Source organism: Colossoma macropomum, unplaced genomic scaffold, assembly GCF_904425465.1.
Source record: "Colossoma macropomum unplaced genomic scaffold, Colossoma_macropomum, whole genome shotgun sequence".
Lineage (NCBI taxonomy): Eukaryota > Metazoa > Chordata > Actinopteri > Characiformes > Serrasalmidae > Colossoma > Colossoma macropomum.
In genome coordinates, this window is record NW_023494807.1 from 26199829 (window position 1) to 26303509 (window position 103681).

General features: G+C 38.3%; 3 protein-coding genes across 4 annotated transcripts; all 3 read left to right on the forward strand.

Annotated features, from left to right (window-relative positions):
- Positions 1–9946: 9946 nt before the first annotated feature.
- LOC118796832 (zonadhesin) lies at positions 9947–68230 on the forward strand. The gene is made up of 27 exons (XM_036555960.1): positions 9947–9999; positions 31901–32122; positions 34605–34645; positions 35065–35154; positions 36250–36503; positions 36611–36692; positions 37066–37454; positions 39466–40024; positions 44309–44505; positions 46340–46714; positions 51379–51665; positions 52756–53021; positions 54218–54322; positions 54408–54545; positions 54804–55060; positions 55270–55423; positions 56282–56332; positions 56524–56661; positions 56871–57127; positions 57361–57445; positions 57724–59739; positions 62033–62241; positions 62542–62695; positions 64698–65047; positions 66790–66919; positions 67020–67188; positions 67926–68230. Exons 2-27 carry the CDS (start codon positions 32046–32048, stop codon positions 67966–67968), a joined length of 6873 nt encoding a protein of 2290 aa, XP_036411853.1. The 5' UTR covers positions 9947–9999; positions 31901–32045; the 3' UTR covers positions 67969–68230.
- wu:fb63a08 (MAM and LDL-receptor class A domain-containing protein 1) lies at positions 10075–21185 on the forward strand. Of its 2 annotated transcripts, none has more exons than XM_036555963.1 (20): positions 10075–10304; positions 11829–11863; positions 12242–12325; positions 12483–12620; positions 12835–13091; positions 13232–13316; positions 14217–14255; positions 14413–14550; positions 14765–15021; positions 15147–15231; positions 15459–15632; positions 17211–17273; positions 17432–17569; positions 17774–18030; positions 18146–18230; positions 19111–19149; positions 19335–19472; positions 19631–19887; positions 20176–20260; positions 20543–21185. In XM_036555963.1, the coding sequence occupies exons 1-20, from the start codon at positions 10228–10230 to the stop codon at positions 20569–20571; spliced, it is 2460 nt and encodes an 819-aa protein (XP_036411856.1). In that variant the 5' UTR covers positions 10075–10227; the 3' UTR covers positions 20572–21185. The 2 variants fall into 2 exon arrangements, with proteins under 2 accessions (XP_036411856.1, XP_036411855.1); XM_036555962.1 differs by having other exon boundaries at positions 10076–10304; positions 17208–17273.
- Positions 68231–86736: 18506 nt separating the features above from the next.
- LOC118796900 (salivary glue protein Sgs-3-like) lies at positions 86737–91087 on the forward strand. Its single transcript, XM_036556050.1, has 7 exons — positions 86737–86802; positions 88196–88300; positions 88902–88973; positions 89233–89334; positions 89584–89682; positions 90510–90638; positions 90978–91087. The coding sequence occupies exons 2-7, from the start codon at positions 88267–88269 to the stop codon at positions 91085–91087; spliced, it is 546 nt and encodes a 181-aa protein (XP_036411943.1). The 5' UTR covers positions 86737–86802; positions 88196–88266.
- Positions 91088–103681: the final 12594 nt, after the last annotated feature.

The window sequence follows — 103681 nt, forward strand, 5'->3', positions numbered from 1 at the left end:
AGGCAATAATCCAGGTGGCCTGAGGGTGGACCAGCAATGGCATATAGTCAGCGGGGTGCCGACCTTACCAAGAGTTTGAAAATATGAGCAAAAACATTTGTTCTGTAGCTGCTAGCCCAAATGCTAATAGCGTTAGCTTCTAATGTCACCTTATGGCCCATATGGAAAAAAAATATGGATATGTATTGTTATATATTGAAATACATTTCAAATACATTGCAATCCCAGCTGAAATACATTCCACACATTAAAATACATTGCAGAATATACTGCCAAATATATTTTATTAATTTTTTAAAATCATATGGACCATCTTAGTCCATCTCATACCAGCACAACACACACTAACACACCACCACCACGTCAGTGTTACTGCAGTGCTGAGAATGATCCACCACCCAAATAATTCCTGCCCTGTGAGGGTCCATGGGGATCCTGACCCCTGAAGAACAGGGTAAAAGGGGGCTAACAAAGTATGCAGAGAAACAGATGGACTACAGTCTGTAATTGTAGAACTACAAAGTGCACCTATATAGTAAGTGGAGCTGATAAAATGGACAGTGAGTGTAGAAACAAGGAGGTGGTCATAATGTTATGCCTGATCGGTGTACATATAATTATCAAATACATTTGAAAATGTACGAAAATAGCCAAAATACTTGTGTAATGTACTTTACTGTTTGGATACCTTTTGAAATGAAATTTTATTTTAGTACCTTAATTTAAAGTATTAGCAAATAACCCTTTAACAAGGAAAAGGAAGTGTTGTAGGTACTGAAAATGCAGTTATGATTTATTGTTTACTTAAAACATATTTCGTATGAGTGTCTTACTGCATACATACATGGTTAATGCAAAGTACAATGCAAAACACAGAAGTTAGTACTCTTTAGTTATATCTGTAACCTTTGTTAAAACTACACACAATTGAAAAAATAAATACAAATAAAGGCATTTAAGTCATATATTTAACAAATACATTATTGGCCATTTTCATTAATTGCAAAAATATATTTGATATATATATCCAGGGGAATACATATATATGAGGGGGGGTGAACAAAGTAATAGTTCTAAAAATAACAATCAACATATTGTTTACATTCTGGTGCTCTTACTGGTCATGTAATAGTGTTTGGTAACCTCTTCTTAATCTGGAAGAGTAAAGAATTTGTTAAATTGTCATTATCTTCAGCTGCGAGTGGCAGCAAATACATAGGATCCCTCAGTGAGATTAATGCGGCCCTATAGCAGCTCTACTTGCTTTTGAAAGCTGGAAAATGGGAAAAATATAAGTAAAATTACGTGATTGGCTACATTTGACATTACAGCCTTTTACAGATTTTACTATTATTGCCAATGTTTTGTCCATGACAAATTATATCATAAATCAAGCTGCTTTCACTGACTGACTGGATATGAAATGTCCACCCTGAAGGAGACAACCTTTATGTTTACAAACATTCTGATTTGGTCTACACAGATGATCTGCGACTGTCCTTGCATATAATTTCCATATATGGGAAGCGCTGTGAACTCGACGAGCAATCTATTGAAAAATCTAATCCCCCTAATATGAAACTGATGCATAAAGACCTCCATGCTGAAGAAAAGTACCACACTGAAACAGACCAGACTCTATTTTCATCCAGAAACAGCTCTTTTATTCAGAAAGCATTAGAAAACTTTCTAGTGGCCAGTTTCTAGGTTGTCAAACAGCATCAGCAGTTCATAATTTTAACCCCTTTAATGGTCAGCACCCACTGGCCGGTCCAAAGTTTTACAAGATATGTCTGCAACCTAATAACTTAGCCAGTTTGCATTGTAGCCCATGTAGTTACTCAATATTAAGCGTTAGTATGTTATAACCCTGGGATTTTAAGGGGTTAATCATAACTGGCTTAAGGATAGTGACAGGCCTTTTAGATTACATTTAATCTGATTGGCCATTTCAATCTAAATAAAGCACATAAAGAATTATTGGGGGTTCTCTTTTTTTTTGGTCAAGATTTGTGTAGGTTTTAGAGAGTAACACAGAGGTAAAGTACAGAGTAGTGAGATTACTTTTCCAGGAGGCAACGATTAATAGAACCCCATTACAGTTTGAAAGAAGTTATCAGTAATTTGTAGTGGATTACTGTTTGTCGAGTAATGACCCCAACAGTGGTAACTGCAAAGATATGGCTGGCTTTTGGCTTTTGAACAGATAAAGTTCTTATATGATCATCTTGGCAAGGTTGAAGTAAATCCTATGAATAGGTTAGTATGTCACTAATGTATGTTTAAGCCAGTCTTATAAGTAATTAAGGACAAGTTATATCTGTCCAGTTTGTGTCAAGGCTACAGCACAAATGTTAAAACCAAATTCAATGCTTTTTAACACGTTTTTAAGACACAGCTTCACCACTACCTGTGATATATGACACTATCAGCACTACTACAGTGAAGATGGTTTTGGGCACCACTGTGCCCAAATGGCCTGTGCAAAAGCTATGGCACATTTTATACTATTTCAATAGAATGTGTACCATAAGTTGCAGAAAAAAATGCCATATTAAAGTTTGTTATCTGTAAAGGAATCAACAAAGCATGCAATTTGACCAGGTGCATAAGGGGGTGTGTGATGGAACTGTAAATTGAATGACAATAATAATAAAATAAAGAAGGGGAGGAGATAAATGAATAAAATAAATGGCAGCAGGGCTAATAGATATTGGCCTAGTCTTAAAATAAAAATTGAAAAAATAAAATTAAAAGTAACTACAAAACTTCCAAAACTCTTTATGCATGTAAGAATTGTTGTCTTGTGATTTCTTTTATTCACTAAAAAAAGAATAAGGACTCTACCGGCAGAAATTTATTTTAGGCTGGCTTTAGCTGCAGATACAAAGGAATCTGAATTGATTCAAACAGGTGTAAGAAGAGGAGCCTAGCGTACTGGAAACGCCATAACTCAGCCGATCTGATTTTGGAACAGAATCAAAATGACACAGAGAATCTGGCAAAGCAAGCCTTTTAATTATAATCAGTGTACAAAGGTTAGAGTCCAATAAACATTTCAGACTTGCAGTGGAGCATGTTTGAAATGTCATGAACGTCTCCACATTTCCGGAAGAACACTGTGATCATCAGCGCGTCTGTCTGTCTCAACCGGCTTTAAACTGCAGTTTATCATTAACTAAATTAACTCAGTGTTCTAAAAATGATGTACTTTTACGTGCTGATTATGATCCCAAGTGTCTTTGTCTGCCTCTTCCGGTGCCTTAAATGTTACAAAACCACACTTAGCACCACGCTAGACATACAATCTATGGTCAAAAGTATGTGGACACCTGACCATCACGCCTATATGAGCTTGCCAATCCCATGAGCATTTATAAAAGCTAAATATTTGCATCAAACCTAGCATGACTATGTACTGCTGCTGATGGTATCAAAATAATTGTCTTATGTTACAGTCTTATGTTGTCACTAATTACAGTGCAGAAAGGAGCAGATGTAAATCCCCATGCTAGTCATTTTGCCTTCGGTCTCTGCTTCTGTTCGGACACAGTTTCATACCTGATGTCCTGCCGTCTGAGATTTAGAGGGAAATGTCACATGCAGTCCTTGATGTTCTTACAGCCAGCATTCAAGAAACAGCTGAAGACGTGAACAGAGTGGTAGCAACTCCACTGATGCACTGACATACAGCACTGATACATGTATGAGCATGATAAAAACATATGAGGGTTAGGATTAGGTTTTGAGTTGAGGTTAAGGTTAGGGTTAGGATTAGGGCCAGGGTGAGGGTTAGGATTAGGCTGTAGGTTGAGGTTAAGGTCAGGGTTGGGATTAGGGCCAGGGTGAGGGTTAGGATTAGGTTTTGGGTTGAGGTTAAGGTCAGGATTAGGGCCAGGGCCAGGGTTAGGTTTTGGATAAGGTTGGTAAGGTTAGGTTTTGCTTAATGGAAATAACATATTAACAACACATCTACTTAATGTAAGTAATGTATCAACAGAACATCTACAAGATATTTACTTCAATGAATTCAGATGCTTCACTACTGCTACTTTACTGATATGTTGTTGATGTGTTACTGATAATCTGTTAAGAGTTTATTAATCATCAACAAAAGACCACTCCAAATAATGTGTTACCAATTTTACATGTGTCTAACACATTTAAAAGCAGTATCAGAAGCTCACAGCAGACTGAAACCTTGGTAAAGGTGAAAGTCCTACTAAGTGGAACTTCTAGCAGGCTAGAAATGTCCTTATAAACATTAAACAGCTCACTTTTCTCTAGTCCATGGATTAGTTTTTTGGCTAGTTTAACCTTGTTTTGACGAAAGGTGGTCTGCCACTCATGTCTGAACAGATTGCTATGGGAGTGTTTCGGTTTTGTTTTTGCGTGCAGTTGCTACAGTCCCTTTCAGCAGGCTTATCACTCATAATAAAGTTGTGGCTGTTACTTTTTTAACAGCTGGTTGTCACTGCTATTTTACAGGCAAACAAAGTGGAGTTATACCTAAAGAGATTGGTTCAGAGTGCAGTTGTAGGGAGATATTGGCATGCCTCCCAAACGCAATGCGATGTCAGAACTAACAGTGATACATTTGTATCGCAGCCTAACAGCTATTTTCATTCCTGAACTTCTGTATTACAGTACAGTAATAGAGGCCATTGCTAACTGATTGATCTATGGAGCCCAGAGACCCAGACATTATGTAAAATATTCTGTGGCCTTTTCTTTCCCCTGCCTGTTCCCTGTTCCCTGTGTTCTCCCCTCCCCCTAACATTTCACCACAACGTGGTACATTCACATCCAGGTACTTGCCATTTGGTACAACCGTTCACATGCTTATCATACATAGTACTGTGCTTGCAAGGACGTACACAATGGACAATGTAGATGCAAGTTTGAAATGTACATAAGTGACAAAAATATGGCTTACTGGCTGGCATTTCATGGCCAAATGAGAACTGTGTCAACACAGTGACAACAGTGTTTAATGTTTTGCAGAATGTGCAATGAAACACAGGAAGAAGCATAATTAAACCTGAACCCTGGACTTTACATCTATCAATCTAGCAATTATACCATTGACCAGAATGAGTACACCTTCCCATATTAGATCAATATCATACTCCAACTTGGACCTTCTGATACCTTATCAAGCTAGGCGATCAGGCAGAGCTGCGATAACACACCTTATATTATACTAATATAATTGACTTGTCCAGGCTCCATCCACAAATACATTCTTTTGTAGCAACTGTTGACAGCTTGCACAAGTTTTACAGAAAATTGTAAAAAATCCAATTCAACCTAAAAAGAAAGTGGACCACAGAACTCAGTTTCTGCCACAATTTATAAATTATTCACTACAACTTTTGTTTGGGAGTCGCTACAAAACGTTGAGTATCATCGTAATTCCAGGTTGGGTTGTATATTATGTCGAACTCCCTGGGTACTTGGAGAAAAGTGGAGAAGTTTAAGGGTGTTCCACCCCAAATCTGTTTACAGATTCCTTTATGGAATAATATCAAGTTTTCGATTGTGGTAAACCACAACTCGATTATCTCCCCAATTTAGTCGTCTCCAATTCCACCCACTAGTTAGGACTCCCCCAATCACACGATACTATCAACGCTAGGAGGGTGAAGGCTAACACAGGCTTCCTCCGAGACCTGTGAAGCCAGCCACCACATCTTTTCGAACGCAACGTCATTGGACAGCTTATCGCGCTCGGAGGAAAGCGCCAACCGTCAGATCTGTTATGTCAGCTAACAGACGCCTGCGCTGACTAGCACTGCATTAAGTGATGGGGGGGAAGGAGGGGCCATCCTACCCACCCAGAGAGAGCGAGGCCAATTGTGCTCTCTTGGACTCCCGGCTACTGATGATATGGCCAACGCTTAGACAGTTGCGCCACTCGGGAGCCCCCTGTAATTCTTTTTGACCCTCTCAAGGTATAAATACAGTAGAGGATGTGTGGCGATAGTGGTTTGCTGTCATTTCAGGAGCTTCAGATGCTTTTTAATCTTCCAGCTTCTTCATACTTTGTTTATTTACAACTTCATTCTGCACTTGAAGCCTATGGAGTTCCCTGGGGCAGCACTCTCAACTCTCACCCCTTGCTAGACTGGATAAGGCCTTTGGACAACTTACAGGGCAGAGTATCATTTATGTATAATAGTTTGGTGGACTATCATATAAAGCAGTCGAACAACTGAGGGAATGAGAGCTTTCCTGTACTGGTCCTTCCTTAGATTGGAACACTATATGGGCTAATTTAAGTCACTCCTCTAAAAATTTGGTACATCAGTTAATCCATTATAAAATAATTCACAGAGCATATGCAATGCTTTACAGGAGATATCAAATAAAATGTATCTCTGGTTATACCTGTAATATTTGTAACTCTGCACCTGGTACATTTATGCATATGTTCTGGGAATGTTCTAAAGTAGCAGATATAAGGACCTCTACAGTAGGTACATTATCTAAAGTACTTGATCTAAGTGATCCACTGTCGCCACATTTAGGTCTTTTAAATGACAACTCAGCTATTCAATTTTCTTCGATTCAGCGAAGGATGCTGGTGGCAGTTTTACAGCTACCAAGAAAACTGCCTTGCAATTTGGGATCATCCCACAGCTTTCAGGGATGAGATTCTGGATATTTAGTTTTCAAAATATAGTTTGGATGGAATATCTTACAGCAAAGCTTAACAAGGCAAAACAGTCAACAATAAGAAACTGGGAGAATTTATATGAGTCTATTCAAGAACTTTAGTTTCCAATTAAATTATGTAATGTTGTTCGATTGTGTAGCTGTTTATGTATTGTCTTTGTTTTATTTTTGATTTGTGTGTATTCCTAAAATGTATGTCATCACCCTGCCTTCCCCTTCCCCACCCTTGTTGTAAAACATAATATAAAATGCAATAAAAAGTTGATCACATACACAAAAAAAAACGTTGAGTATCCAGTTTAAAGCTGCCGAGCTGGAATAGCTATTCAGAACTCCCTAATGGAAACAGTCTATCCTTACACTGTCCTTTCATATACATGCAACATAAATATCATCTGAAATTAATAACACACTCCAAAGTTATATACATTAACAAAAGTACAAAAAATGCATTTGTAGATGGGCCATGGATTTACATTTACAAAACATTTCTGGCCTTACTGTCTATGCATAATGAACATGTCTGGGCAATGTTACATCTCACTCAGCCAAAATACATTGTGTGAAAAGAGACATTCATGTTTGACGAGTCTTTCATCCAACGTAACATGCAAGTTCCACCCAAGAATGATCGCTATACTTTGCTTCCTGAACTTGAGACTCTTGAGGACTTGTGAATTGGGCATGATCCTAGCTATTTTGTTGACTAAAGAACATTACGGGTGCTTGAGTGCTCGGTTAACCGAGTTACTAGAAATCACTATTTGAACTCTTGATGGAAGGTTCCGCTGACTTCTGCAGTGCACCACCGTTGCTGCTGGCTTCAGCAGAATTTCCCATCACTTCATCATGGCTGTTTGCCGTTAATCTCCAACCATTAACATATAAACACAGCATTAACATAAGCACACTGGCAAGGATGCATTATTAAAGGCATGACTGACAAGGCCAAAGTAGCACAGCAGCTTTAGCTGTAGTTTTAGCTCATTAGCTCATGTGAGGCAGCCCCTGTTGCTTATCCGACATGTAGCCCTCCGATTTCTCTCGGTTACTTTCCAATAATGAAGCATTTTTTCAAATGAGTTCCTCTGCATGCTGCTAAAGTGCTTTCATATAAAAAGGTAAGTCTACAGCCCTACATTAATGTCGGCTCAAGTCCATTTTTTTGTGATTAGAATCTAATCACTACAGAAATAAAAGCTCCTAGGTGGTTCTCGGCGTGGACATTTAGCCCCAAGAAAAACTGGTATACAGCCTCACAATTATGTGGAGTTCATTAAACTTCAGAAAGGGTTTTACACTTGCACACCTAATTTCGGATTATAACTCGTCACACTAAATATCCTGCTGTCAATGCAATCATATATTTTGGCGATGTTGTTTAAATCTGCTATCAGAGACGTGACAGTGTGAGCATGTTGACGTTGGCTGTAGTAAAACAGATCATGTGAACCTGGTGTTTTCTATGTGCTGGTGTGTTTTCTATTACTCTATAAGAGATGCACAAGGCTGCCTTTATTATTGCATACATTGGGACTTCTGTTCAGAGAAATGTGACCTGTTCCTAGCAATGTGTTTTCTTGTTCGAAAAGGTAGTTTATGAAAATCTACACATTTTCTAATATAGAAGAGAAGATTAAACAGGAGAAATACACACTTTTTTGGGGTGGCCTTAACCCTGTCGAACCAAACATCTCACCATTTCTTCATTCTCCACCAGAAGTGTTGCAGTGTGTGTATGCCCACAATAGCGATGGATAAACCCTTAAATGGTCAGAGCCCACCGGCAGGCCCAAAGTTTTATTACACACTTCTGTAATCTAAGAACAGCTCAACCGTTTGCATTGACTGATATCAGTTACTGAATAATAAGCCTTAGTATGTAATAACCCTGGGATTTTAAGGGGTTAAACAAATCAGCGTGTGGAATTGAAGCTTTTGTGTGCTGCCATTTTCTCTATCACTATGTAAAAGATGCACAAGGCTTCCTATATTGCTGGACGCTCTGTGTTTTTGGTACAAAGTGATGTGAAAGTCTATTAATTTCTGGCTTTGTTCTTTGCAAGTCAAATAACTGCAACAATAACACTATTAATGGAGCAGAATGAAAAAGGCAAACATAGACAGTTTTTGTGTTGGTCTTAAGCCAACTGAGCATTTCATTGGCGATCGATTTTGAGAATTTGGTGGGATTAGTTTTACATGGGAAATTGGGGTCCCAGGAGTTACCCCACCTTTCACCAGGGTTTCTCAGTGACTTTAGTCCTGTCCAGTTACCAGCTGTGAGCTCCCGCTTCAGTACGGATTGTGACACCTTTTATTTTTAAAATGACCCATAGAGATAACCTCATATTATATTAATCCTGTGTGAACTGACATGTCGGTAAAAACGTTATTGGTTCTGTGGGAACAGAGTTTCTTAGCATTGAGGCACTTGAAGAGCTTACTTTTGTTCTCTGTGGCTAAAATCATGCTGATATGTAACATTACTCTCCTACCTCACATGTACAACTCAGAACGTGTAACAATTACAGAGAAGTGTTTGATTTTATGTGGTGAAGTTGACTGTTGGCTGTGAACTCCCAATGGTGACGCTTTCTACTCATGTTTTCTACTCATTTCTGGAGAAAAACCAGTGTGTAAATCGAGTAGCCCTTCCCATCTCTGTCATTTATACCAAATTGCCAAACACCATAAACAACGACATCCTGTGGTAAACTGGGATTACCCGCCTCCCATGGAAAACTACTCCCATCCAAATAGAGCTTTGAACTCTAAATCACTCCCTTTTTGGCACCCACATTGTACAACCACTACAGTGTATTTTAGCTTAGGATACACAAGTCACACACATTACGCTTTAAACATTACCTTCTACTGACTTGATTCAAATGTCTCTACAGCAAAAACAAAGTTTAGTAAATGACTATTGGGCGTGACTCCAAATGTGTCAAGTATGTCCTCTGCTTGGAAGTTTTGAGGATTTCGGAACGATATTTTAGTTTTTAGCATTAGTATTTAGCAAGTGCCATGCTTGTGCTACATTAAGACAAATTCTACGTGTGAGAACTCACACGTCCACGAAGCCACAAGACAATCTACAAATCTTTATGAGCAGCATAATTAGAGTGAATGTGAATCACTGTAAATCTGTCTTGGTGCTTAAATATGGGCAATAGCCTGATAAGGACTTCACTGTAACTATGTAGGACATACCCCACCCTCTCACCAATGAAGACATGACCCTACTTTCAACACATTTGCAAAACAAACAGATAAGGCTTCAGCGGACGATTACCGCAATAATCAATCTCTTTTACCGTAAGTGTCACCCCATCAGTGTCATCAGGACAGTCTCCTGACGTCACGTCTAAGACCCTCCTGACTTCTCTCCCCTCCCACAGCTGTCAGGATAACAGTGACCTGCACCAGCCTTCAAAACACCCGACTCAACACGCAACCTCACAATTCACTGCAGGAGAGAAGGAGGAAACGTCCAGAGCTGAATCTGAAGGTAGAAGCAACATCTAAAAAGGGACATCATCTACAATGTCAGGACACACACAGCTGTGGCTGCTCGTAGTAGTGGCTTGGCTATGTGTTTTCAACAAAGAAGCTTATGCAAGGTATGTTTGTTATGGATGTACAATGTACAATGCACATATGTACAGTGGTGCTTAAAAGTTTGTGAACCTTTTAGAATTTTCTATATTTCTGCATAATTTGACCTAAAACTTAATGATATTTTAACATAAATCCTAAAAGTAGATAGCGAGAACCAAATTAAACAAATGAAACAAAAATATTAGACTTGGTCATTTATTTATTGAGAAAAATGATCCAATATTACAGATCTGTGAGTGGCAAATGTATGTGAACCTTTGCTTTCAGTATCTGGTGTGACTCCCTTGTGCATCAATAACTGCAACTAAACGTTTCCGGTAACTGTTGATTAGTCCTGCAAATCGGCTTGGTGGAATTTTAGCCCATTCCTCCGTACAAAACTCCGATATTTTGGGGGGGTTTCCTCCCATGAACTGCTTGCTTCCACAGCATTTCTATAAGATTAAGGTCAGGACTTTGACTTGGCCATTCCAAAACATTAACTTTATTCTTTTCTAACCATTTTTTGGTAGAAAGACTTTGTTTAGGATCGTTGTCTTTCTGCATGACCCACATTCTCTTGAGTTTTAGCTCATGGACAGATGTCCTGACATTTTCAAATTGCTGATGTAATTCAGAGTTCATTGTTCCATCAATGATGGCAAGCCATCCTGGCCCAGATGCAGCAAAATAGGCCCAAACCATGATACTACCACCACCGTGTTTCACAAAGGTTTTTATGCTGCAATGCAGTGTTTTCCTTTCTCCAAACATAACGCTTCTCATTGAAACCCAAAAGATCTATTTTGATCTCATCCGTCCACAAAACATTGATCCAATAGCCTTCTGGCTTGTCCATGTGATCTTTAGCAAACTGCAGACGAGCAGCAATGTTTTTTTGGAGAGCAGCAGCTTTCTACATGCAACCCTGCCATGCACAACATTATTGTTCAGTGTTCTCCTGATGGTGGACAAATGAACATTTAACATTAGCCACTGTGAGACAGGCCTTTAGTTGCCTAGAAATTTCCCTGGGTTCCCTTGTGATCTCAGACTATTACACACCTTGCTCTTGGTGCGATCTTTGTTGGTCGCCCACTCCTGTGGAGCGTTTCAATGTTCTTGAATTTCCTCTATTTGTACACAATCTGTTTGTGGATTGGTGGAGTCCAAACTCTTTAGAGATGGTTTTGTAACCTTTTCCAGCCTGATGAACTCAATTCTTCTGAGGTCCTCAGAAATCTCCTTTGTTTGTGCCATGATACACTTCCACACACATGTGTTGTGAAGATCAGAATGTAATAGATCCCTGTTCTTTAAATAAAACAGGGTGGTCACTCACACCTGATTGCCATCCCATTAATTGAAAACACCTGACTCTAATTTCACCTTCAAATTAGCTTCTAATCCTAAACGTTCACATACTGTTGCCACTCAATAAACGGCAGTTTATTTTTGCATACAACTGTATATACTGTATTCAGTGTTGTTGCAATGGTAAAACCTTTTCCTACATTTATACAGTATTTTTCTTTCTGTATCCACAGTTCAATCGCTCTGCATGAGTCGAGGTCAAACGCAGGTCAGAATTTATCCTACACACTTCCTCTGAAGATGCACACAAATACCCACCACTGTAATACATTCTGACAGCGGAGAGGGAAATTAGCAAATTAAATAAATAAATAAAAAGATTTAAAGTTGTTTTGTATTGTTACTTTTAGAAAATAGTGTTTATGAGAAACCAGGGAGTGTGACACTCTCAGCACTTATTTAACAGTGAATTTAAATAAAACCAGTGTCTTACATTAAATAGAACTTTTTAAATTTGGCAATCTTGTTTTCACTCATTCTGTTTGTAAATAACTTTCTAAACCTGTTTTAATAAAAGTGTTACAGAACTAATATATCAGATCTATTCCTATAATGTTGTAATTAACCAAACCATCCCCCATTGTAGCTCTGATTGGTAATGAAACAGCAGCTCCTCTCAGCGTAGATTCCAGGGCTTTGTCTCAGCCAGGAGGCGCCAACAACCATCCAGGTACAAAGCATACCAGTTTACATATTAAACTTAACACAGTATTAACATTTAACTCTCATAGTGGAATAGTCAAGTTTTCAGTAATAAATTCCTAACATTTTAGTTTTTTGTTTATAGTCACAAAAATAATGTATACCTGTATTAAAATATTCAACAGTGTGCAGAATCGACTGTGACTTTGAGAAAGACCTCTGCACCTGGAATCAGTTACTGACTGATGTTTTTGATTGGACGAGACACAGTGGCTCCACCCCCACATCAATGACTGGACCTTCCTTTGACCACACAACAGGAAGTCAGTATCCCAATTTATAAGCTAATTATAGATGAATTATATATTGCATTAAATAAATAGAAATTGCACTGTTTTTATAGAGGAAACAGGCCAGTTTCACCAAATCATTATACTGTAGATTTTGATCCCTGCTCAGTTCACAACAAAGTAGTGTTATACTCACCATTTCCATCTCTCTCCATTCATCTCTCCTCATCCTCCTCTTCTTCTTCAGGTGGTCACTACATCTACATTGAGGGGGACAGCGCCACTCACGGCGACACAGCACGTCTCGTCAGTAAGGAATGCTCTGACCGGCAGCCACAGTGCCTACAGTTCTGGTACCACATATACGGTTCCAGCTGGACCATGGGCCTGGACCTCTACCTGCTGCATGGTAATGATGCCCGGGAGGTCTGGAGACTGAGAGAAAGCAAAGGGAACACCTGGTACCGTGCTCTAGTGCCCCTCATACCCCGGGGCAACTTTCAGGTTAGTTAAAGGTTTTAACGAAGTAATTAAACACAGCTCTTCAGTTTGTCTGCATTACAGTTTTATGTGTGTGTTTTTATTTATTTATTTTTTTTTGAGATGTTCCTTTACTCAATCAACAAACGCTGTTGTGCTTTCAGGTTATCTTTGAAGGACGCAGAGGTGATAATGCTAGATCTGATGTGGCTATAGATGACATTTCTCTACACAGAGGAACTTGTGAAGGTATTTTTTCACTAAACAGATCTACATCAGAATTTAAGGTTAAGGGTTAGGGAAACAGTTAAAATATGTACACTAACTACATATATATACACCTTCACCAACCTGTGTAGACCTGCCCCTTATAAACTCATACACAACCAGACACAAATAGAGCTTATTGTTGCTGTCAGAAGAAAAATCTTATATGTCCGTATTTGTAATATTTAAATTTTTTGACATTTTTTGAAAATGCCAGCTTCTCTTACAATGTATTAAAATTTCATGATGAATGGACCAACGGAAATGGTCCTTAAACTGTTGGAATAAACCTCCTTACATTATTTTACATTAAAAGTTGTGGATTTTTTTTACTTCTCCTGCAAAGTTACCATTTTTGGAGATACAAAGTTTTGCTCTGACAACAATCATGTTCACTAAAGTTGTGCTGACAGTGTGAAGTAGTGTGAAATAAAAAATGCAAAAGTTTGAACACCCTGGTCAAATGATAATTTTTTTCAGCAAAAACAAGTGAACACATCCTGTACTGAGAACTTAAATGTGGTATATTTCTTAAATTTTTTGTGCACAATTTCTATTTATTTACTGAGTTCAACCTTTTGGAAAAAAAAATTAAACATAAAATATAAAATGTGCCATAACTTTGAACAGGCAATATTATATGTTTTATTTATTTGCAAACTGTTAAATTCAGCAATTAAACTGTAATTGTCAATTAAAGTGCGCAAAAGTGTGTTCTCTGTAGAGGATGTGTTCACTTATTTTCACTTAGAAGATCAACAAAATGTAATTTAAATAATGGTTCACAAATTTCTGCATACAACTGTATCTAGAAAAAAAGCAGCTTCTTCTTCTTGTTCCTTTTATAAAACGTTGCATGTAACCATTCAATCCCTGTTACAGATCTGCTTCTCCCACCTCTGCCAGACAGCAACCATCCAGGTACGAAGCACAGTTAACCACAGTATTAACATTATTCTGATAATAGAATATTCCAGTTTTTTGTAATATATCCATATTAACGTTTGGTCTAAACATTTTGTTTTTCATTGTAAAGTCCCAAAAAGTTTTTATAGTTTATTATTGAAATATTTGACAGTGTGTAGAATCAACTGCAATTTTGAGAAAGACCTCTGCACCTGGAATCAGTACCTAGCTGATGTTTTTGATTGGACGAGACACAGTGGCTCCACCCCAACGCCCTTGACTGGTCCTTCCTCTGACCACACAACCGGAAGTCAGTATCCCAATTTACAAGCTAATTATAAATATATTATATATTGTATTAAATAAATGAATATTGCTCTGTTTTTAGAGGGGATATAAGCCAGTTTCACCAAATCATTGTACTGTAGATTTTGATCTCTGCTCGGTTCATATCAAATCAGTTTTATACTTACCATTTCCATCTCTCTCCATTCATCTCTCCTCATCCTCCTCTTCTTCTCCAGGTGGTCACTATGTCTACATTGAGGGGGACAGCGCCACTCAAGGCGATACAGCACGTCTCGTCAGTGAGGAATGCTCTGACCGGCAGCCGCAGTGCCTGCAGTTCTGGTACCACATGTACGGTTCCAGCTGGACCATGGGCCTGACCGTCTACCTGATGTACGGCAACCACCCCCGGGAGGTCTGGAGATTGAGAGAAGACAAAGGGAACACCTGGCATCGCGCTCTAGTCAACCTCACACCTCAAGGCAACTTCAAGGTCAGTTAAACAAATTAATAAAGTTACAGCTCTTCAATTTGTTGGTCTTACTGTTCTGTGTGTCTTTTTTCAAGAAACATTGAAATGTTCCTTTACTGAATCTACAAATGTTGTTGTGCTGTCAGATTATCTTTGAAGGGCGCAGAGGTGCTGATGCTAGATCTGACATAGCTGTAGACGACGTCTCTCTACACAGAGGAACTTGTGAAGGTACTGTTCCATTAATAAGAACTGTCAGAATTTGAGGTTAAGGAAATGGTTTATAGATGTATGTTATGTGATATATATATACATATATATATATATATATATATATACACTTTCATTAATAATTGCAATAACGAGGTAGCAATAGTGTCACTAAAACAATTTCAATGATTTATTATCATTATTATTATTAGTAGTAGTAGTATTATTATTTATCTTTTTCTACCTAGATTTACTAAAAAGCATTCCTACCCCATCCAAACCTGAGCATCCGATAATAAGCACCCCAGTCAGCATCAGAACAACAACTCCACACCCATCTAAAGAGACCACGACAGTCAAATCGCAAAACACAGATTCATGTGTCCCAGAAATCCCCAACACTCCAACTCCTGCTGCTGCAAGTAAGTCATGCATCCCCCTCAGAGTTAACTCCCATTATTTTCACTATGATATTATAACTAAATGGCCTTGAATTGCTTTACACACTTAGACTATACCATGTGTTAAAGTTTTGTGATGAATAGACCAATGAAAATGCTCTAAAATCTTGAAAAAATCTGGATCCTTAACTGCCATTTACAATTAAGAAGGTTTATCTTTCTCCTGTAAAGTCACCCTTTTGGAGATACAAGGTTTTGTTCCAACAGCCACGATATGTTAAACTCAGCAAAGGAATTTGTGTAAAAATACTTTGCGTTCTCTGTAGAGGATATGTTAACTTATATTCACTCAGAATATCAACAAAACATGTAATTTGACTTTTGCATTTCACAGCACAGGGAGTGTCTGCTGTCTATAGTAAGCTAAGATGGCCAAAACCATCAGGATTTTGTCAGTTCTGTTTTCATTGGCTACTCGCCTGTTACTATAAAGGCACTTATGTGCAGCAGGTTTTATCAGTCCCATAGAAGAATGATCTTTTGCAAGCAGTTACCTGCTTTGCGCTTCATGACTGAGTCTTCTGAAGCTATATATAGATGATGGATTGTAAAACTTTCACAGCATCATTTTTCAAGCATTAAGTATTTAGTAGCTTTCATGTGAAATAAGCTTGAAAGTTGCCTGCCTCACACATCATGCAAAAACAATGTTCTGTGGTTGGTTATTTTAAATGTCAATCAAAAGCCACATTCCTGTCCAAGTAGCTCTTTGCCACGTTAAGGGACAGAATGAACGGGACACTTTGACAAAAAGTCTGTCTTGTGAGGATGCAGTTCCTTATATTTTTAGGTTTCTTAAAAAAATTAATTAAAAAAAAAAAGAATAAAGATAACATTTAACCCTTGTGTGGTGTTCAGGTCTGTGGAACCCATTTTCAATGTTTACCAAAAGAAAAAATTATGCGATATTTTATTTCAACCCCAGATTACTTGGCCTTTGCTCATTTTCTGTGAAGAAAAAATAAAATTACACATTATCAGTGTCTTCACTCTGTTCACCCCCTACACATTTATATACACATGTGGTGTTGGGTGAACCTGTGGGGAATAAAAGTGTGGAGGCGCTGTGTCCTTCACTCGGTTCTCTTCCTACATCGCCTGCTGTTAGTGTGTGTGTGTCTGTGTGTGTATGTGTTTGAATATGTGTGTGTGTGTGTGTGTGTGTGTGTGAGGGTGGACAACATGGACAGGCTGCTGACTGGCTACAGCTGCTAAAGGAGAGCCCTACGCTGGCCACTTGTGATATTTTAAACATCTGGTATTTTTACATAAATTGTTATGGCTGTACTTATTTAAAAACAATAATGTGGTGGGTCTACCAGACCACTGAGCAACAAACACATCAACACCACACAAGGGTTATAGTTTTGTACTGCTACTTTTAGTAAACAGCGTTTCTGAGATACCAGAGTGTGACACTCTCAGCACATATTTAATATTTAATTTAAATAAAACCAATGTATTATACTTTTTTCTTTTTAGTTTAAGTCTTTCAATCATGTTTTCATTCATTCTTTTTCATTGGAACTCAAACAGCAGCTCCTCCCAGCATAGTTTCCACAATTTCCCCTAAGAGAAGAGGTGCCAACAACTACCATCCAGGTACAAAGCATACCAGTTAACATATTAAACTTAACACAGTATTAACATTCAATTCTTATACTGGAATAGTTGTGTTTTCAGTAATACATTCTTCACATTTTTGTTTTTGATTATAGTGTACCAAAAATAATGTATAACTATATTGAAATATTTGACAGTGTGCAGAATCGACTGTGACTTTGAGAAAGACCTCTGCACCTGGAATCAGTTACTGGCTGATGTTTTTGATTGGACGAGACACAGTGGCTCCACCCCCACGCTCTTGACTGGACCTTCCTCTGACCACACAACAGGAAGTCAGTATCCCAGCTAATTATATATTAATTATATATTGTCTTAAATAAATAGAAAGTGCACTGTTTTTAGAGGAAACAGGCCAGTTTCACCAAATCATTATACTGTAGATTTTGATCTCTGCTCAGTTCACATCAAATCAGTGTTATACTCACCATTTCCACCTCTCTCCATTCATCTCTCCTCATCCTCCTCTTCTTCTCCAGGTGGTCACTACATCTACATTGAGGGGGACAGTGCCACTCATGGCGATACAGCACGTCTCCTCAGTAAGGAATGCTCTGACCGGCAGCCGCAGTGCCTGCAGTTCTGGTACCACATGTACGGTTCCAGCTGGACCATGGGCCTGACCGTCTACCTGTTGCATGGCAACGAGGCCCGAGAGGTCTGGAGACAGAGAGAAGGCAAAGGGAACACCTGGCATCGTGCTCTGGTGAACCTCATACCAGAGGGCAACTTTAAGGTCAGTTAGAGGTTTTAGCAAAGTAATTAACACTCATTAATTTGCATTACAGTTTTATGTATTTAAAAAAAAAATAACTCCTTTACTGAATCGACAAATGTTGTTGTGCTTTCAGATTATCTTTGAAGGACGCAGAGGTGATGATGCCAGATCTGATGTAGCTGTAGATGACATCTCTCTACACAGAGGAACTTGTGAAGGTACCACTGACTTTCCACTAAATAGATCTATGTCAGAATTTGAGGTTAAGGAAATGGTTAATAGTAATAGTAAAACAAAACAACTACACACACACACACACAAGCCCGTTTATAAGTTGGGACGTTATGCTGAATATTAATAAACCAGAATGCAATGATCATTTAAACTTTATTATTAATTGAAAATAGTACAAAAACATATCAAATGTTAAAACTGAGGAATTGTATTGGTTTTGAAAAATGTTGATGTTAACAACACGTTCCAAAAAAGCTGGGACAAGGCCATGTTTACCACTATGCTGCATCTCCTCCTCTTTTAACAACACTCTGTAAGCATTTGGATACTAAGGAGATCAATTGCTGTAGTTTTAAAAGTTACCATTCTTGTTTGATATAGGATTTCAGCTGCTTAACAGCTTATATTGTTGCACTGTTTGCCTGCACATGTAAACCTCTCCCCATCTTTACTTCTGAAAGTCTCAGCCTCTCGGGGATGCTCTTTTATACCCAATCATGTTACTGAGCTGTGGTCAATTAACCTAATTAACTGTGAGATGTTCCACCAGGTGTTTCTTTTTTAACTTTACATAACTTTAACAGTTTTTTGGTTGCCCCTGTCCCAGCTTTTTTGGAAACGAGGTTGTATATGGTGAATGTGTGTGTGTGTGTGTGTGTATATATATATATATATATATATATATATATATATACACAAGATATACAAGAGTTTGATGAATGCACCAACAGAAATGGTCCTTAAACTGTGTGGAATAAACATCATTATATTATTTCACAATAAAAGTTCGGGATGTTGTTTTTTTTAGAAAAAAGAACCTCCTTTCATAAAACATTGCATATAATGATTCAATCTCTGCTACAGATCTTTTTCCCACAATTCCACCACAGAACGACCATCCAGGTACGAAGCGCATTTAACCACAATATTAACGTTATCCCAGTAGAGCATTCCAATTTTTATGCTAATATCATAAAATTATATTAGCATTTGGTCTAAACATTTTGTTGTCTATTACAGAGTCCCAAAAAGTTTGAATAATTGCTGTGTTGATTGTTTTTATTGTTTGTTATCAAAACATTTCACAGTGTGCAGAATCAACTGCAATTTTGAGAATGAACTCTGCACTTGGCATCAGATAAGGGCTGATGTTTTTGATTGGACAAGACACAGTGGCTCCACCCCCACGGCATTTACTGGTCCTTCCTCTGACCACACAAACGGAAGTCAGTATCCTAATTTGCAAACTAATTATAGATTAACTATTTATTGTCTTAAAAAATAGAGGCCAGTTTCCATGTTACAGTTCACATCAAAGCAGTGTTATACTAACCTTTTCCATCTCTCTCCATTCATCTCTCCTCATCCTCCTCTTCTTCTCCAGGTGGTCACTACATCTACATTGAGGGGGACAGCGCCACTCATGGCGATACAGCACGTCTCCTCAGTGAAGAATGCACTGACCAGCAGCCACAGTGTCTGCAGTTCTGGTACCACATGTACGGTTCCAGCTGGACCATGGGCCTGACCGTCTACCTGCTGCATGGAAACCAGGCCCAGGAGGTCTGGAGACAGAGAGAAAACAAAGGGAACATCTGGCATCGCGCTCTAGTCGACCTCACACCCCAAGGCAACTTCAAGGTCAGTGAGATTGTTATAGCAGTATCATTAATTACAGCTCTCAGACTGGTTTCCATTACTGTTTTGTGTGTTTTTCAAACCTGTAAAAACCCAAAAAACATATTAACAGTGAAACTGTATTTAATATCAGGTCATTCTGAAGTAATTTTACGGTTGGCCATAAGAAAATACTGAACAGCCCTGCATACTAGTTCCAGCCACCATGTTCCTGTGTCTGAGAGAGAGGAAGATTTTGTTTTTAATTATTTATTTCATCTATTAAATCTACAAATGTTGCTGTACTGTTAGATTATCTTTGAAGGACGCAGAGGTGCTAATGCTTGGTCTGACGTTGCCGTGGACGACATCTCTCTACACAGAGGATCTTGTAAAGGTATTTTTCTACTATCAAGAACTATGCCAGAATTTAAATTTAGGAAAAGTGATTTGATGACACATTGGAAAACAGCTTACAGGTCCATAAAATACATTGCTTTATTTGTGTGGACACGTTTTCCAAAAATGGACATACACATTTGTTGTTGTTGTTGTTTTATATTATTTTATTTTTTGTTAATTATAAAAGTGTCTTGTTATTCTAGCAGTAATAATTCAATAATAATAAGCAATATTTTTGCTTCTCATTATTTATTAATTCATTTATTTTGCTTTCCAGATTTGATAAATCTGCCTCACCTAAACTGAATGGGTTAAAAGTAGATATCACACCGGAGTCCAATCACCTTGATGACTTACCCCACATTCTCTATGCTGAGTATGAAAAAGAAAGTGAAGTGGCATAGAAACATGATATAATTTTTATAATGCACTAGTTATGATGCCTAGGCTGAAAGCAGAACATACTTTTGGATGCTTTTATCTTTTGCATTTTCTGATTTATGATTGTGGAAAAAATCATAAAAAGGGGGGGTGATGGAAAACGCAAATCTGTGTCTAACATTGCTGTGTCTAACCTTAAGATCATCGTGCATAACTTTAAAATCTGATTGAAGCCTGTCTAGTCTGTGTCTAAACCTGTCAGCAGGAGAGGGTTCCTCAGAAGTGCTTATGTATGCAAGAACAAACTGTTCTTGACTTTTCTATCCCCTTAACTCCTCTAAGCATAGAGAAACTACAAGATGAACTGCGTCCTCGCCTCAGGCAGGAAAACAAAGTTAGGATGGAGAGGCTTGAGGCAGAGGCATGGGCTAAAGAACAGCAAAGGAGAGGGGAGGGTGTGGGTGCAAGAGTTGCGTGTCAACTGCTGTATATACATAGCTCTGTGTGTTTTTTAATAAACTCGGAGATTGGAGACAATACATTGACTCTGCATGTTCATTCTCTTGACTTCCCCTTGGGCTCAAGTAATGGTCGGTATTCTAACTGGGTCTATAGTAAATTTAACAAATTTGAACTTTTCACTACAGACAGCAGAACAACTACAGCTCCAAATACCACCACTCCAAAGACTACTATTAAAACCACAATATTTAAATGTGCGCCTGGGCCTGTCCAAACTACAACCGGGCATGTCCAAACCATTTCAGCAACAGCCAGACCAGTTGAAACAACAACAGCACCAAACATCCCAACGCCAACAAGTGCCGCACCAGAAAACACAGCATCAACCACAACCACAATAACACAAACAATACCTCAACCAAGTACGTTTAATCATAATGTGAAATCACACAGACATCATTATTTAAAATTCATCAATTTAATGCTTAAAGGAAATGTCCCTCTAAAGTTAGACAGGCTGACCCAAACTCAATAAAACATAAAGCTCTTCTAACTGCCTGTTGTCAGATCTTCACACACACACAGCTCACATAACACCTCCCTGAGTATGAACATCTGAAATTTTTCTCTTCCTCCAGAAACAAAATCAGAGTAATTGGCTCTCAAATACAATGAGCTATCAGAGTTAGTCGTGTAAAAGGGAGCTGGAATGATGTGGATTGCCCAATTTCTGCAGAAATATCTACGTTTGAGTTCAAATATTTTAACATGAATAAATATTAGTTCCCAGTCGTGGATTCAGACATTCAGACACTAATGTATCAACATTTAAGATTTAATCACTGATATAATGGATAGATTTAAGGAAGTAAAGCTGGAAGTGTTAACATGTTAATCACATGATCAACAATGTCAAGCAGCAACACCCAGACAATCAGATAGCCAACACTTGCTGTCTAATGTAGAAGGAAGGCTGCAGTGTCAGATTCTTCTGACGATGCAGAAAAAAATCTAGAGAAACCTGGGATAGTCTGGGCTGTGGATCAATTCCCATCAACAGCAGCCCATGTACTGTGCTGTGACACATGATCTGACTGACAGATATCAGCACAGACATAGTATCTCTATGAAAATCTATGATGTATGAAACCAAAAGTGTCCAGTGGGCAGGGTCGTCACTAGAAGTTCATGGATCGGGGGGGGCACGAAGCCTGCACTAGGGGGTTCTGGGGGCATGGTCCCAAACCAGAATTTTTGATGGCCCCAAAATGTTTATAATGCGCTTTAAAATAGCAACAGCCAGAAAATGTCAAGTACATCAGCCGTGTTATGTATATCAAGAAATGGATATTTGGTCAAGCTGGCACACAGTAAATCTGTCTCTTCGTAGTTTGTATTAAGCACAGAGCCAATATAACAAATACTATATCCATCCACTTAAAACAGGCACAGATCAAGCAAAGGTACTTAAGTCCAGCTGCAAGGGCCTAAATATATTATTCAAAAACACAGATTATAGATCAGTCTCAGTTTGTACAATCAGAAAGAGTGTGATTTTGCTCTGTAGGCATGTTTAATAAGCTAAGTGATGGAATTTCATGGTCATGGTGACAAATATTATATTTTCTCAGCTAAGTTCAATTAAGTTCAGCATTAATTTTAACCAAAAGCTTTTATGACTCTCTCTTTCTTCTTGATCACTAACCTCCTTGAGCTTCTTCCTCTGCTTCTCTTCCTGTGTTTAGTGTTACAATACTTTTATTAAACTCAGATATACAATAAGCCAAGAAAATAATGATTTCGATGCCTTTTTTTTATTTTTTGAGTACAAAATCTTCTCATCTGACTGGCCTTCGACGGAGCTGCCGCCTCTTAATTTCCATTAACAGGTTGAGGAATTGAGGAATATAAAATTGTGTTATGATGACCTTTTAACACAGAGCTTAACCTCTTATGCTCCAGGGTATATTTTGGTTTGTCCATCTGAAATTAACATGACCAAATCTTAAGGCAAATTATTCAGTAACTGCATTTTTATTTTATTTATTTATTTATCGTAAAAGTTTCCCTCAAATTAACAGAACGTGTTTTATGATCATAAACATATTGCTATATGCTTACAATTTACTGCTGAAAGCCAAAAATCTTAGACGCTCTTTGTATTATTTTATAAAAATAATTTTTACAGAGCAGATCACTGAAGAGACGCCATCTGTTTATAGTTTATAGCCCAGATTTGTGGAAAAATGGGTCGAATTTCAGTAGACCAAAAAAAAATCGTGAGTTCAGCTTCTTTTATTATGAGGGTTTAAAATTGCATTACCCATCTATTTGACTGGAAAGAAGACAGTTACAGCTCTCATATCGACCCCCACCTTTTGAATGTAGCTTATGAAATATGAAAGTTATGAAGAATGTGACGAAGTGCATTTTGGAGCATTCTGGAGCCACCGGTGGTTCTGAGGAGCATAAGAGGCTACGGATGGTTTCTTGTTTGAATCTTCCACCTTAAATGCAGCAGCAGTTTCATTCTGGCGCCTCGCAGCTGGAAAATTCGAGAAGAGTCTGGAGGCAGACGAAGCAGCTACCGCCTCGTCCCTTTCACTGACATTAACTTACTGTAGCTAAACAGCAATACATGGCCAATACTGGTCTCATTCTTTCCAAATACTTAAGAGAAATCTGAAAACGAAGAATATAAAGAGCTCTCATTAACGTTATTTCTATCTTGTTCGTTCACACTCACTAAACTAGTTGGCTTGTCAGCTAAGCTAGCTAGTTAGCTAATGTCATTGTTAGCCTGGCTTCTTTTCTTTACCTCACTTAAACCCAAAGTTAACTAATGTTAACTAGCTAGACTTAACAAACAACCAAGTAAAATAACACATATCCAGCTATACTGACCATAAATAGTCACAAATCCATATTATAGGTGATACTGTGGTTTCACTCTGTACACTATAGATCCTAAGATCTAACGTTCATTTTAGTGAGCTTTAAGCCACAATCCTGACTTCAGCTCGGCTACCCATTACTTTGCAGTGCACAAACAGAGACCCTCCCCCAGGTCTGATATGATTGGCTGACAGCGTTTAAGGTCTGATATGATTGGTTTAGATGCGCATGAAGTCCTTTATGATTGGCCAAATGTAACGTTAGTCAATCACAGGTAGGACCACAGAGGCAGGGCTGCATTAGAGCAGCAGCGCCTCCCCCAGGCCGCGCCTGGTCATTACAGTATATTGTGAATGAGAATAAAGTATAGATGATTTGGATTACTCAGATGACTGGAATTACCCAGGAAGGGGGCTAAATGTGATTTTGCAGGGGCTCAAGTCCTGCTAAAATTGGCCTAGCAACGCCCATGAGAGCTGCCTGAACAAACCTTATTTTTGAATTATTTTAATACAATCCATCATAAGCTTCATTAAATGTCAATACCAATACCCTGACTTGTAGACCACTGGCTACAAAACGCATAGGACATACATACCATAGTGGGAAAGGTTCCTGTTCTACTTGTTTCATTTTCTGGCCCTAAAACAAAGGTGAGACTTTTTCAGTTTGCTCTGCAGATTCAGTTACAATAAGCAAACTGTTGGTTTTGAGTACTATTTTCTCAACAAGAACAAAACTAAAGCATTTGACCAAAACAGTGGCTTTGTAGACCTGCTGATTGTATTTTGATATGAGTGGAATACAGTTTTTATTTGTTTGTGAGGTGATATGAGGTTTGTGTTGGGGTTGTAACAATTTTACATCTGACTGCTCTCTTCACAGGGTGACATTACTGACCTCCTGTTACTGTGTGGAGGCTGAAAAAAGCAAATGAATAGATTATTTTATTTTTATCTAAAGATGTGTAATACAAGTGCATGCTGTGTACACATTATGTGACATAACTTTTTATAAAATAAAAAAAAACAAAGATGAATTTATGAGAAATTGAGATATTAAACCTTGTAAATTACTCAGCAGAGCCTAAACCTGTATGTAAACCCTAACCTAACATCCCCTTAACAAATGTGAGTTAGGAATATATCCCATCTAACCTGTACACAACCACTGTATTTAGCCAAATATGCCACACTGTCTTTCTGAAGATCAACCTTTTCTTTTAAGTATCTGTTGCTGCTTTTTCACAGCAACATGGTCACCGTTCTCAGCATCATCTGGGGGAGTTATAAAATCAAGCTTCTCTTATAATTAAAAAAGTACAAAGAATGTGACCCACATCACTGTGGAACATATTGTAAGAAAGTAACTATAGAGAAATATGTGGAACACAGCTTCCCTCCAGGCCCTGTGATTAAAGCACATGCAGGGCTAAGAATGGAAAGACTGCAAACTTACAGAACATATAGGACATTCAGGATTTGGTAGAGCAAATCCTGAATGTTGCTTATGTTAATCAGCTTTTGTTGCCTGTATAAGTTGCTAAGGTGCTTTCAGCAATTATTCACACCCCTTTTTTCTTCACTGCATGTTACAGCCCTTAGCCTCTAAAATAGATTAAGCTCATTTTTTCTCATCAATCTGCAAAAATACTAAAAAATATTTTTTAAAAAAGCATATGTAGGTTTTCAAAAAGGCTTTCTAACTTCATACAAAACATTAAACTGAAAATATCACATTTAATCAGATTCAAAAAGACCCCTTACACAGCTGTAATTAGCTGTGTCTTGACAATCTTGTCTACAACGTTCCTTCGCACATGCACTGTTAGATCAATTCCAATCAACTGAATTTACCACAGGAGAACTAATCAAGCTGTAAAAGCATGATGACCACTGATAATCAGATTTGGGCTGATAGATAAGAAGAAAAAATGACTTCAATCCATTTTAGTGTAAGACTGTAATGTAAGAAAATGAGGAAAATGTGAAGGGGTCTGGATACAACACATTAAAAAACAACCACTGCAAATGAGAACTGCTGTGAGCCTCAAGAGCAACACTGGTACTATAAGTATTCCACTACAAAGTGAGTGTTTTATTGTCTGTTCCACCTCATCAAATCTCAGAAAAGTACTGTGATATAATTTTTGCCATATCACCCACCCATATTTTTACATGGAGTTCTTTTCAAACAAACTCAACTCTCCTGTTAAAGTGAACCTGAAAGGTAACCAGTCTACTTAGCCTGCTTTAATACCACAACTCTTTTAGAACTCAGACCTCACCTGGGTAACAATGAATCATGTTAGTGTGGTTTAAGTTCATCATATTAGCATATAACAGATTTGCTGCACCACATTCAAAACCATGGTAAATATTCCAACAGCCAAGTTATTAAAACTATTAAATAGTTAATGCTGTTCATGTAATTAAGTTTTATCTTTTTTCATTAGAAACTGTAGCAAGAAGCTACTGAAGTCTTCATTACAGTGATTTCAATATGCGTAGGGGGCTTAACTCTGCCCTGTGCGTGCCTAACATAACCCTTTAACCATGGTAAAAAATCACAGGGCTCTCATGGCTTATTGTTTTAATATGCCAATGCTGCCATCTCATGGTAAGATCACAAAAACCCACAGCATCTGTTGTCCTAAGAGTTTTTACCCACTCCAGGGTATTTTTTAAAATTGGTGCTCAGGGCCCCCGGCTCCACTCTTGTGTGTCGAAAGTGTGTTGGAGTAAAAACATGGATAGGTTTGAGAATCTCTTTGCTAAAGTACAAGAAGGCTGTGGCTGTGTATGTAAGCCTCAAAGTTCATTAACCATAAACAGCAAGCAGAGTGGGCTTGTTTTGTTTTCACAATGTACAAATCAATTGGCCTACAAATCAAACCACAAATGAATCGTACAGGGACCACCTCAAGAGGTGGGCTGAGTACAGTTGGTTTCTGAGACCATTTAGAGGAGAAACATTACTCAGCAGTCTGAATCCTCTTGAAATACTGTAACGGCCCAAGGGTGAAACTATGTGAATGTCAAATGAACTCACACCCCTCTAATGGGTCCCAAACACCAACCCAACTCTAGAGGTGCTCTCAGACGCAGGTTGGTTTGTTGTTCGTTTTGTGGTCTGATTGATTCTTGCATTGTAAAAAACAAACAACCCCAGATTACTTTGTGTTTTACTTTATGGTAAAGACCTCAAGGCTTACTGTACATAAACAGGCACAGTTGCCCAGTACAGGGGGTGAAAACAGACCAGCAAAGATCATATTTAAGGTACTACTCAATATAAAGCCCCCATGTGATCCTGTGACAAGACAGCAGAGCTGATGCATTATAGCAATAAGATGCGAGAGCCAGCGTGATTTTACTGTGTTAAAGGCTGAGGCTAGGCACACACGCAATACAGTTAAACCTGCCCAAACTGAAATCACTGTAATGCAGACTTGAGAGGCTTATTGCTATAATTAATCAGAATCACTTTATTTCACCAAGTATGCCACACATACAAGGAATTCGTCTTGGTGAGTGCACACATGCACGATATGTAACATACTGAACAGACCAGACAAGCACACAAGCACCGGACAAGACTGTAAAGTATCTAACAAAGAAAATAAACAATGACAAAAAATATAATATACAGTATAGGAAAATACAGCATTCCATTAAAAAATAATTAACAGATATACAAACAATTAAATGAACGATGGCCCTTTTAAAGGTTTTTAATAGCTTGGTGCTTTTGCAGTTGGAGTATTTTACCATGGGGTCTAACGTATATGATAAATAACACTTTCCAAAATAATTCCTAGGTGAGATAAATCAACTGGTCTGAGATCTCACCCACGCTGAAAGGACCAAAAAGAGAACTAAGTCCATATTAAAGCACTGAGGTCATTTAAGCTGGTTCCCTTTGAGGTTCCCTTTACAGAACTGAGTCTGGTTCTTTTAAAAAACTATATGTGAAAAAACTCTTACAGTAGTCTCAGCTCTCTTTCTGGTCCTCTTCAGCAGTTATGATATCTCAGACCACTAGTTATTCACAATGCAAATCCTTCAGTACTAAAACTCACCTGGATCATAGGAGCATTATGGTTTGACATAACTAGTCCGAAACTAATCCAAAAAAACTTTTTTCATGTTACCATAGTATTAAGTAACCATTTAATAATACACAAAAAGTTGGTTATAATTCAATAAAATAAAGAACATCACCACTCCCATATGCTTTTAATTTACAGTACTGCACTTACATTACCCTTAAACATTAGCTTTGAATAATAATGATTTAATCCCCTAACACCTTTACACTGTTACTATAAACAGTAGCTTCAATTATCTAACAATTTTTGATATTAATGGGCCTCTATGTTGTTTAAGGCAGTGGTTCTGATGGAGTTTCTCAAACTAAGTAGCTTATCGGCATGGGTGGCATGCTGAACCCAAGCAACCACCAGGTGCATAAAAACTATGAACGTAGCTTAGTTCAGCTGTAGAGTGTTTTAGGGCAGTGTTTCTCAACCATGTTCCTGGAACTGTTCTGCATATTTTAGTCTTTTTCCTTCCTTTAACTGTTAATGAGCTGATTAGTTGGATCAGATGTGCGGTGAACAGGGAAAACAGTAAAAAAGTGCTGGGAAATGCTGACTTAGGGCAAGTCAAGATGAAGAGTGTTGTGGCTTTAAGAAACTTATTTACTTTTATTACTATTTATAGAAACTTATGTATATTACCTTTATAGAACCTATTACTTAGACAGGAACAGACAGAATTTTTTTTTTTTTTTCCAAAAAGTCAACAGTGGTAACAGTGGTACAGGGTAACTGTCCACTCATGCACTGCGACTAACCATGAAACCAAGACAATGTAACAATGCCAAATCATATTGGCTGAGCCAGATTCTTTCTGACAGACTTCCACAGACTTTCTGACACCCATGTGCCAGGCTTCCTACCAGGCCTTGACATAAATATGACTGCTCTTATTCCAGGCCTAACCTTATTAGTAGGTTAGGCCTAGTCCTGAACTACACAGCGTTCTTAATAGTTATTCTCCATAAAGAAAAATGTCCAGGCTTAGTCCTTGTCTGGGAAACTGAACCCTAATAGCCTACTAATTGGCATGCTGCTATTACTGCCATTGGTATGCTAATTAAAAAAAATATGTACAGATACTGCCTTTATATCACACTTAAAAATCGCTAAATATCTATTTGTGGTCACATTAACATGCAAGCTAAACTTTCCATATGTGAACAAACGTTCAAAATAAAGGCATAGCAGTGTGGCCAATAACACAATTCTGTCAATATTAGCCTAAGGTCTCCAATCAAGGGATAACCCAATCAGTCATTGAAAGGCTCCTGTGACATGCAACGCTGATAATTATAAAAATTTACAGAGCACAATGGACTCTTACTGTCTGAAATGCGTTAGGAGTAAACCTACTACCGAGTCCCATTAACATTTAATTGGCATAGGCTAACGCTAGCATTTAGTGAATAAGTCAGCTAAACTACGTTAGCCACATTACATTACTAGCAAGAAAGCATGAAGCACCTGCCCGCAACAGCTAACCTTAAGCTTGTGACTGGCAAAAATACTTGATTGGTTTATACATTATGTGTACATTTACTACCAAACAATGATCTTCATTAGACAGAAAACTGTGCAAACACTTCCAAAGCTAGATACTGGGTTGGAAAGGGTTTTCACACTTGCACTCCTAATTTAGGATTTTATCTTGTCACACTAAATATCTTCCTGTCAATACAATCATATATTTGGGTGATGTTGTTTATGGCGTGAGCATGTCCACATTGGCTGTAGTAAAATAGATCATGTGGAATAGTAGCTTTTAATCTGCTGCTGTGTTTTCTATTGCTGTATAAAAGATGTACAAGCCTGCTTTCTTTATTGTATACGTTGGGAGTTTTGTTCAGAGTAATGCTGTTGTCTGACTTATATTCCTATTCATGTTTTCTTGATCAAAAAGGTAGTTTATGACAAAAACAAAATAAAAATCTAAATAAAAATGTTCAAATAACTGCAACTCTAGAAGAGAAGAGAGTATTGAACAGCAGAAATACACACTTGTTTGAGGTGGCCTTAACGCTGTAAAACTGAACGTCTCACTGATGATCCATTCTGAGAGTTTGGCGACGGCCTTTAAACTTGTTTAAATCTGCCACCAGAAGTGTTACTGTGCGTGTCCACGATAGCGATCACTTAAACCCTTCAAGGGCCAGAGCCCACCAGCAGGCCCAAAGTTTTATTACACACTTCTATCACCTAAGAATAGCTTAACCCCGTGTGCATTAAAGTCCCTGTAGTTACTGAACAACAAGCCTTAGTAAGTAATTACCCTGGGATTTTAAGGGGTTCAGTTCAGTATGTGAAATTGAAGCTTCCCGGGTGCTGCCATGTTTTCTATCACTATGTAAAAGATGCACACGACTTCCTATCTTGCTGGACGCTCTGTGTTTTTGGTATAGAGTGACGCTAAAGTCTAGTCATTTTTGGCTTTGTTCTTTACATATTAAATAATTGCAACAATAGCACTGGGAAATCACATTATTAATGGAGCAGATTAAAAACACTTCTTTTGTGTTGGCCTTAAGCCGACTGAGCATCTCATTGGTGACTGATTCTGAGAATTTGGCAGGATTAGTTTTACATGGGGCAGTGGGTCCAGGAGTTAACCCACCTTTCACCAGGCTTTCTCTGTGATTTTAGTCCCATCTGAATGCGTCATGTCCGTCATTTTTAGCAGCACCATGATTCTGCTTCAGTAAAGATTTTGGCACCTTTTACCTTTTATAAAACCAACCAGAGATCATTGACATGTTGGTAAAATCGTTATCGGGTTCTGTGGGAACAGAGTTTCATAAGTATTGAGGCACTTTAAAGAAGAGCTTACTTTTGTTCTCTGTGGCTAAAATCAAGCTGATATGTAACGTTACTCTCCTGCCTCACATATTCAACTCAGAACGTGTAAAATTACAGAAAAATGTTTGATTTTATGCGGTGAAGTTGACCGCTGGCTGTGAACTCCCAAACTAATAGTGATGCTAATGACACAGTGCATTCACCTAAAACAGCAAGACAAATGGTCAGGGTAAGTGGAATAATGGCTAAATGAAATGTTTTAACATGTTTCCTGGAGGGAAGCCAGGGCATGAAATCAAATAGCCATTACCATCTCTGTCATTTATACTAAATTGGTCATAAACATTAACCAGGATTACCCACCTCTCATGGAAAACTACTCCCCTCCAACAGGGCTTTAGACACTGAATCACTCCCTTTTTTTGCACCCACACTGTAAAATCACTGCAGTTTAGTTTAGCTCAGGATGGAATCCAGACAAGTTACTCTTTAAACATTACTTCCTGCTGACTTGATTTAAATGTCTCAACAGCAAAAAAAAAAAGTTTAGTGAATGACTATTAGGCATGACTCCAAGTATGTTACGTATGTACTTTGCTTGGATGTTTTGAGGACTTTGGAAAGATATTTTTAGTAGTAGTGCTACATTAAAATAAATTCAGCCCATAAGAACTCACACATTCATAAAGTTGCAAGACAATCTCCAAATCTTTATGAGCAGCATAATTAGAGTGAATGTTAATCACTGTAAATCACTGTGCTCGAATATGGGCAACAGTCTGATAAGGACTTCACAACACCACCGTAACTATGTAGGTAACACCCCACCCTCTCACCAATGCAGACGTGACCCTAATTCTAAAACATATGCAAAACAAACAGATAAGGCTTCAGCGGACACTAATCAGTCTCTTTTACCGCAAGTGTGACCCAATCAGTGTCATCAGGACAGTCCCCTGACGTCACGTCTAAGACCCTCCTGACTTCTCTCCCCTCCCACAGCTGTCAGCATAACAGTGACCTGCACCAGGCTTCAAAACACCCGACCCAACACGCAACCTCACAATTTACCGCAGGAGAGAAGGAGGAAACGTCCAGGGCTGAATCTGAAGGTAGAAGCAACATCTAAAAAGGGACATCATCTACAATGTCAGGACACACACAGCTGTGGCTGCTCGTAGTAGTGGCTTGGCTATGTGTTTTCAACACAGAAGCATATGCAAGGTACGTTTGTTATGGATGTACAATGAACAATGTGGAAATATATAGTGTTTTTCATTTTTTGTCATAATTTACATACACCAGCTGTCCTTCACAGTGTGAACATTTCATGAAGATTGCACCAACAGAAACGGTGTAAAATTATTTGTAATAAAATAACTTTACATTCACTAACTACATTACACTGAAATGCCAAACATGTTCTAGATATCAACTGGGTAAGTATGTGTAGTACAAACACCGCAGTACTGTGCAGTTATTTGGTTTAAAAAGTTGAGTTGAGTAGTTAGATGATGTGAAAAAAGTGTATACAAATAAAGTACAAACAGTCTAATACATTATATTTCTGTAACTGAATCTGAGCTGGTAATGAAAGATTTTTATTATGGTTTTACTCTTTTTTTATATTTATTGCTTTGAATTTTGTCTTTTTAATTCTAAGTTTATATAACTTACCTGGTACTTGGAGCTGTTTCTGATTCAATTTTCTGCTTAAATGTATAACATTACAGTGACATCGGTGTGAGTTTATACTTACTGCCTTGTAACTCCACATATTTATAAGATATTTTACTTTATCTCCTTTATCAGCTTAATGGTTAAAACCTGTTAATTAGTAACTAATAGCCATTCAGTGTAATTTTGTAAGACTGTCTCTGTACTTTTACCCAAAATAATTACTTAATATTACTTAATAATTAAGGTAATATCTAGAACCCGTTTGGCAATTCTGTGTAATTTAGTGAAACCACATTAGAACTTACCATCATGTTACCCAAAATAATTATGCAGTACTTTTAAAATTGTACCTGATATTTACCCAGTTATTATCTAGAACCTATTTGGAAATTCAGTATAATTTAAGAAGACTGTCTTAGTCTTTAACACCATTTTACTCAAAATATTAAACAGTACATTGGAGATTGTACCCCCTGCTTACACAGATAATATCTAGAACCTGTTTGTAAATTCAGTGTAATTTAGTAAGACTACCTTAGAATTTACTATCATGTTACTCAACATAATGATCTAATACTTTGAAACTTGTAACTTATATTTCCTCAATTATTTACTCAATTAGTAACCTAGAACCTATTTGGAAATTCAGTGTAATTCAGTAAGACTGTCCGAGTACTTATAGCGATTTTATCCACAACAAATTACACAGGACTCTGGAGATTGCACCTCAAACTCAGTTAATATCTAGAACTTGTTTGGTAATCCAGTGTAATGTAGTAAGACTGCCTTGGAACTTGGAACTCATGTTATTGAAAATAGTTATCTAGTACTTTGGAGTTTGTACCTCACACTTACCTGGTTAATATCTAGAACTTAGATCACTGTAAAAGAAAGGATTACTGAAATATGGTTGTTTGCAAAAGTTTGGGCACCCCTGGTCAAATGACATGTTTTGTTGGTTTTCGAAGTGAAAATAAGTTACACATCCTCTACAGAGAACGTCATATATTAGTGTGTTCCCTGCAGAGGACGTGTTAACTTATTTTCACTTTAAAAATCAACATGTCATTTAACCAGGGGTATGCAAACTTTTACACAAGACTGTATTCACCAGGGGTCAGCAACGTACGTCTCTTTTACTGCCCTGTTGCGGTTCCACAGCAGAATTAGATGTTTAGGTAAAAATAAAATAATCCTCCTCTGCAGTTAAATAAAGCTCTGCTGGTCGTTCAACACAGTTTTAATGGTCTAAAACACTGGAGTTAATGTAGAACTGCCAATTCACCAACCTTTTACCCTGAAGATTGGCGTGCAGACTGCTGGTAACCATAGCAATGCAGACAATAATCTCGCCTATGTAGCAGCTGATGGACAGACAAAGAGGAAAATTTAAGACGAACATTGATAATTTAGAGACAAATGGACTTATTTGCTTTCATCATCTCTCCAGCTGGTTTCCTGATACGTTTAATCTGCAATGAGGAACTGTCAAACACTAAAAGTCAGCTTCTCGTTCTCCAGCTTCTTGTTTGAAATGTCCTGTTTCACCTTAAATGGTGCAGCAGTTACATTCTAGCGCCTCAGGCACCATTTAAGGTGGAGCGTGAAAATTCGAACAAGAAGCTGGAGAATGTGAAGCTGACTTCAGTCTCGGAAATAGTCAAATGTTGAGAGACATTTTACAAGAAACTATTCCACTTTTGGAAAAGTTTCCTGCTGGAGATGTGAGAAAAGCAGCTATAGCCGAGCTAAAGCTTAAAGCAGAGCAAAGTGAGTCTGTGTTTCCATTTATATGTTTAGCCTATACTAGTACATCAGCACATACCGAGACATATTTGCAGCCAAGATAGTAAAATGAACACAAAATGTTGTGGCTCCCAACGTGGTTTGATTTTTGCTAAAAGGACAAAATGGCTCTTCTTAACATTTGGGTTGCCGACCCCTGGTATATACTGTTTTCATTCGATGTTGCAATGGTTGAAACTTTTCCTCCATTTATATGGTATTTTTCTTTCCGTATCCACAGCCACCCTTCAATCACTCTTCCTGACTGGAGGTCAAACGCAGGTCAGAATTCATCCTACACGCTTTGCTGTCTGTAATATTCCTCTGAAGATGCACACAAGTATCAGCCACTGTAATATGTTCTGACAGCGGAGAGGGAAATAAGCAAATGTGCCAGAAGTGTGTAATCTGCATACATATTAAGTGAACACATGAAGAAATGTGGCCTAGTGAAGATAAGAGAGAAACTGACGGCAGGCCTGGTATCAGACTCTCGGGGCCACTCTATTTGAAGTGCCCAGAGTGAAGCTCACAGTTTCTCGCAACAGTGACCTGAGACAAAAAAGGGGTTTTATTACAGTGTTAATAGAATTGTGTTTTAGATCAAGAGCACACTTTCAGATGATGCTAGCCTGTTGTTTTCTTGCACTTCTTGCTCTCACCATCTCTTCACTTGCTTTTATTTCCCTTTCTCGTTCCAGATTATTTTACAAGGTGTGATTTTGATGATGATACCTCTCCTTTCTGTGACTGGACTGCAGAGGGGCTAAACAGAAGCCAAACAAGACCAGGTATAACCGTCTTTCAGAAAATGTTTTTTTACTCACTGTATATCAGTGACATACATTTAGGTGTAAAAGTGGAGATGTATTGGTTTGATTTTGCTATACTGTGTAATAACTATATAGTAATTATTTAATTAATACATTAATTAATTAATACAAAAATGTTTTGCCTGCTTACACAGTCAATATCTAGAACCTGTTTCTAAATTCAGTGTAATTTAGTGAGACTGCCTTAGAATTTACTATCATGTTACCCAAAATAATTATGTAGTATTTTTAAACTGTGTCATGTTTTACTTAGTCATTACCTAGAACCTATTTGGAAATTCAGTGTAATTCTGTAAGACTATCTTAGTACCTATTTTACCAGTTTTACCCAAAACAAATCGCACAACTTTGGAGATTGCACCTCATACCAACTCAGTTAATATCTAGAACCTTGACTGAGGCGCGATCTACCAACGTGCACTGGTCAATCGCGATCAGTGCACCCCTGGTGTCCAGAGTGCATGACTGGAGCAGTCAGTGTGAGAACATCTTTTATTGTTAGTTACCTCGGACCACAAATCTGATTATAGTCCACAATCAAAGTGATTAACCATGTAAATCACTCCACCCAAGGTAATAAAATGATCTTTTATTGTGCTATAATCTTCTGAAGGCCAACTCTTTAAACAAACTGCACTCCTAGGTTTGCAGCTTACAAGCACTTACCACTAATCCTGCAAATACTATTACCTTGTGGTCAGAAGCAGTAAAACATCAGAGCATTACGAACACTTTACTAGTCCAAAAGTGTTCTTGTCAAAATTCAGAGTGGAAAGATAAGAAAAATGAATTTAGCCCAATATCATATTGCCTACTGTCAGTTTCATTCCTGACAGGGGGGGGCATCAAAAGAAAAAAGTTCAAATCAACTTCAGGAATGTTCACATAATAAGAAACCCAAATTGCATAACATGCATAACACAAGTAATTCTGGAGAATTTCTATTGGTCTATTCATCATGACATTTTCACACAGTGTGAAAGGCATGACAGCAACACAATATTGTTAATTCTACCTTTTCTGCTGTTTTCTGCTTTGTCCTACCCACTCTAGGGAAATTCTACCTTGCAAAGGATCCTGTGAGCCCGTCAGGCGTGGCTCGACTACAGAGCAGGTTTCTGAACTCTTCTGAAGACTCGTGTCTGCAGTTCTGGTACTATAAACCTCACCAGGACGGCTCAGAACTGCGCGTCTTGCTCAGTGATGATGTTTTGCAGACAGAAATCTGGAGTTCTCTGGCTGCTGAGAGCCATGTCTGGAAAGAAGTGTTCATTCCACTGAACTACTCACAGCTGACTGGAGTGCAGGTGCAGCAGCTGATCCCTTCTCTAATTAAATATTTGCCTACAGTCATTTAAAAATTAGGAGTTATCAGAATGAACTTTATTGTTGTGACCTCTGTTCTTGCCAACAGATTGTTTTTGAGCTAATGCAAGGGCATGGAAATAAAGAAGAAATCATTTTTGATAAGATTGGTGTATGGAGGGGACAGTGTGGTGAGTCTGGTCTACAAAATGTATGAGTTTGTTGTGGTCTTTATTCATGAAGCTTCTTAGAGCAGGAGTGTTGATCTATGATCTGGTCCTATTCCTACTCTGAGAAGCTTCATGAATACAGGCCCTGGTCTGCATCTGATGAAGGGATTTCATGCTGGCTGAAACATCATAGTTTAAACCAAATAAAGTGCTTAATTTTGTTATTCGATAGAACAAAATGAACCTAATAGACTTATTTTGAAAAATTTGGTGGAACTTCCCTTTTAGCATGGAAAGATTTAAAAACCCTTTACTTAAACATAATAAAGCAAATGTGAGTTTCTTTTTCTGCACCAAGATGACAAAAACACTAATGTCATCACCTTTTGCACAGGCTTGCAATGCCAGTCCGGCACCCAGCTTTGGACAGATGAGTCCACTCAGTGTACCTGTACTGAAGGTCAACTCACCTGCACCCAAATCACCTGCGGGGACGGTCAAACCTGCAGGCAGGCCGTAACGTCCACTGTCTCGTCCGGCACCTGCAGAGTTGCCAGTGACCTCCGATACAGAACCTTTGATGGGGTCAACTTCCGTTTCATGGGTCCATGCGCTTACATCCTCACAAAAGTCTGTGATGGGGTCAGCGTGGTACCAGGCTTTGCAGTGGAGGTGCAGAAAGAGCAGAGAAGCAATTCATCTGTTTCCTTGATCCAGCAGGTGAAGGTGAATCTGCAGGGATTGAGAGTGACTCTGCTGAGGAGAGACAGAAGGAGGATCATGGTGAGTGAAATTACCGCTTCGAAACAGACTTTAATAGATTAATACTGCTTCAGCGGTCATGCAGTAATTGGCGAGTGCTGCGGTGATGGCTGTTTGCTCCAGCCCTGATTTAACTAATGCAACCCAGTTTTACTACTGAGGTCTCCAACTTCTGGCATGCCACGTTTCAGCATATACCTGGAGCAAATGTCTGTTGAGACTACAGCCTTCAGTGAAGCCTGAATACCAATGCTTTTTAGTCTTAAAGGGGAATTCCACTGAGTTTTCTGCATAATTCAATGGCTGGGATACAAACAAAGTCATACAGAGTGATTTCATGTGAAATGGTTCATTATGGAGAAACATACAGACTTCTTTACAGTGGTGGTGATAGGAACCAGGGGTCGGGCCCAGATCATCCAATGGGTTTTATGGGCATATGCCCAGTGACTAGGGGGTCCCCACAAGCAATTATGAGAAAATCTAAACAGCTGTTTTGACTTGCAGTGGGAACTTTACTAGAAGCACAGCGGTATAAATAAACTAAAACCATGTCCTAACAGCAGGCAATGCGAGTGACAACAACAAAACCAAAACGCTTTCTTTATAAATAATGAGGATGTCTACACCAGCTGAGAACGGCAGAGAGGATGGGATGTGGCGCCGTTTTTGACGGACGCTCAGTTTCTGTTTTTGACACATCGCCGGAGAACTTGTAGAGAGGAGAATTACTACTCTGTCATGGCTTATGGGTTTCTCAAACGCTAGAGGGCGCTCCTGAGCAAGTCCAAAATGAATGGGTTAAGATGTTAAACATTTTTAATATAAAATAATACATTCATTTTTTTAAACACAGAACAGCATAAAACATTTTAACACCGTTGTTATATTTTTGAGCGTTACAGGAGTTTAAAACGGCGCCTCATGTACGTTCATAACGCCAGTGAGCACGAACAGCCAATGAGCTGCTCTGCTTGCCAACTAATCAGCACTCAGTAGCAGTAATGTTGCCCAAAACCTGTTTGCTGTAGAAAAAAGGAACCTGCAGGTTATTTTTCTTTGCTTTTTAGCAAATTACACCCTTCTTCTTTTGAAAATTCTGGGCAAGTGATTACACACTATTTTAACTTTTCCTTTTTTCATTCATTGAGGACTCGCTCGTAGGCGCCCTCTGGCATTTTACAGTCCTGTTTTTGATATAATGGGGGAAATAGGAATGCGGCCAGGCTCCTTACGTCGCTTTGTGTTGCAATTCCACCTTAAAATGGATGAGAAGAAACAAAGTGGAGAAGAGAGGGATCTCTACAACCCTTCCAGTAAACAATTTGGAGAGAAACAGCCAGAGTGCTGGAAGTTAGAGGTGAAAACCCTTTATTTTGTGTTAAATAACTAGCTATGTAAGTTAGATTAACTAGCTAGCCAAGTAGATACAAGTTAGCATAACCGAGATGCCCATATAATGTTATTTAGACTAATGATGTTAAATATGGGGAAAAATGTAACCATTACAAACGCATGCCCCAAACCACAGCTGGACAGCTCCATCAGTAAAGCAGCTGTCTTTTGATAGGTCTGTGGTTTGTTTATGTTTTGTCACACACTTGATGTTTCCGATGCTGCATCCAATTCAGTTCTCCCACAAATTAAGTCGCGCGTTCACTGAACCCATCACCACCACTGTGAACAATTCTGACTCGGTAAGTTTCTCTAGACTGGAGCATTTTACACTAAAGCATTGACTTTGTTTACATATTAACTATTTAATTGCACAAATTTTTTTAGGAAACAATGAAATTGTCCTTCAGTTGAGAGCATGTAAGATCCAAAAGGGGATCAAAACAGCTTAGTAGAGCAGATGTGCTGCAACAAAGGTAAAAATGGAGACCTAATCAGTCAGTATTAGAGTTTTACTTGTGTCTAAGCCAGTGAAATGAAACAATTTCAGAATAATGCTGTTTCTCTCCTCCCACCAAATCCTTGTGCCCTCATTATTCATAACAACACATAATGAACACTTATCACCCTTTTTCAGGTTAATGGGATTTGGAAGAATCTCCCGCTGAGTCTGTATGGAGACACAGTAAAGGTCACTGCCCAGGGACCAGTCGTGGAACTTCAGACGCACTTCAACCTGTCTGTCTCCTATGCCAGATCCGGCGCCCTTCATGTAACTGTACCCAACCAGTTCAGTGACAAACTCTGCGGCATGTGTGGCAACTTCAACCACATGATGGACGATGACCACAAAATGGTAAACGGCTCTCTGGCTGAGAATGCCCAGGCTTTGGGGCAAAGCTGGAAGAGTGAAGAGCCCCCGTGTGAGGAGCCCACCATGCCTAGCATGTGTTCTGAGGCTGAGAAGCTGGAATATGCCAGCAAAGCTTACTGCGGCATCCTGCTGTCACCCCATGGCCCCTTCTCTGAGTGCTCCTCTGCTCTTGGTGCAGTGAGCTTCTTCAGGAGCTGTGTGTTTGAGATGTGCTCCACACAAGGAGATCCTGAGACCTTCTGTGATGTCCTGCAGGCTTTTGCTAAGACCTGCAGTGATGCTGGGATTCCTGTGACGGGCTGGAGGAATGCAACTTACTGTCGTACGTCTCTCAAAACATTTTACATCATCATATTTCACAATCAGTTTCCCTGTAGTCCCTTTAGGTGAGTGTAGCTAACAGGTAGAGCTGTCGCAATAAAATTCGACATTGGAATATTCATTGAATTCCGAGACAACATGCACATTCCAATATAATGTCCATTTGAATTTTTAAAGCCTCCTATATGCTCCAGGCCAGTTAATTACTGACACTTTCACAAATAATGATTACCAAACGCAGGAAAAGATTTTTAATTGCTAAGCATAAACAAACATAAACAGTATATTGTATATTTTTGCTTTAGTTAGAATAGTATGGTGTTTTACAGAAGTGTCATTCCCACAAAACCACCTCAAACCATATATATATATATATATATCGCTGCTGTCAGGACAAAACCTTGTAACTCCATTTTTGTTGTATTTTGACACAATTTGAAAATATCTGTTGGCCTTTACACTTTGTGTAAATTTCATGATTAATGAGCCAAAAGAAATGGCCAAAAATGACTTGTAAAGAAGGTTTTTCCTTCTGCTGTAAAGTTACCATTTTGGAGATAAAAGGTTTTGTTCCGACAACAGACATGTATATGGGAAAAACACTGAGCTTTAGTCCCAGTTGTGTCATATTTATGAGGATAACTCATCTTATGGGGATATTTTCAAAGATCTGGGTTTTTAGCAGCTCAGTCATTCTTAACAAGGTGATAGGTTTACTTTGTAAACTGAAAAACGCTAATGGGCAAAACATAAGTCCTCATGTGTATGATCTGCTTTAGATGGCAGACTTTTCTGACAAGCCAACACTCCAAATGGAACGATTTGGAGCACAGTGAACTTATAATCACCTAATGTTTAGTTTAGGTTGTTTAGCTGTGTGGCTAAGCTAATACATAGCTACTGCTAAATAAATGACTTTCACTTTCGCTACAGTCGCACTTTCTGTGCAGCCATTCTCTTTAGCTTATAATGACGGCAGAATATTACTTTTTCGTTCTCAAATATACATCAGAATAGATCTGTCTTCCTATCAACCCCCAGCTGAGAATCCCTGGATTAAACACTGTGTGCTTTTGCAGTTGGTTGTGTTGGTTGTGTTCTGCTGCGTGCTCCCTGCTGGATTTACTAGGCTTAACACTTGACTTAGAAATCTGCTGTTTGCTGCAACTAATCAGCTTCTTAGTTATTTTCTATGCAAAATAATGTATGATAATAATTTGATTTCTGATTCTATCTGACAATCCTACTAAGTAATGAAAGTTCATAGCCACCCACTTAGAGCAAACTAAATGCCAAGATCATCACTCGAATCATGTCAATCAATCATGACTGCTGACATGGTTTCTGACACTGTATGACATACTACCATTCAAAAAAGAGCACAAATGTATGTCGCATGGCTGAAAACAGTAGCAGCCATATCAAAGCCTGAAGTTGACAACAGTACATCTTACAGAGTCAGAAACCACATCAGCAAGTCTGTTTTAATATTACTGAACACACCGACACTGTGATAATTCAGACATGCAGGTTTGTCGGGACCAAGAGCTATTTGCTTCCTTGCCCAAAGCCCCGACATATGATGGTTTTTAAAATCTGTACTATTCTGTGCTGTGGTTTTGTTCTAATTATTGTCTTAATCACTTACAAAAAATAAACAAAAATAAAATAAACAAAAATAGAAAGGGTAGAATAAAAGACATCAGCCGCTGAGTTCTTGTGGAAGGGAGAAAAAGCCTTCTTCTTTATTTCAGCATCAGGTGGCACAGGGTTTAGAGAGACCCAACTGCGCAAATACAGTATTCCAAACAACAGTTTATATACCATTTATCTGGGGTAATATGATATCCCCCCGCCTTACTTCTCAAATTTTGATATTAGCTCATTCTCTAATAGGTGCATCTCTTCGTCCATCAATTTGGCCATCGCATGATGAGCTCACTCCTCAAAACTGGCTTCAACAGGTTTTTACCAGCCTGCTCTACCTTTCAGGTCAACTTGCCCCTCTCTTCCCTGGGTCAGTAGGTACACACAGGCCTCTCTGTGAACCCAGAGGCTTTCTAGTGTCTAGAATCTCCTATGCAGACAGACTAAGGCCGACCCTTTGTGAGAGAATTAATATTCTCTGTTAGGCAATACTACCTATTTGGTTATTCATTACAAAATCTAATCTATTTGATTACTGAGTAAGGGAATATTTATTCAAAATTTCTGTCAGTTTCCATAGTATTAACCTGGGGGCTGTAAGCTGGTACTTGTTAGTTACATTAGCCTCATAGCTCCAGTGGAAAATTAAGAAGCAAACTGTGGACAGCAAACATGACTCAGGTGATGAGCCACATTTGAGGTGAGGGGACGTGTACATTTGCTTTTTGGCCTAACAGTAGCTTCAAAGCACAACCCTGGCCAATAAAGTTTCTAGAACGCTTACACATTTCCTTTGAAAGGAAAAATGTATACTTTCAGGCAGATGTGTTCCTCTGTGTTCCTGGAGATCTATTGCCCTGCAGAGTTTCGTTCCACACCTAATCAAACACACCTTATTCAAATAATCAGTGTCTTTAAGAGCACACGAAACTTGGAGCAAGGTACATTGGATTGCTTGATTCCCAGGGTCATTCTTCTGCTTTCTTTTGTTATCTTATGCCTTCAACAGTTATCTTTACTACAGTCACACTATGTGACCTATAAATGATAACATGCCATATGGTAAGTTGATGTTTATTATTGATTTTATTATTGTTAGTAGCAGTAGTAGCAGCAGAAGTATTATAAGCTTATTGAATGTACTAATATGTTAAGTTTTTTATATTTTAATCTGGATGGACCATGTCCTGATAGTTGGCAGGAGTGAGTCACTTTGGATCATGCCACGCAGACATCACTAATTATCCCAGTGTGCCAAATAATCTATCCTGTATTACACAACAGTCACTTATTAAACATATCTGGTTGCTACAACAAGCAAACGGAAACTGTTGAGGAACACCAGGTCCAATTATGAGCTGATGACTCAAATAATGTGTTCTAGATGTGCAGGGCAGTAGGTCTGCAGGAACTATGCTAGGAACCACTGATACACTATATGGCCAAAAGTATGTGGACACCACTTCTAGTTATTGGGTTTGGGTGTTTCAGCCTCGTCCGTTGTTAACAGGTGTATAAAGTCAAGCACATAGCCATGCACTCTTCACAGTCTAGCACTGGCAGGGGTCATACTGATGAGCTCAGAGAACTTCAAACATGGCACTGTCATAGGATGCCACCTCTGCCACAAGTCAGTTTGTGAAATCTCTGCCCTGCTAGATCTGCCCCAGACAACTGTAAGTGCTATTTTTGTGAAATGGAAGCACCTAGGAGTAACAACAGCTCAGCCAAGAAGTGGTCGACTATGCAAACTCACAAAGCAGGGTCAGCAAGTGAGCTTTTTGCATCACTCACTACAGAGATCCAGACTGCCTCTGCAACATCAGCACAGGAACTGTGTGTCGAGACCTTCACAAATTGAGTCTCCATGGTCAAAGCAGCTGTACACAAGCTTAACATCACTAGGTGCCATGCCCAGTATGGGCTAAAGTGGTGTAAAGCACACTGCCAGTGGAAACTGTATTCTCTGGAGTGATGAATCATGCCTTACTATCTGGCAGTCTGATGAAAGAATCTGGGTTTGGTGGATGCCAGGAGAATGTTACCTACCTGAATGCATAGTGCCAGAAGTAAAGTTTGGTGGAGGAGGAATAATGGGCTGGGGCTTTTTCAGGGATTAGGCCACTCGGTTCCAGTGAAGGTTAATGTTAATGCCACAGCACAGAAAGACATTTTAGAAAATTATATGCTTCCAAACTTGTGACAAGAGTTTAAGGAAGGCCCTTTCCTGTCCCAGCATGACTGTACCCCTTTGCATGAAGTTGGCTTTGTGTTTCGCGTGGAGGACCTCCTGTGGGCTGCAGAGAGCCTGGACCTCAACCCCACTGAACACCTTTGGGGTTAACTGGAACATCAATTGCGAACAAGGCCTTCTCCTCCTACATCAGTGCCTGACCTCACAAATGCTCTTTTGACTGAATGAGCATGAATTTCCACAGACACTCTCCAAAATCATGTAGAAAGTCATCCCAGAGGAATGTTATAGTTGCAAAGGGGGAGCAACACCATAATAATGCCTATAAATTTGGAATGAGATGTCCAACAAGCTCATATAGATCCATGTACTGTTGGCCATAGAGTGTATGAAAACTTGCCCTCAACCCTGAAACTCACTTTTTCTTCAATTGTCCTTTTCTAGCTCTGGCTTGCGGGGCTCACAGTCACTTTAACGCCTGCTCCAGCGAGTGCCCTGCCACTTGCTCCATGCTGGATGCCCCAGAGAACTGTGGGACCTGTGAAGAGAGGTGTGAGTGTGATGACGGCTTCTTGCTGAGTGGAGAAAAGTGTGTACCTGCAGACGACTGTGGGTGCTGGGTGGATGGACAGCACTATGAGGTAAGTATGGAATGTAGGGGACAGATTAGCCCATTTTTTTACACATTTTGCTTTAGTTTTTAACTAGAACCACAAAGCTAATGTAGCTTACAAGTAATGGAAGCTTAGCTGCACCTGTAATCACTGCGCTAACTGCATGCCTAAATCACACACTTACCCCATTGCACTGATGATAATCTCACATAGCCTTTTATTGTGTTTTTTGGTACTGTATGACATACTGCTATCTATATAAATGGACAAAAATACAGACAAAATCCAAGCTAGACTGATGCTACTGTTGTTTTAATCTATGCAACATACTTTTGTCCATTTTTATATATAACAGTCATACAGTGTCAACAACCAGGAAGTCTATTTGAGATTACTTAACAACTGAATGTGATTTGAGGCAGTAGTGTATGATGATTTAGACTCGCAGTTTACATTAGGAGACCAAGATCCAAATCCAGAGTAGCCAATTTGTGCTCCAAACAAGCAATTAGCCAACTGATTATTTTATTTTGGAAGATCTGTGTAGATATTTAAGAAAAGAAAATAAAGTTGTCCATCAGCCAATTTGGCTATAAGGAAATAAAAATCAGAATCAGCCAGAAAAATTCATGGAGCAGTGGAACCGTGTTATCTGGAGTGATGAATCATGTCTTACTATCTGGCAGTCCAACGGAAGAATCTGGGTTTGGCAGATGCCAGGATAACACTACCTACCCGAATACATAGTGTCAACAGTAAAGTTCGGTGGAGGTGGGATAATGGTCTGGGGCTGTTTTTTCTGTCGTTCTTGCCCCTTGGTTCCAATGAAGGGTGATGTTAATGCTACAGCACACAGAGACATTTCAGACAATTATACGCTTCCGACTTTGTGGCAGCAGTTTAGAGAAGGATCTCACCTGTTCCAGAATGACCATGCCCCTGTGCACAAAGTGAGCTCCATAAAGACATGGTCTCACGAGTTTGGTGTGGAGGAACTCCAGTGGCCTGCACAGAGCCCTGACCTCAACCCCTCTGTACACCTTTGGTATGAACTGGAACGTCAATGGACACAAATTCCCACAGACACACTCCGAAATCTTTTGGAAAGCCTTCCCAGAAGAGTAGAACAACAAAATCAGAATCGACATAAAAATTCATGGTCTGTAAACCTCTAAATTACACAATATTAAACTGGCAGATATACTTGATTACTTGTTAGTTACAACCTCATACTAAAGTTGGAACTTCAGACATCAAATATGAATTACAGATACATTTGGGGTAAAGAGGAACAACAAGTAATTATCAATTTTTGGCCAAACTATTGCTTTAAAGGGCTCATATCATGGAAAAACAAAAATCCTTTCTTTTTTGGAATAATAAAGTTTAATTTTGTTTGTAAACATTGTTGCATTTTCAAAAATCCTGTTCACTCCCCAGCCCATATAGACCATACTGGAAACTAAGCTGCAAAAACAGCTCATTTTGAACAATTTTTTTTTTTGTGATGTCATTAAAAAACAAATCATTTACATATATCCACCTAGTCAGCCTACATCAGCTTAGCCCCACCCATTATCCCTGATGTTCTAAGGAGTGTTTCAGGAGTGTTTCTCAATACAGCACAATACAAGGCAACCAAACAGAAGAGGAGTTATTTACATGTATCAGTCTTAACAGCGCAGTAACAAAAGAAGCCTATTAAATTCTTACGGATGAAGAGAGGTTAGAAAATGCTAGTGGAAAAAAAAAATCAAGACTATTTAACATAAAACCACATAAACGTCAGAAGTGGACCTCAAGAGGAGGATATGGGCCCTTTAAAATACAGTTACAACCTTTCCATCTGCTTCGCTTTCAGAAAGGAGAGACATTCATGCAGGGTGACTGCGAGAAGCAGTGCCTATGTGCAGGCCAGGGCACTGTCCAGTGCTCGGCTGCTTCCTGTGTGGCCCACGAAGTGTGCAAAGTGAAGGATGAGGTCTTGGGCTGCTTCCCCTCCAGCCCAGTCACCTGCAGCATCTACGGTGACCCCCACTATATCACCTTTGATGGCAAGGCCTACTCGTTCCGGGGTACCTGCAACTACACCATCGCTAAAACCTGCACGGCCAGCGCAGCCTCGTTCACACTAACGGCTCGGAATGAGGGGCGGAGCAACTCTTCGTCTCTGAACTCTGTGGCTCTGGATGCAGATGGTCTTCACCTTGTCATCAGGAAGAACAGGCTGGTTTATGTAAGTACTGCTGTTTTGGTTATGCTGTCAGTGTCACTGTACAACCAGTCATGAGCAATGTGCATTGTCCAAGGGGAATTCCACCATTTTTTCTAAATTTCTGCATATTTCAACCGCTCTGGTGTAAGTCATTCAGAGTGGTTTGATGTGAAAGGCTGAAAATAGAAATAAACAGTGACTCTGATTTGCTCACAATGTGGTGATAAGAAACAGGAGTCATGATGTCTGCAGCACCGTAATATAAGCAATTTATCCAAAATGACCAGTGAGCTGCTTAAGTGTGCAAATTGGAAACTGTAAACTGCTTAGTTGTGAAATAGTAGTGAAAATGAAAATGTAAATTTAAAAAAATGCATTTTTAAAAATGCATTTAAGGCTAAAAACCTTCAGGCATCAGCAAATACATACATAATTATCTCTTGTAATAACTTTCTGTGAAGGAGCACTTAAAGGCATTGAACACTTAAGACGTCTGGTTCCTATCACCACCACTGTGAGAAATTCAGACTTGGCAAGTTTTTCTAGAATGGAGCATCTCACATCAAACCACTCTGAATGACTTTGTTTACATCTTAAAAATTGAACGATGCAGGCATTTTAAAAAATTGGTGGGATTCCCCTTTAACGTTCAATATTAGCTATAGTATGTCTGGTTCATCTAATACTGGCCTTTTTAAAAATACTGTTATACCTTAGAATAGCGAGAGTTATTATTTTTGTTTTGCATTCTGCTATGCAAATGTGCACCAACTGGTCACTTCATTAAGTACCCCTCTTTGTTTCTACACTCATTGTTCATTTTATTAGCTCCACTTTCCATACAGGAGCACTGTGTAGTTCTACAGTTACAGACTGTAGTCCATCTGTTTCTCTGTATACTTTATTAGCCCATTTCATGCTGTTCTTCAATAGTCAGGACCCTCACAGGGCAGGCACTGTTTGGGTGGTGGATCATTCTCAGCACTGCAGTAACACTGACGTGTTGGTGGTGTGTTAGTGTGTGTTGCACTGGTATAAGTGGATCAGACAGCAGTGCTGCTGGAGTTTTAAACTTTGTGTCCACTCACTGTCCACTCTATTAGACACTGCAGGTAAAGTCAGAGACGATAGCTCATCTGTTGCTGCATAGTTTGTGTTGGTCATCCTCTAGTCCTTCAACAGGATGCTGCCCACAGGAAGCTGTTGGCTAGATATTTGTAGTTGGTGGACTATACTTGGCCCAGCAATGACACTAACACACTAAGACTAATACCTGCTCTGTGGTGGTCCTGTGGAGGTCCTGACCTTTGAAGAAAAAGATAAAAAGTGGCTAACAAAGTATGCAGAGAAACAGATGGACTACAGTCTGTAATTGTAGAACTACAAAGTGCTCCTATATAGTAAGTGGAGCTGATAAAATGGACAATAAGTGTAGATACAAGGAGGTGTACTTAATAAAGTGACCTATTGGTGTAAATATAGTTTCTCAATCAATTAAATTACACTCATTTGCAAAAGTTTGGGCACCTCTGGTCAAATTCCATGTTTTGTTGTTTCTCTAAGTTGAAATAAGTGAACACATCCTCTACAGAGAACACACTTCTGCACATTTAATACACAAGTACTGTTCATTTTCTGAGTTTAACATATTGAGAAAAAATAAAACATGACCCATGCAAAACTTATGGCACATTTTATGTTTATATATATATATATATATATATATATATGGCAAAAATGGCAAAGTATGATATGCATTTCTGAAAACAAGTTGCATGCACAACAATGACTTAATTCAAATGATAATAAAGCATCTCCTCTTCTACTCCACAAACACAAATGTGCTGTTGATTGAAAAGTCAGAATCCGTACTACTGAATTTCTTTGCTGGGTTCAATGAACTACGAGCGAGAAACAGCTGATACTGATTTACAACATGCTCATGTTATCACCAGTGATAACTGTGACATCTAAGTTAAACGATCAGGAATCTGCAGTGAATGTCAACAGAACCTCAGCAAAGCATTCCTGTGCCAACTTTGAGTGGTTCTGCTGATAGCTGGAAGCAAACAGAAACTCACAGAATGTTGTCCCCATGAGGGAGGGGCTTCCCGGTTCAAAAGTTCAGAGTATCCATAATGTTCATGTTCCACAGTGTTCCAGATAAGATCTGCTAACAGTGTAATATATAAGATCTGAAACTTCTTAGGGTTTGTCTTTGTGTTGATAGGAGTTGCATATCAGTGAGTGCTGACTGATAAAATACAGCCCTGTATGTTTAAGAGAAATGTCACTGCATGCTGTTGTTAAGGTCTTCCAGTATTCTAAACCACTGATTAACCAGCTTGGGTAAGGTACATTCTGAGCTATCTGTATTTACAATAAAAATCTGTATTTCTATAGTGTCACAAACAACAGCTTCAGGATTATTAACCACAATGTTGATGTATAAATAGCAAATATTGAAAAAGACACACAAATAGTAAAAAGTGCTTTCCTCTTTAAAAAGCTTACACAAGACTGGAGCTGCACAGCGTTTGTCACACAAGTGTTTGTAATACAGAATACAGGATAAGATCTATTAGACCATTTTATTTCTTTAATTACCGATTTGTAAAGTTACATTTTTTCACCATTGTAATGTTCGCTAGCTTGACTTCAGCATCACATCATTACAGTTCTATTATTGTATTATATTATGATTAATAGTTGTTAGAGTAAATTAAGTTAACTGAAAAGTGACAGCAGTGTTACCAACACAGTAGGCTTTGACTTGCAGGCCATGAGACCTCTGTAATTCGATATCTCACAGATTCAAAGTCCGATTTCTAACCGAAAATGAAAGCTTAAAATGCGAAAGAAAGCCAACTGCTTGCTTGTGGTTGTTTACATTGCCATGGCTACACAAGTGTCCCTGAAACATCCACAAGTCCTGGTCAGCCAGAGAAGTTTCGTTTTTCTAGCTTTTCCCTCCATTTGAATTACGGAGTTTGAATTTGGTTAATGATCGCCAAATCACATCTATTTAGAATCAGTGAGGTTCTGATGGCTCTGCGTTCCGGTTTAAATGAATAACCAAAGCTAAAATCAATTATAAACATGTTATCATCCCCAGATAAGCAGGCACCCACTGGTCAATATTTCAGATGCTTAACAAATGCGAAAAAGCAGCAGGCATGCGCAAGTCAATGGCATTGTAATGGGTCAGCCTGTGCTGCCGGTCACCACCAGGCGGCTGAGGCAGCGCAGTAGAAGAGCTGGTGGATCTGGGTAAAAAAAAAACTCCAAGTCCCAGAATCCCCAGCGCTAATTAGCATTGAACAGGCACAACTGCTGGGCTCAGCTTAAAAGCCCATGCCAGCAACAGCGCTCTGTTGTACCTTTGTAGAGGGGTGAATGGTATGGTACTCTAGACAAAGGTTTGTATTTGAGAAAAGACAAGAAATGAAAAGAATCCTGCTCAAAACAAAGAAAAGATAAACTCAAGAAGAAAGTTTCCCCCCAGTGAGTGAGGGTAGATTTGTATTGGCTTTGTGTTTGTTTTCATAAACACTTTGTTTGAGCACGCCACTTTTCTGCGTCTCCTTTCTCTGCCCTTCCTGCCATTATGGTAAAATGCCAGCCACCAAAACACAGATCAGCAGTTCAAATCCGGCACCGGTTAAGACCTTAGTGATTCTCCCAGCACTATCATCTTCTGCCCTCTTCAACAAAACCCCTGTCAGCAAAAAAAAAGACACTTGGATCCACCCGTCCCTTCACAGGCACGATGTCAGATTTTTCAAAAAGCTGTGTTTTGCCCGTCCGCATGAAAACACTTTCAAAAATCTCCACCCTGAGAGCATTTCTTTAAAACTGAAAATGCTGTTTTCATATGGACGGGAGGCCAAAATGCAGCAGAAATTGTTTTCAAAAATGTCCAGATACGTGTGGAAAGACCTAAGATAACTCAAAGGTTTCTACCTAACTCAGTCGGTGAGATGTGAACAATTTCAGAGTGGGTTGATGTGAAATGCTCCGTTCTACAGAAACTTGATGACTATCCAAAACCACTAGCGAGCCTACATGTGCTTGCATATGCAATGTTGATAGTGGTAAATCTAAAATAAGACGCTTTCAATGGGAAGTACAGTCTGCATGCCCCTCTCCACCATGAATTTGTTTTAAATACACATATTTTAGGCCAAAATCTTAATTCAAAACTGTGGTAAAAGAATGTATTTTTTAATACTGTAAAAGCATCTCGTAAAGTTTTTGTAACCATTTCATGTCATTACTTTCTTTGGGGGAGCTTTCAGAGCCATTCAATGCAAGACGTCTGGTTCCTATCACCACCAATGTGAACAATTCTGACTTTCTCTAGAACGGATCATTTCACATCAAACCACCCCAAATTACTTTTTTACATGTAAACGAGTTGATTATGCAGGAAGTTTTGGAAAATTGTTGGAATTCCCCTTTTAACATTTACAATACTATGTATGGTTCCTCTTGATGTCATTTTAAGAAAAAAAAAGACTGTAAGACATGCTTTTAGCTTAGCGTTCCTTTTTTCACTTTATTGATGCAAAGTTAATTATCATCTTGTTAGCATGGCAGCTTCATTTATTTGGAAAATATGACAGTATTGAATATTAGCAATATCACTCCGCACTAACTTGATCCTATGGTCTTTTTCCTTGCAGATAAATGGAAGTCAAGTCTCTCTTCCTTATTCACACAGCACCTCAGTCAAAGTATTGCAGACGGGTCAGTATGTGCAGGTGGACACAAACTTCGGTCTGCGGTTCCTGTTCAATGGAAACGACCGACTGTTTGTGCAAGTAGACGAGAGACACAAGGGCACAGTGTGTGGACTCTGCGGAACCTACTCCGGAAGTCAGTTTGATGACTTCTTGACCCCTGATGGCAATGTAGTCCCGTACCCACATGATTTCGCTAGCAGCTGGAATACTCATGACAATGACTGGACGTAAGCAACTGTTTCATTGACCATTTAATCAAGAACACCAACCAGGTGCACTGTTGCTGATGCAGCAGCATTACTGAGATTTTAAAACATGTCATTGTCACTGCTGGGTTGAGAACAGTCCGCTCACCCTAAATATCCAGAAACCCGTGTTTCTGTGGTCAGAAACTGACCACAGATGAAGAGCTAGTACCTAAAACTTGTGAAGGCCCAGTTGATCAACCAGAGAAGTTGAGATTTCTAGCTTTTCAATCCATTTGAATTGCAGAGTTTGACTTTGGTTAATGATCGTCAAATCACATCTATTTAGAATCGTTGAATGTTCTGATGCCTTTGCACTACGGTTTAATGACTAAACCAAAGCTAAATTTAATAATAAACATGTTAGCCAGACACCTAGTGGTCAGCTGTTTTTCAGATGCGTAACAAAAAACTGTTTTGCCCATCCACATGAAAACACTGAAAGTTTTCAAATATCTCCACACTGGACAACGTTAAAATCTCCATTTTCAGTGACTAAAAATGCTGTTGTCATATGGAAGGGAGGCCAAAACACAGAGAAAACAGTTTTCAAAAATTTCCAGATACGTGTGGAAAGGGCCTATAATAACTCAAATATTTCAAAATTTCTACAAAATTTAGTCACTGAGATGTAAACAAATTCAGAGTGGGTTGATGTGAAATGCTCCGTTCTACAGAAACTTGATGACTGTTCAAAACCAAAACCACTAGTGAATCTACACGTGCCTGCATATGCAGTACTGATAGTGGTAAACCTGAAATAAGAAGCTTACTGTGGAAACTACAGGTGTCTGCAGGCACCTCTCCACCAGGATAAAGAGCTAGAGGGGGTATACAACTAAAACTTGTGAAGTCCAGTTACATCAAAGTTTTTGCTTACAAAGGCCCAAATTAAAAAACTAACATAAGAGAATGGTGACAACAGTAACCTTCAAATGCTTCACCATTAATGATTAGTCCAGATAACTAATAAAAAAATAAAAACACATCAAATGTATTTTGATAAATTGTTTTATTTGAACATACTTTTATAACCTAACAAGTTTCTCTTTTAACTTCCTCTCTGGTTCAGTTGTAGCGATGGCTCTCCAGAAGATCCAGAATGTCCACCTGAGCTGGACAACGAGGGTTTCAGGGAGTGCAGCAAACTGTTAGGTGAAGCCTTCAAGGCCTGCCACTGGTTCGTGCCCCCTCAGATCTTCGTGAACAGTTGTGTGAGTGACCACTGCACCTCAGGAGGAGACCTGCCGCAGCTGTGCACTTCTCTGCAGAATTATGTGGCAGCATGCGAGGTGGCTGAGGTGTTTCTGGCAGACTGGTGGAAGGACACTGTCTGTGGTGAGTGGATACTATTAATTACATTCCACCATTTTAGTGTAGTAGTGGGCAGTATGGACAAAAAAAAATGTTAAAGTATAGTTCAAATTTCGAATGGTCAGTATATATCATGGTGTACATACTGTATATTTCCAATAAAACCATTTTAGATGCTTAAGTAAGCCCTTTTTGGAGGTAAACATTGGTTTATTATTGTGGGATGTCCCTTCATGTTTTAATAGAGCCAGTTTAACAACCAAAGTAAATCTGAAATATTGTTATTGTGCAATACAGTAAGAATAAAACTGAACAATGTATAGATTAACCTATGTCAATATTGCTTTCTAACACTAGCCACACTTGCCTGGAAAAAATGATGGCAAATTTTTTACGTCTTAAAGACTGAAGTTGGCTTCTTATTCTCCAGCTTTTTGTTCAGAGTGGGGCTAATGATGGGAGAAAACAGTTGGAAATGGTTAATAAACAAGAATTTTGTGGCTCTTTTAAAGATGGTATATTTTTTAAAAATGTAGTGGGTAGCTGTTCTTCAAAAATGTAACTGTATTCTGAATACTGCCTTCACAAAATGTAACTTGGACTGAATACAGATACTTATGCTCTGTATTCTGGATACATATTCCCAAGACTCGTATTCTGTTACAGCTCAACACTGGTGGTGATGACAGGAACCAGACATCCAGAGTTCAATGCCTCTAAATGCTACACCCTTCAATACAATTACATGAATATGCAGTATGATGCCAGCAACTTTATTTATTTATTTTTTAACAATAGCTTGACAGAAGCATTTGGCCCAAAATGTATTTTTTTAAATCCACTCATGGTGGAGAGGTAGAGAAAGGCTTTTTTCAGGTTCATCACTATTTTACCATCACCAGTATTATATATAAAACTCATGTGGGTTCACTGATCGTTAAATAAAATGGCTGTATTTGCATTGTAGACATAATGACCCCTGGTTGCCATCACCACTGTAAAAAAATCTGAGTCATGGTTTCTCTAAAATGCAGCATTTCACAGCAAACCAATCTGGCTTTGTTCATATTTTAATGTCTAAATTATGCACACTTTTTCTCAGTTCTCATTTAGGGATTTAGGGATATGTATTCATTTTTAGAATTAGAAACTAACTTCTAATAAATGCCACATTACCTTACTAACACTTACCTGTTACTGATACTCTGCATCCACTGCAGCCGTCATCCCAACCACACCACCAACAGCCCCAACCAGTCCCGCACCAACAGACCCCGCCACCCCAAAACCCACACACCCCACCACCTCAACTCCATCTGCTGCGAGTAAGCCATGCGTCTCCCTCAGAGTTAACTCCCAATATTTTCACTGTGATGTTATAACTAAATGGCCTTGAACTGGTTTACACAGGTTGTCCATGGAGCTGTAACTTTGACCAAAATGAATGTGGATGGGAGCAGCTAATCCAGGACAGCTTTGATTGGACAAGGTGGTCTGGGCCGACACCCACTGACTTTACTGGCCCAACCAGTGACCACACTACAGGAAGTAAGAGGAAGGAATAAAATGTTTCTGTCTAACCTTAACTTATCTGTAAAACTATACACTTTAATATAACCTAGTATAGGGGAGTAAAACTGGGTGATCTTTTGAAACTGATTTATGACCTCACAAAAGCCACTAATATCATTACTGACATCATTATTTACAATATAAATACAGTCTATTATAATAATAAACACTATTAATAATAATAAATCTAAAAATGAATAACACATTGTCTACTTGTTGTGCACTACTCTTCAGGTGGCTTCTACATGTATATAGAGGCTGATGGAGTCCACTATGGTGACTCGGCCCGTATGATGAGTCCAGTGTGCAATACTGTGGGCACCCAGTGCCTGACCTTCTGGTATCACATGTACGGTTGGGCGACCGCCATGGCACTAAACGTTTATAAGCTAGACGGCAGTCAAGCTGCCAAAATCTGGTCCAGGCTCAATAACCAGGGCAACAGCTGGCAACTAGCCCAGATAGAGGTTGACTCATTGGGACCATTCCAGGTCAGTAATGACTATACAACAACAATAAAGAGTGCTTTATAATCAAAACATTACAGCTTCATATATGTAGGACAAAAGTATTTCTCTTTCTTTTTGTTGCATTTGAAAACCTTTTTTCCTTGAAATTAGAGTGCTTATAAAATCCGCTTAAAGGCATGCATCCTAGCCAAGCAATATTTCTGTTTATACATTCATATAAATTATTTCAGATTATTGTGGAAGGCATTAGGGGTTCGGATGTTCAGTCAGACATGGCATGGGATGATGTTACAATAACATATGGAAAGTGTGGAGACCTAAGTGTGAACCTAAACCCTGAAACGTCTTCACCAACCCATGGAGACCAGGCCTTTATAACCCCAGGTAAGCCAGATACAAGCAGAGCGTATCGTCGCTGTCGGAACAAAATCTCACATCTACTTTTTCGTCATTTTTCACTTTTGACATATCAGCTCCCATTTCAATGTGTGAGAGTTTCATGATGAATGGACCAACAGAAATGGTCCTTAAACTGCTTGGAATGAACCTCTTTACTTTATTTTACATTAAAAGTTGTGGATGTTTTTTTCACTGAAGTTATGCTGACATTGTGAAGTAGTGCAAAATAAAACATTCAACAGTTTGAACACCCTGGTCAAATGACAGGTTTTGTTGATTTTCTAAGCAAAAAGGAGCGAACACATCCTCTACTGAGAATTTAAATGTGGTATTTTTCTTCAAGTGCATAATTTCTATTTATTTATAGTTCAACATATTGGAAAATAATGAACATAAAATATACAATGTGCCTTAAATTTTGCACAGGCCACATTTTCTGTTTTAATTTTTCCAAAATTTTAGACAACTTGGTTAAATGTTTATTTTTCTAAGCAAAAATAAGTAAACACATCATCTATGGAGAACTTATTTCCTCATATTTCCTCAAATGTTAGAGCACAATTTCTCATTTTTGAAAAAAAATAAAAAAAGCATAATATAAAATGTGCACTTTGCACAGGCAACAGTATGTTTTAGTTTTTTCCAATATGTTACATTCAGCAAATAAACAGTGAGTGTGCATAAAAATGTTTAGAAGTGTGTCTCTAGAGGATGTGTTCACTTATTTTCACTTAACAACAAAACATGTAATTTGACCAGGGGTTTATAAACTTCTGCATACGACTGTATCTAGAAAACAGGAGCTCCTTTTATAAAACTATGACTATTCAATCCCTGCTACAGCTCTGTTTCCTCCAGTTCCATCTCAGCCAGGAAATTCCAGCAGCCATCCAGGTAGGAAGCAAAGCCAGTATTAAGCCAGTATTAAGCCAGTATTAACATTATTCTGATAACAGAATATTCCAGCATCTAGTACTAAATTCATATTAGCATTGAGTCTAAACATTGTGTTTCATCATAGAGTCACAGTTTGAATAATTGCTGTGTTGATTGTTTTTATAGTTTATTATTAAAATATTTGACAGTGTGCAGAATCGACTGTGACTTTGAGAAAGACCTCTGCACCTGGAATCAGTTACTGACTGATGTTTTTGATTGGACGAGACACAGTGGCTCCACCCCCACGCCCATGACCGGTCCTTCCTTTGACCACACAACAGGAAGTCAGTATCCCAATTTACAAGATAATTATAAATATAACATATATTGTGTTAAATAAATAGAAATTGCACTGTTTTTATAGAGGAAATAAGCCAGTTTCACCAAATCATTATACTGTAGATTTTGATCTCTGCTCAGCTCACATCAGTGTTATACTCACCATTTCCATTTCTCTCCATTCATCTCTCCTCATCCTCCTCTTCTTCTCCAGGTGGTCACTACATCTACATTGAGGGAGACAGTGCCACTCATGGCGATACAGCACGTCTCCTCAGCAAGGAATGCACTGACCAGCAGCCGCAGTGTCTGCAGTTCTGGTACCACATGTACGGTTCCAGCTGGACCATGGGCCTGACCGTCTTCCTGCTGCACGGCAACCAAGCCCAGGAGGTCTGGAGACAGAGAGAAGACCAAGGGAACACCTGGCATCGCGCTCTAGTTGACCTCATACCAGAGGGCAACTTCAAGGTCAGTGAGATTGTTATAGCAGTAGCATTAATTACAGCTCTCAGACATAACAGTCTAACTGTGTTAAATATCAGGTCATTCTAAAGTAAATTTACGGTTGGCCATAAGAAAATACTGAACAGCCCAGCATACTAGCTTTAGGTACCGGTTCCTGTGACTGAGAGAGATGAAGATTTTTTAAAATGTATTTTTTATCTCTTCTACATAATCTACAAATGTTACTGTACTGTTAGATTATCTTTGAAGGACGCAGAGGTGATAATGCTTGGTCTGACGTTGCTGTGGACGACATCTCTCTACACAGAGGAACTTGTGAAGGTACTTTTCTACTATTAAGAACTATGCCCAAATTTAATAATTAATTTTTGATTTGATGACACATTGGAAAACAGCTTATAGGTCCATAAAATACTATTTGTGTGGACACACTTTCCAAAAATGGAAGCACACATGTTGTTGTTGTTTATTATTACTTTATTTCTTGATCATTTTAACAATATTTTGTTCATTTTAAAAGCAATAATGGCAATTATATTTTTTGTGAAATATTTTTGCTTCTCATTATTATTTATTTATTCATTTATATGGCATTCTAGATTTAATAAACAATGCAACTGCACTGCCTACACCTGAGGGGACGACAAGAGATATCACAGACAGCAGCACAGCTACAACTCCAGATACCCCCACTCCAGAGACCACCACAATAACCACAATATCGGAATCTGTGTCTGGAATGTGGACTGAGCCTGTCCACACCACAGCCGAGCCTGTCCACACCACAGCTGAGCCGGTCCACACCACAGCCGAGTCAGTCCACACCACAGCTGAGCCGGTCCACACCACAATTGAGCCTGTCCAAACCACATCTGAGCCTGTCCACTCCACATCTGAGCCTGTCTACTCCACAGCTGAGCCTGTCCACACCACAGCCGAGCCTGTCCACTCCACAGCCGAGCTTTTCCACTCCACAGCCGAGCCTGTCCACACCACAGCTGAGCCTGTCCACACCACAGCTAAGCTTTTCCACACCACAGCTGAGCCTGTCCACTCTACAGCCAAGCTTTTCCACTCCACAGCCGAGCCTGTCCAAACCCCAGCTGAGCCTGTCCACTCCACAGCTGAGCCTGTCCACACCACAGCCGAGCTTTTCCACTCCACAGCCGAGCCTGTCCACACCACAGCTAAGCTTTTCCACACCACAGCCGAGCCTGTCCACACCACAGCTAAGCTTTTCCACACCACAGCTGAGCCTGTCCAAACCCCAGCTGAGCCTGTCCACTCCACAGCTGAGCCTGTCCACACCACAGCCGAGCTTTTCCACTCCACAGCCGAGCCTGTCCACTCCACAGCCGAGCCTGTCCACTCCACAGCTGAGCCTGTCCACACCACACCCGAGCTCTTCCACTCCACAGCCGAGCCTGTCCACACCACAGCTAAGCTTTTCCACACCACAGCCGAGCCTGTCCACACCACAGCTAAGCTTTTCCACACCACAGCCGAGCCTGTCCACACCACAGCTAAGCTTTTCCACACCACAGCTGAGCCTGTCCAAACCCCAGCTGAGCCTGTCCACTCCACAGCTGAGCCTGTCCACACCACAGCCGAGCTTTTCCACTCCACAGCCGAGCCTGTCCACTCCACAGCCGAGCCTGTCCACTCCACAGCTGAGCCTGTCCACACCACACCCGAGCTTTTCCACTCCACAGCCGAGCCTGTCCACTCCACAGCCGAGCCTGTCCACACCACAGCCGAGCTTTTCCACACCACAGCTGAGCCTGTCCAAACCCCAGCTGAGCCTGTCCACTCCACAGCCGAGCCTGTCCACACCACAGCCGAGCTTTTCCACTCCACAGCCGAGCCTGTCCACTCCACAGCTGAGCCTGTCCACACCACACCCGAGTTCTTCCACTCCACAGCCGAGCTTTTCCACTCCACAGCCGAGCCTATCCACACCACAGCCGAGCTTTTCCACACCACAGCCGAGCCTGTCCACACCACAGCCGAGCCTGTCCACTCCACAGCCGAGCCTGTCCACACCACAGCCGAGCTTTTCCACTCCACAGCCGAGCCTGTCCACACCACAGCCGAGCCTGTCCACACCACAGCCGAGCTTTTCCACTCCACAGCCGAGCCTGTCCACTCCACAGCTGAGCCTGTCCACTCCACAGCTGAGCCTGTACAAACCACATCTAAGCCTGTCCAAACAACACCTGAGCCTGTCCACATCACAACTGAGCCGGTCCACATCACAACTGAGCCTGTCCACACCACAACTGAGCCGGTCCACATCACAACTGAGCCTGTCCAAACCACAACTGAGCCTGTCCAAACCACAACTAAGCCTGTCCAAACAACACCTGAGCCTGTCCACACCACAACTGAGCTTGTCCAAACCACAACTGAGCCTGTCCAAACCACTACTCAAGCAGTCCAGCCCACAACTGAGCCTGTCCATACAACAACGGAGCCTGTCCAAACTACAGTTGAGCACATCCAGACTACAGGCTCACTAGATACCGTACTGTCATCTACTTCGACAACAGCCAGACCAGTTGAAACAACAACACCAAACACTACAACAACAACCACAACAACAACTCCTCAACCAAGTAAGGAATACAGTCTCTAACAACTGCTATACTATTATAGAAAACCCCTGATTTAAAGAAGTATAACAATACATTGCGACATAATACATTGCGATGTAATGTATTGGTGGTGATATTACACCATTTAATACAGTTGCATTGTTTAATCACTAATGTGTTTGCATTCAGCCCACAACAGTATGTTCAATAAACCTAGAATACGCTCACACCAGTGCATTCAGTAAACCTAGAATTAGGGCTGTGTCTGGTGATGGTTAATCGAGTTACCGTGGTAACAGCCCTCAGTGACAGTAAAAGCTAATTTACTGCCAGTTCAAAGAAAACATAGTTAATTTATTGATTTATTTTGTGCAAGACACTACTACTTCCATATGCAACCCTAACTGAAGTTTTAAATGTTGGGTGATATCTTAAATTAATACGACATTTATTGTACCTAATATAGATGACATCGTTCAAGAAACACAGCTTTGGTGGTTAAACATGCTTCTAGCTGCAGGCAAAAAAGCTGCCTCTATGGTACGGTGTGTTTTAGAATATCCTCAGACCACAGCGTCAGGTTTCAGACTGAGAAGCATCTTTGGTCTCAGGAAAAACATCATGTCTCAGTTCTCATTTATCAGGTGAAATCAGTAGTTTCAAACATCATCAGCTGAAATAGCTCCAGAAAAGTCAAATGGCTAAGCTTAGCTGCCACAATCTCATAGACAGTAAAGTTGGTGTCACATTCACAATTCCATGTTTTCTTACTGGTCTCTGGTCTCAAAAGTCTTTGGACACCCCCCACACTCCAATAATTACATAAATGAAAATAATTGTTTAATTATTAAAAATCAAAGACCTGTGAGATTAGATTTAGCTTTAGTAATGTGAAATATTCTATTGTGTCATCAACATCGTTGCAGTTTTTGTGTAAAATCTGTATCAAATTGAATTCAATTTAAATTGAGATTTCTTGTTTGTCTTTATAGGAGAATATTTCATGTGGCAGTAATGAATAAAAATAGCAATGGGCCTAAAAAACAAAATACTTTTCTTTTTTTGTGTATCTAACGGTTGCATCTGCAGTAGACTATTCCAAGTATTTGATCCCTCTTGAAACCTTGTGATCTGAGTTGTGACGTTTTCACCCTAGACCCAGGACGCTTGCTCTGAGAGTTTGGTACCTTTGTTTGATTTTCGAGCCCAGGAGTGGTCAAGAGAAGCGATCTCTGGTCATCCTGAAATTAGTGGTCTGAAGTTAGGTTCCAGAAAACTCTGGTGTGCTCCACTGCGCATGTCGAAGCAATCTGCTCCCAGCACTGCATGTAGGGTTGCATGATTAGTTCATTTTGTAGCATGACTGCCTCGACTTCGCGTCACTTCCCTTTTCAAGTTTTGGAAAGGATTGTTTAGACAGGAGATTGAATGCAATTGAGTGTTTGTATCCATGGAAAATAATAAAAAAGCAGCAAATGGATGAAGCTAGTGCCTGCCATTTTGCAAACATTGCGCAGTTCCATACGCCACTTTTCTGCTGTTGTTTATTAAATAGCGATGATGTGAAGATGATGAAGAAGTCTCCGCTGACACCGTCTTGCTTGTATAAGATGTTTATTACAAAGTAAAACAGTTTCATATCAAGCACGATAAAGTACCTGAGAGGGGATCCGTGCCAATTCTGAAGTGTCCCCTTCCGAACAGTATGACCTACTGCTTATATAGGGTGGTTGTTATGGAAAAAGGAGACTTTTGCTTGGATACTACACTGCGCACATCGATCCATGATGTGGACGGATTTCTTGTGCGTGTAAACAAACCTGTGATAATGAGCCCCTCCACTAACAAGCCCAGACTCGGTATTTGGGACAAGTGGGTAAACGCCCTGAGGCCCCTGGCACCCCACAGCTGAGCCTGTGGCACTGGCCTCACTGGCCCGGTCAATATTCCACCCCTGCCCCCAATCCGGTATAATCGTTTACTGTGGTTACTGTCTATAGTGTTACCCAAAAATTAGGGTTCTGTATCCGGCACAGGCCTGCCTAGGATGAATTGAATCATAAGCTGCGTGTGGTTGCACCCCTAACAACGTTCAATGCCTCAATCAGGAATAGACAAAACTGGGTCAGGGCTGAATTTACTAAACAGAAGCCTGGTAAAAAGCCTGGTATAAGCCTGGTTTTAGAGGGAGCACCGTTATTTAAAAGCTTTTATAGCTACAACACAATGCATATACATGTTGCTGTTAGCACATAGATTCAGAGCGATGTATGTGAGATTGAATGTTTCCATTCTCCCTTCTCTTTCTCTCTAGCGCCCTCTTGCCCCATTAACAGCCACTACTCAAACTGCGTACCCACCTGCCAACCAACTTGCGAACAACTGCATGGACCTCCAAACTGCAACGCAGACAACTCGTGTGTGCAGGGATGTGTTTGTAACGATGGTTTTGCTCTCAGACAGAGCGTATGTGTGCCCGTCTGGGAGTGTGGTTGCCAAGATGACAATGGCAACAACCATCATGTAAGTACAACAAGTAGTTCCTTATTAATGGGATCAGACTACACCATACATATGCATTTACATAGATGAAGAAAAAAATGTATTTAACTAAACTGAGGATAAGCTGGCACAGAGCATATATATGAAAGCTGTAGACCGCATGTGCCAGAATTTGTCTTGTAAACTTTTCATTGTGCTTTTTGCTGTTTTGATTACATTTAAAAATGGATTTTATATTTTGCTTTTTTTAAAACAAAAGCTGCTTCTTCTCAAACATCCCAAGCCAGACTAACATCGGGTCTCTCCTTTATCCACCTCCAGTTTGGTGAGACGTGGTACAGTCCTCACTGCACTCAGAAGTGTGAATGTAAAAGAAAGGGCAGTCAAGGGGAGCTGAAATGTAAGGATAAGGAGTGCAATGGTAACAAGGTGTGCCTGATGAGCGAGCAGGGAGAATACAGCTGCAAGTCTGCAGGTAAAAAACTGACCAGAAGCCATTTCACTGTTTTGTTTGAGGTGATATGCAGTATATTTTACTCCATTTTACTGTATTACATTATTACTTTGATTGAAATCTTCTTTCCAAAAGACACCAGAAATATACTGTTGCTGTTGTAACAAAGCCTTGCATCTCTGCAATGGTGCCTGCATAGAGAAAGAAAAAGCTGTTCATAGCCACTTTCTACAGACCCCTAAGTGGCCATTCCACTCACGGAGTGGAAATCAACTTAATATAATAAAATAAAAGATTTTTTTGCTCTAACTACCCTGCTGAAAAAAAAAAACATAAAAGCCATTAAGTGTTTCTGTTGGTTCTTGATGGTTTTGTAATGTGTTTTGGCTTTTCTGATTAGTTGATATCACAGTGTAAATCATCCTGATGATTTAAAAAAAGTGACCAATGACTGATTCTAAATACATAAAGGTTGTTCTACAGGAAACTAGTGATATAAACTATTAAGTCAATTCCGATTAGAAAGCAAAACCATTAGGTTTTAATCCTAATAGTTTCTAATAGTCTTTTTTATCAGCAGAGTCAATTATCAGATTAACTAAAACACTGTTGGCTCTCTCTGTGTGTGAAATGTTGTGACTCTGTATTGAGCTGCTAGCGAGTAATGAGGGGTGACAGGCAAGGGGTCTCCACAAAGACAGCCATGCCGAGCTAAAACAGACAGCCCAATTTCATAGCAAACAAAATAGCATTTAAACACAGTAAAAATACTTGCTTGCTCACCTACAGAGACGTAAATCTAGTTTGCTTCCAGTTTTGTAAAATCTTATACATTTCCAATGAAATATATACCATCAACATTATTAAGCCAAAATTCCATACCTCCAATACAGGAAAAAATTGCATGGCTACAATGGAAAGGAGTTAACTTTAACATATTTTAATGTAGTATTTCACATTATATTTCACATTATATTATATTAGACATTTATCATATTATATTATATTAGACATTTATCATGCAATGTTAACACAGTCTAAGGCAGGTGACATTCAAACAGTGCAAAAAAACTTGCAATATAGAGTTGATGTATGACGACAATATGTACATTTTTCAAAATAAAAGAGCTGGATGTATGGATGTTAGTTTTAAGTAGTAATAAAAATAGGCCTCAGAGATAAAAATGGCCAAAACAATGTAAAGGACTATTTATATATGATTTATCATCAAAATCAGTTCAAAGTAAGACACTTCTATCTTAAAAATAAAGCACATTTGGTGTAATTTTCAACAAAAATATCTACATGCATGTAGCGTCAGTCTAGGCTTAATTTAAGATGTTTCCCATCTACTAATGCAGTAAGAAGTAAGGGTTAAAAGTACGGGGTGAGCACGAGTGTTCGAGCACTCAGTTAACAGTTCATGGTTTGGATACTGAAATTATTATTTGGGTATTTGTTACATTTCATCATGTAAAGACATGAGAAAATATACAGGCCAACAATTCAGTGAAATTCCAATCTTAAGTTTTATATTACTCTTTGACACTATGTGACTGAATGTGAAGCCAAGGGGGCGTTTTAAAGAACATGATAGGGAAGGCAGAAATAGGGCGGCCGGCTCTGGCACTGCTTTTTCACCAACTATGCTAATTATTCTAGATCCAGAAACAGTGAAAATATTTATCTGACAAATGAACATATCAGCACATCATCCGCTGAGGAGAAAACACCTTGAGTAGATGAAGACAGTGATCAAAGACCTCATGAGCAGCCAACATTGTACCCAGATAGTGTGGTTAGTCAGCTACCAATTTCCCTTAGCTATTTCTGAATAATAAAACTTTTTCAAAGTTGAAACATGAAGTTTGTTTTTCTTTCTCTTTGTTGCTGCTTTTTCCTTCTTTGCAGTCAGTCAGATATCCATTCATCAACCATTACAGATGCTCAAACATCAAAATAAGCCTAGATGCTCATCCCTAGTTGAAAGTACTGCAACTCCATTTTCTCTTCTGTGTCTCAGATTTCAGTGTTTGCTCCATTGATGATGATCCTGAGTACAGAACCTTTGACAACTTGAATCACAAATTCAAAGGCAAGCACTCATATGTCTTGGTCCAGACCTCCAACCTGCCAAAGAACATTCCAGAGGTCTACATAGAGGGCATCAACCAGAAAAGCAGAGAGCAAGAAAACGGGGATGAAGACCATGACGATGAAGACGTAGATGGCAGGGAAAGGGGTGACGATGATGACAGCAGTGAAGAGAATGATGACAGCAGTGAAGAGGATGATGATGATGGCCGTCTTCGTGCTCTCAGAATCCGAGTGTACAACCATACGGTGGAGTTTAGAGAGGGCAGGAAAGTGATGGTGAGAACTTTAATACTAATACTTTAATACATTTAGTACAACCATATAGCTGTTGCTAAGCTAAAAGGCTTACAAAAAAGCCTAAATCTGATCTGTGACTGCTGGTCATGGAAGCTTATGATCATCGCTGTCAATAAAATGGTCCGATAAAATGTTTCAAAATAACTAAAAGTAATGTTTTTTCCTGCTTATATGCAGTTTCCATTTTGATGCTACTAGGTTTTGTGATGATGACCATGATGATGCGTAATAGGACCAGAACTATACTGACTGTACCTTTGCAGGCAGTATTGTTATCCAAACTGCAAATGGAAGATTTGGAGACAACTATGCACAGTCCCTAAAGAAAAGTCTCCTCAGAACTCGCAACGTTTCATTTCTGAGAATCCTTGAAAAAAACTGCATTAGATAGATGCACTCAATTCATGGTTGATGTTTTCAGTTCCTGTAGGAGCCTAAACAACATTAACAATGAAACTGAGGCCTTGTCCACACATATGTGAATGTTTTTAAAAACTCTGTTTTCCCTCTGTTTTCAAAAAAAACCCGTTGTCAACAGCATCATCTCTACGTCAAAACGAGAGCTGCAAAAACGACTCAGAAACGCTCACATGAACATGACAACCCAGTAGAAGGCGATAACACTCCATAAATTTTGATGCCATTCGCCTCAGGAAAAACATTGTGCACTTGAATACGGCACAAAAAATAGAGTTAGCCCCGAAGCTAAAGCAGATATTTTGTTTCAAAGTGACAGGGAGGTATAACAATTAGCATATACACCAATCAGGCATAACATTATGACCACCTCCATGTTACTACACTCTTTGTCCATTTTATCAGCTCCACTTACTATATAGGTGCACTTTGTAGTTCTACAATTACAGACTGTAGTCCATCTGTTTCTCTGCATACTTTGTTAGCCCCCTTTTACCCTGTTCTTCAGTGGTCAGGACCCCCACGGACCCTCACAGAGCAGGTCCTATTTGGGTGGTGGATCATTCTCAGCACTGCAGTAACACTGATGTGGTGGTGGTGTGTTAGTGTGTGTTGTGCTGGTCTGAGTGGATCAGACACAGCAGTGCTGCTAAAGTATGCAGAGAAACAGATGGACTACAGTCTGTAATTGTAGAACTACAAAGTGCACCTATATAGTAAGTGGAGGTGATAAAATGGACAATGAGCGTGGAAACAAGGAGGTGGTCATAATGTTATGCCTGATCAGTGTACTTTGACCTGCCATCCTTTAAACATCATTAATTCAGTGTTTCACACAGATTCAAAGTCCAGTTTTTCTAAAAAATAACAGCTTAAAAATGCAAAAAAAAATCCTACAGCTTGCTGGGAGTTTGTTTACATAGCTACAGCCATGCCTCCATCTGTAAAACGTCCACATAGTCCTGATCAGTCTTTAGTTTTTCTAGCATTTCCCTACATTTGAATTTTGAGGAACTTATTTCAAATCTGACTTCAGTTCTGCATGCTTAGTAAACTACAGGCATGTACAAGCACTGAAAATGAAACACTGAAATTGTTCTCAGAAATCTCCACCATGGACAGTGCTTTCAAAAATCTCCATTTTTAGGGAACAAAAACTGTGTTTTCTTGTGGACAGAAGGCAAAAACACAAAGAAAAAATATCCGGTTACGAGTGGGCGGGGCCTGAAAGACACAGGTGAATTAGCTGGTGGGATTTTTTCAGGATCAAGATGACAAAATACATATATTTATTCTTATTATAGGTTAATGGGGTGCTGGCCAGTGCCCCTGTCTTCCCCACCCCAGGATTAAAGATTTTGGAGCATTCTTCTCGTCTTTACCTCCAGACTGACTTTGGCCTCTCAGTAGAGTTCAAAGGCAAAGGCAAAGCAGGTAAATCAAAATATTAGTTATGTTAGTTGAATCCATTTATGTTCTATATTACCGGCTTTGTATAAAGTTAAGCCTCCTCCTCCTTTGATTATTTATATAGAAATCTCGCTGCCTGACACATATGAGACAAAGGTTGGCGGACTCTGTGGGAACTTCGATGGCAGGAAAAACAATGACATCATGAAGCCGAATGGTGAACAGGCGAAGGACGTGAATGAGTTTGGAGAAAGCTGGAGAGTCGTGGAGGAAAAACCTGCAGTCAGACGGAGGTAGAGATCAACTACTAGACATGAATTAATTAATAGATTACTTAATGTATTAGGGCTGTCATGATTACTCGATTAAGGTCAATTTGTTGATTTAAAACAATCAATTAAAATGTATGTTATCGATTAATCAGCTTAGTGATTAGTTCATAATTTGAGTGATGAACATGGTATTACGAAGTCGTGTTCAGCAGTCTCAACATTCTTCAAAAGGGGGAGCTATTAGCTCTCAAGTTGCTTTTTAGTTGTGCTCAAAACTGTGTTCAGATATACAGCTGAATGGCAGATATATTTAAAAATATTTGATATTTAGAAAAAATGTCTTAGAAAACATCTGTGCAGGAAATAGATCTGTGAATCTAAAAAACTGCAGTCAGATGTTACAGACCACAAGATGTCATATCGCATGATCTTTAAATATGTCAACAGAATCATTTCATGGTTCAAGCGTCATATCATATCGTTGGGTGGGTCTGCAGTGATTCCCACCCCTGTTTCATGGTTTACAAAGTGTCTTCATCCTTGCTATACAGCATGTGATCTCACAGTTCTATGCATATGTAGCTATTTTATATGTCTGGCACTGTTTAAGCTTTCATTTACATGTAATTTAGCTAAAAATGTACTTTGTGTGTATTTAAATATTGTCTGTGTGCACACAGATACTCCATAAAATCATTCTTTGATATCACTCCACTTAATTCTGTTCTGTCCTCTTTTTTTCTCCATTTTTTATGCAGGCGGTCTTCACTGCTCTACGCTCTCTTAGGCCTACGCCAGTGAAAAGGAAATGAACAATTACATTCTGTATTAAACCGTTTATTAAAATATTAAATTGTTCATTCAAACTGAAATTGTAATTTTTTCTTCATTCATATCAGTCTTGTCCTACGAAGGCTTTCTGTATAGTGTATAACTGTTCAAGGTTTGGAGAGGAAAGTTTGTGACTGTTCTATTTATATATGTATCTATTTTTTAAACTAGATAGGTTTCATTTACACATAATTTAGCTCTGTGCATTAAAATGAACAATTTTCAGACTGTATGTTTTGTTTTTCATTTCTTGCATAAAGCCTGGGAAAAAGGCTTAATACACATACAACATCCTTCATCTCTTGAATGTGGGTGGGTGGTCATATGTAAATGTATTCATGGTTGTGACATCAGAGCACTGAAGACTTTACTATTTTTCAGAGGAACATTTTTGTGTCATTGCTTTCCAAAAATTAAAGAACCACCTGTTTTTCTTCCCGATTTTCATGTTTCTGCATCGTTTGAGCTCAGTAGCTGCCATTTACATTAAGTGAAAATTTCAGGTATTACTTTATCTTGAGTGGTCCTTTTGTAGATGATTAAGAAACTCTTTACAGGATATCAGTAACACATCAACAACATATTAGTGAAGTAGCAGTAGTGAAGCATCTGAATACACTGAATAAATATCTTAAAGATGTACTGTTGATACATTTTATACATTAAGTATCTATATTATGTTACATGAAGTAGACTTAATACGTTACTTCCAATAAGCAAAAACTAACCTTTCCCAACTTTACCCAAAACCTAATCCTAACCCTCACCATGGCTCTAATCCTAACCCTGACCTGAACCTCAATCCAAAACCTAATCCAGCTGAGCTCCAGGTACAGAATGGTGTCAGCAGTGTCTATAACAGCTTGTTGAGGATGTTGAGATGGTCTGTATTAAATCTGTTAGATGTTCAGTTTCTCTCAGGTCAACATAAACAGACTCCAAACAAACGTGAAAAACAACTGAATTCAGCAGATTATAAACAAATTTTGTTTACACAGTTAATTAAAAGAGTCTTGATAATCTACTGAATGTATTCACTGCTGCTACGTCATTGATATGTTGACGTTACTGAGAGTCTGTTGAATGTTTACTTCATCTAAAAGCGATCACTTAAAATAAGATGTCACCAAATTTCATTATGAATAGACCAACAAAAAAGTTACAGAAAAAAAAACACTTGGAAAAAATTTCTTTTCATCCATCCATCTTCTAAACCGCTTATCCTTCTGGGTCACAGTGGGGTGCTGGAGCCTATCCCAGCTGTCATTGGGCAGAAGGCAGGATACACCCTGGACAGGCCACCAGTCCATCGCAGGGCAGACAGACAGACATACATACATACACAATCACACACACTCACACCTAGGGGCAATTTAGCACGTCCAATTGGCCTGACTGCATGTCTTTGGACCATGGGAGGAAACCCACGCAGACACAGGGGAGAACATGCAAACTCCACACAGAAACGACCCGGTCACCCGGCCAGGAATCGAACCCAGGCCCTTCTTGCTGTGAGGCGACAGCGCTACCCACTGCGCCACCTTCTGTTTCTGCCCTCTCCTGTAAAGTGACCACTTTGGAGATACATATAGAGTGAATGATACATTTTGAAACTTTAACAATGTTAGCAAAGTACATCAAACTCTAAAAAAGCACGAAAAAAATTCATGAAATGAATCCATTTACATATTAAAGGCCTCCATTGATGTGACACTAATCTGCTTAAAAACACAAATTCTGGGCTCCCGAGTGGCGCAACCGTCTAAGCGTTGGCCCTTTCATCAGGAGATCGCGAGTTCGATCCCTGGTGATGCTACAGCCATCCGTAGCCGGGAGTCCGAGAGAGCACAATCGGCCTCGCTCTCTCTGGGTGGGTAGGATGGCCCCTCCTTCTCCCCCCATCACTCAGCGCGATGCTAGTCAGCGCAGGCGTCTGTTAGCTGACGTAACAGATCTGGCGGTTGGCGCTTTCCTCCGAGCGCGTTCGGCTGTCCAGTGACGTTGCGTGAGCGGCAGCTCGAAAAGAAGCGGTGGCGCTTCATAGGTCTCGGAGGAAGCCTGTGTTAGCCTTCACCCTCCTAGCGTTGGTAGTATCGTGTGATTGGGGGAGTCCTAACTAGCGGGTGGAATTGGAGACGACTAAATTGGGGAGAAAAATCGGGTAAAAAAAAACACAAATTTTTACTGGGAACATAAAGGTTTGACCCACAACTGCTATTTATTTTGAAGTTGTTGGATAATTTTGTCAAATTAGTAACATTGTTCTATAAAGCTATTTCAATGTAAAATCACTAAAAGAAATGTTTCCGTGATTTGAACATACAGTTGTGTGCAAAAGTCTGGGCACCCCTTGTCAAATTACGGTTTGTTAATTTTCTAAATGAAAATAAATTAGCACATCTTCTACAGACGACACCCTTCTGCACATTTTAATGCACAATTACTGTTTATTTGCTGAATTTAACATATTGGGGGACATAAAACATAAAATGTAACCGTGCAAAAGTTAAGGCATATTTTTGTGTTATATGTAAAACTCTTCAAAGTAATAGAAAAGTAATAGAGTTTACTTTGCAGTACAATGTGATATTTGTGTTATAGTGTTTCCTGTTGAGGATGTTTACTTACTTTCACATAGAAAATCAACTGAGGGGTGCTTAAACTTTGGCATATGACTGTACATTTTTACACACGAGTACATAAACATATACATGTTTAAAGAGTTTATTTCAGAAAATTGTTTCTCATAAAATGTTTGTCTATTATCTGTCTTTTGTCTGTTATCTACATATTGTGCCTATAACATTATGATATTTGCAAAACGATTCTTTTATACTCCATTCAAAACGAAAGACATTGAATACAACTATTTTTAATGGATTTCATTTACAGTTCATTTCATCTGAATGCGCTCTGTGCAATCTGGGGTAATTTGCATCACACGTTTGGCTCTGCATGTCAAAATTTAGTAAGTGAAAAAGATCAGCGCTGGAAATCACTTAATCAGCCTGACCCTGTACAATAAAACATAAAGCTCTTCTAACTGCCTGTTGTCAGATCTTCACATATACTCAGCTCACATAACACCTCCCTGAGTATGAACATCTGAAATTTTTCTCTTCCTCCAGAAACAAAATCAGAGTAATTGGCTCTCAAATACAATGAGCTATCAGAGTTAGTATTGTAAAAGGGAGCTGGAATGATGTGGATTGCCCAATTCTGCAGAAATATCTAAGTTTGAGTTCAAATATTTTAACATGAATTAATATTAGTTCTCAGAATGGGGATTCAGACATTCAGACACTAATGTATCAACACTTAAGATTTAATCACTGATATAATGGATAGGTTAAAGGAGGTAAAGCTGGAAGTGTTAACATGTTAAATTACATGAGCAACAATGTCGAGCAGCAACATGTGGACAATCAGATCAATCAACACTTGCAATCTAGCGTAGAAGGAAGCCTGCAGTGTCAGATTCTTCTGAGGATGCAGAAAAAAAACTGGGTAATCTGGGCTGTAGATCAATTCCCATCAACAGCAGCCTATGTACTGTGCTGTGACACATGATCTGACCAACAGATATCAACACACACATAGCAATGAATGAAACCAAAAGTGTTCAGTATCCAGTGAGCATGGTATCCTGCTTGCTCCAAGTGAGTTTACTGAGTTTACTGAGCATTGTGGAAACCCACGAAGTGCTTTCCAGGTCTTTTGGGGTGCTATATGCTGGTGCTTTGCATCGTTGACACTTTGTGTCCTTTTTTATAAAAAAATGGAAAAAATCAGAAACAATATGCAAGCACAATGTACAATACCCATGTAGAAGCTTTCTAGCCTTTTGGCTTGTGTATGGGCCTTCTAGCTTTCTAATTTGTATATTGGCTTACAAATGGTCTATATTTGCACCCATATATAAGCTTTCTAGCTTTTTTATACAGGCTTACATGTGGCTTTCTAGCTTATATATGGGCTTTCTAGCTTTCAAGCTTGTAAATGGTCTATATACGCAACCCAACACCCAAACACACTGACCAAGTACAAGGTCGACTGCTAAATTATTGGTTTGCTTCAATCTGAAAGTGCATATATTCAGATATTTAAGAGTGTACTTTTTGTCCCACATCTAAAAATCATGTACTGAAGCACTTTGTGTTGTCGCAAGTGTAAAGCCTAAAATATGCTTTCAAATATTAGAGCTGTCCATTGTCTAGTGAGTCTATAGAGCATTGTGGATGCAGGAAAAGCTTTTACTTTCAGGACTTTTAGGGTATTACATGCTGGTGCTTCGCATTCAGTGACCCTTTGTGTCCTATTAAAAATGGCAAAAATCAGAAACAATATACAACAAACACAACATGCAATACCCATTTATAAGCTTTCTAACTTGTTTAGCTTATATATGGGCTTTCTAGTTTTGTAGTTTACATATGAGCCTATATTTGGACCCATCTACAAGCTTTCTAGCTATCTAGTTTGTATGTAGGCTTTCTAGCTTGAATATTTGTTTACATATAGCCTAAATTTGTAGCTACCTACAAGCTTTCTTTCTTTCTTGCTTGTATATGGGCTTTCTAGCTTATATCTGGGCTTACATGTGGCCTTCATTTGTACCCATATAGAAGGTTTCTAGCTTTCTAGCTTGTATATGGGCTTTGTAGCTTTCTAGCTTGTATTTGGGTTTTCTAACTTGTATACTGGCTTGCATATGGCCTACATTTGTACCCATCTACAAGCTTTCTAGCTGTCTAGATGGTATATGGGCTCTATATAAATATATGTCCTATATAAATAAACTTTTGACCTTACATTTGACCTTTATTTGTACCCATATCCAAGCTCTCTAGCTTATATATGGACCTGTTAATTCTAATTCTAATTCTAGCATAATATTTTTTTCTTTTTTTATATTCTGGTCGCACATCTTAGTATCATGTATTGAAGGACATTCATGTGTTATTGCTAGTGTAAAGCCTAAAATATGCAGTCAAATGTCAGAGCTTTTGGGTCAGATTGAAATCAATGGAAAAAAGCAGACACGCACACACACACACACACACACACTATTGTTATACAGTCCACACCTGCATAGGTAACACAACCTTACACTTGTCTGACACTTAAGGTTGCAGCTATACAGCTGTAGTTAGCTGTCTAGCTTGCATATGGCTATAACAGGTCAAACAATTCCACCGCTCCATGACTGATTTGCTTCAAACTGAAAGTGCATCATCAAAAATGCAAAAAATGTAAAATGTATTTTAAACAGTACCTGTAAAAGTAATGCAACTTAATTAACATATTTATTCACCATCCTTTGCACTGTATATGCACAGAATATTTCAAATGCATAAAAATGCGGATACACATTTTGAAGACATTTTAGCTTACCTTATAATTTGCACAAACATGGCGAAACCTTATGTTTGGCAATCTAAATAATCTATTTTTTTTTATTTACACCTTTTCAACTTCCAGTGGCTGTCATATCGCCACAATGTTATTATAGAAAAAAATCGGAAGATGAGTAGATTTCACAATAAAATATTTAATACAGCATTGTACTGTGAAAAATAAGTGTTAAATATTGTGAAATCCTGGAAGTCATTAACAGTGCACATAATTCAGTTATCAAATTGCATGCACCTTGTTACTATCACTACTGGCTATACTGGCAATACTGGCTAGACTTTTTCCTACTTAGATTATGTTTTGTGATTTTGTGTCAAATATCCGCATTCTTCCTGCTGCTCAAGTAGATTCCGGAAGGCCACTCTCACTTTCTGCTGTTCTCTTGCTTCTCAAGTCTTCTTTGAGAAGAGCATTTCCTCTTTTAAAAAAAATAGATATATAAAGTTGGCATTTTGTTAGATGTTTGTAATTGGTATAATCAAATAAAATATTCTTTCTCCATAACTCAGATTAAGTAGGGCACTCTTGTCTCTCTGTGTGTTAAATGTTGTTGAGCTGCTAGTGAGCAGTGAGGGGTGACATAAAACTGACAGCTTTCCTCAAATCAAAAATCGTGCACACCTGCTAACTGCATGTACAACTTATTCTTATTATTACAAAAATATATTCTATTGTTGTTATTGAAGAAAACGATGCGCAATTACTGTTTATTTGCTGAACTGAATATATTCGGGGAAGAAGAAACCTAAAATGTGGCCTGTGCAACAGTATTGGGCCCTTTTTTATTGTATGTTCATGCACATGCTTTGCATACCACTGTATATAATTCAGCAGGAGTGCCCAATCCCGGTCCTGGAGATCTACCACCCTGCAGACCTCAGCTCAAACCTAAATCCAGGTGAAGAAGTCCCTTTGGGGGCTTCTAAATATTAGAGTCAGGTGGTAGATCTCCAGGACCAGGTTTGGGCACCCATGCATTACTGTATTCATGTAATATCCACATGCATGGAGAACACAGCCTAATGACTCTTACTGAGGGTTCTGTTGGGTATCCTATCTTGGCTTGGTACTACAAACAACACATTTCTTTGTTAGTAAACTAGACTGACAGGCTGAGAGTGAACATGACTAAGAATCCAAACATAGACATTTAAGTGCAGGAAGTAGGGGAGGGAAAAAAAGAACGGCAGGTGTGTACTTGAGGTGCATGCTGCCAGCTACCTGCACTTCACCTAACACTCGGGTTACTGATCAGAAGGATGAGGGTCTCACATTTTGTGGTTCTCCTGCTGCTTCTGGTCAGAGAAGCAGCAAACCAGACAACAGGTAAAAACTTCTAGATTTCATTTTAACTAAATGAATGTATGAGTATTCAGACTATTTGTTGCCTATTAAACTGCATTCTTTTCAGACTCTTGTGTAACTACATTTCTCATCTGCAAGTAACTTTCTAGCATGTTCGAAAGGCACCAAGTTGAAAGGCCTTTTATCAAGATCTGCTCTTGTGCAAGAAAAATGCATTTAAATGAACTTTTCAAAAGTGAATTTAATATGAAAAGTACACATTTTAAATGTTTACACTTTAAACAGACTTTAATACATACTGAATCTGTTATTTTGGGACAACTTATGACAACAGCTGTATTTAAATTGTAATTAAGCCATGCAAATGTGTTTAGTTGTGATTTTAAATGCTTTCTTCATACACTTAAGGAGCTTTTAAGTATGTAATTTGTACACTTGGAATATATTATAAATATACTACTGGATGTACTGCCATACCTCATTTCTATTTGTTGAGCTATACTGCAACTAAATGCACTTAAATGCATTTTAACTTTGTATTTAACAATTTTGAAATCTATGTAAATTCATTCAACAAATAAAACGTATTTATGTGTAGACAAATATATCATTAAGAATAACTAAATACTTCTATATACTTAAATTACATTAAATTAATGATGCATCTATGCCTATAAGGTGCTTTTCTGTTCTAAATTGGAATAACTTGTTTTACAATGAAGTTAACTTAAGCAACTGTTAAAACACAAATTCTAACACATATAACACATGCATTTTAAGTGTATACTCTCAGGGTGTACTGATACTCAGATTTGATCGCTCGTTATTTTGAGTTATCATGCAACAAAAATGTACTAAAATATACTTAAAAGTCATTGCTTCAAATATTTCTAGCATAATGATATACTTTTGCTTAATTATGCTTTAGTATTTGAAGAAATACTTTTATTCAAGTTTCCTTTAGCATACTAAAGTATAATTTATATGTGCTACTTTAAAATGATACTTTTTAAAAAGCATATAGAAAAGTATATATTTTAGATGTATTTCCATGTAATACATGAAATTTATATATACCCTCCACCTATATTATTGATGCACTTAAGTATAACTCATTCAGAAGTGTAAACAGACCTGAACAGATTAAAAAAATAAATAAAAATCATGAGAATGAAGACTGTAACTGCAAATATTGTGTGACAAATTAAAGCAGAGATGAAAAGGACACATTACAAAGTCAGTAAAATCAGTAGATACACTGAAGATAAACAGTAACCAAACCTTTAAACACTGAGCTGATGAAATCATACAAAGCAAATCACCAGAGAGTCAAGTATGTTAGCTTCTTTTTCAAGGAAACTCATTCTGAAGTAAAGTCCAAGCCTCAGCTGCAACTTTTTGAGATCTTTAATGTTAACCTTTTTGAGAAAGCTGACCACAAAGAAAAATAACCAAACAAATCTACAAAGATGCAAAACTGTCTGTAGTCTTACTAGACTTTGTTACTACACAAGAAGCATTGTTTTTTTTTTTTCAATAAAATCTTAAAAAGTGATAAGAAAAGTAGTGTTAAGCTGTGACAGAAGCTATTATTCTGATCAGGTTCTCTACAAAAATGTTTTTGACCGAGGAATGCATCATTCTGTCTGCCTCAGAAAAAGTTGGAAAATTATTACTGAGAAGTTACTACTGAGATGGTGTGTCATTTTCTATAAGACCTCATTTTCAGTAATACTAAGATATTGGTATACTGCTCAAAGGGCGCTGCCAGGGTTTGAATGATGCCTGCAACTGAGCGAAGGGACTGTGTTTACTACACCCTTGTGTTTAGGGCCTCAGCTACAACAATCTCTGCCCAGAGAATAAGACTCACACTAAATCTAAACCCACTCAAACAGTTGGAAGATAAACATCAGTCAAACTCACATCATAGCATGTTCAATAATCAAAATAAACTTTAGAAAACTGAATAGCATTTTTCTTCTTATTTATGTATGCATGTATGTATGTATGTATGTATGTATAAATGTATTATTATTATATAATTCAGAATTCTCTTTTTTGCTATTATAGCAACTTTTGAAAACGCCACAGAAAGCAGCACAGCTTTTCCAGACATAGTTTTAAATGGTAACTAAACACAAACACATTTATTATTATTATTATTATTATTACTATTATTATGATTATTATTACTGTTGTTGTCGTTATAATCATATTTGGCCTACACTTTTTTCCCTATTATAGTGACTTCTGTAAGCATCACACACAGCAGCACAACTGCACAGGCATCTTCAGATAATGGTAAGAGAATGCATATTAAAACATGTTCATTATTATTATTGATGTAATTTATTATTATTATTATTATTATTATTGTTATTATTATTATAGCTTGTTAAGAACATATGTGTTTTCAATAAAAATAAAACCTTAAGCAAATGTTACTGATGTTACATGGGTTTGTATATGCATGCATCTATGCGTTTTCTTTTGTTGAGTGTATTTCTGCAACTGCACACCATCAGCAGAGGGAACAAAAGAAACAGCAGGGCTATCAGTTATAGCTGTAATGTGAAACAATAAATGAGTGTCATATGAATGCAGTTTGTTTAGAAAGTGAAGCATTTTGATCCAAGTTTTTGAAATAGACTGTGGATAATAAGGGGGCCGAGTACTAAACCTTGGTGCACACCTGTTCACACATGGAACACTATTAAGACAGTGCCTGCTTGCTGTACTACAACTGAAAGCACCACAGTGAAACTTGATTGGAGATAAGATAAAACACTTCTTTAATTCCACAAACACCTTTGGGTGTTCACTGACCAGTCTTTCCAGACCTTCTGCCAGAGCAGCTTATCTAGGCCTGTTATCAAGATTTCCAGTCAAACTACACTACACTACAACTACACTCTAATGTGCATGTGTCATACATACTTTTCAGCCAAATTCCCATCATTTTTGTATGGGTGTATGACAAGTAGTTTGAAGAAAATGTGATTTTATGTGATTTTTCCAAGAAACATTTACAGATTTGCATTACAGAGACATTACAGAGTGGTAATTCTACTCTCTACAAGTTCTCTGCTATTATTTCTCTGACTTGTCTCGGTCTCGGCCAGAAAGAATTTACTTTCTGGTCTTGACCAAGTGTAATGCTGCCTTCAAGTCGTGTCGGAAACATCGGATTTACGAGATAATTGCACATGAACGCCACAACAATTTACTAGTGGGAAACCCGGATTTTTCAATGAGCTCCAAGTTTCCGAGTTGGGGGCATGTTAACAAAAAAGCAACGACAGCCACTATACACTGGCTGTATTTTTTCAGTTATTCATCAGCCACAACATTAACGCTGCATGCTAAAACTATCCACACATGTAAATACAGATATAAGCACGTTATACATCTAACTGCATAAAAACATTGTTCTTCTAATAAGCATCCTCTGCTCTTCACTTTTTGGCAGCAACACAAAATACACTGACTCGTTAATGACAGAAAAACAAAAGTAAACCAAAAAACATTATTTCCAATGTATCTATCTTCTTCACAACCAAAACCACTTGAACATAAATGAAGTCGTACTTACGACCTCCGAAGCCGTAAGTAGAAACTTCAGAGGAGGATTTAGCATAACAGCATACATCAGATATACATACCTAGATGCCGCGTTGCCTGTTGTCCTCTATGTGAAGCGATACGTCTGCGCGTCCGCCATGTTGGTGCGGTCAAGATCCGCTTGTGAACAAATTCACTTGTACTGAGAGATGATGAGTCTCAGGATTAAATTGGCCACAACTTCCTTATTACTCAACCGATTTTCACTAAATTTGTTTTGTTATAATCTTCAGACACAGATTAATCCAGGCTGCACGGACTGCTCTCGGTAGCTTTTATTTCTTTATTAACTGATCGTGCTAATTATCCGTCCGGACCAGCAGGAAAGTATTCAGTCTGTACCTGACGTAAGTTTAGCGCGAGCTCTGGTAAAAACACAATCAGCAAATCCGTCAATGTGTGAATCACTTATAATCTTTACACACAGAAGGACTAAGCTACGTTGGCTTCCTATTCGCCAGCTTCTTGTTCGAGTTTTCTCGTTCCACCTTAAATGGTGCAGCAGTCACTTTCCGGTGCCTGAAACTGCACCATTTAAGGTGGAACGGGAAAATTCGAACAAGAAGCTGGCAAATAAGAACGTAAGGTTCGTGCTAATCTATTATTAATATCTACACGGATTAAGGAGTGTAAGGACTATTAAGTGGAATAAGATTAATATATAACCAGAGGAAAAACAATCACATCAACAGGTTCTCTGCATCACCAACCACACGGCCATACCTACACATTAGCATCACACAGACAATACGCATCACACAAACATGAGCGTGGATCACTGCGTTCCCTCCGTTATATAATCCTATCCCGCTTTCTGAGAGCAATATTCCTGAAATAGTGTAATTTTGGACAGTATCTTTCTTGAACTGCCGCTCTGTAATGGTACTGAATGCAGTCCAGCAGCGATGTTGACCGCCCTAAAATGGCGGCGCCGTTGACGTGCCTGGCTGGACCCAACGCGGCATCTAGGTATGTCTATCTATGGCATAAATATGTTTAAAATTTAACGGTCACAGGCGCGCGCTAGGCTGAAGAGAGCCTCAGCTAGCGTCTTTGCTTTATCTCAACTGCAAACAGAGCGGAGTTCCGCTGCTGTAATTTGATGGAAATGTAAACCGTTTCGTGATAATTTTTGTGAAACCCGTTTAACTGTTCAGTGTAACAGACCACGGCGAGAAATAACGTTTACCCTCACTCCCCTTTTTTTGCCGCCGCACGTTTAAACGGTCCTCCTCGTCTCGGTCTGCCACTAAGCTAAGTAGCTACCGGTTGCTTCATTTCTGCCATTTCCTCATGTTTTAACTCGGTAAATAGATGTGTTTCAATTTCGTTCTAACTCAACAAGTAGCCCAGTTTATGTGCTGTTGTTTATTCTGTTGTAATCTGAAGTAATTTAACGCTAAAGCACTCTGTCACAGAGGTACCCAGTTAGCTAACCTAGTTAACCTAGTTGGTACAGCTGAGGTGGCTAACTCAAACATTTGTTCATACAGCATGTCTGTTTCATCTAAATTGTTTTTTGCTGAATTTGACAGCATGGCTGTCATGTTTAGTCTACTATTTTTCTAACTGACTGTTGCTAAACGTACTCAAACACACACATTTGTCCCTGGCTAGCTAACAGTGTCTGTAGTTCAATATCGCTAATGAAAGCTAAACTGGTTAGCTTGTGATGGTAGGAAGTAAGGCTGGATTACAGTCTGAAGAGCAAGTTAGCAAATCTGATTGAGCTGCGTTGAGCCTGGCCTGCCAGTGAAGTGTTGCACAGAGGTGAACCTGTATAAACTCTGTTGTACTCTACTGGACTCTCTTAAAACAAGGGGCAGATGATCCAAGCAGATAAAAGGACAGGAAGGGTTGTTGTCAGATGGATGACTTGATTGGAACATTTCGTTTTGCTAATTTAAAGGCTTTAGTCTGACTTGCATTTCTGTTAGGGAGGAATCTACAAAGCCCCGCTGGTGACATCCTGTATAAATAAAAATAATGCGTGGCCATGACTTAGTATGGCGTGGGAACGAGATCACGGCTTGCTAAGTCGTGGCCACGCATTAGGATCTCGTTCCCACAATTTACTAAGTCATGGCCACACATTATTTTTATTTATACAGGATGTCACCTGCGGGGCTCCGTAGGAATCAGCAAAATATATTGATTTAATTTTGATGCCAAACCTGACACACAAGGATTACTTAAAACAGTCAAGTAAATTAATTGACTTTATTAAACCATCAAGACAAAAACAGATAGGTTGTTGTTCATAATCACATTTTCATGATATTTCATGATACAGGCATTGGTTGAATTTATTTAGAGCACATGTGTCAGGCCCCAGTCCTTGTGGGCCAAAATAAGGCAGACATCAGCACACTGCTTCATTAAACATACCTGATTCAGCTCATCAGCTAATGAGCAAGGTCTTCATAAACTGAATTCAGAGTGTTAGATAAGGGTAAACACTGATCTGCACAGCACTTTGGCCGAGAAGGTCCCCAGTTTGACATGCCTGATTTAGAGGGAGGATTAGTTAAGTCAGAGAATTCAGAGTGGGTGTTGGTTACATTCATTCAGAGCAAGCGTTGAATGTAAAGATATATTGACTTGGTTTCATTTGGACTTGGTTTTGACTTGGACTTGCTTTCACTTGGACTCAGTCTTGACTTGGACTTGCTTTCATTTGGACTCAGTCTTGACTGGGACTTGCTTTCACTTGGACTCAGTCTTGACTTGGACTTGCTCTCATTTGGGCTCAGTCTTGACTCAGTTTCGCTTTCATTTGGACTCGGTCTTGACTCAGTCTCAAGTTCAGTGCTTGACACGGGGCACAAGCCTCAAACATGCTTATTTTTACATTATTTTTACAAAATGTTTACTTTAGGTTTAAAAATCAGATGTACCTATGTGCTGCCATAATAATAATAATAATAGTACATTTTTAACAGCGCTATTTCTTTGTCATTGAAGGTTTGTTTTCTCTTTTGTCTTACTCTTATTGACAACCGCATTAATTTACTGCACCGTTTAAAGCCTTGCCTGATTAGTATGCCTTAAGTAAGACGTCCTATGGGGAGCTTGCATGATAAACTGTAGCCTTTGTACTTTAATTTCAGACACATTGTGATTCTGTATGATTCAAGTTTCAGATGATGTAGAAGAAGCCACTATTTTAATCAGGCCCTCTACAAAAAGCCATAGAGCATTAGTAAACTGCTAATAGGGTGCTGCCAGGGTTTCAGCGATAAGGATTTGAACAACACATTAAAAGAGAACACATTACACAAGCACACTAAAAGAGAAAGATTATGAGACATGTGCTTTCCCCTTGATGCTTCTTATAGCCAGGACATAATTAGATCGACCAACTTGATTGGCAGTTACCACAGATGAAATCAGTTATTGGAAAAGACAGTGGATTAAAAAGGGCCAAGTACTAAACCCTGGCTAATAATCAATAATAATTAAATTTATTACTTAGTAATTCACTGTGCATTGTGATTCTGCATGTTTCATGTTATTACTGAGTTGGTGTATCACATTCTGTAAGGTTTATTATAAGGCCTCATTTTCAACAATACTGTGAGATTAATATATTGCTAAAAGAGCACTGCCAGGGTTTGAGTGATGCCTGCTATAGAGTGAAGGGATTAGTGCCTAAGCTACAACATCACCTGCTTAGAGAATAAGAGAAGAGACACCTTCAGATATTGGTAAGAGAATGCATATTAACAGGTTTCATATTATTATTATTATTTTTATTATTATTATCATTGTTGTTGTTGTTGTTGCCGCCATTATAATTAGGCCACACTTTAAGGTCACATGTTAACACATGTATTATTATAATTATTGTTAGTAGTAGTAGTAGTAGCAGCAGTTGTTGTTGTAGTAATATGATAATGATGATGACTATTATTATCATTATTATTATTTCAATAATAATTTAGCCTATCCTTCTTTTTGCTATTATAGTGACTTTTGTAAGCATCACAGAGAACAGCACCGCGACTACACCGACAACTACAGAGACTGGTAAGAGAATGCATGTGAACAGGTTTCTTCTTCTTCTTAGTATTATTATTATTATTATTATTGTTGTTGTTATCATAATTATTATTATTATTTCAATAATAATTTAGCCTATCCTTCTTTTTGCTATTATAGTGACTCCTGTAAGCATCACAGAGAGCAGCACCACGACTACACCGACAACTACAGAGACTGGTAAGAGAATGCATGGGAACAGGTTTCATATTGTTATTATTATTGTTATTATTATTATTATTACTATTATTATTATCATTCTTATTTCAATAATAATTTAGCCTATACTTTTTTGCTATTGTAGTGACCTCCGTAAGCATCACAGACAGCAGCACCGCAACTACACAGACAACTACAGATACTGGTAAGAGAATGCATGTGAACAGGTTTCATATTATTATTGTTATTATTATTATTATTATTATTATTATTACTACATTGTTATTATTATTATTATTATTATTATTATTATTTCAATAATAATTTAGCCTATCCTTCTTTTTGCTATTATAGTGACTTCTGTAAGCATCACAGAGAGCAGCACCGCGACTACACCGACAACTACAGAGACTGGTAAGAGAATGCATGTGAACAGGTTTCATATTGTTATTCTACTTATTATTATTATTATCATTATTATTATTATTTCAATAATAATTTAGCCTATCCTTCTTTTTGCTATTATAGTGACTTCTGTAAGCATCACAGAGAGCAGCACCGTGACTACACCGACAACTACAGAGACTGGTAAGAGAATGCATGTGAACAGGTTTCATATTGTTATTCTACTTATTATTATTATTATCATTATTATTATTATTTCAATAATAATTTAGCCTATCCTTCTTTTTGCTATTATAGTGACTTCTGTAAGCATCACAGAAAGCAGCACCGCAACTACACCGACAACTACAGAGACTGGTAAGAGAATGTATATGAACAGGTTTCATATTATTATTGTTATTATTATTATTATTTCAACAATAATTTAGCCTGTCTTTCTTTTTGCTATTATAGTGACTCCTGTAAGCATCACAGAGAGCAGCACCGCGACTACACCGACAACTACAGAGACTGGTAAGAGAATGCATGTGAACAGGTTTCATATTGTTATTCTACTTATTATTATTATCATTGTTATTATTATTTCAATAATAATTTAGCCTATCCTTCTTTTTGCTATTATAGTGACTTCTCTAAGCATCACAGAAAGCAGCACCGCAACTACACCGACAACTACAGAGACTGGTAAGAGAATGTATATGAACAGGTTTCATATTATAATTGTTATTACTGTTGTTGTTATTATTATTATTATTATTATTATTATTATTATTATTTCAATAATAATTTAGCCTATCCTTCTTTTTGCTATTATAGTGACTTCTGTAAGCATCACAGAGAGCAGCACCACAACTACACCGACAACTACAGAGACTGGTAAGAGAATGTATATGAACAGGTTTCATATTATTATTGTTATTATTATTATTATTTCAATAATAATTTAGCCTATCCTTCTTTTTGCTATTATAGTGACTTCTCTAAGCATCACAGAAAGCAGCACCGCAACTACACCGACAACTACAGAGACTGGTAAGAGAATGTATATGAACAGGTTTCATATTATAATTGTTATTACTGTTGTTGTTATTATTATTATTATTATTATTATTTCAATAATAATTTAGCCTATCGTTCTTTTTGCTATTATAGTGACTTCTGTAAGCATCACAGAGAGCAGCACCGCAACTACACCGACAACTACAGAGACTGGTAAGAGAATGCATGTGAACAGGTTTCATATTGTTATTCTTCTTCTTCTTATTGTTGTTGTTGTTATTGTTGTTGTTGCCATAATAATTAGGCCACACGTTAACACATTTATTATTATTATTATTATTATTATTATTATATTAGTAGTAGTAGTAATAGTAATATGATGATGATGATGATGATGATTATTATTATTAGTTCAACAATGATTCAGCATACTCTTTTTTTGCTATTGTAGTGACTTCTGTAAGCATCACAGAGAGCAGCACTGCAACTCCACAGACAACTTCAGATTATGGTAAGTGAACACATAACACGTTTAATATTATGATTATAATGATGATGATTATTATAATTTTGTTGCCATAATAATTGGGGCTTGACTTTTTTTGCTATTATAGTGACTTCTGTAAACATCACAGACAGCAGCACCGCAACTTCACAGACGACTACAGATAATGGTAACTAAAAACATATCAACACACATTAGTATTGTTACTGCTATGATGATGACAATTGTTATTATCTTAGTTGCTGTTGCCATAATACTCTTTTTTGCTTTTATAGTGACTTCTGTAAGCATCACAGATAGCAGCACCACAACTACACAGACAACTACAGGTAATAGTAAGAGAACACCAAAGATCTTATATTGTGTTGTGAAAACAGTCTAATGTTAGTGTAACCCATTTCAGCATGCTTCTGCTAGGCCCTAAACAGTTATGTTTGTTTCACAATCACTTAAAAATTTGAAATGTTGGTTAATAATTTGCTAATGAAACATATAAGTACAGTGACAATTATATTAGTTAATATTAATATATTAATTATTAAATCTACTAGTAATTACATCAAGAAATGTTCAATCAGAACTCCAATGTCTGAATCTACATAAATTTGTATTTTCCTTCTTTTCTTTTTTCAATTAATCAAATGCACCAGTGATTACACCGAACATCACCTTCAGCACTGTACCAACATCTACAGAGTCAACCATGACCCTTTCAACAGGTAAATAAAATCCAGCTTTTATTATTACAACACAGATTGTTGGTAAGTTCTAAAATATGGTTGAAAATGAGAATGTTGTAGGGCTTTAGTAGATACTAGGGTTTGCGCAAGCGGCTAAATGCCAGCATTTGACCAGTAAAAACACTGCAAATTAAAATCCCACGATAAAAAAATATTAAATAAATATAATCCTGTGGTGAAGCCTCCCACTCTGCTGTTCTGGAGAAGAGGCTGCCCCCAGACTACTGCTATTTAATCGAGGCCGGAGCTTCACTCAGGTTCAAGGAGCCCAAACGGTGCCGTCCTGCGCATTTTAACACAAAATAAGGCTCCTGTTTGGCTCATTGGCTCCTCGTCATTCAAAAGTGTATGTCTTTGGTCATGAACACAGTGAAGGCAATGTGGGCGGGTACTTGAGTGCTTGGTAACCAGTTGCAGTGCCACCATTCAAATACTCAAAATATTGTTTAAGCATTCTTTACATTTCATCATGTAAAGACAAAGAAAAAAAACAGGTTAGCGATTCAGGGAAACACAAATATTATGTTTTAATATTTAAGTTTTGTAAGAAAGTACTTTATACTTTGCAACTATGAAACCTAAACATGACCCAGATAGTAAATAAGTGATGGTCCACACTTAATACTTTCATCCGGCCCACACAGCACCGTGGAAGGATGGTGAAGACTTTGAATCCGGGTGTCAGAATGTTGGCTTAATTTTCAATAATTTTCAGTTAATTATTATTATTATTTTTTTTAAATAATTTTAAACCAAATTTGAATTAAATAACAAGCTATGATATTTTGTAGTTCTCCTAGTACTGAGGCTGTGTTGGACTACTTAATAATTTTTCAGTTAACCAAAAAAAGTTATATATACCTGTTTAAAGACATTGGCCAAATAAGCATGTTTTAGTGTGGGCCACTTTTAGCTCACATGCAGTTTGCCAGTATCAATGCATAGGCAGCAATGCAACATTTCTGCCAGAAGCAGCTCACATCTGTTTTTGGACATGTGGGCCAAACAAGCATGTTTTTAACGTGGGCCACTTCTGGCTTGCATGCCTTTACCCAGTGCCAACAGAGGGCCAGCAATGACATGTTTGCCAGAAGTGGTCCACATCTGCGTGCTACTAGGGGAATATGTTGTCAAGGACGTATAGTTAAGGACGTGACTCTAAAGGCAGAAATAGCTAGCTTTGGCATGTTTTTTCTGTTAACTAGGTAAACTATTTCAGGTGAACTTTCAGAAACAGTTCAAATATATTTTTTCTGAAAAAGTGACATGTTGGGACAGAATCCACTGATTACAAAAGACCTTATGTAAAAGACGAGTCCTTATCAGCAGCACAGCTTGTACCAGTTAGTCTTAGCTCATGAGGTGGCAGCTTTTATCACTCATCAGACACAAAATTTAACAATTTTATTATTCTTTTATAAATTATTTATACCATTTTCTCCAGTAATATATATTAGTGCTGGACTGTTCTGTGTTTTAATGTATTGTATTAATATTTTTCCCCCCAAGTTGAATTTTCAAGTACATTACAAACTACTCCAGAAACCAGCACTCCACAAACATCTTCCCCATTAACCCTGGGTAATATAACAGGCCCACCTACGACATCAGGTAAGTTGTAAAGCAGGATTTTAAGGCTAAATGCTACTCATAGGACTTTTAGTAGATTCACAGAATGCAATTTTTGGCAGCACTTTATTTGAATGCTCAAACATAAGCACTAAGTAACCTGTTTAAAAAGTACTTCAGTATTCATAAACATCTAATGTGAGTATTTTCAGGTTGACATATGATATTTTGTGAAGCTGGTATTCACAGTAGTGTCCATTGAGGCCATTGAGACTAAAAGAGCAAAGATGCCTGAGAAATCACATGATCAGACAATAAAAAAATGGTCAGTGCAAAATTGTAATAAGATGTTGGCATATAATGGGAACATTTACACTGCTCTGGCGCTCTAGTGCACCACATCGCAGCTCATTCGTTTTCTATGAGAAGCGGTCTTGCGGTCACGCGGTGCATGATGTGTTTGGTGCGTCAGATTTGGACGTTTAACTTTAGTCACAGAAAGCTAGCCTGTATGCACTTGTTCAAAAAGAAAGCAAAGACGCTGTCTCTGTAAACTTTATTGATCATTTACGAATGGAGACAGATTTTTTTAATGCTCACTAAAGACTCTGTTGACCATCTGACATTGACAGCTTTGATAAAGCACAGAGACATGAACTGAAATTCGCTCAGGTTTGCACTTCTAGCTGTGGCACTCTGGTTTACAACTCTGTCTTTAGCAGTGCTGAACAAGAAGAGCAGACAGATTTTACAGTAAAACTTGAGCACATGTATAAGTGCAAAACTGTAGGTACAGTTGGCTGATGAGTGATAATCTTATACATGACTGGAATTTTAACCCTTTGTCCAGCTAACTGAATTATAACCAGATATTATTAAAATTCCTGTTGTTTGGTGTTAATATTGCGCAAAACCTATGCTGTCTTATTACTCGTCAGTAAAATGTATCTAAGGTTTTACAGCTTGACGTGCTCAAGTTTTACCCTGAAAATTTCAGTTAATTTGTCCAACACATAAATGCGTCTGACTACACCAAACATCACCTTCATTACTCCACCAGCAACCTCCAGCTCAACCATGAACTTTCAGTATTCACATCATTTCCACAGATCTGCACAATATCGACCCCTTCCCCCAAAAATGAGCATAATGTATTCTTTAAAGAAAAAACTACATTCATTATTTTTGTATGAAATATTCCATACCCTTTTCTCCAGTAATATGTAAAAATAAGTGCTAGACTGTTCTGTGTTTTTATTTTGCATTTGTCCCCCCCCCCAGTACATTACAAACTACACCAGAAACCACCAGTATTTATTTGCCAGTATTTAACAATTTCATTATTCTTTTATGAATTACTTATACCCTTTTCTCCAGTAATATATAAATATTAGTGCTGTACTGTTCTGTGTTTCAATGTATTGTATTTATCAAGTTGAATTTTCAAGTACATTACAAACTACTCCAGAAATCACCAGCACTCCACAAACATCTTCCCCATCAACCATGGATAGTACAACAAGCCCATCTACGACATCAGGTAAGTTATAAAGCAGGATTGTAAGGCAAAATGCTACTTACAGGACTTTTAGCAGATGCATAGAATGCCGTTTTTGGCAACACATTATTTGAATGCTCATTAGTGACTTCACATCTCATACATAAGCACTAAGTAAGTCTAAGTCTCTACATAGTGGTTTCATATTTCATGCATAAGCACTGAATAACCTATTTAAAAATAACGTATTTAAAACCTATTTAACTGTAATAAGAGGTTGGTATAACAGTATACAAGTTTCACAGCTTCACATGTTCAAGATTTAACCTAAAAACTTAATTTGTTAAATACATCAATACGTCTGACTACACCAAACACCACCTTCAGCACTCCACCAGCAACTATCAACTCAACCATGAACTTTCAGTGTTTACATCATTTTCGCAGATCTACACAATGTCAAACCCCTCCCCATAAATTAAGATATAAATTATCATAATATATTCATTAAAAAACTGTAGGCATAAAACTGCACAGCTACTACATGCATTATTCTTCTATGGATTATACCATTTTCTCCAGTAATATGCAAAGATAAGTGCTAGACTGTTCTGAGTTTTCATGTATTTTATTACTACACCAGAAACCACCAGCACTCCACCAACATCTTCCCCATCAACCATGAGTAGTACAACAAGCCCTTCTACAACATCAGGTAAGTTGTAAAACAGGATTGTACGGCTAAATAAGGACTTTTTGTAGATTCGTAGAATGAAGTTTGCACAATGTAGAAAATCTTTCCAAAGATGGAAAACAAAAACAGTAGCCTTGATACTGTAGAGGAACTATGTGTTCAGTATTCTTCTATGAATTAATCCATACCAGTAATATTTCTTTCTCCTGTAATATATAAATATAGGTGCTAGACTGTTCTGGGGTTTATGTATTTTTGAATTTTATCCCCCCCTCCTCAGATTTTCCAAGTACAGCAATAACTATAACTACACCAACCAGCACTCCACCAACATCTTCCCCATCGACCATGAGTAGCACAACAAGCCCACCTACGACATTAGGTAGGTTGTAAAACAGGATTGTAAGGCTAAATACTACTTAAATGGCTTGTAGTAGATTCATAGATTGCACTCTGTTCAATGTAAACTCTCTTCCCTTGAAAACCAAATTAAAAAGTGCAAAAAAATGAAGATAAAAATGTGGATAATCTGTTCAGATGGAAAAACAGTAACCTTGATACTGTAGAGAAACTGTTCAGTATTCTTCTATGAATTGTTCCATACCAGTAATATTTCTTTAAACTACAACAGAACCGACAACTACACCTGCCACCACTCCACTCACCAGTACTCCACCAACTTCTACCCCATCAACTATGAGTACTACAACAACTCCATTAATAACTAGTGGTAAGTTGTTAAACATGATCTTAATGCATAATGTCTCTTATAGGACTTTCAGTAGATCCATAGAATTTCCTCTATGCAACTTTTGGCAACACTTTTAGAAGATTCATAGAATGCAATTGGCACAATGTAAACTCTCTCCCTTTGAAAACAAAAAATAGCAAAAAAGTAAGATAAAAAATGTGGATAGTCTGTTGAAATGGAAAACAAAAACAGTAACCTTGATGCTATAGAGCAGAGGTCTCTAATAGGCGGACTGCAGTCCGAGTCCAGACCCAGACGCCGTCCTATGCTGACCTGGACCTATAACCGATAAACTATGGAGAATTGTTTAATTTCAACGGGGTGGTCCTGTTTTAATCGGCGTAACTTTTCTAGCCTTGATGGTATGGCTTTAGCGGCCCGGGAAACTCACAGACCAATCGCGTGCATTGTAAATATCATGTGACGCTACTCAGCCAATCACATCTGTGCATTACAATGAGCACTAAGACTCGAGTGAGTGTCCCACAAAGTGAGAACAAAGAACAAAGTGAGTCAGAGGGAAGCTATTTTACATGCCGTGCTCTAAAAAGAGAAAACTGACAATAAATGTTGAAATATTACTGAATTGTACTTTATTTGATTTGACATTCAGTTGTTGACTACATAAGATATTGATACAACTACTAGGCTACTTCAGCTGTAGAGGAACTATATGTTCAATATTCTTCTATATGTATGGATTTTTCAGTTCCCTTTGCTCCAGTAATGCATAAATATAAGTGCTAGACTGTTCTGGGTTTTGTTATGGATTTTTATACTTTATTTTATACCCCTGCCCCCCTCAGTTGTTCCAAGTACAACAATAAGTACAACTACACCAACCAGCACTCTACTCACCAGCACTCCACTCACCAGCACTCCACCAACTTCCCCATCAACTACGAGTACTACAACAACTCCAATAATAACTGGTGGTAAGTTGTTAAACGTGATCTTAAGGCAAAATGTCTGTTAAAGAACTTTTAATAGATCCAAAGAATTTCCTCTATGTTACTTTTGGCAACACTTTCAGTAGATTCATAGAATGCAGTCTGCACAATGTAAACTCTCTCCCTTTGAAAACAAAAAAGAGAAAAAAATAAGATTTGTTCTGTTCAGTTGAAATACAAAGTAAGTATGATAATGTAGAGCTACTGTATGTTTACTCTTCTTCTATGAATTGTTCTATACCCTTTTCTCCAGTAATATAAAAGTAAAGTGCTAGACTGTTCTGGGTTTTTGTTATGTATTTTATTTATGCTCCCTACCCCCAGACATTTTTCCAATTACATTAACAACTACGACTACACCAAAAATCACCAGCACCCTATCATCCCCATCAACCACGAGTGCCACAACTCCATTCATTTCTGCTAAGTTATAAAATATAATTGAAATGCAAAATGCTTCTTGTAGGACTGAGTAGATTCATAGAATTTTCTCTATGCAACTTTTTAAAATTTAAGATAAAGTACAAAAGTATAGTTTCTATGAAGGAGATTTGTGCTGCTACAGACTGACTCAATTTTTCAGTGCTCATGCATGTGTTACGAAGACCCCATGTAGGTAGCTTTCTAAAAGTGTTACACAATTTTCTATACTAACTTTTATTTACTTCTAGGTGTGATGCAAACAGCCTTTACAAATGAATCCTAAATGGAACAATTTTATAGACCCAACAATTAGAATTAGAAGTCCAAACCAATCTATAATTGACAAGCAAAAGAAAATGATATTATTCATGCTGATGCAAATATAACATCAGTGCACATTTTTGTGATACTGTTCATTTATAGGGAATAATGGGAATGTGACTTACTTAATACGAGTGCGCATCATCTCTGGAGCTGGAAAAGATGTGGCACTACAGGCCCTTAGAAATGTAAGTGTCTTTTACTGCTCTTGTTATGCCACTGAGACAAGATTACAAAGCATTTGTGTAGGAGTGCTGTTGTTGGACCATTTTTGAAGCATCATCGGCTACGTTCACATTTCCAGGTTGAAGTAGCACAAGTCCAATTTTTTGCCCTAATATGACTGAAGTTTTCAGGGCTGTGTGGACACGCAAATCTGATCTTTTCAAATCTGACTTGAGCCACTTTCATATGTGGTCCTAGATTGGATACATATCGGATTTGTGGCCGTGCCACTATAATATGAACGCTCACATCGGAATTCATGTGCTTTTTTTTTCCACTGCGCGTTACCATGGCAGCAGTGGCGTTAATTAGAGTTAATTATCTTCTCAGCGAAGCTCGTTCTGCTCGTTAGTTTCTTTGCTGATGACACATGAGATTCATACACGTGACGTTACTGAGTAGGATTTTCGCATGCAGGTCATTTCAGGATGCCGGTTCATTCACATTAATGACAGATTTGAATCAGTTACCTAAATGAGTGTGAAGCACCCTGTCAGAGAGATCGGATTTGAGCAAAAAATTGGATTTAAGCAACGAGGCTTGTAATGTGAATGTAGCCATATTCAATGACTGTATTTATAGTCCCCATTTTGTCTATTAAGCCTCACCTTACCTTTTAAAGAAAGGGTGAAAATCAAATGTAAATAAGGGGTGTGCATGGGTACTGGGGTACTGGAGTAAACCATTCACATACTGAAATCAGTGTCTGAATATTTGATAGAGTATCTGTTTAGTTTCATCACAGATGTTTCGAGAAAATAGAGACAAAAACTTGGTGTAACAATGATTTTACAATTTAGCATCCAGTATAGATATTATTTGCAAAACCTGGAAAAAGCATCCCGCAGCCATATTGTTGACATTTCGTCAGCATAATGTGTACGAGTAGTCAATGCTGGCTATGGTTTCCAAATCAAGATATCAAGAAAAGGTCAGTTTGATCAGAGATGATGATCCGTACCAAAAGCAGAAGATATCTCTGAGTCCCAGTCAAGAGTTATTGCCTGTGATGACATATCCAGAAATGTATAATTACCTTGTAGCTACTACATCATCCTGCACATTTCAGGAGCTAGAAGCATACAAATCACTAGAATCATATAATTATTTGGTCTATGGAAGGGTCAGCAATACTCTGTCTTTCCTACCATCAGCTACACCATCAAAGGTTGCCATGATTGCAGAAGTGAGTAAAAGCTAGGTTCTATGTTTGATGGGGTTAATAGTTAGCTTGATGTTAGCTTAAGTTACGTAAGCCTTGCTAACATTCTGGCGTTCTCTCAATGGCATTGTCTAGCTAAATTGTGAACAGTTCTCAACCTTTGAAAATGATCAAAGTTGGACAGCTGGGATGCTATAAAAGCTTACGCCATTGTTTTTTGTTGCTATCATTACTACAGCCATGAACCATGCAGCACACCATGACTGTATTTTATCTGTCAGGCTGCTTTATTAAGTAATGGTGTACTAACGGTGGCTCTACCAGTGCCCCTGTGGCGGTTGTCATCAACACGTCGACTGATTGTATGTCAACAATATGGCGGCGGCAATAAGTGTGGCATCAATCGAATACTATATTGTACTGGTTAGCTCTGTTAGCGTAGCTCATCTGATGATGCAGCCTCTGTTACTCATTTAACACAAGAACCTACAGATTTCTCTGTTATTTTTGGAGAATAAAACGTGTTTTAATACGTGTTTCTCTGTTTGCTGCAACACTAGTGCTGTCAGCCTACAGCCCCACATTAATGTGTTTTTTCTGTCCTTGCGGTTAAACAAACACCTGTTCGTTAACCTTTAAAGCCCGTGTATATTGGACAGTCTGTTTTTAATGAAGGTACACTCACCTGCACCGATAGTCCATATTAAAACAAGCTAATGTAAATAAGGTTATGCTTGTGTTATCAGGAGATTTGCTATAAAATACCATGTCTAAAACTAGCCTCAAAGCCTTATTGCTTTAGCATCAAACACCATGTTTTTAAAGCACTAGGCGGGACAGATTTGGATCCTGCTGAAGCTCCCACTAGGACAGGGTCTACATATATATAGCTGCTGTTCTTCCTTATGTCCACCAGGTGTCACTCACATTCACTGATTTAAAAAATACTGAATATTGAACTCTTTTCTGACACTAATAAAATGAAAGCTTTCCTTTGATTATTGATTAGATTAGATAGATTACATTATATTAGATTACATATAGATTATTGATTGATTAGATCCTTTTAGAAATGACCACTTCTATAAGCACATTTATCGTGAAGAAGATCACTTGGGGAGACATTAGTGTGAAAGGAATGTGTAGAAATGTCAGAAAAATTAAGTTGAAATGTTAGTTTGGCTCTATTCTATACAAGGGTCTGGGCCAGGCCCCTTACCCCACCCCATCTAGACAACCAATGAGAGCAGTGGTCATTAGCATACCAAAGAAAGAAAAGAAGCTGGTTTTCACAGAGGAAAAAAGGCCAGGGTAAAATAAATCTGAACTAACTGAAAAAGTGAGGTGTTATTTGTTTAATACTCACAATTGACAGTTGTCTTTCAAAGAGGGAACTATATTGAATCTGAAAAAAAATCTATATTCTTTAAATAAATTAATTTTCTGTGTTTTTTCAGTTTGTTTTATCACAGAATTTGAACATATTGTGTGGAAACTGTACATTAAACATACAAGTCCAGTAAAAAACATCATCATCTGAGCACGAACCATCGTCAAACCTCACGAACTGCCAACATGCTTATCTTCTCCTGGTGATGGCTTCATATTAGCATGGGTAATAATTTTAGAGTGCAATTATGGGTACATTGTGTACATTAGTGTTCTTCGATTATGTCTGTTATCACAAACAAGAGTGATTGTTTAAGGTCTTAATAATCTGTTTAAGATGTTAATTGTTTAAGTTCATTGTTTTTCAAAATGTTCTGAGGTTTACTTTAAGATTTACAGATACTGTATGTATAGTGCACTTATGAAAGCCAGTTTTGATCACTAGAAAAAAGGCCATATAGTACATCGCAATAATAAGAAAGTTTCTCAGAATTATGACTCTCTTATAGTAAGACAATTTTCTAATAATTATGAGACATTTAGTAATCATTATGAGATACAATGCCTTTATTCCGATATACTAAATCATAATTATGAGATTCTGAGTTACTGTGATACACTAAGTCATAATTTAGAGATATTGAGTAGTAATTATGTGATATTATTTCTTGAGACAAGTCATAATTGAGGTGCTAAGTCATAAACATGAGATATTATCTCATTATTACGAGATAGCAAGTTATAATTGAGATATTAAGTCATAATTATTGGAAACCTTCTTATTATTATGATTTAGTACATGGCTATTTTCTTCTTTTCCAGTGGTGGAAATGGGCCTCCATTTGTACTTAAATAACTTTGCAATGGTTAAAATACTTCTATCAAGCCAAGTGAATTTTGCTGTTTATTTTTTCCTGTACATAAAAAAATGTGATGTTTTAAAAAGAAAAGAACGCTTTGAATTGAGGGGCATATTTACCACTTTTCAAGCAACAAGTTGACCTTTAATGTTGTTTTTTTTATTATTTTTTTTAACAGCGCAAAATCTCAAACATTAGTCACAAGCCCATGTGTTTCATCCAGCATCCCTGACAAAGCCGCCTCTTTTATATAAAGAGAAGACATATTCTATAACATACAAGTTCACTGTATGCAAGCTATAGTACAGTATGTTCTTACACAGGCCTTTACAGTATAAACATTATATTCTAAATACAGTATCGTACACATCTTCTGAAATATCCAGCTATCTAGTTAGAAATAGGTAGTTAATTAAAGAGAACAACAGAGCACATATTACTTGTACATACAACCCCAAATCGGAAAAAGTTGGGACAGTATGAAGACGATATTTCATATTTTGTCTGCTTAACATCATTTCATTTTTAAATATACATCCATTTCTTCCACAAAGAGTTGGGATGAGGGTAAATTAGGGCTAATAAAGTATAATTAAAAGTGATGTGATTTCAAACAGGTGATGCCAACAGGTGATTGTAATCATTATTTGTTACAAAAGCAACATCCAGGAAAGGCCTTGTCCTTGAGGAGCACAGATGAGCCAAAATCACCAGTTTGCCAACAAATGTGTTAGAAATTTATTGAAATGTTTAAGATCTCATACAAAAATTTGGAAGGGATTTGGATATTTCACTCTCTACACTGCATAACATAATAAAAAGATTTAAGAACTAAGCTTGCTAAGCTGAATAACTGTGCTGTCCGGTTTCTCAGACAGCACTGCATTAAGAACCATCATTCATCTATAAGCGATATAACCACAAGGGGTCAGGATTACTTTGGCAAACCTCTGTCAAGGACTACAGTACACAGTTACATCCACAAATGCCAGTTAAAACCTTACTGTGCTAAAAGGAAGCCTGATGTTAACCATGTTTAGAAGCGCTGTCGACCTCTCTGGGCTTGGAGGCATCTGGGAAGGACCATCACACAGTGAAAACACTGGACCATCCAGACTGTTACCAGCAAAGTCCTGAAGCCAGGGTATGTCATAAGTATGGGGTTGTGTCAGTGCTTTTGGCAAAGGTAATTTACACTTCTTAGATGGCACCATTAATGCCGATAAGCACGAAGAGATTTTGGAACAACGTGCTGCCTTCAAGATGACATCTTTTCCATGGACACCCATGCATATTAAAACGACAGTGCAAAACCACATTCTGCACAGGTTACAAAGGCATGGCTGCAGAAGAAGAGGGTGCGGGTGCTGGACTGACCTGTCTGCAGTCCCAACCTGTCCAGAACAGAGAATACATGGCGCATTTTAAAGCTCAGAATGTGACAAAGAAGACCTCGTAGTGTTGCACATCTTAAAACTTATTGGCATGAAAAATGGAACAAAATTATAAGTGAAACGGTTCATCACTTGGTGTCTTCAGTCCCTAAACATCTTTTAAGTGTTGTGAAAAGGAATGACAACATTGCAAAAAGGTAAATGCTTTACTGTCCCCACTTTTTTTTTTTAAATATGTTGCAAGAAACGTAAGGTAAGACATCAAATAATGTGCTGTTGGATTGTTGTCACTGTAATACAGGTCAAAAATAATTTGCAAATCACTGTTTTCACTTTAAATTTTAACATACCGTCTCACATTGCTGTGAGAATTTGATTGCATTCAGCCACAAGAGCATTAGTGAGGTTAGGAACTGATGTTAGATGATTAGTTCAGGGCCACAAACGCCACTCCAGCTCGTCCCAAAGGTATTGGATGGAGCTCCGTCACTCCAAAGAATGCAGTTTCACTGCTCCACAGCACAATGCTGGGGGCTTTACACCCTCTAGCTAACACTTGGCATTGGGGATGGTGACCCATGTGCAGCTGCTTCAGAGCACCGTGTTCTGTTGGCAGTGCTTTTCTATGAAGATCATACAAGCTGTTTGTGCGCTACTGAATACCTGTGTCAGTAATGAGTGCACTTTAAAGAAGCTGAGTTCACCAATTATATGGGGTGTCTGTAAACACAGTGTACCTCTAAAAATATGATATTCAGTGGGGTGTTCCTCAGGGATCTATACATGGGACTCTTATTTTCTTTACATGTATTAGCATTTGGTCACGTTATTCATGAGCAAGGAGCAAACATCCACAGCTATGCTGATGATACACAACTCTACATCTCTGTTGCATCTAAAAATGGGTTCTCCTGATTAACTGTTTATCTACCATGACAAACTGGATAAAATGCAATTTTCTGAAATGAAATGAGGAGAAAACTGAATTTATTCTGGTTGGGCCTGGCATTAACAGGGAGAAACTTGGAAGTCTGCCAATTCACATGAAGCCTTTAACTACGCAAGCCAAGTTTTGCTTGGTTGTCATCGTCTGCATGGTATTTGTGCTAGGTTATATTTAGACTGTTCTACCAAATTAGTTCAAATTGCAGTCCCAAGGTAAAAAAAAAAAAAAATTATTAATTAAGTATACAGACCTATTCAGAGAAATTTACAAGGGCTATGTTATGATCTATTTAAACCCAAAGCATTAACTGAGATTGTAATAAGCTATATATATATATATATATATATATATATATATATAAATATAATCATAATATTTAGGCTTCTATCATTTGGAAAGTATCTGTCCCAAACCCTAAATTTCTATTCTACTATTTTTCCTATATTGTTTTTTTAATACGTTTGTTAGATATTTCAGTTGGTTTTTAAGATTTTTTTTTTTGATATTTCTTCTAACGTTGAATACTGAAAACACTTATCAATATTCAAATAAACAAAACTTTTATTAAAAAGATGCTGTCCCTTGTTCTCATGTTACTTCCGAAACACAAAGGGGTTTTGTCCATAGGTGGAGCCTTATTTTAGCCACACCCCTGCATTATAGTGCAGGACGTGAGAAGTCACCACTGAAACATATATTTTCTGTAAAGTAAATGTGTTTGTGTTTTAATGAAAATATTACGATTTTATGTATGTACAACTGTTCAAGGCTGTGTTTGCTAGTCATGTCCTGGCTAACGTTCTTAAGTAATGCTCAAAATTAAAAAAATTGTCACTACTGAAACATTTGGTAAAGTTTCAGTAGCGTTATTATTGTATTGGTAGTGACAAAATATAATGTTCAGTAAAACAAGAAATAAATAAAATAAACAAAATTAGGGCATAAGGTCACTCAAAAGGATTTTAGTCTAAAGTCCAAGTCAGTTAAAAACCTGAAATGTGTTTTGACCTCCAACTATATGAAAAATAAAAAATACTTGGGGGCATCCTGTGTCTACTGCGTGTCTTTAGTGAATCCATGAAGATTTAGCTATCCAACTAGGTCTGAATTTGCATAATAATAAAAGACTGTTAGTATCATAGCAACATATATGAAATATGAGCAAAAAACACTCAGTGTTGACCTAATTTTTACAGTTACAGTTGTGCTTCTTCTCTTAAGAGTGTCCTGCTGAAAAGAGACTATTACCATTAGAATTAAAATCTGATGGTTTTGCTTTTCTAATGGGAATTAGCTTAACTGGTACGAATAGAGCCCACCGGTTTCCTGTAGGACACCTTTAGATCCCATTAGGAAACCATGAAATGCATCTGCAACCCAGAACACCTGTAAAACCACTAGAGTCATTTACACTAATATAAACCCATCAGGGAAACAAAAATAACATTACATTCCAAATGAATTCAGACACAGCTCAAGCTCAAATACATGTTCTCATCAATGTATTTCACCTGTTAGGTCATTGTTTTCAAGACCCATGATGTGTTTAATCATTGCTGCCTTTTTTCCATGATTTCTTTTTAATTGGTAGTGTTGGTTGAGTACAATGAGACATTTAATGGTGTACAGTGCCACCTGCTGCTTGTCTCAGGCAATTACACAGTTACTCAGTAAGTGGCTAGACTGGCCAATAAGAGTTTCTATTACTTTTAGGTTAGTTTTAGTACTTATTACATGTAATTTACATTTGGTTGGTTGTCTATCAGTGTTTTCCTATAATGCCAACCCAGAGAGGAAGCCTTTGGCTATCACCAGTGGACTTTGGAGAAATTTTACTGTCCCAGTTTCCATACAAGCCAAACTGAAGATACTGATCAGTACACATCCATATCTAATGAGCAGAAAGACAGAGGGTCAGTGATGAGTACAGTGATGATGAACTTTCTTGTTTGCCAAAACTACAGACCTGGTAAAAAGGGACCTGCTTCAGTTTTTTAGTTAGACTCATTAAAAGCATGATCCAGACAAACTTTTTCACTCGATCACTAGTTGTTGGCCACTTTTTCTGTTCACTTTTGATTTATTAGCAAGAGAGGATGAAACAAGAGATGTTTCTTTTTTAGGGGAAAGAAAGCCAGCAGCCACTTCTATTGCAACTCTTGATAAAAAAAACTGAAAATAAGGAGGGACTTATTATTAAATTAGTAATTCCTATTGAGATATTTGCCAATAAAGATATTACAAAATATCACTAAAAAGATGTACAGAGCCCCTAAGGTGACATTGTGATTATTTTCTAATAAGGCATGTCCACAAATGACTGTTTTGAGGCCACAAATGACTATTTTGAGGCCACAAATTAATATATTGAAGCCACCAATGAATATACTGAGAACACAAATTAATATATTGAGACCACAAATGAATATTCTCAGGCCACAAATTACTATACTGAGGTTATATTAAGTTTCTCACAACTTGTGGCCTCAATATAGTAAACTATGTCCTCAATATAGTACATTTTTAGCCCCAAAACAGTAAATTGTGGCCTTAGTATAGTAATTTGTTGCCTCAATATAGTAACTTGTGGTCTCTATATAGTAGTTTGTGGCCTTAATATATTAATTTGTGTCCTCAGTATATTAATTTGTGTTCTTAATATAGTAACTTGTGGCCTCAATACAGTAATTTCTGGCCTCAACATAGTAACTTGTGGCAGCAATATATTAATTTGTGGCCATGCCTTTTTAAAAAGTAATCACTGTGTTACCTTAGGAACCCCATAAAGATCAATGAATTAGTGCTCGAGGTTTGAAAAGTTTATAAAGCCTAAATAAAGTTCGGGAGTCAGTGCAGGTGGAGTAAAAAACTGTCCACGTTTAGATGGATGAGGTAAGAACTTCAGGGTTCACTACAACAAGGCATTTCACGCCAAACCGCTGTGAATGACTCAACATCGCAATCATTTAATTATGCAGAATTTTTGAAAATCAGTGGAGTTCCCCTTTAAGTTTTAACTAACTCCAGCACCAGCCACTCGACGTCTCTCCCCCTAAAGATTTCTGCTTTACCTTCTAAACTCGTGTGAGTGAAGCATCAAACCTGGCCCGTGTTGTGAAGCCGTTACTTGCTAGCTAACAAACTAACAGCCCCACACACCACAAAACCTGATTGGTTTCTGCCTATCGGACACTCCAGCACCATCCACTCGACTTCACTCGCTCAAATTTGAGTCATTTTTTCTGAAATTCGTCGCAGTTTAGGACAAGTTAGCCGGAACCGAACCGGTCTTTCAGCAGAGCTGTTAGATAGCCTGCTAACGTTAGTTAGCTAAATTTGAGCTAACTTAGACAGCAACTCACAGTTTATTAGCTAACGTTCGCGTTAGAACATGAATTCGACAACGTCGTTCCAATTTTAAATAGTAATTAAAAAAATTCCTTTAACTGACTTTATAATTTCTTACATTGTGAGAGCAAACAATGAAAGTCAAGGTGACTAACCTAACCTAGCTTTACCTAGCTTATTATAGCTATTATGGCTAACTTAGCAAGTGACGCTAGTTTTCGATTTATTGTATAAAGAGTTCAACGTTATCAGATTATAGGATTAAGTCTAAGTAAATGTCTGATTAAAACTGTTGGTACGTCAAATAAACCGAGTCTTGCGCACCAAACGCGTCTCGAAGCCTCCGAAGTGTCCAGAAGCCGCTCTAAACGCTGCTCCCGCTTCGGCCGCCTCAAAACGGGTGTACTCAGCCCGCCTCATTACGGGTGCTGATTGTCAGTTAACATTGTATTCATGCTGTTTCAATGGGCGGCAAGCAAGGTTTTTTTCGCAAACTTAATTTGCCAGTTACTATTCTTGTTGCTGTTGTTTGCTATTTTTAATATATAAATTTAGATTTTTGAAGTGGTCTTATGATCAAAAGGTAAATCTAATGAAATAATAATAATAATCATATTTATAAAGCAGGATGTTTAAGACATTAAGTTGATGTAAAGTTGGAATTCCAACGTTGATTTATTAGTATTTTGTTAACCTTTCCGCAACCATTTAATATTAACGTTTTTTCAACGTTGAAACAACAACTGACATTATTTCAACCACATTTCAACGTTGAAGGTCGGTCACGTGCCAGCTGAGGTGTTTTAGGGCGTTTTCACACTTGGGCCGTTTCAGCGTCTGAAGTGGACTCAGACCGCTGAGTCATGGTTTCTTCTGCATATGTGAACACGGCAAACGGACTCAGACCCCTCTAAACGGCCCCTCTCGGGAGGGGGTCTCAGTTCGGTTCGTTTGTGGTTCGTTTCATGGTCCGCTTAAAATGTGCATTGTGAAAACAAAGTGGCCCGGGTCCGCTTCGCGTTTTGTTTCATGTACAGAACCTCGAGGCTTGCCGTAACCAGTTTCAATTCTCACAAATGAAAAACTTGAGAAAACGGCTGCTCGAGGAATTGTGTGGTCTCGGAGACCACGGCACTTCTGCATATCTGGAAAGAGGACTACATCAAACGTCAGCTCTCCGCAACGCATAAAAATATGAAGGTTTTTCTGTTGTTTTCAGAAAGCATGAAAAAAAGAGGATACAACAAGACGGCGCTGCAGTGCCGCGTGAAAGTAAAGAAAATGAGACAAAAGTACATGAATACACGTGACAAAATCAGAGCAAGCGGAGAGTCCGCTGAAATTAAGGAGACGTGTCCTTTTTTTTGAAGAACTAGATGAAATTTTGGGGACAAGTGCCTGTGCTAACCCCACAGAGGTCGTTGAAGGGGGAAGCGTTGATCTAACGAGCGATGAAGAACAAGGTAAGGTTACAATTCTTTCTCTCTCTCTGTTTTTTTTTCCAAGTTTAGCATCAGATTAATGTATAATAGAATAATCCTTTTTTATTTTGTTTTGTATAGAAAAAGATGGCAGCAGTGTTGCTGAAGGCAACAGTAGTCCTGATGAAAGTGATGCTTCAGCCGACACTTCAGGCTCTACAGATCCACCACCAGTTGTAAAGCGGCCATCATCAAAACCTAAACATCCTAATGCTAAGAGCACCATCACAGAAGTGGCCTCCATGATAAGCTCAATAATTGAGCAACAAAGGCGCGATTTTTAGCTGTTTGTCACTAAAGAAGATGAGCGACACCGTAGAGAAATGGAATTGGAGCGAGAACGCCTTATAGGTTTCAAATGGAGATGGAGGAGCGACGCCGACAGGCCCAAATGGAAAGTGACCAAGCCATGGTTGCGAATGGTTGCTCAAGTGATGGGTGCAGCAATTTCCCACACTTCACCTATTCCCGCACATTTTCCTACTCCCACCTGCACCACAGAGGAGATCCCCACCTTTCACTTACTCACCCCAGCTCACCAGTCATCTCCTATGCCTTCAACAAATAATCAGAAAGCCTCCACTCATGGCACCAGTGAACCACTACTGTCATCAGTTTTACATGAGATAAACAGGTTCAACAGCTAAATGTCTCACTGACAGCAGGTTTGAGGGCTTTTTGAGGTTTGGGTCTGTTCTGGCCTAATGCTCCAGAACACCTCATATGCCTAGGTTATTTTTGATCAGTGTTCTTTGCATTTGTGTAAAGACCTGTTAGTTTGTATTATTGTTTGTGTTCTGGCGGTAGAATGTAGGAGAGTGGTAACTCTTTCATATGCAGTAGTTTTAACAATACTGTGTTTATTTGTGTTCAGGAGCATTGATATGTTTTTCAACTTCTTGTATAACTTGCTTGAAAGCAACATTTAAAATCTGGTCCTAAAGATGTTTTAGATGTGGAAGTTGCACAATTTTTTATCCACCTGTGCCCTTAAGAAGTATCACATTAAAATGTATCAAGCACGTTGTACTTTTGAGAGAAAACATTTTATTTTATTACATGTACATTTTTATTGTAGATGTCATTTTCAAATGTGCTGTTGAAAATACAGATTTTCTTTGTTGTTTGAAAGACACTTGTTTATTTACAGTAATAAGACATCATAAATGTTTACTTTGTCTTTAAAAAAAATTCATACAGAATCAAGTGGAATAGCTGTTTTTAATTTAAATCTCACTGTCCTGTATGAGAAATCAATAATAATTTGCATACTGACAGAAAACAAACAAAATTCCAAATCAAGCCATGTTTTCACATTTTAAATTTGACTGAAGTAATGTGTTAAAGCCCTGCGAATATCTTGACCTGTTGAATTATCAAGGACTGGCTCTTCTCCTTCTTCCATATCCATCACTTCATCATCATCATCCACATTTTCCAAAAGCTCAGGCTCTAGCTCTTCCCCTCTGCTCTCACACA

Bases quoted from the DNA above. Each gene is read 5' to 3' on its own strand.
- wu:fb63a08 (XM_036555962.1), top strand. From the start codon at position 10,228: ATGTCAGGACACACACAGCTGTGGCTGCTCGTAGTAGTGGCTTGGCTA. The intron at 13,317-14,216 runs GTATTTTTTCAC...TCCCTGTTACAG, and splicing joins ACACAGAGGAACTTGTGAAG to ATCTGCTTCTCCCACCTCTG. The intron at 19,150-19,334 runs GTACGAAGCGCA...AACATTTCACAG, and splicing joins ACCACAGAACGACCATCCAG to TGTGCAGAATCAACTGCAAT.
- LOC118796832 (XM_036555960.1), top strand. From the start codon at position 32,046: ATGTCAGGACACACACAGCTGTGGCTGCTCGTAGTAGTGGCTTGGCTA. The intron at 37,455-39,465 runs GTGAGTGAAATT...ACCCTTTTTCAG, and splicing joins GAGACAGAAGGAGGATCATG to GTTAATGGGATTTGGAAGAA. The intron at 56,662-56,870 runs GTCAGTATCCCA...CTTCTTCTCCAG, and splicing joins CTTTGACCACACAACAGGAA to GTGGTCACTACATCTACATT.
- LOC118796900 (XM_036556050.1), top strand. From the start codon at position 88,267: ATGGATAGTACAACAAGCCCATCTACGACATCAG. The intron at 88,974-89,232 runs GTAAGTTGTAAA...CCCCCTCCTCAG, and splicing joins AAGCCCTTCTACAACATCAG to ATTTTCCAAGTACAGCAATA. The intron at 90,639-90,977 runs GTAAGTTGTTAA...CCCTACCCCCAG, and splicing joins AACTCCAATAATAACTGGTG to ACATTTTTCCAATTACATTA.